The sequence below is a fragment of the Pinus tabuliformis genome, chromosome 7, assembly GCF_031772625.1.
Source record: "Pinus tabuliformis cultivar Carrire ecotype Pingquan chromosome 7, CPIR1, whole genome shotgun sequence".
Classification (NCBI taxonomy): domain Eukaryota; kingdom Viridiplantae; phylum Streptophyta; class Pinopsida; order Pinales; family Pinaceae; genus Pinus; species Pinus tabuliformis.
Genome location: NC_142293.1, coordinates 1,505,801,085 through 1,505,945,263, shown reverse-complemented (window position 1 = coordinate 1,505,945,263; position 144,179 = coordinate 1,505,801,085). Strand labels below are relative to the sequence as shown.

Here is a 144,179-nt window from a genome sequence, read left to right as displayed (position 1 = left end):
GATAAACAGGTATGTTTTATTTCGACGGAATAATAACGGTCTTTTGAAATAAGATAACTCTCATGAATCGAATGGTTTGATTGCTGGTGAGATCCAGAATCTGAAGGCGCGATCCTGAGATTATTGCAGGAATTTGAACGGGTAAGATATGATGGTGGTTGCATAAAGTTATAATGCATGAAAATGATATATGATTGCCAGACTCAGTCTTAACACATGGGCGCTTTTGTTTATGGAGATTTGTTTGAAAATCCGTATTAAAAACCATATGTGCAGGTTGGGAATAAATGTTAAATGAAATGAAAACTTCGTGAGTAGTTTGATGTTTGAGATTTAAACCAAATGTAATGTGTTTGTTGGCAAACATATGAGAATTAAACATTGGGGTTTAAAGGCAAGGGCGCACTCTTTAATTGAATCTGGCCATATATGAATGAGAGTTATTGTGATTGTTTGGTAAGCTTCTGAATGTTTGGTTATGGATGAGGGGTTTTACATCCTATGTTTGATAAGTTTCTGGATGAGTTTTAATTGAAATGTGAAGAACCTTGTGTGATGAGGATATGGTTTTCATAAACCATAAAGAGATGAACCAAAGGTTATTAGCTTTAATTTGAAAGAGTGGCTGTGTGATCTTACAATCATAATGAAATGATTGTTAAAATGAATCTTTTAGAAAGAGTATGAAATTTCCTAATTAATGGAATGATTTGAAACTGATTTGGAATTACATTTTGGTGTGAAACTACAAGCTTCCGCAAAAAGAAATGTGAAATTTGCCAGTGATTGAGGTTTTGATTTGGACATTTGCTGAAATGCATGTTTAAATGCATGGAGGGAAAGATTCTGGGTATTGCAGGTCTAGGCCTGCATCATTTTTGGTATCAGAGCTGGAATAGCTCTGTGTGAAGGTTTAAGTTTTAAATTGAATTAAGTTAATTGCATGCGATGAATGAATATCTGATTTTGAAGCTAATGAAGATTGCAACACAGATATGCAAGTGCAGTTGAAAAATGGAAGCGAGATCAACAGGATCTTGAAGGTGAGTTGTCAGATGATACTTGACTCTGGTTTGAAAGTTGTTTACAGAATTCAGGTTGCAAGCAGGTTAAAGAAAGTCTCAGCGGGAAGAAGCAGATCACAGCTGAAGTGCAGTGATGAAGGAGTCCAGCAAGGGATTCTAGGTGAATGTGGCAGAACCTAAAGATTCAACAGAGGTTGAATGAAAAGGACAAGTGTGTTCTTGGAAGTTGTAGATGAGAGAAGCCTGAAGGAGCAGTGGAGAAATGCTCAAAGGGTTCCAGCAGAGGACCGGGTGATTACCAAAAGACCAGATCCGGAGGAAAGGATTGGTGAGGTAAGTGGCAGCAGAAGAGTTTACTGTTGCAGAGGCTTGGTGCAACTCATGGGTGAGAAACTCATGGCAAAGAAGATGACTATTGAAAGTCATAAAGGAGAGAGCAGAGGTTCAGAAAGAGGCCACAGTAGAAAGAGGGAGGAAGAAGATGCCAAGGCAAATGGCATAAGACAACAGTTGACTGATGAAGAGTATGAGAAAGAGAAAGCTGAGATCGCAGTTCATCTCGAGTTATTGATGGAGTTGTTACGGGAAAATGTGAGAGACCAGAGACATGGTTGGAATATGAGGAAGAGAGTAAAGTGGCAGAGGCTACAGCAGAAAAGAGATCAACAGATAAACATGCAGTTAACAGAAGAGCTGAAGAAGCTCGAGCAGATGATGAGTATACAGTTGAGTCGTGAAGAACTCAGAGCAGCTGAGTTGAAAGTGGAGGTTTCCATTGGTGAAACAGAGGAGAAGATCATTGATGATTTCTTGAACTATTGGGCAGATCCAGATCAACTGGATAATGTGAACTCTTGTGTTTTTATAGCTGACAATTGTGATGTGATTACAGGTTTTACTGAGGAGGATGTGCAATCTTGTGAAGCTGTCACAAGTATGGAAAAGACTCTTTCAGGAGATAAATACTTGGAAGAAGAAAGCAGCGATGCATTTGTACTTGAAGCTCTTATAGTACAAGAGGAAGTTCTTGTGAATGAGGAAGAGGATCAGCTTGAAGAGCTGGCATATAAACCAACAGTTGAGACTGTTGAACTTTGTGATTTTCAAACTGAAGATTTGTGTGTGAGTGCAGGGACTGTAAGTGATAGTGGAGTGCTTCAGCAATGCCATAGGGAAATTGCATTGTTGGAATTCTTGTTGGTAAATTCAGAGTATGAAGGAGAAATTGCAGCAGAAGAAAGAGTTCAGTACAGTGAATGAGAACAGAAAGACATCATGGAAACAGATGGTATGAGAGGAAGACTGGTTGATAGTCTTGAGAGTTCTTTAGAGAATTCTTTGGGAAGAGAGAATCAGCATATTGATGTGTTGATTGAGAGGGAGAATTCAAAACAGCATACTGAGGTGCTGGCAGAGGGAAGTAAGGCACTGATGCCTTATGATTTTTGTTTTAACAAGTGTTTTGTGAATGCAGGTATTATTGCAGGTGTTGAAGGACATTTGACTCAGTTGAGCAGTCAAATGAAGGAGAAAGACGAAAATTCTGTGGAAATTTCTAATCCATGGGATAAGGACGTTATGTTGCTGGAGATGATGCTGAATAATCAAGATTCAGTGCAGGAAGAATCTCAGTTGCAAAATTGGGAATTGCAGATGCAGAGTGATGAAGATAGCAAAAAGGAGTACACAATGTATCAGTCCAGTAAGTTGCTGATAGGAGAAGACAGAGAAGAAGTTTTCTGCTTCAGAAAACAAGAGGGCATGGATGATTGGGTGGCAGCAAGAAGTCAGCAAGTGACAGTACAAATAGAGCGAGTAAGAACTGAGGAAGCCGTCTCAGCTCAGCAGACAACAAGAAATCAGCAGCCTGGAGATTTATTGGACAGAGAAATTGAATTAATCAGAAGAATCATGTTGAAAGTGTCTCAGAGGAAGACATCCGCAAGGAAGAGAAGCAGCAGCAGCAAAATGAAGACGGAGATAGCAAGTGGAGCAAGACAGCATAAGATATGGAGACCTGGAGAAAAGCAGCATACGACAGCAGAAATTGATGATGAGTTACAAAACAAAATGTGGGATCCAGGCGGACAAAGATTTAAAAAGCATGATCTGGAGATCATGATCATTTTCTACCTTGGGAGTCTGATGCAGGAGCATAGACTCGGGAAAATACTTTGTATTTTATTTAAATCTAGGGGTTTCATGTTTTTGAGAAATTATTAATTTTATGTAAATATTTATGAGATTTTGAGAGAATTTGTAATGTTTCCAAATAATTGGAAAACATGAGAGAAATTAGACTTGGGATATTTAAGAATTAATTATGAGCCTAAGTTAGATTTAGTTTCAAGATTTTAGAGATAAAATCTAGATTATAGGGGTGAGATATTTGGGGATTTTGTTGAGTGATTAAAGGGATATGAACCAAAATTGGTTCAATTCAATTTGTATAGATTAGTGAGATTGAGAGTGAAGAAGTGGGAAATAGTGCAAGGGTTTCCTCTTGGGAGCCTTCGGGCGATTGTAAAAAGGCCATCGATCTCGAATATCTGGCCAAGACAAAAGTCTGTAAGTGATTTCGGTGTGGTTATATGAAATTATTTTCCAAAGTTATATGTATAGATTGATTTTATGAATATGAGTGAATGAATGCGAATTTTCAATTATATATATGGCATTACCATGTCTGAGTTTGGCAGGAAAACGTTGAATAAGTTTTGTAACAAAACTCTACACATAAGTTTGATGTTGTTAATACTGGTATTCAGTTGTAATGGGTTGAAGAGCTGTAGCATTGCTTTGGTGCAGATTAAATAATCGATGTCAATTATGCTGAATTGGGTATGAATATCGACACTGTAAATGCATTGGTCTGTGGTTCAATTATAAAAGTCGACATGATTGAAGCTGTATACAAGAGAAGGAAATCAATATATTTGAATTTGTATCGATTCTGCATGAAAGTGTAATATATAATCTTTGACCGCCGGTGGTGTGGGGTTGTATCGATTGCATAAGTCGATATTGTGATCAGCAATACAAAGCTGTGCTTCGGCCTGTCTTTAAATTAAAATCAATGGAACGGATTTATGTTTGACATTCAAAATAATCAATTCAGTGGTGATTTTAATATATGTTAAAAGCACGATATATTCCGGAGAGCCATGGCTAGGGTTTCAGGAAACGGGGTCTATGCCGCCGCCACTCTGCAAACCAAGGAAGGGAGAATCCCGGGCTCAGATCGCAGCCCTTACGCAGATGGGCGAACTGATCATGATTCGGATCTGAGCATGAAGTTACAGTACGTCCGAGCTGTGTATTATTTTGAGAAGAGGTCTGTGGAAAATTTTTGCGATGGAAAATGGAAGGAAGCGCTCTTAGATCCTCTCCTAGACTACAGACAGGACGCGAGGAGGTTGAATTTAGCGCCGGATTGCAGAACTTTTTTTGTGAAATGTAATGACGCTGGGGTTAGAATTTTCGAAGCTTTCTCAGATACTAATTTGAAGGATTGGGAGGATTTGAAGGATTGTTGCTTGGAGCCGGAGCTTAGCCGGACTGATCAGAATCTTGGAAGCGATTTTAGCAGCGTCACACCCTTGGTTATTGTCCAGATCTGCAGCCTTCGAATCCTCTGGGTCACAGATCTGCCTTTATTACAGATCTGCGGCCTTCGAATCCTCAAGATCCGATGTCAAGGGTCATGGATCTGCTCTGAATCGGGAGCACAGACTATGCATGGTACTCAGATGATCAGATCTGCAGGTAAACCATCAAATCTGGAGCCCAGAAGATCTTGGGGCCTTAAAAAAACCCAGATCGATGGACAAGCAGCTTATAGAAGGCAAGTTCAGACGAGATCAACTCTGCAGCAGCTTTCGATCGTGAACCAGCTGGATCTACCAGAAGAACCTCATGCATTCCAGATCCAAGTTAATCTTTCAGGCAAAACAACAATGTTATGGGTTTGCCCAATAGATCTTGTGCAGGATCTTCTGCAAAAACTTGAATGTCGGCTGGGGATTCCCTCCTCCTGCCTCAGATTGCTGTATAAGGGTAAGCAGCTTATGCATTCCCTTCCTCTTTCTTTTTACAGCATTCAAAAGGACGCGTCTATTGGGGTTTCTTTCCGTCTAAGAGGTGGTTCATTTGGGCAAACCTCCTCTGCCCCTTCTTTCTCTTACAAAGATGCAGCACGCAAAAACGCTGCCCAACCTCAGTCTTCTTCAAAGGCATCCCAGCTACATGAAGCTCCAAAGCCGTTTCTGGTAGACAAATCAGAGGAAATTCCCTCCATTGACTTCTCTGATCCCAAGGTTGAAAGCCGCTACCAGAGCTTTGCAGAATCCGCACTCATTTGCAAATTTAATGGCCTATGGCCTCGCACAGCAGATTTTTATCAATGGGTCCATACCTCTTGGACTAAAAAGTGTAAAATCTTCTTGTGCTCAAAAGGTTTTTTCTTAGTGCTTTTTGAATCAAGCGAAGACTACCAGAAAGCCTTAACGGGAGGCCCTTGGTTATGGGGTTCAGCTGGGCTTTTTCTGACTCCCTTGTTTCCTGATTTCGACCCCTCTACAGCAGTCATCTCCAAGCTCCCCATTTGGGTCAGGCTCCCGAACCTTCCGGCACATTTTTGGGATTTCTCTGTCTTCCTAGCTATTGGAAACACTTTGGGACGATACCTGGCTACAGATACTTCAAGAAGGGAAAATGGTCTCTACACGTATGGCAGACTATGCGCAGAAATAGATATCAGCAAAGGACTGCCGGATCAGATTAATCTCAAGTTTGGAGATTTCCATTGGACTCAACCACTGGATTACGAGAAAACAACCTTCCGCTGTCGCCATTGTCATCAAACAGGGCACCTTCAGAGTACATGTTCACAGCTCAAAGATAAAAAGAAGAATCTGAATCGTAAGCCCAAATCCAAGAGATGGAATCCTGTTGAACCACTCCATCGGATGGACGATTTAGGCTTCTCGAGTTCGGAGGAGGAGGAATCTGAGGCAGATGAGCAGGTTGATGAGGAAATTGAAGCTGATCTACAGAATGAGGAAATTCCGAAGGACGCCCCCTCGGCTCACCAGGAGGCTCCCTCTAACCAGCAGATTTCTCAGAAACGTACCCATCTCTCTTCGCCCTCAGACTCTGACAAGGATGATCAGCCTTCAGGACAAAATAATCTACAACTTGTCATGACACAGCCAAACTCCACTGGGTGGATAAAAGTGAGCAAGAAAAAAGGCAAAAAAGGTCGATTTGAAGGAAACAACCCTTCGGGGTAGCCTTTTGATTAGTACTTTCCTCTGTAATCCTTTGCTTCTTTGACCTGTCCCTGGTCTGTCTATTTGGAGCAAGGTTGATTCCCTATCACCTTCGGCTCCATAGCTACTCTGATAAGCCTGTTTCCAGGCTTGATTGTACTATATTTTCCATTACTTAATAGAATTAGTCTTTACTCAGAAAAAAAATATATATGTTAAAAGCGCAGGTTTGAATTCAACTCCGTGGCAACGTGCGCAGCGGAAACAAAATCCAGTTCTGAATTCATTTATTCTGTAGAAGTTTTATGTTGATCTAAATCGATGGTGCAGAAAGGCGTGGAGTAAAAACGCTGATCTAGATAGTGTTTATTTTAAAACAAATTTGATTATTAAATCGAATGCATTATACACAAGGATAATTTTAGGGGCAAATGTTCGCCCTTTGGCGAAATTAAGGGGTTTTAAATTTTTATTGGGCGAATATTTTGTATCATAGTACATTTTTACAAATCACCTCAAATAGCCCACCTTATTTTAAGGGAGAGGGTAAAAAAGGTAAATTTAGCCCTTGAAATTAGGACTTACAACCTTCCATTAGCCCATTTTCAAGAATAGGTTTTATTTAAGTGAATCCTATGGGCCAAATACCATATTTATAAAAGAGGTATGGTAAATTAATAAAAATATAAATAAATGAGAGGTATGGTAAATAAATAAAACATTTTTTATATTTACTCCATAAGTCACCTTATATACATGTAAGGGTGTAAACAAATAAAAATATAAGTAAAGTGGAGGTATGGTAAATAAATAAAACGTCTTTTTATACTTACTCAAAAGGTATAGTAAATAAATAAAAATATAAATATAAATTAATGAGAGGTATGGTAAATAAATAAAATATTTTTTATATTTACTCCATAAGTCACCTTATATACATGTAAGGGTGTAAACAAATAAAAATATAAGTAAAGTGGAGGTATGGTAAATAAATAAAACGTCTTTTTATACTTACTCAAAAGATATGGTAAATAAATAAAAATATAAATAAACTAGACGTATCGTAAATAAATAAAACCTCTTTTTATATTTAGTCCATAACCCTGGTTCTATTTATGAAGGCTCAAGAAACAGGTTTTATTTAAGTGAATCCTATGGGCCAAATACCATATTTGTAAAAGAGGTATGGTAAATTAATAAAAATATAAATAAACGAGAGGTATGGTAAACAAATAAAACAATTTTTTATATTTACTCCATAAGTCACCTTATATTTACGAACACTCAAAAAAATGGGTTATATTTAGGTGAAACCTATGGCCAAAATACTAGGGGACAAATACCATGGACTAGATTGTTATTAATACCATGCAAAAAACCATTATGAACCTTAATATTAGAATTAATAAAAATAAAAATGGCACATGGTATTGACCCATGGTATTCACCAAAATGGCACATGGTATTGACCCATGGTATTCACCTGGAATGTAGCCTATTTAAATGGGGGAATTAAACCAGCATGTAGCCTATGCTAAGATTCACTAGGACTTTACAAAGTTTTATTATTTAGTGAAAGACTCGCCAAGATCTTACAAGATTTTATAATTGAGTAAAATATTCGCCATGCCTGGTAAGAGATTCGCCAAAAAATTATATATAAATATTATATTATTGATAAAATGGCCTTCCATTTTTCCTATATACCATGGAGATTCGCCCATTTATTATATTTATAAATTTAGGGGAGGTTCTTAAAATTTTCCCTGATTATACAGCTAAAGGCAAAAGGCGCTACTGTGAAGAAACCGAGAAGTATTAACCACAGAGGCAGAACGTGGATGAATGGTCCGATCTGAGGAAAACACAGAGACATCAATTCTGGGTTTTGTAAACAGAACCATTTTTGATAGAGGCAAACTTATATACCACAGCAAAGTCGTGCTGACAGCATTTTGATAAACAGGTATGTTTTATTTCGATGGAATAATAACGGTCTTTTGAAATAAGATAACTCTCATGAATCGAATGGTTCGATTGCTGGTGAGATCCAGAATCTGAAGGCGCGATCCTAAGATTATTGCAGGAATTTGAACGGGTAAGATATGATGGTGGTTGCATAAAGTTATAATGCATGAAAATGATATATGATTGCCAGAATCAGTCTTAACACATGGGCGCTTTTGTTTATGGAGATTTTTTTGAAAATCCGTATTAAAAACCATATGTGCAGGTTGGGAATAAATGTTAAATGAAATGAAAACTTCGTGAGTAGTTTGATGTTTGAGATTTGAACCAAATGTAATGTGTTTGTTGGCAAACATATGAGAATTAAACATTGGGGTTTAAAGGCAAGGGCGCACTCTTTAATTGAATCCGGCCATATATGAATGAGAGTTATTGTGATTGTTTGGTAAGCTTCCGAATGTTTGGTTATGGATGAGGGGTTTTACATCCTATGTTTGATAAGTTTCTAGATGAGTTTTAATTGAAATGTGAAGAACCTTGTGTGATGAGGATATGGTTTTCATAAACCATAAAGAGATGAACCAAAGGTTATTAGCTTTAATTTGAAAGAGTGGTTGTGTGATCTTACAATCATAATGAAATGATTGTTAAAATGAAGCTTTTAGAAAGAGTATGAAATTGCCTAATTAATGGAATGATTTGAAACTGATTTGGAATTACATTTTGGTGTGAAACTACAAGCTTCCGCAAAAAGAAATGTGAAATTTGCCAGTGATTGAGGTTTTGATTTGGACATTTTCTTAAATGCATGTTTAAATGCATGGAGGGAAAGATTCTGGGTATTGCAGGTCTAGGCCTGCATCACAATTCTACATCTGTCTTCATTCATTGATCTTCCAAAACTAAAACCAAAAATCCCAAAAAAATTATTTTAGATGCTCTAGCATTTGTAGCTAACCTACTACTATCTCAGAGGTACAACACGTCCCATAAGTGTTTGATTTAAGAAAATTGTTTATTTGTGCACACAAATTTTTGATTTAAAGACAAGGAAGATTATGCTAGCATTTGAAAAGATTCCTATTTGTTTGACTCTTGAGGCATTCAAACACATATTCAATCTATTGAATCTAGATATATGCTTAGAATTGTCAAAAGAAAATAGTTTTTTAGAGTCACAGGCAAGTGGCTCGAACACTATTTAAGAGTTCATTTCGCCAACTTCTAAGGTTCCTTTCGATCTTTCCTTTCTAGATATTACTTTGTTTAGACAACCATTTATAGTGATTTGCTGGCTCTGTGTCAATGTAATGGGCCAAGAATCTACTACAAGTGTCCCAAGATCCATTCTCTATGCGCTCTATTATTAATATAAAATATTTGTGTATTTCAAATATTTGTGATTGGGTTGATCTTATTTCAAATGAATTGGTTTTTCAATTAGTGATTTTTTTCAAAAGAAATATATTCTTCATGATAGTGTATTTGTTAACAACCCTTGTCTCAAGTCATGTCCTTAATGACTTGTTGCATAACCCTAACTTCAATTTTAACGAAGAATCAATGCAGTTATGATATCCCATATTGTGGAGGCAGGAATCTACTTCAAAATTTTTTCTAATCCAAGATGTTTTTGTAAAGCAAGTTATTTGCATGATAACTAGATAAGGGCCCTATCAAATATATGGTGGAGAATTTTTTTTCTTGTGGGGAAAAGGGATACATGAAGAAAGAGGAAATAACACAATTATTCGCATTTATGGGTTTTGAGGTAAGCCGTTGTTGCTTCCAATAATTGTTATAGATAGGTATTTTGCTGCCGAAGTATGTAGGCAATACTACGATTGAAATTTATATTTGAATAGAAAAAAAGAAAAGAAAAAATTATTTCTTTGCCATTTACTGTTGGACAAGTAACCGTGAAGAATGGAAGCCACCTTGCAAAGCTTGCAAAATCTTTACATTGTTTTAATTTAAAAGAAGTTGAAGCCCGGTGAGACGTTGATCCAAAATGCCTATTTATCGCACATCTAGGTGCTATTAAATATAATATCTTGTTGATAAGACTTGCAAATGAAAGTAAAGAGAGTCACAATGCTCCAAGAAATAATCAAGAACTGACAATGGTTACTACAAAAATTACTAAACAAGTGAGCATTAACACTGAAAAAAGTACAAGCAAAGAGGTGGAAACCTTGCACAATCTTCAGCTTGCACATCCAAAACTGGTCTATATTCTCCTTTGAGTGTAAGAAAGTGAAAAGATACTGAAATTGAAAATATGAACCAAGTTCAGCTATCGACCGGCGAGGATGACAAGGAGCCTCATCATACATTTATTCCAAACAAAATGCACATCACTAAATGGGCCAAACCTAAAATTCCCCCGAAAACAGGAAGCGTTGAAGAAGTTATGGATGTGGAAATTGAAAGTCGTCTGCTACTTGAGTTGGTTAGTACTTGTTTGAACGAAAATTAAAAAATAATGGAGCAAATTTCCAAATAAGCTTCTAGTTTCAATTATCGCTCTGTCACTTTTTAAGATGCAAACTATAACAAGGACAATAAAACATTGAAAATTGAAAAAGTCAAAGTGCATAATAAGAAAGTTATTGATAAAGTATAAATGAATTTTGATATGTTTGGAATTGCAACTAGAGACCTCATGAGGTTCCATTAAGCTATCGGTAATGCACTTGCAGTGTTTATTGAGCAACAAGAAGCAGAGAACTGATATTGAAAGCAATAATAAAAGAGCTAGAAAATGCTTTAAATTTGGGTCATTTGTTGATGACTCCACTCGCAACACAGACATTTCCATCTACAATTCCCACTACTATCACATCTCATGGATCTGGTAAAGCTCTGAAACTCATTAATACAGTGAAATGTCATATATTGTTACTAATATATGCAAAAAACTTGAAATCATGGAACATGCATGACAAGCAATTTCTGATCTGCTACAATTAGCACATGGAATCAACTCATTTGTTGATTTAGTGAGAAGTAATATTAACAAAGAGAAGAATTTTGTGAACAATGACTTACTTGCTTTTAGTCAAAGGTTTGAATTTTTTTTTATCTCGACAAAAAAAAATAGAGAACTCCCAAATGCTAATCGAATGAGGCAAATCAAAGTTGGATGCTATAAAAGAATCTATACACTAGAAAACATTAATTCTAAATGTGAAAGCATAAAGAATAGAAGAAGTGATGCATTTCTAGAGGCAATGCAAATTGTTCAAGATCTAAATGATCCACGCATCATACAAAATTATGAATTGGTCACAAAAGATACGTTAACAATTGAATTGAGAAAGATAAAAGAGTCAATGGAAAAATAATTTGATGATATAATTGACTTTACTATATAAGAAATTAGCAAATGGCTAGTTAGATTTGTTCATATTAATGACGAGAACTTTGGCATAGCATTACAAAAAGAGGTCATGGAGATCGAAAAGAAGATATTCAATCAACATGTTAAATGAGAGATTACAATCGGTCCAAGGAAAGATTTCATTAAAGCTACATTGAAGACACTGGTTCAACAGGTCATGGATGCAAAAGATAACTCATAGTGAACCAATTAGTGTATATGCCTTCACATATTGTAAGTGTCCTTAAATATTCACATTTTCGTTTCCCGTTTACTAGTATTTAGTTATTAGGATTTTTTAATTGTATTAATGTCACCTAATCTAGTTGCTCAATGAAATTCCTCGTTTTCTTTTGCAGTTGCCTTTTTCCATATTACTATTCATGGGAGCCCAATCCCAGTCCCCATTTGGATGAATTCATTTACTTTTTTTCAGAATGCAAGAGCAGATAGTTAAAGAGATGATGTTACAATCACATAATGAATGAGCTAATGAACTGAGCTATTGAGCATTTTCATTACCGATATAAGCAGTTTCCATTGAGAATCAGGGTTCTTAATGTTTTGCATGAGACCTTGTATGCATCTGTATTCTGCGACACTGCTAAGAAACATTAATAGAACATAAGTTATCGATCATAGTTATTATGAATAGTCAAGAACATATTTATATTTCAGATGTATGGTCCATGTATTGTATTTATTTTAATCATAGCTATGACGATTGAAATTTGAAACTCAATACAGTTCTTGTTACTGTGATTGTATTGCTTAATGTTAAAGATTTATGCTTTGAGCTCTTGTATTATGTCATGCATACATATTCCAATAACACATAATAGAAATGTAGTTAAGAGTTTTTTTTATTTTTTAAGTACTTATGTTTGCTATGAATCTTGAATAATGTTAAATATTTTAACATTTTAAATTTGTGCAGACTGCAACAATTCAGGAAAGGATTTTATTACGCTTTCCCTATATCTCCCTAATGTGAATAATGGAAACTTTTTTCCTGTATTTCTAAATGAAATTTATATATTGATTTTATGTGATTTCGATTTCTGGGTATCCAATTGCTTAATATAAAACATTTTGACCTTAAGCAGAATAAGAACTTTACGAAAAACAAATCATTGTTCAAAAAAGAAAAAAAAGTGCTAAAAGTTTTGTAAATAAATCTTTCATTGTGTAGACTATACAACCTTTAACAAATTGATTAGCGGTACAAATTTGTGCAGAGAACTTTCATTGTGCAGAGAGATTTCTTAAACAATGAACGAAGATTATGTCGCGCGTATCAATTTCTGCACATCTCTTTACTCTGCCATAATGAAGATATGCATTGTGCACAATGAAGGATTTGCATAAGGAAGTTGGTTGTCCCTTTTCACTTCATACAATGAAAATGTTGACTATCCTAGCGCATAATGAAAGCTTTTACGCCTCTGCATTTCCTTATAATTCTAAGACATACTATTCAAAAGCTACATGTGTGAAGTGCAGAGGTGTCGTTAATAGCTATATGCATAGATAAGAAAAATTGCAGAAGCATTTTGTACAGTAAAAATTTCAAACCCACTAAAGAAAATGTTTATTGTTCTTCGCACTGTGCACAAGAAAATTCATGTCCCACTTTAATATTAATTGAACTTTTCTTTTAATGTGTTACTATTAAATATGTTCAGTACAATGTATGGATCCACACATTGTCATTTAGATACAGTCCCTCCGCTTTTCGCACTTCTACCTTGCAAAAAAGAAAAATAGCTTTACTATCCAAGACACATTACTGAAGGGCTACATGTGCAAAGTACGAAGGTTGCAACGAAATCTATGTGTGGAGATAAGAAAAATTGACTCCACTTCTACACTCTGTACAAGAAAATGTTGTTTGTGCTTCTGTATTGCAACCTTAATATCTAATATCAAATGAAGTTTCCTTTTAACTATTAACTATTTTCCATACAATTTACAAAGCTAGACAATGTACAAATGAGCACTTCCGCATTCCGTACAATGTATCAAAAATTTTGTTGTTTCATTATAATTCTAAGAGGGAAGCTAGAGTTGTGTAACGAAACTTTGATTATGATGAAATAAAATTAAATTTAACATCATATTGTCAATTATATAAATTTTCTTATATTATTGTGCGAAGGCGTGGAACAAGTAACATTGACACATTGTGCAGAGGTACAGAACATTGTGTGGAGTGATTAATGATTATGTGGATCCTTAATACAATTCCCTGTTCTATTTGATATATACAAAGTAGATGAATATAGAAAATTCAAAGGACATGGGGTAAGTTATAGAGTGGAAAGACTCTTTTCAGTTTTCTGGAAACATAATTAATATGCAGATGCATAATTAATTAATACCAATAACAGATTTGATAAAAACATGGCAAGTTGTGCAGTGGCAAGACTTTTAAATAAGGAAGTAGCTGTTAAGAATTGTTCAGGAAACGTTGATGCAAGGCTATTAAAAATTTTACATTTAGTACTGCTTATCAGAAATGGAACGGTGGTGCTCTTATTTAGAATTTTATGCAATATTAATGAACTGCCTTTTTTGTGCGAAATAACGTTTCTATGGGACAAGCAACAAAAAGAATGTTCTGAAACATTTCGTATGTTTGTATACATTTCTATGCACTTTTCTATATACAACATTGCATGACACAAAGTACATAAAAGATCTAGCAAAAAAAACAGATTTGTATAAAGTGATGAGCCTAGGTATTGCAACAATAATGCTGCAACTCCCAGGGCTACCAGCTTTACTTATCAACCTGGGATTCGTACAAACTTGGAGGTGACCGTGCTATATGCACAAGTAGAAGTGAAGTTCTTTCCTGTTGTCACTATTTGTCTGGCGAGAGACCCCAGGGGTTCCAAGCCAAACTTCTATAGGGTCATAAGAGCTTAATTCTTTGATGGAAGGCGAGCAAACCTATTCTAAGAGAGAGCTACTCTACTGCAATAATGAAGAAAACAACATGAAATGCTAAACTTACACCATAACCTAAATAACCAACTAAACAGCTATGCTAATCAGAATTGCTAAATTAACACCAACCTAATGCTAATTATCTAAGTGCAGAAGTAAAGAGCATCAAAAGTAGACTAAGGTGTAACAAAGAAACCTAGGCTAAATCGTGTTTCAAGCGAAAAAGCAATCGGAGGTCGAAATCGGCGAAAGGAGGACGTGGGGGAGCAATAATGCATAAGAACCTTGGATCAGTCAGGTGAAAGGTAACTGAACATCAAAGATTGGATCACAGGAGGTTACGTAGATAGATGGACGAACAGGGTTAACTAACGAGGTGAATGGTGGAGATCTTATCATGAAGGCTTAAGTGAATGGATGGACAAACAAGGGAACAAAGTAGATGAACGATGAAGATCATGTCGCGAGGGATTAGGTGTGTGGATGCACGAATGAGGTTAGCAGGATATGAATGGTCGAAATCTAATCACACTGGTGAAGTCAATAGATGGATGAACAAGGCTAACAGGAGCGATGAATGACTGAGATCTTATCACGCAGGTGAAGTCAAGAGATGGACGAAAAAAATCATATCGTGGGGAAAAGAAATGTGCAGAAATGAGGGAGTGGGTTTCTAAGGCGGTAAGTAGTTTCTCGCGTGCCCTTCGTACTGTAAGCAGTATTTGGAAATTTCACGTGATTAGCCTTACTGCGCGGCACGTAGCACAAGAAAACCACTTTTCTCGTGTGCTCTCAGGCAGATAATGTTCGTGCACTAATCCGCACAAGATTACATGGTAGTCGTTGGATTAGGCGGGGTTGATCAATAGTGGAGATCAACCAAGCTAGTTGGCGATCAGGTGAAGAGACAACCATCGGATCAGGAAAGGCAGATCGACGGTGGGGGTTTAAAGTGCCTAAAGGTGTGGAGGTGATGCGATGGCCATCGGATCAGGCGAGGCATATCGACGGTGGGGAATTAAAGTTCATAAAGTGAGTGGTGGACTCCACACAAGGCATTAGTTGGAGAAAATAGTGAATCGGACGGTGATTGTGAAGGTTTGTCGGTGATTAGACGGCGAGGAAGCAATGCATGAGGAATGTGCTGGAGGCGGTTTCAAATGAAAATGACAGAGAAAACCAGTGCAGGTGAACAAATAATTGTATTAAACAAAGAACTCCATAGCCCATGCGAGAACTAGAAACTGTGTTTTTGGGGTTGTTGAAGGGTCTCTTCCTCAAGTCATGGTCCCAGAGGGAGGAGATGAGGCCGAGACACCTGTGCACAACCTGATAGTGATCTTTTTCCTCTAACTAACCTGTGAACTGAAAAAACACAAATGGAAGTAAACTTAAAGCCAATGTAGCTACTGAAGCAAATGAATAGAAACATGAAGCTATTCAAACAAATGAACAGAACCAGAAAGCTACTTAAACAAATGAATCAAAACTAGAAAACTACTTGAGAAAATGAACAGAGAACCATGAAACTACTTAAGCAGATAAACAGAACAGAACTCTATGCTAGCAGATATGTACAATGAAGAGGAGTTGTGGCTGCTTGGGTTGGGACCTAACCCAAGAGCTTCAACCCTCGAAAGTTAACTCAGAGCTGGCTTAAACAGAACTCATTCTTATTATAAGAACCATGGATTACAGAGAAAACTATCACAAGTCTTTGCAGCTCGGAAATAAAATAGAGTTTTACAATAGAAGTTTGAATCCTACTAAGGTCCTAAGCCTCTCTATTTATACATTTGAAGTCTCTAACGACTTTCTTCTCATTAGGGAGGCTTGGCTTATAACTCAAGATAGACTACTTTCTAACCTTTTCACATGGTCGGTTGTCTTCTAGTCTTCAAAGTGATGGATGTGTGGACTCCGAGCTGATGGTGGAATATATGAATGGAGGGGTAGTAAATGAGGAGGATTTACCTCCTATAGTTACTCTCCCTTGTCCCATTCTAGTTTTACCCAATGTCTTTTCCATAGTTGCTTGCATTTATCCTTTTATCCTTTATCTTTGCCATAGTTCCTGTTGGGTGCAGTATAGGTTCTATAAATGTACCAACATTTAAATTGTCAATCTGAAGAGTTCATGAACTTCGAGACGAAGCACTGGAAATGCCAGAGAGATTCCCTGATAACCTGCAAAACAAATTCTAGTCTATCTTGCGATTAATCTCAAAAATAAATGTAATCCTGCACTAGTGCGAGAAACACCAATCCTACACTAGTTCGAGAAACACCAATCCAAACAATTAAAAGCATGCGGGAAAGTAAAAGCAATCAATGCAAAAGGAAATTCTAATTGCAAGTAAACAGAAGGGAAATCAGAACTAGAAATCAAGCGGTGCCGACAAAATAACAAAAAGACTGTAAATATTGGAATAAATTCAAAAGCAATTCAAACTGCTCTGCTTGCACTAATTCTGGTGTACTAATTCTGCTTGCACTAATTTTGTGTAATAATCTGCTTACACTAATTCTGTGTAACATTCTGCTTGCACTAGTGTAAGCAGAAAATCTGCTTGCACTAATTCTATGTAAGAAAAATCTAGAAGTTAAAGGAAACCATAATATTAATTAAGCATTTATTGATTCAAACATAGTGTAGTTTCCTTATTTATGAATATCGGCTCAGCAAATGTAAAAATCTCAGCTTTCGATATAAATTAATAGATCTGGATTAATTTATAGAATTCGAGTTAGATATCATAAAGGCAGAGTCGATCTTGTGGATTCTGGAAGGACACGATGTTTGTTTAAAATATTTCAAGTGCAAGTATAATTAATAATGCAGCAAATGAAATAGAAACAAATTGCAGCAACTCAAATTAACCTTAAAACTTAGAATAATGGATTGCAACAAATCGAATTAATTTTATAACTCGAAATTAAAAGCAGAAAGAAACTATAAAATTCACACAGCAATTAATAATCTAAATTCTATTGAATCTAAAAGATGAAAGCGGTGTTGAGCTGGTCTAGCGGCCAACCCAGCTAGCTCACACCCTCGATTAACCTGGTTCACACAACAATTAGATTCATTAAGATGCAATGGATGAATAGACAAAGCATGAATTAAAATTGCTTCAATTAATTAAAAAAAACACACAGTATTTTACATAATGCAGACATCGCTTAATCCCAACAAGTAGGAGAAGCATTCCACACTAAAATCCACATGCTGCTACATTGGAACAACTCCTCCTCCCTTCTGCATTGTTCCTGCCTGTGCGTGCTTCTCGCCTCTGCTTAATTGATTGACTAAATTGATTAGCTAGGCTTGGAGCCATAACTCTTCTTTTATAATCTTTTTACATTCCAAACTTGGCATAAAACAAGCCAATCCTTTGCAAACATCATGGGGATTGAATCCCAACTAATTATCATTAATAGAATATTAGTACAACTGTTTCCCTACTGAAATAATGGAGATTTACCACGAATTTCCCAAATCTGGGCATTTTCTAGAATTCTAGAAAAGTTGGTATTTTTAACAAACTTCCTCCAAAGCCCCCTTTGTATCTCCTTAACCATTACAAATTTTGGAAAACAGCCCGAGGCTTACTCAATTTCCTATGCTAGGAGAAAAACCCATGTTTTAGAATTATGAGATTCACTATGATCGATGCGGAAATCGAGGTGTAAATAGGCAGTCTGGAAACTTCTACAAATTCGGGGCTGTAGCATTAATTATTCTCTAAATATAAATCTGTATGACCTGGGTGTGTCTTGGTTTATGTGGAAGTGTTCAAATGACATTTTTATCATAAAACTCTTTCATATTCTTCCATAAACGTGTCAATGTATGAAATCCCAAAATTGGTGGAGGCACACTGTAAAACTTGCACTAGTGCAGGCACGCTGTAAGAACTGAATTGGTGTACGAATCTATTGCACAGTGTAGGGAGGTAAGTGTAGGTTCAAAGCATGATCAAATAAACTTTAACCTGCAACATACAAACCTTTATTAAACATCCATTAATGGTATTTTAATCCCATTAAAACAAAAGAAGTAACAAATACTTGCAACAATAATCATTTAATCAAACAGTAGCATGAGAGATTTTGAGTGAAAAATGAGACAAAACTGAGGCCCAACATCCCCCCATGCTGACCATCTTGCATGTCCTCATGCAATAAAATCCGGTACTGTTACTTCTTTGTAAAAAGAAAATTAGAAACATGTATAAACATTCATAATGTTGTTCCTGCAATTCTGCATGATTACATTTCCTGAACTTGATAAAGCTTGCTCTTAAAAATAGAGTTTCTGCTGGACTCTTTATTTACTTAAAATGATTTCAAGAAAACCTAAAATGAAAACTACCATGGAAAAAATAAATTGCAATGATGGTGTTATTACTTGAGGAAAATAGACAACTTTTAAAATTTTCAAAAATAATATCTCGGAGGCATCTGTGATCAAAATTTTCACTTTAACCTCCTCATTATAAATATTAGTGACATGATTTAAAAGATATGATGTTACATGTAGACATAGTAATACCTTCTCATAATGATTATTTTACCATTATCCATGTATAGTTAAAGCTTCTCTTGTCTGGGCACAGTGAATTACCTGCACTAAGGGTCCCCACGTCCATAAAAATCATTCCAAAAAGATAGAACTCCAAGGTATAACAACAAAAGGATTTTAAAGCCATTCTCAAAGAGATTGATAGTGAGTTCATGGAAAGCAAAATCAACCAAGTAAATTATAGTGTAGAGTCAACTTTAATACCACAGGCATGGCCCTGCTGCCAGCAGGCATCCATAGCCTCGACAGGGATACCTTTTAACCTTACAAAATGCTTGTGTCCCACCTATTAGATATAGATTCAGAGTTATTTATGAGAATTTACTTTTTCTCTTTTTATAATTTAATTGAAGGACGTTGTCCTAGCTTGGTAACTAGCTAACGACAATGCTATTCACAAGAACTAACAAGAATGAACAAGCCGGCTCGCGATGAGACCTCTTGTCTTTCAGTTTTTCAACTGAAAGCCATTACCCTAGCTTGGTGACCAGTGCAGTAATGTCATTCTCCTTAGGACCCATGATCATAGTAGGTCGACCCACAATGAGACCTCCTATACATCAATTAATTCATTTATGTTTTAAGAAAAAAAACTTTGATTATGATTAACCTCAGATGGATTACTTAATAGGTGGGGAAGCAAATCTACTCCTTAAGAGTGAAGGATGGCGTGAAAAGTTTTTAATTACTATTCTTTACTGGTTGGTCATGCTACACTAAGAACTTATTAACAAAAAAAAAATCCTCAAATAATGACCAAAAAGATTCCTTGAGTTTATCATGCTAGGGTTCTTTATGAAAGCTTATTAGATTTTTGTAAGCGTGGTCCACCATAGGAGGTTTTTCACTAGTCTCTTCGAAGGGGAATTTGAAAATATTTTCTGGATGATAGTTTGTTAGAATAAGATAAAAGCATTACATGTAACTTATAACAATACATATTGATCCACAATCAAATTCACTTTAAAAATATGAAGTGTTAAGTGTAAAGTACTTTTGACAAGTTTTACCATGAGAATGCATAATAATAAAAATTTCAAAAGTTGTGCTTTTATGGAATCACAAGTTCAAGAGTGTTGTTATTCATCTTTATTCATTACCCTACCCTATTTTTAAAGAGATAAATATCACCTTTAAGTGTAGGCGTACTTCCAATGAAGCCATGTGCGTAACAAAATGTTGATTATACTCACACTTAGTTTTAAAGAATAAACTTCAATACATACCAAAGCGTGAGAAACCAGTTTCTTTAATTGACATGGTACCAAGAGTTTTTGAATGATGAAGAAATAAGATGGGTTGATGGCTGCTCGAAACCAGGATTCAATGGAATCCACGTATTTATGTTTCTCCAACTAATGCAAATCTTCCATAGTTTGATAGTCATTCTCCTGTAAGCACAAAAAGTCTGGTGAAAGAAAAAAGATAAATCCCTCCAGTTCAGGCTCAAATATTTGATTATCATATTCACAAGAAAGGTTGAGAGAGATTCTAGGGCTTTGAGTTTCAAAAACATTTTCAGAACAATTTCCAATGAAATATTGATCCTCAGGTGGTCTTTGAATTATATCTTACTGGGGTAAATGTTCTGCGATAATGGGGGAAGTTTCCAAATTCATTCGCTTTCCCAATCTAGAAAGTGTAACATCTTGTTCAATATGGGAATCAATAGAAAGAATAGGAGGTTCAAACTGTTGTGCAACTTGATGGTTTGGATTAGGGTTTTGGTTCAGGGTTGGACAAAGGTTTGGATTGGGATTACGGTTAGTTATGTATGGGAGCATGGACTAGGGTTAGGGTATGGATTAAGGTTAGGATAAGGTTGCACATGCAGCTGGGAACATGGAGGAGGATAACATAATGGTGTATTGGAAAGAAATTGTGATTGTTTTTGGTGCTCATATGATTTAATTTGCATGGGAGATCTCCCTAGAGAAAAAGATCCAAACGATTCTTGAGGCCATGGAGATATCTGGCTCGAGGATGAGGGCCAAGGAGAGGGCCATTACGGCCATAAGGTGGGGTATTGAATCAAAGGAGGATTATAAGTCTTCCATGGAACTGTGGGGTTGTATATGTGTTGAGGAACCTGCTAGGGACAATAAATATCACTCCCAGTATTAAATGATGACGAGTTTGGAGTTATACCTGACGGTTGATTTATTTCCTTACTTGATTCCTTAAATACTTGTTGAAAGCCTGACAATGATGGAAAATAATTTGTTGAATGATTCTCCTTACACTGCTTCCATTCTTCCTGCAAATCATCCAATTGTAAATTTAGAAAAGATTTTGTAGCTCCTATTTTTGTGGTAGATTCCAAAAATTCAGAAGAAAGTTCTCGAGAATTCTTACCGATCTTGGAGATTCCTCTTGAATAACTAATGCACAATTTACAAACATCATCATATGGTAAGTGAGAAACATCACCTGCTCCTATAAGATTTAAAGGTTCTAAAAATTCATCTTTGATTCCTTTGAGTAGGAGTGTTTTCAAAGTATCTTTTACCAAATTCTTATGTTTTGATTTTTGGAGGTTGTATCTAAATCGCTCCACATAATCCTCCAAGCTTTCATTTTCCCCTTGTGTTATTCCAAAAATATCTTCACCGGCCTGGCAATAGTTTTGATATTTCTCCAAGAATACATTCTTCATGTCTTCCCATGTTTGAATGCAGTTCCCACCAAGGCTCATGAACCATCGGAGAGCTGCTCCTTTAAGAGTAAGAGGAAACACTTGCAACCTTTGAGAATTAGTACAATAACCATATCCTCTACAAAGTACTTCAAACTCAAATAAGAATGTATCTGGGTCTTCATTTTCCAAACCATGAAATTTTGGTAGTGCAGATGGGGAAATATTATGCATTTCAGCCACTCCTAGATCTTTGATAGGAAATTCAAAAGTAACAATGTTTTCCATTTCTTACCAAACTAAAAGAGGTTCTCCATGTACTACTTCGAGACTCCTTCTTTGAATGTTTCTTCCGACTAATCAGTAAAATAGGTGCATTGAATGATTGATGTTAGCCTCAAACTCTTCATTGAAAAATGCCTCAAAATACCATTTTTCTATCTTCAACGAGACCACTGGTACATTTGTTAGCACATGAATAGTGTATATATATATGTGTAGGGTGGGTGGGAGGTTCTTACAACATTAAATAAAATGAGAAACCTTAAAGCAAAAATGCAGGAAAGAAATAAATTCAATGAACATAAAATTGCAAGAGAAACTAGGTGAAGGAATAGAAACCAAATGTAACAAGACACCAAGGTCAATCCCCTAAGCGCCTCTCCGGCAACGGTGCCAAAATGACGGGTGCAGTATGGGGTCTATAAATGTACCAACATTTAATTTGTCAATCCGGAGAGTTCGTGAACTCCGAGACGCAGCACTGGAAATGCCAGAGCGAGTCCCTGATAACCTGCAAAACAAATTCTAGTCTATCTTGCGATTAATCTCGAAGATAAATGTAATCCTGCACTTGTGCGAGAAACACCAATCATGCAATAGTTCGAGAAACACCTATCCAAAAAATTAAAAGCATGCAGGAAAGTAAAAGCAATCAATGCAAAAGGAAAGTCTAATTGCAAGTAAACATAAGGGAAATCAGAACTAGAAATCTAGCAGTGCCAACACAATAACGAAAAGACTGTAAATGCTGGAATAAATTCAAAAGAAATTCAAACTTTTCTGCTTGCACTAATTCTGGTGTACTAATTCTGCTTGCACTAATTCTGTGTAATAATCTGCTTGCACTAATTCTGTGTAACATTCTGCTTGCACTAATTCTATGTAAGAACAATCCAGAAGTTAAAGGAAACCATAATATTAACTAAGCATTTATCGATTCAAACAAAGTGTAGTTTCCTTATTTACGAATATCGGCTCAGCAAATGTAAAAATCTCATCTTTACATATAAATTAATAGACCTGGATTAATTTATAGAATTCGAGTTAGATCTCATAAAGGTAGAGCCGATCTTGTGGATTCTGGAAGGACGCGATGTTTGTTTAAAATATTTCGGGTGCAAGTATAATTAATAATGCAGCAAATGAAATAGAAACGAATTGCAGCAACTCAAATTAACCTTAAAACTTGGAATAATGGATTGCAGCAAATCGAATTAATTTTAAAACTAGAAATTAAAAGCAGAAAGAAACTCTAAAATTCACACAACAATTAATAATCTAAATGCTATTGAATCTAAAAGATGAGAGCGGTGTCGAGCTGGTATAGCAGCCAACCCAACCAGCTCAAACCCTCGATTAACCTAGTTCACACAACAATTAGATTCATTAAGATGCAATGGATGAATAGACAAAGCATGAATTAAAATTGCTTCAATTAATTAAAAAAACACACAGTCTTTTACATAATGCAGACATCGCTTAATCCCAGAAAGTAGGAGAAGCATTCCACACTGAAATCCACGTGTTGCTACATTGGAACAACTCCTCCTCCCTTCTGCACTATTCCTGCCTGTGCGTGCTTCTTGCCTCTGGTTAATTGATTAGCTAGGCTTGGAGCCATAACTCTTCTTTTATAATCTTTTTACATTCCAAACTTGGCATAAAACAAGCCAATCCTTTGCAAACATCATGGGGATTGAATCCCAACTAATTATCATTAATAAAATATCAATACAACCATTTCCCTACTGAAATAATGGAGATTTACCACGAATTTCCCAAATCTTAGCATTTTCTACAATTCTGGAAAAGTTGGTATTTTTAACCAACTTCCTCCAAAGCCCCCTTCGTATCTCCTTAACCATTATGAATTTTGGAAAACGGCTTGAGGCTTACTCAATTTCCTATGCTAGGAGAAAAACACATGTTTTGGAATTATGGGATTCACTATGATCGATGTAGAAATCAAGATGTAAATAGGAAGTCTGGAAACTTCTACAAATTCCGGGTTGTAGCATTAACTATTCTCTAAATATAAATCTGTATGACCTGGGTGTGTCTTGGCTTATGTGGAAGTGTTCAAATGACATTTTTATCATAAACCTCTTTCATATTCTCCCATAAATGTGTCAATGTATGAAATCCCCAAATTGGTGGAGGCACACTGTAAAACTTGCACTGGTGTAGGCACGCTGTAAGAACTGAATTGGTGCAGGAATCTGTTTCACAGTGTAGGCAGGTAAGTGTAGGTTCAAAACATGATCAAATAAACTTTAACCTGCAACATACAAACCTTTATTAAACTTCCATTAATGGTATTTTAATCCCATTAAAACAAAAGAAGTAATAAATACTTGCAACAATAATCATTTAATCAAACAATAGCATGAGAGATTTTGAGTGAAAAATGAGACAAAAATGAGGCCCAACAGTTCCTTGCATTCATCCTTTATTCTTGCATTACATGCACATTAGACCACAAAGCCAATTATCCAACTCTAACTCATCTCATAAACAAAATATAATCAAAAGTATGCAATAAGTTGTGAGAATAGTTGGTTTGACTAAGCTAGGAGGTGAATTAAGGCCAATTAAGGCCCATATAATTACTCAATAATGAAGCTCATCATCAACCCCCTACTGAAAGTGTTTCTCATCCTCTGAGCAATTTAGTCAATGTCCATGTCCTTCATGGCTCTGGTAGCCTCTCTGACATCCCATGCTTCTGCTGTGGTCTCTTCTTCTTGCTCATAGAAGCCTGCTTTCCTTTCTACTTATTCCCACTGCCTCTTTTCCTCTTCTTCTTTTCTCCCTTCTAGCATTCCTAGGAGTAGTGGTGGACTGAGTGTTAGGCCTATCCAATTGACCTTCAACCTTTACATTGATTTCTTATACATAGGTTTCATGTTGAGTGCCTTTCTCAAACTTTGAGGGGAGTGATATTCTCTAATCTTCAAGCTGTGTGGCAATGTGTTCCATCTCCTTTAATAGGCATGTATATTATCATCTATTAGCAGCCTAAACATATCCTCAAAATGTGAAATTGCTTGATCTTGGTCGATAAGATATCTAAGTGCTAGCTGAGGATTATTTGCAATTTAAATTATTGGTGTTGAATAGGGCCATGGGATTTGATTTTTCAGCTCTGATGAAAAGAGTTCATTTTGCTCTCTGGCCAATATTCTTTAATCTCTGCAGCCCTTGACTCCTCATGGTTCATCCATGACGCCAAAGCCATTAATTGTAGATCTCCTAGCTCTACATTAGCATCCCAAATATTTATGTCTGTGAGGGCCATGTTGTGCAAGTAAAAAACAGCCATTGTGGCCCTATTCTCTAGTGCACTTTGATCACAAAGATCAATAAACTGAGTACAATCCTGAAATGGCATGGTGCTCCTTTGTGCTAGTGTTTTAATCTGAAATTGCAACCATTGTTCTCTGAGGTAAAAACATAGGATTTAACTGGCATCCTACACTGGATGGCCTCCAAGGAGAGGCTGGCCATATATTCTAGTTGGTCTTTCTTCTCCTGCAGATGTCCTCTCTATTTTTCTTATCTTCTTCCTTTTGATGTCCCTTCACATCTCCATCAGTTTCTTCCTTTGTTTCCTCCTCTTGTTTCAACATCATCCTCTTTGTCTTCTTTCAACATGTTCCTCTATATTAGTTTCTTCTTCACCCATCTCATCCTCATCTAGCTCTGTATCTTCTTCTTGTTGTTTTGCCTCCTCCTCACTGACATAAGGACTAACATCATAAATCAGCGTTTTGATGTCATCCTCTGCTGGTAAGTCTTTAAAGATTGACCATTTTATAGGGATCCTGAGGTTTTGGAGGGCATCCTTAATGATGATCTTGATCAAACCATGGTGAGCCAACTGTTGGGAATTCCCTTCCTTTACTTTGTTGCTAGAGTCTATGAGTGATTGCCTCAAGAAATAGGGTATGCTGAGTCTTTGGTGAACTGGTTTTTCTACCCCAAATCTTAGTTCTTCAAGCATTCTCAAATGGTTTCCATAACAATACTGTATCTATGGACTCTTGCATTCTCTTTTGACTTATTAAAGAATTTCCTTTTTGCCACATTTCTAATTATAAACCAACTACCTCTTAACCTTTAAAACTTTTGATCAAATGATGCATATGGGTGAGTGAGTAGGATACTTACCTGTGGTCTTGATGCCATGCTATAGTTGTCAGAGATCAGAGGTGCTACTGATGGTTATTCTTCTTCCTCCTCTGTTGTTTGTTGATGGTTTATTAGCTTTTGCAGATGTCTGTGACTAAAGATATGATGTTGTTGCTGTTGTTGTTGAGCTCTTGGACCTGATGCTACTGCTACTATGGAGCTCTTAGATTTGATGTTTCTACTACTATGGAGCTCCTAGATTACCACTTGGAAATGTTTTGTGTCTCCCTTAGAATTTCTTGATCATGTTTCTGGACGGTGCTGTGAGGACGCTGTAATGAATGGATAGAGGGAGCAGGAGTGTATGTGGATGCAGGGATGATGGTAATGGTTGAGATGGTTCTGTTAGAAAACACAATCTTCACCTGAATTGAAGCAAAGAAGTGAAAAACAATAGAATCGATGGAGGGATACATGGTAAGGAGTGGAGGAGATGAATATCTGTGAGGCAGGGTTCCCTTTAGATCTTCTCCTTGCTCCTTGCTTGTCTTTTTCACCCACCTACAAAAATTAATTAGATTTTTCCTTTTATTATTATTATTATTATTATTATTATTATTATTATTATATATATATATATATATATATATATATATATATATATATATATATATATATATATATATATATATATATATATTTAAGAAAAACATAGGCTACCTCAGAGAGGTTTTCACCCTAGATATTTTCCCTGGGCGCCTCAAGGAAAGTTTTCACCCAGGGATCTTCTTACTCTTTTTCATTTTTCTCATCCTTGGGCCACCTCATGAGGTTTTCAACCCAAAGTTGGGACTCAAGCGCCTCATGGAGGTTTTCACCTGAATCCTTATTATTTTGTTTTTTCCTTTTTCAATGAGCTGATGAGGGAGGAGCTAGAACTTGCTCTACCATCATCATTGTCTTATTGATACTGTCAATGAACTCTTGTTTTGATAAAGGCCTCTTGTACATTTTCAATCAGCATCCATTAACTAGCAATGGAATGGCTTCTTCATCATTATTTTTGATTTGCACTGTGTTATCACTCAGAAATTTCTCAAGGTTAAAGAAAGAGATTTCCGAGGTAACCATAAACCAATCTTTTAGGCTTAGGTTCTAGCCAACCTAAGTCTAGAGAGGGCTCTCTCTTTATAATTTAGCTTTGTTTTTTATGAGATTTTAGGCTAGTTCTTAGTGTTCATGGGGTTTTGATTTTGGATTGAAGGTTGGGTGGTGGAATTCTTGGAGCAGATGGATAGAGCTAGGTCTTCAAGCCATTAGGCTATGGAGTCAACAAATGGATAGCATAACTAGACCAGATCATTAAAGGGAATGTTCACAAGGTAGGCTAGTGAAGCAAAATGTAAATCTTTAGGCCTAATGGGTGAAGTGATTTTAACCAGGGTGAATGGGCACTTAAGAATCGTTGGACCGGGATCAGAATGAAGAACATAAGGTGATCATGAACAAAGGGCAATTAAGAATCTTTTGCTATAGATTAGAGGAGAAACTATAGAAGCTAAGGAGCAGTTAAGAATTCCCTAGCTAAGATAGTTTAGGAGAAAACATTCAAAATGTAAAACAGTCAAGACAGAGTGCATTTAAGAAATTTTTGAAATATCATTCCATGCTATACATTTAGATTTTAGAGATATAAATAATATTATGGAAAAAACATAAGGAAAGACAACATTGAACATGAGAGAATACTTATTTGTATTTTGCTTTACACAAGAATCCTGTAAAATATCTGATCTTTATTCCTTGATCTAGCAAGCCAATCCAGTCATTGATACAATATAACTCTGATTTGAGAGAAAAATTCTATAGAAATGTCTTGGAATCCACCTAAAATACTTCAAATGAAGAAGTATTTATACAAATTCTAAACTGAAATATCTTTAAAAAAATATCAAGATTGGTTTTACAAATATCTCAAACTGTTTTACATTAATAAAACTTAAATAAAGGACACTCAAAAATAATGAATCTATTTGGAACTATATTTATCGATTGATGGTGGCAAAGAAGAGAAATTCGAATTTGATAGCAACTCTTAATTGATGATGAGGCATCCCAGTCACTAATTGCATCCTTTCTTTGTGCATTCTGCCCCAGCAATTATGCAAAAGTAGGGTCCATTGATACCTTTGTATATCTTAATCCGAGATATAAATGTAAAAAGTGAAAGAGATTATTTTAGATAAGTATCTGTTTGAGATAAACCTCTCTGAGTTTCCCAAAATTCAGCTCCAACTGTTTAGAGTATTCTCTGCAAAAAGATGTCAAAAACAGGACTTTGCACAGTACGAAAAATAGGTTGTGAAGACATGCACTTATCTCGCTTTTGGTGATACATGTGTAAAAAGTGAGATAGGTTTCTGTAGGTTAGCATTTTAGGAACACAAACCTCCTCCAGTTTTTCAAAATTCATCTTGGATTGGCCGAACTAGTTTTTGAAAAACTATGACTTAAACAAGAAATTTCTGAAGAATGTACCATTTCTGCTATGATTTCATCTTTTAACCTTAAATTTATTTTAACTATTTTTCACTTTTAATTTGGATAAACTTCATTGTTGCTGGTGAAAGTGTTTTCATCTCTGTTTAACCCTTACTGCCTCCATGTTTACTTTTACTGTTTACTTTTACCATTCTGTTTTTCATCTATCTTCACTTTGACATGAGTTTGTATGCTTTGTAATTGTCTTCCCTATTGCTTGTCTTTATGCTAGCTACTTTACTTGACTTGGTCTTCAATTTGATACTCTTTAACCCTGATACACTTTGACTATTCTTTACTGTGTCCTTTTACCTTCACTGTGTATTTTAGGTTTTTACTATCTATTTCAACAATAAATCATTTAATTTCATGTTTGCTCTGCTTGTCTTTTAACTGTATGTTTATTTACCATCTCTGTTTGAATAGATTTGAGAACAATCTCGGAGTAAACATGTCTTATGACTAGTATTAAGACTGTTTATCCAAGGCTGCAGTCTTTTGATCGCCTGTAAAATAAAACAAACTGTTAGGAAAACGTTGGGTTGATGGGGAGGGTCATTAATGGCTTCATCAAGCTTTATAGGTCTATGGAGTGAGTCCAAAGTGCTTTCGAGAGGTAAACCATGCTTGAATTGGTTTAGCAAAGGCTTCAGGTGGCGCAAAAGGGTTACACAGGTTTTTACTGCACAAACAGACAAAAACGAGCAAAACTGGGGTTTTCGTGTTTAAATGGGTAAAGGTTTGATTTTTTTGAATTTTGGCACAAAGTGAATAGTAGACGGTTTTGTCATTTAGCGAGAGGGTAGTAAGCGGTTTATTTCATACCGCTTTTGTGGGCTTGGTGGTATTCGAGAGGGGTCGCCCGATTCCATTCATTGAATGACACGTAGCATTGGGGGTCAGGCGGAAAACCACCTTTTTGGGCGGTTAAAGGGAAAACATCGGGTACGACCGATATGATTACGGGCCGTTGGATGTTTGGGGGGGGCGGACGATCAACGGTGATCGGGAGGTGAAAATACGCAGGGGTAAATGACGGGAATTAATGGGGGGCTTGGGCATTTAATTGTGGTGGTTTTGGGATTAGTTTAAGGACTAATCCAGGGTTAGGGGATCGGGTCAGTTTGTAATGAGGGATTAGGGACTGAGGGTGAGGTTTTAATGTATTTTGTGGGATATGGGGTAGTAATATAGTTTATAAATAAACTAAGGGGTGGGGTTAATTTATATAAGGGAGTTAAATATATACAAGAAAATGGGTTTTTCGGAAATTTAAATAATAAAGTTAAAAAAGTTAATATGCGGTGAAATGAGCGGAAGGGGTATTGCACTTAGGTATATGAAATGTTGTGTGCTTTCCACATACTTAGTACTTAGGATAAATGTATTTGGTGGGTTTTTCACATAAAACATGTTTATAAAGGGGTTTTCCTAGGCAAGAGAACTTAACCTTAGGAAAAGGGGTTTTGTGAGGGGAATGAATGATTTATAAGGGAATTTAACACCTTTCCTCCTTAAGTCATCAAGCCGAGGGTCCGGTCCCACCAGAAGTCAGAGAAATTCTCTGAGCCTCTTTGACTTAAAGAACTATAGGTATTAATATTTTTATTGTGAAAGGGAAGTTAGTGAGTGTCATAGGGGTTAAAATGAATGAGGGGATGTTAAATAAATCACAATGTGAACCAATGCCTTTGCTTTGTCCTATACTTATGCACATTGGAAAAATTCATTTAAAACAATGACATAAGTGCTTTTATGTAATCACATGATATTTCTGCAACCTTTCTACTACTTACCCACTTACTCATCCTACCATTTTTTCTTCACTTTATTAGGGTGCATTTAGGAAAGCAAACCCTTATCAATCTTTTCTTTTCTTTACAAAGTAAACTATATAACTCTAACCTTATATCATCCAAGGGCTCAAATTAAACTAATGAGCTCCTTTTATTTACTCTACCTATCTAATGATCTGCCAAGATTAAATAGTTTTGTTAGATTTTATTCTCTAACTATCATCATGAAATTTAAAGCATGGCATAATCAATATTAAATAGTTTGATTACCATGGATTGTGTCATGAATAACAAACTGCACACAATCATTATTATTCACAAAAAGTAAATAGTAGTCGCATTTTGGCTTGCTCACTTTCTTGCTCTTTTTTCTTTTCTTGGGGTTCATATTTTTCATCTTTTTTGACCTTCTCTTATTCTTTTTGTCCTTTGATTTATCTTTTCGGACATACCCTCTTTACATTCATTTTTTTTTTTTTTTTAAATGGAAAGAATTTGCAGAAAGCAAAGGTATGTACAATATTACAAGCTTAACCTTAGTCATTCAAAATTATGACTCCTATTGGTATAGGAACCTAACACACTGAACCATTGTCATGGCATCTTTCCACCACATAAGGTCTGAGCCATCTTGTCCTTAGCTTGCCCTTGAAGTCTTTAAACCTAGAATCATATAACAATGCTTAGTCTCCTTCTTGAAATTGATTCTCCTTGATGTGCTTTTCATGCCAGATCTTCCTCTGAAGCTGAACTATCTCTGTATATAGGAGCGCCTGCATTCTGAATTCATCCAAGCCATTCAAATGTAACAATATTTCTTTCTGTGCATGGATGAGATCCAAATCTAGTTGGGTTGCCATCCTCAATGTGTTATATTCAAACTCAATGGACAACAAAGCCCTTTTACCATAGACCAGCTCATAGGGTGTAAATCTAGTGGTGGTCTTCCATGTGGTATTATAGGCCCAGGTGGCCTCAACTAGTCTCTTTGTCCAGTCCTTTCTACTGTTGCTCACTACCTTGGTTAAGATGTTCTCCAGTGCCCTATTGGTCACCTCCACTTGCCCATTAGCTTGTGGATGATAGGGAGTGGAGGTCCTATGCTTTATTTTGTGATGGCTAAGCAGTTCTTCAATCATGCTAGAGGTAAACTAGTTGCCTTGGTCTGTGACTAGCTCTCTAGGGTACCCAAATTTGTAGAATATATTCTCCCTTAGGAACTTAGCCACCTTTTCTTCTGTTGTTGCCTTAATTGCCTTGGTTTCAGCCCACTTAGTCAAATAATCAGTGCACACAATGATGTGTTGTTTTTGCTTTGAAGGAGGGTTGATAGGCCCAATGAAGTCCATGCCCCACTTGTCAAATGGCTCAAAAGTCACTTGAGGTTGTAGGGGAATTTCATCTCTTGGAGTAGGCTTTCCCATCCTCTGGCACCGATCACACTGACTAATATACTTTTTCACATCTTGATGAAGAGTAGGCCAATAATAGCCTACTTGCAACACTTTGAATGTTGTCCTCTTTGCTGCAAAGTGACCTCCACAAGGCCCATCATGATAGGTCAGAAGGATGTCAAAGACTTCCTCTTCCCTTATACACCTTCTTAAGATTTGATTTGGGCCAAGTTTGAACAGATTGCCCCCAATCCAGGTGAAGGGGTTCTCTTTCTGACTATCTTTCTCTTTTCTTTGGAGGGAAAGTTTGGTGGGAACTGTGATGATACTAGATAGTTTTCTATATCAGCAAACCATGGGGAGAGAACTGAAATAACAAACAAATTCTCATCTGGTAACTGGTCATCCACCATTCCTTCTTCACCTGCAGGTAGATTCATCCTAGATAGAAATTCAGCAACAACATTTTCCTTACCAGGCTTATCAACAATAGCTAGATCAAGCTGCTATAATAAAAGCAACCATCTTATGTTTCTAGCATTCACATCTGGTTTATTCATTAAATATTTGATTGCAGCATGATAAATATGCACAAATGTTTGATAGTCTGTAATGTAATGCCTAAATTTTTTCAATGAATGTACAACAACTAGGAGTTCCTTTTCAGTCACATTATAGTTTAGCTCAACCTTTGATAGGCTTTTATTGATAAAATAGATGGCATATGGCAATTTCTCCTCTTCCTGTCCTAAGGCTACTCCTATGGCTGCTCCTATGGCTTTGTGTGAGGTATCAACATGAATATGAAAAGGAAGGGCCCAGTTTGGGCCTCTAAGTATTGGTGCAATGGTTAACTTACCCTTTAGAATGTCTAAGGCATATTGACAACTCTTTGACCATATAAACTCAGAATCTTTGGCCAAAAATGCAAACAAAGGAGAGGCCAACTTGCTGAAGTCCTTTATGAACCTTCAGTAGTATCCAGCTAACCCTAAGAAACTCCTGACATCTCTCTGCTTCTATGGAGGTGGGACCCTTTGGATGATTGTTGTTTTGTTTGGGTCCACCTATAGTCCTTACTGAGATATTGAATGACCTAGCACGGTCCCTTTAGTCATTAAGAATTCACATTTTTCTGGACTAAGAGATAGATTCATTTCAATGCATTTGTGTAATACCTTGCCTAGGTTAGTCAGGGCTTCTTGGAAATCACATACACAAGGTGTAAAATCATCCATATAGATTTCCACAATATCATGTACTAATTCAGAAAAAATACTCAAGACTTCTCTCTGGAAGATGGCAGGAACATTGCATAGGCCAAAAGGAAGGACCCTATAGGCAAAATTACCCCAAGGACAGGTGAATGTGGTCTTATCCTGGTCTTCTGGGTAGATTTGGATTTGGTTATGCCCACTGAATCCATTTAGGAAAGAAAAGAATTTCTTCCCTGCCAGGCCATATAACACTTGGTCAATGAAGGGTAGGGGAAAATGATCCTTCTTTGTGGCTTTGTTCAACTCCCTATAATCAACAAAAATCCTCCACTTACCATTTTTCTTGGGAACTAGCACTAAAGGAGAGACCCACTCACTGTCTAAGATAGGGTAAATGAATCCTGCATCTAGCAGTTTTTGCAGTTCTTCTTTGACTATGTCTTTAAGAGTTGGATTCATCCTCCTTTGTGGTTGCCTAATTGGATTGCAACCTTCTTTGATGTATATGTGGTGAGTACACACTGAGGGGTGTACTCCCTTCATTTCTTTATAACTCCAAGTGAAGGCTTCTAGGTTCTCTCTCAACATGTGGCATAGCTTTTCCTCTTCTAAAGTATAAAGAGATGGATTAATGTTCAAAGTCTTCTCTGGGCCAAATTCTATGGTTTTGACACGAATTGGGTTGGAATTGGACAAGCATAAGTCATTTGGATGATTGTTCTAGGTTTTCCTTACTTCTTCTTCTAATGGCAATGAACTAGGAGTTGGACTTTGGAGCAGGTGTTCAATTAATTCATCCTCATCTTGTTGTCCTCCTCCTATTATTGATTCCAAAGTATAAAGTTGGGCAGAATAACCCTCATCTTCTTCCTCCTCCTCCAACCATAAAGGTAAATCATACTCCAGGGAAGGTTGAGCAGGAGGGTATAGGACTAATGGTTTGGACATATGCCCATTCTTGATGGTCATATTCCCAACTCTGCAGCTAATGTAAGCATCAGTTGTGGCCAACCATGGCCAACCAGGGATGAGAGGGTAACCAGTAAGCTTAGCCTTAGGCTGGAGAACTAGGAAATCTGCAGGGTACTCCCAGGAGTCAATGGAGACCATCACATCCTCCACAATTCCCTTAGGGGTGACTGTGGAACGGTCTACAAGTTGCAGAATTGTTGTGGTCTTCCTTAATGACCCTTGGAGGTTAATCTTGAGCATGGTGTCCTTTGTCATCACATTAATGGCAGCCCCAAGATCAATCAGAGTGTGTGGAACAATGGTGCCATTGATGTGCACATCTACTATAGGGCTTCTAGGGTCTAAATATTTTGGACATATTACCTGCCCCAACATTAAGTCAAACAACTGCCCAATGAAATTAATGGTAGGGGCATCCCTTTTTCTTCTTCCTGGATGCTTGAAGCACTTCTCCTTAATCAATTTATTGTAAATGGGAACATCTTTGATGGCTTGGAGAAGGGGGATCTTTACACATAGATTTTTCAATTCTCCTAGAAGTTCAATTTCTTCTGGGGTAGCCTGGAGTGGTTGGGTTAATCTCTCAGGAAAGGGTGAATTTACTTTAAGGTTTATTTCCTATTTTTCTTCCTCAACCTCCCTATGTGGAGAGGGAGGTTGGTTATTAGGGAGAATTCTCACAGATCTTAGGTTGATCTCTTGGATTTCTACAACATAAGCTGGGTATGATGTCTCTCCACTGTATGCTTGTTGAGCCTGCCTATTGTTTGGGTTCGGATTTGGTTGGGTAGGCATCTGGGGTTGTTTGGGTGGAGTAGAGTGCAGGATTTGTGGTTGGGTAGGTGGTGGAGGCAATAGGGCTGGAACATTGTTGAATTGGGACCTCCACCCCTAGGGTGGGGTATTCCACTGATGTTGTGGGTGAACATAAGGTTGAAATGATTGGTTGGCTAGTTAGGATTGATACTGAGATGCCTAGAACCAAGGAGGGCATGTAGACCAGGAAGGATGAGTAGGGGGTACCCAAGAAGGCACAACTGTGGTTTGGTTGGGGTTGTAATTGTTGGACACCTAATCCTTTATGGGTTAGTGTGGAAGCGAAATAGACCAAGGAAGTCCAAGAGACCTTGGGATGTGGAACCCAACGGTCACACCATGTACTATAAATGTATATCATTTGTTAATAAACAATGTACTCTCATGTTTTATCTTTCATATATTTTCTGCCATGTGTGTGTTTAACATGGTATCAGAGTGGGCGAATTCTGGCCCTGCTCATATTTGAGTCACTGTTTTCTTGTGGCCTTTCTCTCAGCATCAGTTCTGCCCTCTGCTCATCAAACATGCTACCATACTCTATGTACTTGTCAGAACTGCTTCCCTCCATCGTTTCTCTGTTTAAGAGCCAATACCTAATTCTTCCTTGAAGAATGCTTAGTTTTCCAAACTTGCAACCTGCAAACACTCACCCAATAACAACTCTCTGCGGTCATTGTCTACGCTCAATCCTTCTACAACCTTATAAATAACGCTTATTTTTTCCTACTATTTGTCAGGCCTATAAATAACGTCTCTGCCCACCATTGCTGGCTACCAAATGCACTTGACAGTCCATAACAATTTTTACAGTGAAACGCTTGTAGAAGACAACGTTCATTTTTTATCATTGACCTGTCTGAGGGTGCTATTGTATTCTGCATTGAACGTTACTTCTTTTGATGTCGACTGTCCTCTGGCTTCTATGTCATTGTGAAATTACCTATTTTATCACTGCAGACTTTTGGCGTTACATTAAATGATAATCTGATCACTACGTTTTTATTAAAATTTTGTGTACCATTTAGATTTCTCTATACCTTTATGGCATACCCACCATCCTGAAACTGTCAGACGTTACATTCCTCCAACGTTGAATCACTGTTTGAAGTGTGGTCAGCTTTGGTGGTTGGTTTTGTGACTGGTGTATTGGAGATGGTATGTGCAACGGAAGCGTCGCGAACCTAACGTGAAAGACAGTCATGGTGCTGGACCGCACTCCATAACCAGCAGCGAGCTTACGTTGAAGCCCTCGAACCAAGTGTCACTTTGTCCATAAAATTCTTCAACTTTCCCTATATGGACGCTCTAATATAATGTGAGGGGGTAATTGCACAATCTTTACATCAACATCCTTGTGTGGTATAGAATTTCCAAGGATTTTTTGTGTCTGCAGGCGGCCTGGTTCGCCCAAATTTGTCCTGCATGTGAGTTGAAGCTTGCCAAGGTTGTTACTTCCTTCAACTTCCACTAATCTAGAGTCAACAAAAGGTTGTCTCAACTGATATAGGTAATTTAGAATTCCCCCATTAGCTCTAATGAGATCTGGTGCCTTGAAGATGTCCCTAATTTTTTAATCAACTTCAGAATTATCACCATCATTTGTCAAAGCAGTTGTAGTCCAAGGTTGAACAGGCTCAAATTGGACCTGATCCATGTAAAGATGTGACTTTGTGTGATTTTCAATGCAAGCTTCCAAAAATGTGTTTTCCTTGACAGAGCGCACCATTGTTCTCACTGAAAGTGGATTAGCCACCACAAATTAAAAAAAAAAAAAAAAAACTGAGGAAGATGCTTCCGCTCCCCAACTGCATCAGTGTACACCACCATACAAACCAGTGTGTGTGCTTCTAATTGTTTAATATCATGCTCTATTATGAAATCATAGCGTCCCCCTGCTCTTGTGGACTCAACGAGTGACTTTGAAGTGTCTGAAAGAACCAACCGCTGTCATTCTGTTTGCATTTCTGCCTTAATGACCATGTCTATGGCTTCATAGTTAGAGTGATTATGGCGATGCGTCTATGCAGGCCCTCATTCAGATAGACCATCCATTGAGATGTGACCCATTTGATCTCCAGAGAAGCTAAACCCAGGAATAGAAGGAAGGGAAAGGCATATTAGTCCTTGTTGTTTGGATTCTATTCACTGCAAGTGCACGGCAAGGCCTTTGATGATTGAAAATTAATTAGTGGACCTCTCAAGCCACAACTGATCCACAGCCACAGCTGGAAAGATAACGAGTTCCTTCTTATTTTTCTATTATTTGCTACAATCTGGACGTGGTTCTCTGAGAACAAAGGACAAACCACATTACCCTTATCATGGGAAGAATCACCTTATTTTTGAGTCGAGTTTCTGGCTGAAGGGACGAGATTCTATCACTGTTGAGAGCCATATCGAATTCTGAGTGTGAAGCTGAACCTACCTCACTAAGGGACTAATATTATGAAGTGATTTATTGGCTATGAAGAGCATAAAAGAGGCTACTAAACCAGTTGCCCCAGCAAAGAAGCCAGCTGCAAAGAAGGCTGTTCCAGGTTATGCACATTAAATGTCAAGTTATATACACCATTGAACACTATCCATATACATCGTATTGTCTCGTTCTTTGCGTGTCTGTTGCGAGACCTGGGCGTTCTCTGAAACTATATATTTATGCATTGTTTGTTGACACTGGTCAATTTATGTGTGTTCTCAACGATATATATTGAATTGAATGTGATGAACATATATGCCTTTAATTACATATATGTTGTTGATTCATAAGATGGCATGCATTGGATTAGTTGAGATTATATGACTATATGTGCGTTGGCTATACTTTGGAGTTAAATATGTGATTTGGTTTCAATAAATTTTATATGTGCATTGAAGACAAATTTATGTCAGTAGAAGAGTCACAGTTGTAGGAGCGGTTCTGAGTTTGAACAAATTTATGCCATTCAAAGAGTGAAGTCAGCAAATAAAAGGATTTTCTAGTAGGAACACATACTGGTATTTTGGCATTTTTGTTTGCAGCAGGTGTTGAGATATAAAAGTTTTCAATAAGAACCAATCTGCATTGTCTAGTTTGTTGGCTCCTTGCAAATTTTGGGAAAGAAAGAATTATAGTGTTGAATGAATACTTAAGTTGCTTCCTGGTATGCTTCAAGACATTGCAGAAGGCTTAAAGTTTGTATACTTGCAGTATTTTCAATTAACATAATTTTGTGGCACTTGTGTGTCATGCGAAATACAAGCAACCTGTAGATTTGGAGGTCGAAGGGATACAAACACAATCTACATATATATGCATTGATTCCTTGTTACTTCGACTACTGCATAAGAGTTTGGTGGCCTGTATAAAGGCAATGATTGTTTTGACAAATAAAAGTAGTCTTTTGTGAAGGAAAGTTTAGTCAGTTGTATTGTCAGAACATAGTGTTGGTCATGAGTAAACTCTTATTTTTATGTAATTGATTGTAATTGGTGCTTGCTGGTTGCACACTAATCATTTGCTGCACATTTATAAAGGATATTGCTGTGTACTGTGAGTGGGTATTACTTTTTTGCATTGAGTAGTAGTTGTGATTAGTTTTTAAGGTATAATTCTGACATTGAAAAAAAAATGGCCAAAATCAATGAAGTATTAGAGTTCCTCAAAACTTTGATATTGTCTACTACTCATGATACATTAAAATTCAACAAAATTTCTCTCACAGACGTTCAGGTCTGTCTACAAAATGCACAAGAGAAAATTTATTTTTTACAACTCGAATCTCAACTATTGTTAGAAAATTATATATTACGGAGCAATGGAACACATAAAATATTGCAGAAATATAAACACAGAAAACGCATAAAACAAGAGAGACACAGATATACGTGGTTCACCCAGTTTGGGCTATGTCCACCTCGAACAGTCAGTCCTTCCTTTCTATTATCCAGCAAAATGAAGAGACACAACCTACAGCAGATCCGCTGTAATATCCTCTGTTTTCTCTCACAGTCTCACCTCTCTATTTCTCGCTCAGAGAATACACATCTATATCATAGCCTCAAATACAATTCCCTCATACAAAGAGAGGGGTTGCCTTCTAGGGAAAAAAACCCTAAACTAAACATAAGTTCTACCGTCAAATCATCCGCCTAATGAACGGCCTAGATTGACTAGAAATTACTATACTTTTACAAGGCAATTTTACATCTATTTTTGGCTTCGGGGGCACTGCCCCCGAGCCCCCGCCGAGGGACCGCTGACCCCCGGACCCCCCAGCCGGGGGGGATCAGCCCCCCCGGACCCTCGCGGGGGGGACAAGTCCCCCCACACCCCCCGCGTGGAGGGGTGTACAAACTTCCTGGGGTATACATCTAGCTGAAACAAAGACCTCTGAACAATCATGCTCCACAAACAACAATCTCCCACTTGGAGAATGATTGTAGCAACTCCATCACTGCTTCATTTGATGGACAATGACTCCTCTTTGGACCTGGTTGTTTCTCATCTTCATTGTCATCCTTGAAGACCAATTGAAACTGAGCATATTCTCAGTTTCTCCCTGGTTACAACTTTTGTTAGCATATCTGCAGGATTCTGGCTAGTGTGTATCTTTTCGAGCTTCAACTCTCCATCTTCCAACACTGATCATATGAAATGGTACTTGAGCTGTATGTGTTTAGTCCTAGAATGAAATGCTGAGTTCTTTGCAAGATAAATGGCACTTTGGCTATCACTTTATAACGTGCCCATATCATGCTCCTTACCCAATTCACCCATAAACGTTTGTAACCAACTCATTTCTTTACTAGCCTTTGTAGCAGCAACATACTCTGCTTCTGTTGTTGAAAGTGCAACAACACTTTGGATTTTTGAAACCCAACTGACAGATGTTCCACCAACAGTAAATACATATCCTGTAGTGCTCCTCCTGTTATCTCTGTCACCTGCCATATCTACATCAACATATCCCTGTAGAGAAATGTTTGAACCAACAAAGCATAATGGTTGATTTGTGGTACCTTTCAAATATCTGAGAATCCATTTCACTGCCATCCAGTGTTCCTTTCCTAGATTTTTCAGGTACCTGCTTACAAATCCCACTGCATGTTGCAATATCAAGCCTTGTACAGACCATTGCATACATTAAGCTTCCAACTGCTGATGCATATGGAACTTTAGACATATAATCCATGTCTTCTTGGGTCTTTGGGCACATTTCCTTACTAAGTTTGAAATGGCTAGCAAAAGGTGTACTAACTAGTTTTGCATTGTGCATATTAAATCTTTTCAACACCTTTTGTATGTACTCATTCTGAGACAATGTTAATTTGCGATTTTTCCTGTCTCTAGTTATTCTCATACCAAGGATTTGTTTCGCAGCTCCCAAATCCTTCATTGCAAATGAATTTGCCAATTTTCTTTTGAGCACATTTATTTCCTGCATGTTAGACCCTGCAACAAGCATGTCATCTACATACAATAACAATATAATATAGCTGCCATCATTTTGCTTTTTCAGATAAACACAATGATCAAAGTTACATCTAGTATAACCTTGTTCAGACATAAACTTGTCAAACTTTAGATACCACTGCCTTGGAGCTTGTTTTAAGCCATACAAGCTCTTCTTCAACCTACACACCAGTTTCTCCTTCCCTTTTACCTCATATCCTTGTGGCTGCTGCATATATATCTCTTCCTCCAAATCCCTATGGAGAAAGGCTGTCTTTACATCTAACTGCTCAAGATGCAAATCTTCAGCTGCTACTAGACTTAAAATAGTTCTGATTGAAGTTATTTTAACAACAGGAGAAAATATTTCATCAAAATCAATACCTTTCTTCTGTGCAAACCCCTTCACCACAAGTCTAGCTTTGTACCTTTGTTTTCCTCCATCTTCTTCCTTCAACCTGTAAACCCATTTATTCTACAATGTAGTTTTACCTGCAGGCAACCTAACAAAGTCCCAAGTTTGGTTATGCATTAAGGAGTCCATCTCTTCTTCCATGGCTACCTCCCACTTCTTCCTGCTTTCAACCAGCATTGCTTCTTCATAACATTCGGGTTCACCAAAATCAGTCAACAATAAATAATATAATGAAGGAGAGTATCGTTCAGGGGGTCTACTTATCCTAGTAGATCTTCTAACACCACTTTCAGGTGTTTGGGGTGCCTGTTGCTGTTGTGGTGGTTGCTGTTTTTGTGGTTGTTGATTATTATTATTTTTAGGCACCTTTACTTTTTCAGTGATTTCATCAAGAACTGCATATTCCTTGTTTTCTTTTTCCTGTTTCTTTTCCTGCAACTGATTCTTGTACAAGACCTTTTCATTGAATATTACATCTCTGCTCCTAATGATTTTGTGATTTTCGTAATCATATAAGCGACAACCAAAATCATTGACACCATATCCAATAAAGGTACATTTCTTTGACTCTGCCTCAAGCTTTGTTCTATTTTCTTTATCAATATGGACAAAATCCTCACAACCAAAAGGCTTTAAAAAAGAGTAGTTTACCTTTTTACCCATCCATGCTTCCTCTGGAACACCACCATCCAAGGAACTTGAAGGCCCTCTGTTTATTAGATAAACAACAGTATCTACAGCATCTGCCCAAAACTGTAAAGGCAATCCTGCATGCAATCTCATGCACCTTGCATGCTCCATGATTGTTTTGTTCATCCTTTCTGACACACCATTTTCTTGTGGTGTTCTTGGACCTGTCTTCTCTCTGCGAATTCCATGCTCTAAACAGTACCTATCAAACTCTTTGCTGCAATATTCACCTCTATTTTCTGATCTAAGACACTTCAATTTCTTTCCTGTCTCAATCTCAACCAAATCTTTCCATTTCTTGAAAGTATCAAATACATCAAATTTATTCTTAATACAATAAATCCAAGTTTTTCTAGTTGCGTCATCAATAAAAGTAACATAATAACGAGAGCCACCGAGAGATGATACCTGAGCAAGTCCCCATACATCTATATGCACAAGCTCTAATTTTTCATTCTTCTTTTCTTTCCCAACTCTGAGAAATCTGACTCTCTTCTGTTTTCCATAAATGCAATTTTCACAGAAGTCTAAATCAACATTCTTCAAACCCGACAACAAATTCCTTGAGTGAAGAATCTTCATCCCCTTTTCACTCATGTGTCTGAGCCTATGATGCCATAATGCTGCATCTGCTCCTTTGGAAGTTAAAGCATTAACAGAGTTAGAAATACCATTGCATAAATACAATGTACCAACCTTTTCACCTTTTGCTATTACCAGGGCTCCTTTGGTGACCTTCCAAGCTTTATCTGTGAAAGTTGTCACACAACCTTCACCGCCTAACTGCCCTGTTGAAATCAGATTTTTCTTTAGATCTGGAACATGCCTTACCTCCTTTGGTAGCCATTGGTTTCCATTCTGCTATTTTACAAGAACCTTACCCATTCCAACAATTTTACAGGGTTTATCATCACCCAAGCGAACTTGTCCAAAACCTCCTTGAACATAGTCATGAAAGTATTTCTTATCAGGTGTGGCATGGAATGAGGCCCCTGAATCTACCACCCAGGAATGTAATATTTTCGAAAGAAAGAATCAAAGCATCTTGTAACACCTCACCTGTCACATTTGCTTCATGATTGTTTTCTTGCTGTGAATCTCCTTCTTTTCCCTCCGAGATCTACAGTCTTTCTTTAGGTGTCCTTTCTTTCCACATTTCCAGCACACTATCCCCGATCTAGACTTGGATTTGCCTTTCCTTGATTTACTACGATATCCTGAGCTCTTTCCTCTTTCCATTTTTCTTCTCCTAGACTCTGCACTCAAAGCATTACCCAATGTCTCATCGGAGCTTTTCCGTCGCATTTCGTCGCTAAGGATAGCACCGACAACATCATCAAACTTTAAAGTACTAGATCCAAACACAGAGTTACTAATGGCCATTACTAAACCATTCCAACTTTCTGGTAATGAACACAAGAATAACAGGGCTCTAACTTCATCATCAAAGTTTACCCCTACAGAACATAACTGACTTGTAACAGTATTAAAATCATTTAAATGGTCTGCAACAGATCCACCTTCCGACATCTTCATATTAAATAACTGTTTCATAAGAAATACCTTGTTTGAGGCCGAGGGTTTTTCATATAGTTTCTCCAACGCCTTAATCAAATCCTATGTGGTTGTTTCCTTCGAAATGTTGAAGGCGACCGACGCTGCGAGGCACAACTGTATTGTTCCGAGTGCCTTTCTATCGAGAAGGTTCCATTCTTCATCTGTCATAGCCGTCGGCTTCTTTGTTTTTTCGCTCAATGGTAGGTATAGATCTTTCTGATACAGATAATCTTCCATCTGCATCTTCCATAGCGAGAAGTTTTTGCCATTAAATTTCTCGAACCTAAACTTACCATCTTCCGCCATTGCTCCCACTGGAATGAGGAACCCTTCTTTCCTGCGAGTTTATCAGCCAAATAGACCTTCGGCTCTGATACCAGTTGTTAGAAAATTATATATTATGGAGCAACGGAACACATAAATTATTGCAGAAATATAAACACAGAAAATGCATAAAACAAGAGAGACACTGATATACGTGGTTCACCCAGTTTGGGCTACATCCACCTCGAACAGTCAGTCCTTCCTTTCTATTATCCAGCAAAATGAAGAGACACAACCTATAGCAGATCCGATGTAATATCCTCTGTTTTCTCTCACAGTCTCACCTCTCTATTTCTTGCTCAGAGAATACACATCTATATCATAGCCTCAAATACAATGCCCTCATACAAAGAGAGGGGTTTCCTTCTAGGGAAAAAACCCTAAACTAAATATAAGTTCTACTGTCAGATCATCCGCCTAATGAACGGCCCAGATTGACTAGAAATTACTATACTTTTACAAGGCAATTTTACATCTATTTTTGGCTCGAGGGCGCTGCCCCCGAGCCCCCGCCAGGGGACCGCTAGCCCCCGCACCCCCCCCGCATGAAGGGGTGTACAAACTTCCTGGGGTATAAATTCGGCTGAAACAAAGACATCTGAACAATCATGCTCCACACGCAACAGCTACAACAAGAGGAATTAAAATAGAGGAGTCATTGTAAACCTGTTTTTGTTCAGAAGATTGAAACAGACTCCCATAAAGCAGCAGTTGTACATGCAGATGCAGAAGTTCAATTTCCACTTCCCAAGCCCATCATCAGACCTTGGGAAGAGCTTGTCCACAACAAGCACAGAACTGGTCTTGGATATGAGAAGGACTTGTCCTTTCATATTCCAGATTACTCAAAGCCCATTCAGTTTCAGAGTGTTGGATTACTACATGACAGTTCACCTTCAGTTGTTCCAGATTTTTCCCCTCTTCCACAACAACAGCAACAACAACAGATTGTGAAATGCCAACACTGTGATCGAGTTGGAAATCTGTAAGATCACTGTTTTGATCTTCATCCATGTAAGCACTGTCATAAAACCAGTCATTCTTCAAACAAATGCTTCAAAAACAAACCTCCTACAAGAACAAAGATTCATCTTGGATGGATCGCTTCTTGGCAATGGGCATCAACAATCAAGAAGATATTTTAGTCACATGTCAAAACTTGTTCAAGAGTATTGAACAATCTTGCAGTTGAGTTTAATGATGGTGCTTCAAAGCCACATCAAGCGAGCCTGAGCCACAACCTGCCATACCAGATTCAGAGATGTAGCCAGAGATAAAGATGCCCCTGAGCATGCCTTCAGTTGGTAATCTGAGACACTTCCTCTAGCTGAAGACTTCAGCTTCTTTCCAGTTTCAGAAGAGTTCCAGGAATTGCATTAAGCATTCTAGAGTTGTTGGTCATCCTTAAACCATCATAGGTTGAGACTTCCCTTTTCATGTTGAAGTTCTCCCTTTTATGTGAGGTGAGACCTCCCTTTCATGGTTGAAGGTTTCCCTCTTCAAAACAATAGAAGCACTTCGTCTAGCAGAAGTCTTTAGCTTCTTGGGAGTTTTGGAAGAGTTCTAGGAATTTCACTAAGCATTCCAGTGTTGGTGGTCATCCTTAAACCACCACCCTTTATACCAACATTTCAGAGAGCAAATTCAGCCTAGTGCTACCATGCATTTTTTCACATTTTGTATTACATCTCTCTTCTTGGACTCATACATAACCCTTCAGATTAAGGGGGGAATGTTGGACACTTAATCCTCTATGGGTTATTTTGGAAGTGGAACAGACTAAGGAAGTCCAAGAGACCTTGGGATGTGGAACCCAATGGTCACACCATGTACTATAAATGTATATCATTTGTTAATAAAAAAAGTAATCTCATGTTTTATCTTTCATACATTTTCTGCCATGTGTGTGTTTAATAGTAATATGCATGGGATGATCCTTGCATACCCTACTGGTATGGTCTAGGCCTAGGAGATCTCCTTTGGTTGATGTAGAAAAGTTGCTCAGTGACCTCTTTAGCTCCTTGATATATAGCTTTGAGTCCAGGTAAAGAAGGGCACTTGTCTGTGGAAGTGGTTTTCTTCACAGACTGAGAAAATATTAATACAGTTCAATGGAAATCCGTTCCTAGGATGCCTCCTAGTCCATCTAGGACAAAAGATGGCCAAGGCTCTCTCTACTTCCTCTTGCTTCCTTTTGATGTTAATGGTGTCCAATTGCAAGGAAATGGTTTACAACATATCACTTTTGAATTCTTCGAGTATATTTCCAATTTCACCCTTGATGGATAAGTTAGAGGATGATGTACTGGCCATAGGTTGACTACCCCTACCCTTTTTCCTAGCTGCCCTAGAATGGTTTCTAAAGATAGTCTTAATATCCTCATAGGGTAATTGGTAGAAATATCATCCTGCTATCATATTTAAGGTATCCAGAAGATCTTCCCTTACTCCTCTAAGCAGGACTATCTTTAGTGACTCAAGGTCAAGTGTGCACCTGGCCCTTTTGCAACTGAGTTGGAATCTTTCTTCATAGTCTTCTAAGGATTCATCCTGGCCTATGGTCATCCTAAAAATCTCTTCTTTAGTGTCTTTTGACCTACAATAGTCCCTATATTTGTTGTTAAAATTCTGCTACATCTGAACCAGAGTTGTGATGCTATCTCCAGGCAAACCCATGAACCAGCGCAATGTTGCATCCTTGAGGGTAGATGGAAACAATTTTAACTTTTTCTCATCATCTATATAGTCATAGGTTCAACATATCATAGAAAACTCAAATAGGAAAGTTTTAGGGTCCTCTATTTTCAGGCCATGGAAATGAGGTAGAGCATAGGGACTTATATTCTTCATCTTAGTGTCTCCATTGGTTTCCCTGATGGGGAAGGCACTCTCAATTCTCTCTCTATCTCCCCTGTCATTTTGGTTTCCAACCATTGGTTCAGTAGGAATGGGTTCTTCCTCTTCTTCTTCCCCTGTAGGTTCTTCAAATATGTAAGGTTCCTCACCTAAAGGTTCTTCCACTTCACAGTCATCGAAGAAGAGAGAAGGTTGACTGTTGGATACAGTGGGGGTATTTGTCAAGACTTTACCTGAATTGTCCCTATTCCTACGAGGCATGAAAGGATATTTTTTTGGGTTGGTTTTTGTAAGACTTTTTTTAAATCTATAAAATGCTTGTAGAATGGAAAGGAAAGCAGCTAATGACAAATGAAAGAAAGAAAGACACTAGATTACTTTTGCAAAAATAAACTAATGGAAGAAAGTTTGAAGACTAGAAGTAGAAGAAAAGAAAGTTAGAGACTAGAAAATAGAGGAAAGTAGTAATTACTTCTACTTAGACACCTCCCCGACAACGACGCCAAAAAGTGATGAGCCTAGGTATTGCAACAATAATGCTGCAACTCCCAAGGCTACCAGCTTTACTTATCAACCTAGGGTTCATAAAAACTTGGAGGTGACAGTGCTATATGCACAAGTAGAAGTGAAGGTCATGCCTGTTGTCACTATTTGTCTAGCAAGAGACCCCAAGGGTTCCAAGCCAAACTTATATTGGGTCAAAAGAGCTTCATTCTTTGATGGAAGGAGAGAAAACCTATTCTAAGAGAGAGCTACTATATTGCAGTAATGAAGAAAATAGCATGAAATGCTAAAATTACACCATAACCTAACTAACCAACTAAACAGTTATGCTAAGCATAATTTCTAAATTAACACCAACCTAATGCTAATTATTTAAGTGCAAAAGTAAAGAGCATCAAAACTAGACTAAGGTGTAACAAAGAAACTTAGGCTAAATCGGGTTTCAAGTGGAAAAAGCAATCAGAGGTCGAAATTGGTGAAAGGAGGATGTGAGGGAGCAACAGTGCATAAGAACCGTTGGATCAGTCGAGTGAAAGGCAAATGAACGACGGAGATTGGATCGCAGGATTTTACTTAAATAGATGGGCGAACAGGGTCAACTAACGAGGTGAATGGTGGAGATCTTATCACGAGGGATTAGGTGGGTGGATGGATGAACGAGGTTAGCAGGAGATGAATGGCTGAGTTCTAATTGCATGGGTGAAGTCAAGAGATGGACAGATGAGGCTAACATGGGCGATGAACGACTAAGATCTTATCGCTTAGGTGAATTCAAGAGATGGACGATGGAGATCATATTGTGGGGAAAAGAAATGTATTGAAATGAGGGAGTAGGTTTCTAAGGCGGTAAGTAGTTTCTCGCGCGCCCTTCAGGCTGTAAGTAGTATTCAGAAATTTCACGTGATTAGCCTTACTGTGCGACACATAGCATGAGAAAACCACTTTTCTCGCGTGCTCTCAAGTGGATAACGTTCGTGCACTAATCCGCGCAAGATTTCGTGGTAGCCATTGGATCAGGTGGGGCTGATCAACGGTGGAGATTAGCCAAGCTAGTTGGTGATTGGGTGAAGCGACAGCCGTCAAATCAGGCAAGGCAGATCGATGGTGGGGGTTTAAAGCACCTAAAGGTGTGGAGGTGACGCGATGGCTGTTGGATCAGGAGAGGCATATCAACGGTGGGGACTTAAAGTTCATAAAGTGAGTGGTGGACTCCACACGAGGCAGTAGTTGGAGAAAATAGTGAATTGGACGGTGATTGTGAAGGTTTGTTGGTGATCGGACGATGAGGAAGCGATGCATGAGGAACATGCTAGAGGCGGTTTCAAATGAAAATGACAGAGAAAACCAGTGCAGGTGAACAAACAACTTTATTAAACAGCGAACTCCATAACCCATGTGAGAACCAAAAAATGTGTTTTTGGGGTTGTTGAAGGGTCTCTTCCTCAAGTCATGGTCCCGGAGGGATGAGATGAGGCTGAGACACCTGCGCACAACCTGATAGTGATCTTTTTCCTCTAACTAACCTGTGAACTAAAAAAAAAAAATGGAAGTAAACTCAAAGCCAATGCAGCTACTGAAGCAAATGAACATAAACAGGAAGCTATTCAAACAAATGAACAAAACTAGAAAGCTACTTAAACAAATGAATTAGAACCAGAAAAGTACTTAAGCATATGAACAAAGAACCATGAAACTACTTAAGTAGATAAACAGAACATAACTCTATGCTAGTAGATATGTACAATGAAGAGGAGCTGTGGCTGCTTGGGTCAAGCCCTAACCCAAGAGCTTCAGCCCTCGAAGTTAACTCAAAGCTGGCTTAAACAGAACTCATTCTTATTAGAAGAACCATGGATTACAGAGCAAACTGTCACAAGTCTTTGCAACTCAGAAATAAAATAGAGTTTTACAATAGAATTTTGAATCCTACTGAGGTCCTAAGCTTCTCTATTTATACATTTGAAGTCTCTAACGACTTTCTTATCATTAGGGAGGCTTGGCTTATAACTCAAGATAAAAAATTTTCTGTCCTTTTCACATGCTTGACTGTCTTCTAGTCTTCAAAGTGATGGTTGTGTGCACTCCGAGCCGATGGTGGAATATCTGAATGGAGGGGTAGTAAATGAGGAGGATTTACCTCCTATAGTTACTCTCCCTTGTCCCATTCTAGTTTTATCCAAGGTCTTTGCCATAGTTCCTTGCATTTATCCTTTCATCCTTTATCTTTGCCATAGTTCCTTGCATTTATCCTTTATTCCTGCATTACATGCACATTAGACCACAAATCCAAATATCCAACTCTAACTCATCTCACAAACAAAATATAACCAAAAGTATGCAATAAGTTGTGAGAATAGTTGGTTTGACTAAGCTAGGAGGTGAATTAAGGCCAATTAAGGCCCATATAATTACTCAATAATGAGGCTCATCATAAAGTGATAATAATAATCAAATGAGACGAAATTAATTTAAGACTCTTTTCCATTTAAGACTTTTACATATTTAGCTATGAGGAAGAGCAGTTGCATAGAGCTATGAATCTATGTGGACTAAAGGATGTGCAAAGTAAAAGGTATGTGCAAGAGAACCGAGGTGCAAAAGGAATTTTACTTCATAGACATTAATTTAATTTGACTAGGAACATAAAGTTCAATTCATAATGTAATAGGTAAACGGGGGTGGGGGGTATTAGTGCTTTGTCATTGACAACAAGAAAACTATTGCTACCATGTTTATCTTTATTATTTTACAAATTTAGCTATGCAAAACGAAATATGTGCAGACGACAGGGTATGTGCAAGAGAAAGCACAACTCTTAGCAAAGTTATCATTGTGTACCATAGTCTCTAACTATATATGTTATATTTTTCTTCATTTTCTCATATTTCACATTAAATTAATATTTCAAAGCTACTTTCGCTTATTTCTTCCCAATTTTTCTTGTACATTCTTTCTAGCATTGTTCTCCCACAACATTTCTCTCTCCTCCTCATATCATAAAACTCGCCTTATTAAACAAAATAACTTTGATTTTTCTTGATTTCTAGAGACAATAAACCAATATTAAGGTTCCATATAATATTTAAGCATTCCACACAATGTAATTTCTTTAGTAATAACCATCAAACTTTCAATCACTTTTAGTATCCACTTTGAACTAACGATCTTTAGTCAGTTTTAGTACATTTCATTGCCCGAATATTTTCTTATGGGGAGTTTTCATCGTGCACGGGGGGGAAATTTCTTAGACTAGTGCTCTATCACTGATAGTAAGACAACTATTTCTACTATATCTATCTTTTAATATTTTACAGATTTAGCTATGTCGAATGAAGGATCTATGGTGGATGGGGTATGTGCGAGAGCTGTGAATATGTACAGAATCTAGAATGTGTGGAGGGCGTGATATGTGCGGGGAGAATGGATGTGTAGATCAGACTTTATTCTGAAAATACACAATAAATTTTAAGCTCTTATGCATGTAAAACTTTTAAAAATTTCTTATTTTAAGATTTATTTTAATAAATCAAACAGAAGAGCACCTCTTAGCAAATTTTTTATTGTGTACCATTATCTCTAACTGTATCTATTATACTTGTGTTCATTTTCCCATATTTCACATTAAATTAATATTTGAAAGCTACTTCTGCATATTTCTTCACTTATGACACTTTCATATATGACAGTAATAATAATTTCGAAGAAAAATCTTGTTTACTCTGTACAATGATGCGTTGGCTATGACCACATCAAATTGAACTTTAACTTTATGAGCAATTAATTTAATGATAATTTTTTATTATTAGTAGCAGTTTGTTCGTGGATGAAATGTCTTAACAACTCCCTGCCTTGCTAGAAACTATAACACTCACATCGTAGTCAAAGTCTGCTGACTATTGATTATTTTTTACTACAATTTTTCCTATCTGCGTGTCGAACTCCATTGACTATGTAATACATATGTTGAATATTTATAAGGTAACATGACAATTGTAACCACTAGTTTTGGTTATTTTGTCCATAGAAGCATTCACCAAGTGTTCATCATGTAATGTTTTTAGTATACACATTACAAATGCATGTTAGATTAGTTTTCAGACGAGTTTTTTACAAATAGATTCCTTGTTCGGATTGTACGGTGTTGTTCTAGTAGTTGCATGCGTGAAGGACTATCTTTGCAAGCTCATTTCGAACGAAGGTGAAAAACGTGTAACATTTCTATCAAGTAAACAATGCATTGTTTCTTCTATATGTGAATACTTAGAACATTTATACAATATACAATACAATCCTGTAGCAATGATGTACATAGTTCAAATATGGATAATGTGATATTGCTAAACACATTTACATATGATACGTTACTTTCATATAGCTTTTGTGTATGAATTACTTCCATGCTATGAAATTAGAACCTCTTGTTTTTCTTATTTCTATATATTTTATCTAACTCATATCACCAAAGCAATGAAAATGAAAACAAGTGGAACATATACCATTAAAGACAATGATAACTTTGTTGAGAGGTGTGTTTCTCTTATATTTATTGTCATTTGATTATCTCTACATTGTACAACCCAATGTTTTTTTCTTCTATATTTTTAATGTACTATAACTAAAAGCAAGGTTTTTTTTTTTTTTTTTTTTTTTTTTTTTTTTTTTTTTTTTTTTTTTTTTTTTTTTTTTTTTTTTTTTTTTTCAGTTTCCAAGAAACATATAACACTTAGAGATTCAAATCTAGGACAATAATTAAAAGGAAAAATGTGCTTTGAACATTTCTATAAAACATTTGTATTTGTTGAACCTAAAATCTATTTAGAATTTATGTACATTAGCAATGACTTTGCATTATCTCATTTTTTTCATTAAAAAGTTCTTACTTAGTATCAATTATAATGTCCTTTTAAGCCAGGATTTCATCATATTATTTGTGAACATACAAAAAACATCAAATTTGAATGGTGTCATAGTAGAGATGGATGAGGGTGTAGATATATCAATGAGAAATAATACATAAAGAAATATCGCAACAGACAAAACGAAAGGAACAAAAACTAGCGAAGAAATAAAAGCAAATAGGTAGTTCTGTATAGTTTTAGTTAATTGTATATTGGATTAGTTTTTCATGTTTTTGTTATTTTTTTGGATTTATTTCAACTCAATGCCCATGGCTAGGAAAAAATAAATCGAGTCTATATCATTGTTGATCAAAGATATTAGTAACAATATAAATGGGAACATTTCTCATAGTATTACCATGGTTACATGTCGAACATTTTTGGACAAAGCAAACAAGACAAAAGAAATACTTTGTGCAGATTTAACAAATAAAAAAGAGGAAATGGAAATAACATTACTTGTGCTAACACAATTTATCTAATAACTTATTGTAAATGTTGGTGTTTCCACTAAAGATTTCAAAATAATTTTGAAGCATAAATATGACAATGGTGATCGTGAAAAAACTATTTGTCTAAATAGTTTAGCAACGTAGAAAACTTTTATCTTGTTTGTGCAAAGTAACGATTCTTTCCAAATATGACGATTGCAAACCTATCACGTAATGAAGATCCGTTTCTAGTTGGCACAATCGTTGTTATTGCAATTTTGGTAACAGACACAACAATGCAATATTTATTGGAAATCAAAGACACAAATGCAGAATAGGATAGAGAAACAACAACCTTTTATTTATTTGAATGTTTCATTGTTACAAAGTTATTGTCCATTTGTTATATGGTTTTCATGTATTGTTTTACAAATGTTGCATATGTAACAAGTTCAAGTACACGATAAAATTGTTCCAACATGTCTTTTAATTCAAAGAGAATTGCAAGAAAACATTTTTCCTCTGATCTTGCTAAAAAATATAGTTAGAAAACAAGAAATAGTTTTCCAAACTTCGCAATCGACGTTCATATGTCAATTGACAACATGAAAGAAAGTAAAAAATATAAGAAACTCGCTTTCTTTGTTGAGTGGAATATGCATGGTGAACTTCATTATTTTTTATATAAACATAGATAAAAAAAACAGGATAAAAATACATTTGATTTCATGTTACTAAGCCTCTATTTTCTATATCAATTTTATAGTACTTCAAAGGACACTTGAGAACAACTAGTGCATATAAAAATCCATTTGAGACTGTATCTGCAAAATACAGTAGTCCAATTACAAGTGATAAAACTATGAATACAAATTTTATTTATTTCACCACTTGCAAGCAAGAATGTTGCATTTATTTCCATCAGTTAAATTGCATCATACATGCAAATGACAAGAGTGAAATATAGTGTAATCTGAGAGGCCTGGAACTAGAAAAAGTATTACCTAAACTACGAGAAGTTTCCTATGAGCAATATTATGCAGACAAATCAATTGTTATTGCTATGTTTTCCAATTTCAAGATACATGACACATTTACAATAAACCATCAAGACGTGGTTATACGTATACAATGATGATTTTTCTTTGTTTACATTGTCGAGCAATATAGTAATGGCACAATTATTTTTGCTAGAATTGTCAAGCATCTTGACATTGCCTTATAGTTTTCGATTCAAGAATTGGACTATTTTCGAACAACTCTTTCATTTTAATCGGCGATTGGGATTTGATTTCACTTTGTCAAGCAATATACTATACTTATGAGAACAAGAATAAGAATGCAATCATTAGAGCAAAAAAGATATTGATTCTACTAGTGCAAATGCTAATATGACATTGTACAAGAACACATCTCAATGAACTATTTTGTTCAGGTTAAATGTTTTGTACTATGCTATGTCATGTTTGCTTTCTTACAATCTCATTTCTTACATTGTTTGATTGATTTTCAAATTTCCAAGTTCTATAACTACTCAAAAAATATTGCAACTTGGTTATGCAGAATAATCGACGAATCATTTTTCGGTGACACTGTTGTTAATTAATGGAATCTACAATCACAATTTTCTTTGTTTACATTGTCGGCTAATCCAATATTCTTTCTATAAAAAATATTTATTTCATTTAATATTTAAACAAATACCTAAATAAATAATTATCATACATAGCTAAAACAAATTTCTAAATTGAAAAAGCACGACTACGATATAACTTATAAAATATTTTGAATCTATACATACGTTTATATTCCAAAATAGTCCGATGTGTTTTTTTTTTAATTGTGCCGAGAATATTACAATACATTCCCATTGGCATATGCTAAATTTAAAAATTGGTTGAGAAAATAACAAAATTTGGTAACGATTTCTTTACTAATTAACCATTATTTATGGAGATTAACGCTTCTATTGATTATGCTGCCAAAATGGAGATTTGATTACTGCGTTCATGTTTTGCAAGAGTTCTTCTAAAAACATTCTTACAATGTCTAGTTCAGCTTCGGATCACGTAAGCATTTGCTGAAGTTCCAATATATTATCCATTAGCATTAAAATATCTTGACTAAGCATTAAGATATCTTGGTTGAGCATCTCTACATGTACCTCTTCTTGAGTGCTTTGAGCTATTTGTTTCACTCTTGGTAACAAATTGCTTTCATAGGAAATAGGCCTACATTTAATGCGTCAAAGGCGATAAGTCATCTAGATCATGAATTGATATTTGAGTTCTGAAAAGACATTTAACTACTATCACTTTTAATGGTATTCATTAACTAGTGTTTGTCATCAATATGGTTAGTACTGATTTTCCAAATCTTTAATTAGAAAAGACTGTTGTGAAATCAATCTATTTAAATCATATACATTTTACTTAAATTCCAACTTGACATAGCCCAATTAACTCAACAATTCATGATTGACCTATTTCACATGCTTTATAAATCAATATCGAGATACTATTTTATTAATATCCTAAACTACATTCTATTTTGATTAACTAAAGCTCTGTTGCCAATAAATACAATTCTTTTTGGTATTTATTCACTGAACCAATTCGTATTCAGGACATTTACTTTGTAAAATTGTTTTGTTATTGGCTAGCTTTTACTGTGTCGAAGAAAGAGTGATTTCAAATCTTAGATGTTAATTCATGACTTATATACCTTATGGCCTTTGTTGCATTATCCAAATATTAAATGAACTTTATTCACTCAAATAATTGAACTAAGTAACAATTTATAACTTGGTATGGTTTCTGTTGTTTTGCGTTAAACTAAAAACTAGCATTCCAAAACTATTATAAGCTTTTTTCTGCATAATAAAATCTTTCATTGTAAGCTTTGCACTTTGAAAATAGAATTGGAAAATCTTACTATAATAAATGGATAAAAAATAGCAACTAATGCATGCTTTTATGTTTATTTATTCGTTCGTTCATTTCAACATTGCTTTCAATTGACTAAAAGAATCAAATTAGATGGAAAAGGTTCATATTACAATATCAATAATAGCTTAACAAAACTTTCAAGGGTCCAGAAAAATTTCAGGATCATTACATTACCAAAAACCATTATGCTTCGAACATCAGCAAAAAGCTAAGGCTAAATAGCACCATCCATCTACATGTTGCACCTCCATATATGCAAAACTAATAGAAATGAGTCTCAAACTATTTAGTCTATAAATAGGCTTGGAAATAGATTCAATCTGACATCAAAGAAATGGATGCAGGTCCATTCACATAACCATCACTTAGCCTCGAACCTAATATCTAACTCATAAATTGTACTTCCTCCACATATCCTCCGTCTCTAACTAACCTTTCTTATTGGTCACATGTAGATACAAACTAACAAATCACCAACAATAACTACACTAACACCAGCTCTAGCCAAAGCCACTCTTTTAAGAGCACTATGTATACTTGAATTCACCAAATAAATATCGAAAGGAGTATTTTATAATATTGATAGATATGATTTTATTGATATGTTTGCAACTAGTAATCATTACACAATGCATCAAAGTATATGCTTTTAAGCACTTGAGCGATAACGAAATTGCGTATCAATTTGTTGAATAAATATTAATATCATTTCTAAGCATTAATTAATTCTTCAATGCTAAGTGAAATTTTCAAGTTTCCACATCTTTGTAAACATTACCATCTCGCGAGAGCTTTTTCATATAACACACTTATCCTTTATCACATGCTCTAGTACTAAATGCTTCCAAGAGTTTGTACGTTACTTATTATCATTAAAATAATTACATAATAAAATATGTTATAAACACTAATGTTAAAGTGCACAAATAACGAGTACAATATGCGATATTAAATTTAATGAATGAGATTTGATATTGTATTTTGGATTTGAAGTGCAAAGAAGTTGATTGCACGACATTGTGTGTTGGCTTTGAACTTTTCCGCACTCACTCTTTGCACTCAAACAAAGCTATACACCCTTTCATGCGTTCTGAGAAAAAAATTAGAGTGCAATGACTTCAGCACATAAGATATTGATTATGTTACAATGCCGAAAAACCACTATTCTCTGCACTTCTGCAGAAATCTTGAATGTGTGAAGATATTTGAGTGGGTAACTTTCACTATGCAGAGAGAGATTTCATTGTTACCAATAATATATAATAATAATGACGTGGAAGAACTGTACAAAGAGAGGACGCTAATATTGATTACACTGCAAACGAATTCGCATTTAACATTAAAGAATTAATTAATACTTAGTAGTGTTATTAATATCTATTCAACAAAATGATACACAATCACGTTATAGCTGAAATGCTCAATAACATTTACTCATATCAATAAAATCATATCTGTCGATATTATAAAATATTATTTTTGACATTTATTAAGTGAATTCAAGTATATGCACAGGTTTCCACAACTAATATGCCTCATAGCAAGTTGAAGTGATTCATGGATCTCCTTCATACACTTCTATTTGCATATCTCTTTTGTCACACATAGATTTAGTCAAAATCAAATAGCTAGACAATGTAACCATGCCTATACAAAATCAAATTGAATTTAATAAAGAATCCACTGTTATTTGTTCAAATTGCATGGATTATGGACTTTGTTCTTATTACATGTAGTCTAATTATCATTTACTAATTTTTATATTAACGATAGAGCGATTATGCAACTTTGATTGGAAGTGCAATGTGTAGAGTTAGAGTTGAAGTTTTTATTGTGCTAAGTACTTATCCATATTCCCTTATCTCTGCACATACACATTCTCTGCATACAATACACCATTTCAAATTTATTTCAACATATTTATAAATCTCGTGAGGTTTGGCATCATTAGACGAAGTACTAGAAATATCAGTCATAACAATATTATATCACTCATTGACCCTACCTCTACAATTAGTTAATTGTTTAAGGCCATGCTTCTTTACGTAGGGAATGCATTTTCTCGTTATTTGAGAATGCTCGCATTTCTATAATTTCTCGTTATTGCGGAATGCAGAGGTATAATCAAAGTTTTTACTGTGTGAAATGCTTCTCCATAATGATTTCATTATTAGCCTTAATTAACTTTTTAATATTCAGTAATCCATGATCCAAAATGTTTCTATGTGCATATGGATAATGTATGCACAATGAACGAAGATTCTGCCACACATATTTCTTTCCACACATCACTTTACTCTGCCATAATAGAAATTGGTTGTAATACTGATCGATTTGCTAAAAAGTAATAATCATTATACAATGTCGATTTTCCATCAACAATGATTTGCTTTGACGTAGCGTATACCCAACAAATTAAATAAAGTGATACATATAAATGTCACACATGGAAATTAATTTTGTTATTTTCAAATCCGATGAGGAACTAAGGTGAAAGGCCACAACCTTGTACATCATCAACCAAAATTTCTTCTTCTAGTGTCCAAAAACTCAAAGAAATATTGACACATTCACAATTGGACAACAAAAGATATTCTAAACTGATTGTCTCCATACATTCTTCAAAATACTCCTACAAACACAATATATTTACATAACATAACCAAAAATAAAAACTAGCAACTATCTAAATTACTACATATTTTCCATAACATAAGCGACTTGGGCTTCATTAACTTCTGGCTTAATTTGACAAGGAGGGGAATCTTGGTCAATGGTGGAGTGAAAGCTACTCTCCTTGTGCTCTGCAAAAATCCCATGCCGCACCATGATATCCTCATCTGCTTCATTATCATCCTCCTCAACATTGACATCCTCTACCTGAGCTAAATTATCCCCATGAAAAATCAACATTTCATTTGCCATTTGTAACCGCTCTAGCTTCAATTCCAATATTTCCATTTTCTGATTTAAAAGCTTAAAATGGACTTGTGCTTCAAATAGAATCATATCAGCATGCTTTGAGATCCAAGTGATGAAAATTTCTAGAGTACCTGCCATTTTAACGAAAGAAATATTGAGCTCTTGCTTTGCAACTCCAGAATCACACTCCATAAACTTCAACCTGTGCCACACCTACTAATAAAATTGGAAAATTATGGCTCTAATCCCTGACTCTATGCTTGCAAAGTCGCTTCAACAATCTAAATATACCATCGATCTAACTTTCCTTAATTTAAAGCCTATGTCTTCACCATTCGTGCCAGTTTGATCCACAAGCACCAAACAATCAAGAAAATCAGACACCGTAGTGGAAACTCCCCACAATGTAAACATTCACTATTCAAAGGATGTGGACGTGTGGAGGACAGGGTATGTGCAATAAAATGGAAGTGCAGAGAGAAATTTATACCATTGACGCATAGTTAATTTAGCTATGAACAAATTTCAAATTAGTATTATTATGTTTCCCTTTGTGAAGCTTTTACTGTGCGAAGGATAGGGAATGTGCGGGAGAGTGGGGATGTAGAGGGAAAATTAATTTTAAACTATTTTCGATTTAATTTTTTTACAAATTAGTCGTGTGGAATGAAGAATGTGCATAGGATGAGATATGTGCAAGGGAGCAGAGGTGAAGAGGGAACTTTATAACTTTAATTCCTAATATGATGATATTTCACATTTTCCTATTACATATATATAAATTTTCTCAATATATATATTGGTTAATTTATGGCTCTTTCAGTCCACATTTTCTATAATAAAAGTTTCAATATTGATTTCATACTCCGCACAAATATGAGATATTTCGTTAAGAGTGCACAACCTTTAATCAATTAATTAGCGAAGTCTTTAACACAAAAGAAGTTGATTTTATGGGAGGCATAAAAATCACTATTCTCCGCACTTACACACTTCCTCGTAAAGCCAATTAATAACATAATGGTGGGGACCAACATTGTTTATAGGTGTCGACATGAACACAATTATTTTTGTAAATTTTGTGATTAAAAAACTTGTTTATGAGTGTTAATGTGTATGAATTTTGTGGAAGGTTTGTCATTGTGCGAAGTGCAGTGGTCCACACAATGAAAGCTTAAAATATTCCTCCACAGTCCTTATATATGCCTAATTATGGAAATATAACCATAAATAAAGCTTCCATTGTGCGCAGAGCTTTGTGTGAAGAGATTTCATTGAAAGCTTTAATCAATTGATTAACAAAATCTTGAACGCAAAAGAAGTTGATTTTGCTGGAATGCAAAAAAATCACTATTATCCACACTTCCTTACTTGGTCTATGAGAGGTCTTGGCTAACATTTGTGCTTATATGAAGAGTTTTGTGCATAGAGCTTTCATCGTACATAGTTTTTTTGCACTCCATAAACTTCAACCTATGTCATACCTGCTAATAAACTTGGCGAATTATAGCTCTAATCCCTTACTCTATGCTTTCAAATTCACTGCAATGATCTAAATACACCATCAATCTAACTTTCCTTGATTTTAAGCCTCTTTCTTCGCCATCAATTCTGACTCGATCCATAGGTACCAAACAATCAAGATAATCGAAGGCGATACTAGAAACTCTGCATAATGTAAACGTTCATTGTCTAAAGGACGTGTGAAGGATGGGGTATGTGCGAGAAAATGAAAATGCAGAGGGAAATTTATACCATTGACGCGTAATTAATTTAACTACGAACAAATCTCAAACTAATATTATTATGTTTCCTTATGTGAAAATTTCCTTGTGTAAATATTTCACTCTGTAGAGTATGGGGAATGTGTGGGAGAATGGGGGTGCAAAAGGAAAATATATTTTAAACTATTAAACTATGCATACAAGATGAGATATGTGTGAGAGAACAAAGGTGTAGAGGGAAATTTATAACTTTAATTCGTAATGTAATGATATTTCACATTTTCCTATTGCATATATAGAAATTTGGTAAATATATAGATTGATTAAGGTAAAGATTTTTTGGTTTACATTTTCTACAATAAAAGTTTCATTTATACTTTCATTCTCCACACAATTATGAGAGCTTTCATTATGAGAGCACAACCTTTAATCAATTAATTAGCAAAGTCTTTAGCAAAAAATAAGTTGATTCTACGCAAGTGCTGAAAAATCACTATTCTCTGCACCTCCACACTTCCTCCTAAATCCAACTAATAAGATAGTGGTGAGGACCAACATTGGTGTGTATGAATTGTTCAGAAGGTTTGTCATTGTGCAAAGTGTAGAGGCCCGTACATTGAAAACTTGAAAGCTTCCTTCATAGTCCTGCACATATCCTAATTACACAGAGGTAACCATGAACAAAGCTTCCACTATGCAGTGAGATTTGTGTAGAGAGATTTCATTACAACTTTTAATTAATTGATTAACAAAGTCTTGAGTGCAAAAGAAATTGATTCTGATAGAGTGACGAAAAATCATTATTCTTTGCACTTTTGTACTTAGTCTCCGAGATTTTTTCTCTGATATTTGTCCTTATGCGAAGAGTTTTGTGCAAAGAGATTTCATTCTGAGGAGAGCTTTCATTGTACAAAGTATTTTCCACACTCCATGCAACCTTTACTCAATTGACTAGCGATATTAAGAATACAGAGATATGGATTATTTTATTATTAAAATATTACAAATAAATCACTATTCTCCGCACTTACACACTTCCTCTTAAAGCCAGCTAGTAACATAGTGGTGGGGACCAACATTGTTTAGCATGTATGAATTGTGCAAAAGTTTTTTCATTGTGCAGAGTGCAGAGGTCTACACAATGAAAGCTTCTTTCACAGCCCTACACATATGCCTAATTACACAAAGATAATCATAAACAAAGCTTCCATTGTGCGAAGAGTTCTTAGTACAACCTTTAATCAATTGATTAACAATGTCCTGAGCATAGAATGAGTTGATTCTGATAGAGTGCGGAAAAATCACTATTCTTTGCATTTCCATACTCAGTCTCTAAGAGGTGTTCACTAACATTTGTGATTTTGTGGAGAGTTTTATGTGAAGATATTTTATTGTGGAAATATTTCATTGTAAAGAGTTTTGTCTACACCCTGCACAACCTTTACTAAATTGACTAGAGATTTTTAGAATACAAAGATATGGATTATTTATTATTAAAATATTACCAATAATAACATATGGGTCCACACGTAGTTGGCTATTATTGCAAATAGTGGTAGGCATAGTGGCATTCACAATACAAAGATATGGATTATTTAATAGTAGAATATTAGCAATAATATGTATATGCCAGTGTGAAACATTGCAACACACTTGTTACTAAGAGATTTGTGCCAAGAGAATTGATTATGGGAGCATAACCTTTAATCATTTAATTAGTAGTAGAGGAAGGTTCTATGTCGCATGGCAGTTATTATTCTTGTTAATATTGGAAAAAAATTCCCTGGTAGGGGTCTTAGATCATAGGGATTTGGGGATGACAGTTGGTGCTTACCACCCCATGAATCCTCCCAACATCGTATGAGTTATTTCGTAACATCTGGGTTGCATACACTCTTTTGTGAAGCCCCAAGCCATTGAAGGGTGGAAATTAAGTTTTTTAAGGCTAGTCATTTCGTGCATTGGTGATCTATACGAGAGGAGCAACCGATGGCATGCCCAAAAATGATAGATGTTTCAAGGTATAATGGGAAGGAGGTTGAATGTAGTTTGTATGCTTGTTTTCCGAGATGCGTGAAAGTATGAGGGGAAGGCTTCTTGTCCCAGTCCAGTGGTGGTAGGGGGAATTCTGAGAGGAATTTTCCTTGAGCGCAAGAGTAAGTAGGAATTCCAGTGCAGGGGTAATTGGAAATCATAATAAAGTTGTGTGGTGGAAGAATTTTTGAGGAGTGGTTAGAATTTATTATTGATGTAGGCTCTTTGGATTCGAACACAAAGCTATTGTGGGTTATCCACACCAAGTATAAAGCTTTAGGCTTGACTGCCCAATTTGTATTGGTTAATTTTGTAATTAAAATATTTAGTTTAATTGTGTATGTTTAGGGGGAATGGTTGTTTGGAAAGGGGAGTTTTGATTTTCATTTGTTGTCTACATTAAGGAAGGTGGGTAGTCTGGTAGTTTGTTGGTGGGTAGTCTAGTTTTTTGTTGGTGGGCGAGGAATTTTAAAAATAGATGCATGAGTGTTGTGAGTGTTATGGACTCCGAATGTGCATGGGTTTTGTGTTATTTATAAAGGGGAAGGCCTAGATGGCCAAATATTAATGTGATCTCAAGAGCTTCGAAATTTTGTGCATACTAGGTTAAAGATATTTTGACCCTGTGGGAGAGGTTGGTGGACATAATCTTCACAGGGCTCATACTAGGTAGCGACGAAGTTGTTGTTATATCACAAACTTGTGTGGTTCTTGTTGTGGCTTGTGGGAGTCTCTTTAATGAGAGGCTTTTGCTTTTGGAGGAGGGAAAATATGTGGCCCCAAGCTTGAAGAAGGGACATCCTCGACTATTTAAATGGCACAATAGGTGAAATAGAGATTTCTTCTTTCTTAGATGATAAATTAAGCGGTGGGCATTGATTATGCCTCCTCATTGAGACTGGACAAGACAACAAATGGAGGCGAGGGATTTTAGAGGCGACAACAACAAAATGAATGGGGTTTTGCAGAAATGGTGGACCTGCCACCTTCTCAGTGTTTTTCCTTTGTAGTAAGTGCCCCATTGTCAGAAGATAATGCTAGTATCATTCTACAGTTGAGTATTTCCTTAGACTAGCTCAATCATGCCTGACAAGATGATCATAATGACATCATAAATTTCATGAATCACATTCAACAAAATCTATGGGAGATGCATGATATACTAGTTAGTCTCTGGAGAGGGTAGTGACACATATAGGAGAAGCTTCACCGTAAGGAAACTAGATTGACTCACATGGAGGGGTACATTCATTGCGAATTCAAACCTCCACCTTCCCATGGCGCAAGTCTAGATCATCTTGCCCTGCTAAATTCTAAAGATTTCTAATGATAGTTGGCTAACTTTTGGTCTTATGGGTTTTTTGGCACTTTTTGGTTATTAGTTTATGTAAATCCTTGCTATTTTGGAAATTTGTTATGTATTTGGGTATGCATCTATTGGCTAATAAATCTAGTAAGAGTGAGACCAATAGTTTTTTGAAAAACATTATGAAGAGATATAATGTTTTAAATTAACATAAAAACTTTGATTCACAAAAAAAATATTGGCAAAAGGTAATACATCAATTCTTTTGCAATTCTCTCTTATATGGAAAATATAAAGCTATTTAAACTTAAATTTTATATTAATGAAAAAATCAATTTACTTAAATTACTTTCAATTTACTTATTCATGCACATAATAAATTATATAAATGCTATTTGAACCTAGATTTTATAAATTTTACATTACTATTTTATTATTTACAATGGTGAAAAAATCAATTTACTAACATTATTTTCAATTTTCTCATTTATACATATAATAAACTATAAATGTCAAGGTCAAGAGAGATGTAAATTAAACTTTTCTTAAAATTATGAATTGAAATTTTATGTTAGGTAAAAATATGAGTAAGCATGAACATTTCCTTAGTTTTGTCGGTCAAGAAAAAGGTAAAACAAACTTTTCTTAAAATAAAATATGAGTAACCATGAATCATTCCTTGATTTTGTCCAACTATATCAATAGTTAAGAAAATGAAAATGTCAAGGTCGAGATAGATGCAAAATAAACTTTTCTTAACATCATGAATTGAAGTTTGATGTTAGCTAAAATGACTAAGCATGAACCTTTCCTTAATTTTTTAATTGATTATTAGATATTTATTATATCCTTAAAATATTAATTTAAATAACAATAATAAAAAAATTGCATTAATATAATGTCATTTCAATTTTTATTATATTTTATATCTGATAATCGTTTGTTTATTCACCAATGCAAACTTAACGGTTTCATTTTCTTGGGCCATGCCAATGTTAAGGTCCAATGGTTAATTTTTCAATGCCATCCCAACAAACAAATGGCTTATTAACATAGTCGATCCATCCTCCATGCACAATTGAGTTGGTTGGAGCATATTTCACCATGTGCTTGCCTTGAAGATAAGTAATATGTCCTCCTTATTTTTTTTCCATTGGTTACTGAATCTATACAATTTCCTAATTTACTTAGATTTAGTGGGTCAATTTTCAATTATTTTTTATTTTATCATTAAATAATATTTGTTGATGATTGAAGTTCAAATAATAATAATTTTAGTGGGTCAATTTTCAATTATTTTTTATTTTATCATTAAATAATATTTGTTGATGATTGAAGTTCAAATAATAATAATTTTCATTTATTAAACCCTATAGTAACCAAGTAAATTATAGTTAAGTATATTTGTTAATATTAAAAAGCAAACATGTTAGATTAGGGTTAGGTTATTACATTTCAACCATACAAAAAGTAATGGTGAGAATAGTGCTTTGGCACTTGAATGAATATCGATATATCTAGTATTTATATATTTAATATTTAATCTCTATATGATAGCAACATGGTTGGTTAACCTTTCTATTCTTACATTAGGCAATATCCCTATCTACTATCATGGTTGGTTAACTTTTCTATTCTTACATTAGGCAATATCCCTATCTAATTAGTTATATCGGTAGAAAGAAATTACCTAACAACCAATGGGATAAGTGTTGCAAATGGTTATATGGGGTAGAGATGAATTATCTAATAATTATTAGGACATAAATAAGTGTTGCAAAATGAATTGCTATGGAAAAGCCACGGAAAAATATAGAGCTAAGGAAGATCCCACAAAAAAATTCATAACTTCAAAAATGAAGTAGGTTTATGTTGTCAAGCTAATGTCTCCAAGTGATATGGATAATGTTATGACACTTTTTAAGATTATTGTTAGGCAAATTACATTGCTTGATTAATGGTAAATTAGAAGATATTGATTGACACATTGATTTGTGAGGTAGTTAAGGCCTTGATTTATGGATATATTTATCATAGGCACTAAGTTTTAGGAGTGGTATATAAATTATCGTGGACAATTCACTAGAATAGTTCATCACAACGTACCTTACAATATTATGAAATCTTTTATTGTGTAATTTATTACCTTAAATCTCAAATTATTATTACTATCTTAGTGCTCAAAATTATAGAAATAATATAAGGGTCCATTTTGGGTTCCTCAACCATAATAAACATCCACAATTTTACAACATAAAATAAAATAAAAATCAACAACCCAATATATATTTGTTACAACATAATAAAAACATGTGAAATAAATTTGTTTTATGGAAATTTACATATCTTAACCAACAATCAAGAAGAATACTTGGTTGATGTGCTCCTACTGGGACCGCTTGATTGAATATTCCACCTTGCAAATTAGGAAAGTATCGCTGACTATCTAGCCCAGTGAACCTCCATAAGTTCCCTATCCCTTCCAGCCCAAGTATAAACCACAACCATAATGTGTTTGAGATCCCAATCCCAACACCCGTTCGGGGTCCAACACCAAATCCACCTCTTAGTGACAACCAAATATCTACACTCATAAGTGCCAAACCAAAATTCCACCCCAAAACCCTCTTGCTACCCCCTCTAGGTTTTCCCCAAAGCTCCTCACAAGAATCTCCCTCTCTCTCCACTTCCCCCCCTTGAGTTAGTGCCGCTAACTTGCATTCCTTTCCTCGAGCCACTCCCACCTATCTCCTTATCCTTGAATTAATTCAAGGGGATTAGACCTTGTCAGACCATAAAGATAATAAAATATAAAATAATAATAATAATAAGTAACAAAATAATAATACTTTCTTAAGGTTAGTCAAATCAAATTGGACTTATGAGAATCCTAATTAATCAAACATTAATTTAATCATACTAATTATAAATCATAAATAATAAATTATTTATTAATATTTTTTGTTTTAATTTAATAGTTTATATTCATTCAAAGAAAATATACATCACGAGGAGCAGAGCTTCAAAACACCATTAACCTCATTCCTATTAGATTTGTTGGAAAAATGGTAAAGACAAAAAGAAAGCCATTAACAGGGGAAAGCTCGAGGACCAAAGGTTCATTTCCCAAGTGGACCAAAACCGTCCAAGAATCAAAACACATCTCATAGTCATCATTAAATGCCAATATTACCAGTAGCTAAGTTGCCAGGGCCATGGCCCCTTGGTTGGAAAAACGTTTCATGAACACTTTCTTCCATGTGTGCCATTCACCCTTCAAATTTGTACAACCGCTCTTGGAGTCACTTCTGACCTCTATGAAGGGAGACTAATTGATCCATCATATGCCACTAATTATGCTAAGATCATTCATAAAACCAATGATCTCATTACAATCATCATGTCAATACATGACCAGTTGTTCTACTATTGCTATCACCTAAAGAATTTTTGCCTCAAGTGAGTCAAAAGGCGGAGGCAAGTCTACACACCCTGGGGAGATGTCATTTTTCTATTCTCTCTCCTCCCCTTCGTCTTGATGGTCCACATGATGCACCATCCCGTAGCCACAAGGACCTACCCCTCTTCGGCTCATCCTTGCTGGTGATGCATAAGACCGCTGCTAATACCCTTACTCGACCGACACCATAACTTCCAGCCAACGTCCCAGTTGTCAAGACATAAGAGTCACCCCCACGCCTAAAATCCCTCAGACATTGGCTCACCCTCGCACCACTCAAATGACCTATTGTCAATAATGTCCCTAGCCCCACAACGTCCACCACACAATGACCTAGAAGCAACAAACCACCAACCCCTCACAGTGAGGTCAACCCACCAACAAAACCACCTCCCTCCTAGATGCCTATAGACTCTCCAGCCTTGCCTGCAACTTCTAGCCGCGACCATAGGGAGAATTATGCCACCTGTTGCCAACCCTTTACCAATTTGACCCTACAAAAATAGGAAGCCACCACAAGACAAAGCACACAGCACACTAAGGTTGTTAGAATTCACATTGGCCAACTCGACTCGAGGACACCCCACACTCCACTCCAAGAATTTTAAAAATAAAAACCAGATTATAGTAACAAAGAGACAAGAAACTGAGACCTGTGTCAATAAGGGAATATAAGAGACCTCCGTCGATGCTAAAATCATCTCTTCGTTGGTGTGGTCCTCGTGTTGTGCTCCTGAGGATTCACCCACTTCCATAGCCTCCCAGAGCAAACCGAGGTCCCAAACAATGAACACTAGGTCCACAACAGAGAGAATTGTCGACTAGCATGGAAGCCACTCCAACACCAAGCAAGACCCCAACACACCCACCTTACATACAAAGAATTGGCGAGACCCAACTTCTCGAAGCCCTCACCCTAGGTCGCTTGTTTAACCACTAAACAAAGGCCTCTAGGACACAATTCCTTATGCTGCCAACCTAACACTACATAAATATTTCCACCGGCTATAGCGAACACCACGTCCACAACATAGCCTATAGAGGGGCCAAAACCAAACAAATCATATCAATCACTAAAGCCATCAATAGAATAACCAAACAAAATTACCTTCTCAAAAGTGAAGAGAGTTAGCTCGAGACGCAGGGATAGGATGAACCCGTCTGTAGAGACCACTACACACAAAACCTGCACTAAATTATCCCTAGCCACAACAACACAATGTGTCTCACAATCCCAAATGACACTCTGAGTCACCAACAGAGCTGACCCTGCAACATACGCCCCCCACATATTGCACATATTAACCGTCTTCAGGCTGAGAGCGGGGAATGGCTTGACTGGTAAGCCACCCTTCCCACCTGAAGAATTTAATCTCACTGCAATCTCGTCCCTCATCACCCAAAAGATTCAAATGAGTCCCACGAACAAGCCAAGACCAATTATACTCAAGAAACTCTCCAAAACCTTCAATGACACAACACCAGATGAAGTGTTCTCAACACGTTTTAATATCATTGATGATGTGTGGTGTAAATTAAAGCCCATATCCCTGACCTCCAATCAACCACTTTCCATCCCGATTGGGGAATTATTTATTAATCTTGATTAAGGGCTAATCATTTAATGAACTACTAATCCAAGCTTAATTATCAATCAAGCTTAAGTCTAACCTAAGCTCAACTATCAATCAAGTTTAATACTAACCATAGAACACTATTGTACCCATGTGAGGTGTGGGTATGTAACTAGTAAGCACATACTTCGTACATTTACTAATAATTCTTATAAGAATCAATCACAAAATTCAATCAGTCAACATGTAGGTTAATGATCTAATATAAGCTTATAGGTTTTGGAAGTGGGCTTTACAAATAACTAAAACAAATATGAAATAATGAGTAAATGAACACACCATCCACATAAACGAGCACAAGTTGTGACATGGGAAACCCAATATAGGAGAAAACCTAGATAAAGTGTGATGTCTATGCTTTTCTCTCTTCTGTTGAATTTTGTAGCTATGGTTGGTCTTCATAATTTATATTTATCCCTCAAAATTATATGAGGAATAATCAACATAAATATTTCTTTACATGTCGGCTTCAAAGGAGGGAAATTCAAATTTTCAAATTGAAATCTTGGCTCCAACGATCAAGTTGGTTTGTCCCTTTAGTGACACCAATTCAGGCTCCTTAAATGACTATATAAAGTCATTTCATCCTACTCTTCCAACAAGAAATTTGGATCACTCTTCAACATACTTACTCTTGTGTTCAAGCAAAGAAGAAGAAATATAACAAGTCAAGTTTTTGGACAGATCATATTCTGGGCATAAGTAAAGTGTATGGGAAGACCATCTCTGGAAAACCTAATTTGGGCAGAAGAAATCATCTTTTAGGAAGAATGAATGATTATGAACAAACCATCTTTGGTAGATCAAATTCTAAAGCAGACCTAACATATAAACATGTCGACCCTCTAAAGCACAATGAATTGAGTTTATAAATAAGTCTGAATTTCTAAGGCTAATTTTTTTTGTTTGACCGGGTTTGACCTAGGTCTGCTCATGGCCAGTTTGGTCTATCTTTTACTGGAAAGATAAGATTTCATCTCTTGTTGAATTGAATAATTTCTCTATGGAAAAGGGTGTTGGGTTTTCCCCTCAAGTGGGTTTTCCAAGGGTAAAATACTTTTGTCCTAATGTCATAAATGTTTCTATTGTTTATGTCTCTTGTATAATTGCTTAATGATCCTAATGTTTCTATTGTTTATGTCCTAAGTGAATCTCTTTATGATCCTAATGTCATAAATGTTTCTATTGTTTACGACGTTTGTATAATTGCTTAATGATGAATGATAATATGAAAAAGACTCAATCATTAGAGGTAATTATTAGTTTAGAAGACCTATGAAAAAATCAACATGGTATCAGAGCAAGGTTGAAAGAGCATCCTTGCCAAGTCAGCTTGCTTTGAATCCACAATAAACTGGTCTATGTGTTAAGAAAATAAGCCTGTCGGAAGTAATCCAAGCCACCTTAAATCCAAGTTTCTATTTTTAAAACCATAGATAGGAGGCCTCAAAATTAGGCCCAAAATTCTTGGAAGGCTGAAATGCCACAGTCTAAATCTCAGGTAGGCTGAAAATGCCTTAGAATCTAGGTGCAAGGGGTTAGAGACTTAGAATTGTCCTTAAGAAGATTGACCAAGGACCAAAGCCCTAGTTTAAGGTTGAATTCCATCAAACCTAACCTCAGATGGATCGAATGACCTTAGGAAGGTCGATGTTTCATTTATCTATTGGAGATGAGTTTCATGTTGTTGGAAGAGAAGAACATAATCCATTTTGAGGTTTATTTGATATCATGATAATATTCCAATAAGGCCTTAGGGCCTGTTGTATTAGGTTGAGAAACCTTAGTGTAGTAGCGTTTTGGTAGAAATGGGGTAACAAAAGGCACATTCTTAGCAGTTGGTTGTTCCCTACAAAGAAATACAAATAGTTTGGTTGTTGTTATAGGACAATATTGAATAAAAACATCACTGTAAATGGTGAAAATAATGCATATACAAACATACACTAAAAACAAAGAGATGAACACATAAGCAATGCTTAATGAAGCAAAAAAGTCAACAAAGTAATGGAAAAGGGCTCCCTTTATTGACTGTTGGTAGTAGAAGATGAATACTAAACACTTGGAGAGAATTATTTGAGATATGGTGCTAAAAAATCCTCAACAAGGAGATTCCTTTCCTCAATCGCTTTGTAAGATTCTCCTCTCCATCAAAGAAGTATGAAGACTCTCTCAATGGTTCTCTTCTTCCACTAGAATGATGGATTACTAAGAAGCAATTTTTCCCTCTACTTCTTCTCAACAATGAAATGTAGGATTGCTTAAGAGCAATTTTACCAGGATAACATTGCCTTCCATTTGGTTCTCCAATGGCCTATTTATATAGTTTTTTTTTTAATTCCTCTTCCCTCTCTTCGTTCATGAATGAAAATGACTCATGAGTAGGACAAGAGGATCCCTTTGAGGGCTACATATCTTTAGGGCAACTCAAATTTGGTTGTCCTTTACTAGAACATGTCAGGAAATATCATCTTCCAAGTGTGGGAAGTGGTCTTGAATTACTCAGCCAAATTTTTCTTCGACTACGCAACTTTCGAAGGAAAATCCGCACAGTTGTAATTTTGTCCTTTGGATGGGCCACACAAATCAATTTTTTATTTGAGACCTTTGGAGAATTTAATTTTTTTAACTTTCATAATGTCTTCAACCGAAAAATATTCACCTGTACGTTCTGCTAGACGAATTTAGGCGTCATTTGGATTGTACAATTGTGTGTATGATTTTCTGGTGTTAACAGTTGCCCCCTTATGTATTAGGTTAGGAGCAGATGTATAATACAAATACATCACATTTTTCTTTTTTGACTGAGAGTCTGATCAACTTCTTGAGAGAGAGAGAATAACTTGTTGCGGAGATGAGTAGGGAAAAACCTTGAATGAAGATAAAAGATAACAATGCTATGAAAAAAAAGTTGATGATATGAGGCGAGCATATCCCATGCTCGTTATGATTACTAGTGACTAATTATTACTATCAGATATGAAATATTCCTGTCAAGTCACTATTGTGGTGGCTGACGTGTTGATGGCTGATGATGATAAATGTTTTGCCCACAGGGGCGCTTCTTTGACAAATAGACCAAACTGGGTGCCCCCATGCATAAAAAAATGTGACTCATTACTTGAGTAAGGTTCTTGTGGATGCATGGGTCTTCGACTGTGGGTACCTTCCACACATCAAAATGTAAGCACTGATGAATGAGGTGCTAAGTAATGTGTGGGTCTTCGACTAAATAAGAGAACTGCAATGGTAACGAAGTATGATACCACCCTGACATAAAATATTATGTTGGTGTTGAATGTCAGGGAGATCGATGAAATCAATGGGCAATAGTGATTCCCACTATGCAGCCCAAGGATGTACCTTAAAGGGGGAGCACACTAGGTACTTCCTCGATTATGGAAGATGGGTGTTGAAGTCGAAAGGAAAGAAGCATCAACCACCCGAAATGTTGATTCGGGGACTCAAGGTGTAGGATGAAACAAACTGTAATAAGGTGGGTCAACAAGGCATAATAATGAAAGTTGATGATATGAACGAATTTGGAAAACTTGCCCAAAGTTGGATCTGTAATGTGAGTGGCGGTAGTCAAAACAATTCTTCTAAGAGGAGTGGCCCTGGAGTTGGTAGGACATCCACGGTAGGTGTGAGTATGTTGTCTGGCTTGAAGATGGGAAATGGACATGGATAATGTGTGAGCTCTGGCCAAGGGTGACTAGAAAATGTCGCTGGGTACAAGGCATGAAAATATGGGTGGGAACCCTTTTACTAATTTTTTTTTTGTACACTTGCCAAAAGAATGTAAAGGTGGTTTGGGATGTATTTACATGAATACGGGTGCCCCATGAAAGCAGTAACTTGCATGATGATGGAGGTAAGGTGTTTTTTACGGAGGTCCGGGACCCCATTGGTTTGTCTCGGTGTGGGGTTGATGAGGCAGATGAAGTGACACAAATGGGCTTATGTCGTATGGGGTGATGATAGGCCGAATGTAGAATCTGGGGGTACATTCATCTTGATTCGTGAAAGATGAATGAGGTGGCCTAGGAGAAGGGTTGGCAATCAATAAGTGAAGAAGAGAAGAATGAGGCTAATATTCAAGGCATATGAGTGAAATGGCTCTTGGCTGTAGTAGATGATCATGGATCCCAATAATATGTGGGGATCTATAACACGAGGTGATCCATGAATGGGAAGGTTCTATCAGCCGACATGGTTGTTTACCATGTACAAGGGGATATGGTGGTAAATGTGGTTGAGATGATGGACCCTATGGGGAATTTCAGAGAAATGATGCCAGGATATGCAAATATTTGTAGGAAGCCTATCATACGGAGTGTCGAATGATGCCTGCACTATCGATGGCCACTGGGGTACTGATTCTAATGGGAAGTTGTTGACGTACCTGCAACCTCAACAACCAATATCCCACGTGAGAACATCTTAATGAAAAAATATATAATCTGAAAAGTGTTGAACAAGGTGAATCAAAGAACATGAGAATGCGCACCTGAAGGGGTACTATGAGCATGCAGTGGACCCAAAAAATGAGTTTGGGGTTGAAATGGAACAAAGGGTGCCATTATGAAGATGACATGGTCCTAATCTTTATCTCTCTAACAATTTTGAGAATGGAGGTATTGAGCTCCTATACTAGACCCTAGAAGATGACAAAGAGGGAGATATATAGGGAAAAGTGGGCCATATGCCACCTCATTTGTACTTGCTATTTTTGGAGTGCAGAGAGGTTCCACGAGCTATTTTTTGTCGTTACGGTCAACCTGCACACCCAGGGAAGCATGCAAGGAGAGACATGTAAGAGCACATAACTTCATCTTTATTATTTTGGTAGGTTAGGTTAGGTAGGTCGTATAGGGTTACCTGTACGACTTGCTTTTTAGGGTAGAAAAGTCGACTGCGCAGGCGACTACGATGCAGTCACGTGGTGCCCGCGGGTGACTTAGGGAGACTTGTGGGGTCTTGCTAGATAACTGCATAAAGGTTGTGGATGTGGGTGAAAAATATGTAGGGTTGTTGAACTAATGACCCTGCTACATTTTAGATTAAAGATGCACCGTTTGCGTGACTGCCAATTGGACAGTGGTGCGTTCTGTGCGTCTGCACACCAAACATACGTGCTTTCGTGGGGACGACGTCCCCACGGCTTATTGACTAATGAAATGCACCGATTGCACGTATAAATGGTGCCATTGTGCAATGAATTTCACGTCTATCAAAGAAACAAATGCACAGCTGCACACTTGTTATGGAAACATGCTCGTGGGTTTGTAAAAAGAGAATTTTTTTTAGCCCAAGAGGCTAATTTTGACTTCATGGCATCCTTGTTGGCAAGATGGTTATGTTTTGGAGATAGCGCAATTGAGAGCCTCTTTTCATTGCTATTGTTGGTGATGTTGTAACTATCGCTACTTTAATGCAATGGGGGTTACTAAAGTTCACTCAGAACCCCATACTAAGGTCGTAGGATGGGTTCCTGTGCTTTTTGATACAATGTTGGGACTTAGAGCATGAGGTGTTCTGAATCCATGGAAGTGACATGCCTATCACTACTACTAAGGATATATTTGTTATAGGACAAGTGCCTTGTGGAGAGGTACTTCATATGCTGCTTCTAAATGGGCGGGTAGATATTCATGTATGGCCAAGGGACCATTGTGGGATCAGAGTATCCAGGTCAGGATTATCATAGATCTAGTTGAACAAGTTGCTTTGGTGACGATCATATGCTTTTTGGGGTCAGCCGCACCTCACCGAGTGTCTGGGCCATAGATTGTGATCTTGGAGAGACTACATGCAGGCCATTTCTTTGATTGGGCTTGCTTCATGTATAGAGGGATGATATCACAACTTACCTAGCTGCGTCAGGGCCAGTCGCAAAACATTTTTTATGCGTGCATCCTATGTAGCATCCTCTATGAGAGAGTGGTGATGCTACGCCCTATATTATTAGTCCCAATAGGGCTTGTCAGAGACCCATGGATACGACGTTGGGCTCTAGTGATGCCTAGGGCTAGTGGAGGTGAGGTGGGGCATTACTGGAATGCCACGATAGAGGGTTGGTTTAGGTCCAACCCTAAGATGATTCTAGGGTACCCCTACAATGGTGTAGACTTCAGGAGTGATCTAGACACGGGGACTCCTCTTGGTGACACTTGGGGACCTACAGGTATGCAGTTTGTGTATGTTCTACTAGATGAATTTAGGTGTCATTTGAATTGTACAATTGTGTGTATGATTTTCTGGTGTTAATAGTTGCCCCCTAATGTATGAGGTTAGGAGCAGACGTATAGCAAAAATACATCACATTTTTCTTTTTTGACTGAGAGTCTGATCAACTTCTTGAGAGAGAGAATAACTTGTTGCAGAGATGAGTAGGGAAAATCCTTGACTGAGGATAAAAGAAAAAAATGCTATGAAAACAAAAAAAACTGTTGAGATGAGGCACGCATGTCCCATGATCATTATGATTACTAGTGACTAATTATTACTCTCAGATAGGAAATATTCATGTCAAGTCAACGCTATGGTGGCTGACGTGCTGATGGATGATGATGAGAATTGTTGTCGCCCACAGGGGTGTGTCTTTGACAAATAGACCGAACTGGGTGCCCCCATGCATAAAAGAAGGTGAAGCATTGCTTGAGTGAGGTTCTTGTGGATGCATGGGTCTTCAATTGTGGGTACCTCCCACACATCAAACTGTAAGCACTGATGAATGAGGTGCTAAGTAATGCATGGGTCTTCGACTAAATAAGAGAACTGCAACGGTAACGAAGTATGATACCAACCTGACATAAAAGCTTATGTTGGTGTCGAATGTCAAGGAGATTGATGAAATCAATGGGCAATAGTGATTCCCACTGTGCCACCCAAGGATGTACCTTAAGGAGGGAGCACGCTAGGTATTACCTCAATTATGGAAGATGGGTGTTGAAATCAAAAGGAAAGAAGCATCAACCACCCGAAATGCTGATTCGGGGAATCAAGGTGTAGGATGAAACAAATTGTAATAAGGTGGGTCAACAAGGCATGATAATGAAAGTTGATGACATGAACAAATTTGGAAAACTTGCCCAAATTTGGATCTATAATGCGAGTGGTAGTAGTCAAAACAATTCTTCTAAGAGGAGTGGCCCTGGAGTCGGTAGAACATCCACGATAGGTGTGAGTATTTTAATTGGCTTGAAGATGGGAAATGAACATGGATAATGTGTGAACTCTAGCCAAGGGTGACTAGAAACTGTCAGTGGGTACAAGGCATGAAAATATGGGTGGAAACCCTTTTACTATTTTTTTTTTGTACACTTGCCAAAAGAATGTAAAGGTGGTTTGGGATGTACATACATGAAGACGGATGCCCCATGAAAATGGTAACTTGCATGATCATGGAGGTAAGGTGTTTTTTACGGAGGGCAGGGGCCCCATTGGTTGGTCTTAGTGCGAGGTTGATGAGGCGGATGAAGTGACACAAATGAGCTTATGTCGTATGGGGTGATGATAGGCTGAATGTAGAATGTAGGGGTACATTCGTCTTGATCCATCAAAGATGAATGAGGTGGCCTGGGAGCAGGGTTGGTAATCAATAAGTGAAGAAGAGAAGAATGAAGCTAATATTCAAGGCATATCAGTGAAATGGCTCCTGGCCGGAGTAGATGATCATGGACCCCAATAATATGTGGGGATCTATAAAATGAGGTGATCCATGAATGGGAAGGTTCTATCAGCTGACATGGGCATTTACCATGTACAAGGGGATGTGGTGGTAAATGTGGTTGAGATGATAGACCCTATGGGGCATTTCAGAGAAATGATGTCAGGATATGCAAATATTTGTAGTAAGCATATCATACAAAGTGTCGAATGATACCTGCATTGTCGATGGCCACCGGAGTACTAATTCTAATGGGAAGTTGTTGATGTACCTGCAACCTCAAAAACCAATACCCCACGTGAAAGCATCTTGATGAAAAAATATATAATCTGAAAATTGTTGAACAAGATGAATCGAAAAACATGAGAACGTGCACCTAAAGGGGTACTATGAGCATGCGGTGGGCCCAAAAAATGAGTTTGGGGTTGAAATGGAACAAAGGGTGCCATGATGAAGATGACGTGGTCCTAATCCTTATGTCTCTAACAATTTTCAAAATGGAGATACTGAGCTCCTATTCTAGACTTTAGAATATGACAAAGAGGGCAATATATAGGGAAAAGTGGACCATATGCCACCTCATTTGTACGTGTTATTTTTGGAATGCAGAGAGGTTCCATGAGCTATTTTCTGTCGTTACGGTCAACCTGCACACCCAAGGAAGCATGCAAGGATAGGAATGTCAGAGCACATAACTTCATCTTTGTGATTTTGGTAAGTTAGGTTAGGTAGGTCATATAGGGTTACCTGTACAACTTATTTTTTAGGGTATAAAAGTCGACCACGCAGCGACTACGTTGCAATCACATGGTGCCCGTGGGTGACTTAAGGATACTTGCGGGGTCTTGTTAGATAACTACATATAGGGTGTGGATGTGGGTGAAAAATATTTAGGGTTGTTGAATAAATGACCCCGCGACATTTTAGATTAAAGATGCACCATCTGCGTGACTTCCAATTGGATAGTGGTGCGTTCTATGCGTCTGCACACCAAACATACATGCTTCTATTGGGACGACGTCCCCATGGCTTACTGGCTAATGAAATGCATCGACTACACGTCTAAATGGTGCCATTGCGCATTGAATTTTACGTCTATCAGAGAAACAAATGTGCGGCTGCACACTTGTTATGGAAACATGCGCATGGGTTTGTAAAAAGAGATTTTTTTTTTTTAGCCTGGGAGGCTAATTTTGACTTCATGGCATCCTTGTTGGCAGGATGGGTATGTTTTGGAGATAGCATGATTGAGATCCTCTTTGCATTGCTATTGCTGGTGATGTTGTAGCTAGCGCTACTTTAATGCAATGGGGGTTACTGAAGTTCACTCAGAACCCCATACTGAGGTTGTAGGATGAGTTCATGTGCTTTTTGATATGGTGTTGGGACTCAGAGCATGAGGTGTTTTGGATCCATGCAAGAGAGATGCCTATCACTACTACTATGGATATATTTGTTATAGGATTGGTGCCTCGTGGAGAGGTACTTCATATGCTGCTTCTACATGGGCAGGTAGATATTCATGTATGGCTGAGAGGCCATTGCGGTCTCAGAGCATCCTGGTCAGGATTATCACAGATCTAGCCGAACAAGTTGCTTTGGTGATGATCATATGCTTTGCGGGGTCAGTCGCCCCTCACCGAGTGTCTGGGCCATAGATTTCAGTCTTGGAGAGACTACATACAGGCCATTTCTTTGACTGGGCTGGCTTCATGTACAAAGGGATGGCATCACAACTTATGTAGCTGTGTCAGGGCCAATCGCAAAAAAAAATTACGCGAGCATCCTATGTAGCATCTTCTATGAGAGATTGGTGATGCTACGCCCTATATTAGTAGTCCCACTAGGGCTTGTCATAGACCCATGGATACGGCGTTGGGCTCCAATGATGCCTAGGGCTAGTGGAGGTGAGGTGGGGCATTACTGGAATGCCACGGTAGAGGGTTGGTTTAGGTCCAACCCTAAGATGATTCTAGGTTACCCCTACCATGATGTAGACTTGAGGGGTGATCCAGACATGGGGTCTCCTCTTGGCAACACTTGGGGACCTACAGGAATGCAATTTGTGATTTTTGAATTTGTGCTTTATTTTATGTATTTATGATGTATATATGATGATGCTAACATCACATATGTTTTCTTGCAGATGTTAGGCCTCGTGGATGACCATTGGCCTACCTTGTAGGAAATGATCCTTGGCAGTTGGGGATAGCTGGTCGGCCACTGTGCCACAAAGATAGAGAGGCAATAGGGTTCAAGAGGACCCTGAGAGACCAACGTAGCACCGCCAGATGGAGATAGGTGGTGCCTCTAGATAGGGAGGCAACTCCTCCACCTTAGCGGAGATGACCAGACTGCAGGAGAGTACAAAGTCGACAGAGGCTCGGGAAGAGGTTGTAGAGGCGCAACTTAGGGAGATGTTGTAACATTATTCTGTATTTTTACATTTATATGTAAAAAAAATGAAAAATAATGGAAAAGAAAGAAAGAAAAATAAAAAGGGATAAAAAAAAATAAAATTGAAAAAATGAAAAATATTGAGAAAAATAAAAAAGAAAGGAAATCCCTAGAAAAAGAATAAAATTTGCGATGCACATTTAAATTCCGCTATCAGATTCAGAAAAGTTAAATTTTTGCTAAGTTAAAACTTTGGATATTTTATTTATTTGATTTTTATATGTATTTAGTAAAGTTGTAATGGTGGGCCCCAGTATTGCAGCAATAATGCTGCAACTCCTAGAACTCCCTTCTTTACTTTTATCAACCTGGTAGTTCGTAACAAACTTGGAAGCAATGGTGCTATATGTACAAGTACTAGCTCTTGCCGCAGCTGTCACTTGGTCAGCTGGCACAAGTCCGCTAGGAGCTTAAGCCAACTTCTATGAGCTCTTAGAAGAAGCTTTTTAATTGATGGATGAAAGCTAATCTCGAAGGAATCTAATCTATTTGCGAAAAGAGATTGAAGAACTGAAGGAAAACGCAAACCCTAGCAAACCCTAATTCTACCAGCTAGTCCTACTGATGCAAAGGAGAGAATGCAAACTACTGAAAGAGATGCCATTACTTCTATGAAGGTAAAATACATGTGTTTAGACTACCTCTATCTGAAGAAAACATCTTTTTGTATTTTTTATTAAGTCGTCAGTTTCATCATGCATATGCTTTCACTGTTCTTTGACTATGCAGGGGTGTTTCAAGGAGGAGAAATGCTTGGAAGAGGTCGGAAGGTTCAGAGAGGGTCTAAGGAGTCCCTAACACCCTTCCAGAGAGTTTCAAAAAGTTTGGCTATCAAGTAACCTCATTTGTGAGGTTCTACAGGAAGTCTGCAGGGGTTCTACAGGATGTTCAGGAATTTCTACAGGATGTTCATAAATTTCTACAGAATGTTTAAAAATTGGATTTTGGAGGATGGGTGAGTGAGGGAAGATGCATGAAGGGATATGGAGGTAGGATAGGGGTCTGAAGTGGCCCAGGGACTAGTGGATGGAGTGGTGAGAAGGTGTAGATGGCTAAATTGGCTCAAAGAAGGCCGAAACAATGATTGCGCAAAAAGGTAGGGTTACATGGGCAAGAGGACAGATGTGAGACAAGGAATCTAGCTAGGAGGTGGAGCAGATGGCTCTGATGAAGCTTAGGTGGATGAAAGAGTGGTAGAGATGCCCTGCACCGTATACATTCAACTGAATCAACAAAGTCTTGCAAGTAATCAAAGTCCTAGCTAATCTGGTCTAACTGAAAATACAGTGAATGAACAGCAGCTTTATTTGAAAGAGAACCATGTATATCAACTATGCAATGAAACATTTCATAGATTTGAACACATAACCAACTTCTGCAAATGAAAATAGTACACTAAGGATTGCATGGTAAAGCAAACTAGTGTTTTTGTTTGGGACAGCACGATTACTTCAATTCCAGCCCCTGATCCAATAAGGAAGAGGTGAAACCAATAGTATTTGTTGACCCTTTTTTGGAGCCTTTTTCCTATTATTATCCTACCAATCTGTTCTAAAAATCTGAAGCATTCTATTCATAAACAGTGACCTGGTTAATCCACACAACTTAATCTGCCTAACAGAAATATGTTTGCAAATGCACAAAAGAAAAACAACGATGCTTAAAGGAAAGATAACAGTACATAAAGGAGGCCCTAGGCTCTCAGGTTGGGCCCAACCCTGAGAGCTACAGCTCCTATAGAAAACTCAAACTTGATGTGAAATAGGACTGCTTATCATTATCAAAAAATAGTCATCAGTCAAGAGTTATGCCAAAATGGCTACAAGAAAACGAGCTAAAGCTGACAGCACTGTAGTGCAAAAATATGCAATGGTTTCCAAAAGTCCCTTACGAAGGCTGAGACCTTCTCATTTATACACCACGAGGGCCCTAGCAGGCCTCCTAAATCTAAGGGACTTGGCTGTCTAACTGTCAATAGACAGTCCCTTTTCCAGTATCTGTTTGGCTGCCTTCAAGATCCGGTTTTGGTGGCCTGTGAGCTCGGAGTTTGAGGGTGAAGATCCTGAGGAAGGGCTATTTAATGTCATAGACAACCCCCCTACGAATCCTCACCTCAAGCTTGGTTGTCTTCTAGCCCATGATTGCTCGGTTTTGCTCCAACATGTGTCAAAAAACCTAAAATAAGCACGTGTTAGCCACCTAGGAAGAGTGACCACCCTTATTCGTACAAATGACATAAACATACTAAAAAATATTGCATAAGCTATGAAAAATGGAGGATTGGATAAGGATTGAACAAGGATAATTAGGCAAAATGAGCCCAATAAGTTACCCAATTTGGGGCTCATCATCAGCCCCCTGCTAAAAGGGTTGCTCATCCTCGAGCAACTAGTCCAGCTCCTCGTCCTTAATTGCTTTGATCGCCTCCCTCACATCCCAGGCTTCTGAAGTAGTGTCCTCTTCACTGTCATGGAATTCGACCTTCCTTTCCACCTCTTCCCACTGCCTATGTTCTTCTTCTGTGCCTCCTTCTAACAATCCCAAAAGCAAAGGGGGACTTAACTTGAGGCCTATCCAGCTGGCCTGGAGGTTCTGCATAGACTTTTTGTAGAGAGGCACTCATGCCAAGGTCTCCCTCATTCTAGTTGGAGTGTGGTATTCCCTGATTTTGAGGCTGTGGGAAAATGTGTTCCACCTACGGGTGCAAGCATGAACACAATTGTCCCCAAATAGTTGCTCCATATCCTCAAAGTGTGCTATGGCTTGAGCCTGCTGATCCATGTACTCTAACAGAGCCTGAGAGTTGGTTGCTAGGTGCTGGTGGGTGGATATCAATGTTGTGGGGTCCCCTGGCTTTGCTCTAATCAGCAGTGGTTCTCGTAATTCTCGGTCCATGACATTTCTGACCTCTGCCGCTCTCTTTTCTTCATGGTTTAGCCATGAGGTCATTGCCATTAGCTGCATGTCCCCTACTGCTGTGTTGGGGTCCCATGAGGTTATATTTGGAAGGGCCAAATTATGAAGGTAGAACTCTTATAGCTTGGCCTTGTCTTCCGATGAACTGTTGTTACATAAATCCTTGAACTGCTAGGGGTTTTGGATTTGGGAGATACCCCTCTGTGCCATCGCGTTGATTTGGAATTGCAGCCACTGATCCCTGAGGTATATTCCATAGGATTTGGCCGGCTGCCTACATTGCAGAGCTTCCGTTTCCCAACTGGCCATGCAGGCCAGTTGTGCCTCCTTTTCTTTCACCTGTTGTTTTAGAGATTGTATCTCTAGGCCTGCTTGCAATTCCCTTTCCTGTAGTTGCCAGTTTAGTGCTCAAGTTCCACTTGCATTCCTTCTGTTCCCTGAGGCTCTTCTGTGGTGTCCTTGGCTGCTGTGTCCTCTTCTTTCCTCTGTCCTTGTAGCTGTAGCTGTTGTCTAAGCAACTCATTCTCTTCCTGTAGCCTGACCCGCTGGATGCTCTCCACATGTCACACCATAGCCAATTCTCTTCTGGCCTCTTTGAGCTACTCCTCCAGAGGACCTATATCTGCTACTCCCTTGGACTTAGTGATCTCCATCCAAGTGTGGGTCCGCACTCTTTCTTCCTCTAGTGCTAGGAAAAGTGGCACTGTGAATTTTTCAGGAATGATTTTCCCAGCCTCTAAGAAGTTATAATAAGAGCCTAGGCTGGGCTAGGGGCTAGGTTCCATAATGTGCTCGACCACTTCTTCCTTCTCGGGTGATTTGGCTGCCCCACCCTCCATTTCTTCAGTCTCCTTCAGTCTAGCCAATGTTTCCTGTAGAATAGTTTCAACATCCTGTAGAGAGGTTTTTGTGTCCAACTTTTCCATTCTCTCCCTCCAGGTGGACGTCTTCGGGCTTCCCCGCTCATAAGTGATGGATGTTGGAGGGGGACCTCTCCTTTGGTGTGGTAAGGGTATTATAATTGTGATTGGCTCTTTTGATGGAGGCTGGGATCTGCCAGTCTTAATCCTCACACTCCTCCTTGCCTTAAAATACAGGGGAGTCTCCCTCTTTTGCTTTTCCTTCTGCTTGGGAGAGGTGCTTAGGGTGGCCAGCACACCTGCTGCCTCCCTAGCTAGAATCTCGACCGATTTCTCCTTTTGCTGACCTTTTTTCAGACTTCCTGTAGAAATGTTTGTAGAGGCTGGTTTCTGGCTTCCTGTAGAAGCAGTTTTTGGACTTCCTGTAGAAATGGGCTTCTGGCTTCCTGTAGAACCAGTTGGCACTGTTTTAGCCTGCTTGGCTGAGGGTGCTTTTTCCTTTAGCTTGGCTGAGGCTACCTAAGGGGTGCCTTCACTGTCTTGGACTTTCTCGGTCCTTTCTGCCCTGCTCTGCAGTCTTTTCTCCCTGGGTGTTTGTGTCATTTTACCGCCCACTGTTTTGGCCTCAGTAGCTTGGCCTTTTTCTCGTGGCTCTTTCTATTCTTTCTTTGGTGGTTTGCCCGGGGTTTCTTGACCTTTAGCTTTCTTTTCTACCTCGGTGTGCTCCTTCTCCTTGCTGCTGGAGGAAGTGAGCTCCTCGGCCAAAATTCGGATGTCATCATCCTTAGACATATTTCGAAAAATTTCCCGGGAGAGAGGGACAGTGTAAGTATGGAGTGCATCTTCCATGAGGAGTTTGATAAGCCCATGATGGGCCAGCTGGTCTGGTGTCCCCTCCCTTAGCTTTGTGGCACACTCGATCAAGGATTGCAGGAGGAAGTAGGGGATGCTCAATTTTTGTTCTGAGGGCAGATCCATTTGGTGCCTGAGTTCTGTTAGCAAACGGAAATGATAACCATATACGATGTTGAATTGACCCTCACAGGTAATATACTTCATAATTTGGAGGTTGACTTCGCTCCAAAATGGGTGTAGGCTGGTTCTTCGGACCCCATTCTTGTCCTCTAAAAATTTTTCCTCTGGTAAGAAGAACTCCTTTTTAGCCTTTTGACCCAATTTTCTCTCCTCCTTATCCCAGGGTACTCCCATCGGTAAGTCAGTGACTCTGCTAATGAGTTGTGGGGTGAGTCTTACGGTCAATCCTCTGAAGTTGAAAGTGGCTAGTGTCTTCGATTTTGGCTTCAGGGACCTTAGGAATTCTTCTGTAATTTCATCATCGTGACCTTGAAGTTTGTCACAGAATGTCATCCAGTGTGCACAGGAAAATAAGTCTACCACCTCAGGGGTTTCTCGGAGTTTCTTGGAGTCTGAGGGTTCCTTTTGGATAAACCCTCCTGGCATGGTGAAAAAGACTCTGTTTTTGCTTGTGCTTTGAGCAGAAAGGGAATTCTAGGTGTGTCTCCTTCTCAGAGCATTAAAAACGGTATCTGCGGGCCTCTTCGTATCAATTCCTCTGTTTTGAAACCTGACTGCTTGTGTACAGAAGGACGACTCGAGATTTCTCTAAACAGAGTGCAGGGTTATGTTTCCAACATACACACAACCATATAACATTCACATTTTTTCCACTGGTTAGCCTTGACAGTGTCTCACTTCTCTACAGGAGGAATTTAACTCAGGACTTCATGGAGAAAATCTTGGATGCAAACCACGAAGACAATTTCATGCAACGATAAGTAAACTGCTTTTGGATTCACATACAGACTTGCTTTTAAATTTTTCTCTACCCCAACACGTCGAATCTGCCACCTTTTGAACTATTTTGCATGGGAAAGGTATGTTCGGGCCTACCTCTCCGAGAATTGCCACCTTCGACGTGAACAGTCCAAGCTTCTTTGTAATGTCGGGCTTCCTCGTACATCTGGGACAGAAAATGGCCAAAGCCCTCTCAGCTTCCTCTTTCTTTTGTTGGATTCGGAATGTATCAAGTTGCATGGCAATGGTCTGTCTCACCTCACTTTTCAGGTCTTCCAGCTGATTAGCAAACTCATGCTTGGAGAAGGTAGTACTAGCTGAAAGTGGATTCCCCCTACCTCTTTTCCGGGCTGCCCTGGAGTGGTTTCTAAACACAGTCTTTATATCCTCATAAGATAGTTGGTAAATATCTCCTCCATCTAGCATGTGAAGGGTATCTAGAAGGTCTTCAAGGACTCCTCGGAGCAGAACCAGCTTTAGAGATTCAGGGTCAGGTGTGAACCTGGCCCATTTATAGCTAAGTTGGAACCTTTCCTCATAGTCCTCTAGAGACTCATCATTTCCCATGGTCATCCGAAAGATTTCCCCCTTGGTTTCCTTTGACCTATAGTAATCCCGGTATTTGTTGTTAAAGGCTTGTTGCATCTGAGCCCAAGTAGTGATACTATTTCTAGGTAACCCCATGAACCAGTGTAATGCTGCATTCTTGAGGGTGGAGGGAAAAAGTTTCAACTTTTGATCGTCTTCTGTATAGTCATAAGTTCGACAAAGGACAGCAAACTCAAACAGGAAGGTATCAAGATCTTCAGTGGTCAATCCATGGAAATGAGGTAAGGCTGAGGGACTTATGTTCTTCATTTTCATGTCCCCGTTAGTCTCTCGGATGGGGAAGGTACCTTCTATTCTTTCATCATCATCTCTACCATTTCGGTTTTCAGCCATGGCTTCAGATGGAGTGTTCTCTAACTCTTCTTCTGTTATAGGATCTTCGTATATCTCATGAGGTTCACCTATAGGTTCTTCTGGATCACTGCCACCAAAGAAGAGTGAAGGGTGACTTAGTGATGTGGTGGGGGTGTTGGGTAAGAATTTGCCGGTTTTATCTCTGTTCCTACGAGGCATGAAATGGAAAGACTTTTGATTGCTTTTGCTTTTTTCTGCTTGTACCTGCAAAACTGAAATAGATTGAACTGCAACTAACTATCTTGCTGAAATGAAAATGCGGAATTGAAATGAAAGCAGGAAAGGACTAATCTATTTTGCTCATATGAAATTGCAGGAATGAAATGCTAGTCTACGCTTGCAGAATTGAAATGTTAATCTACGCTTGCAGAATTGAAATTGCGGAATTGAAATGCTAATCTATGAAAGCAGGAAATATCTACTCTACTTTTGCGGAAATGAAATGAAATAAACTACTTAGTAGAAGGTTGTAGTAGAAAATAGAAGAAAAGCAGCAATCACCAATACTCTGACGCTTCCCCGGCAACGGCGCCAAAAAGAGTGGTGGGCCCCAGTATTGCAGAAATAATGCTGCAACTCCTAGAACTCCCTTCTTTACTTTTATCAACCCGGTAGTTCGTAACAAACTTGGAAGCGGCGGTGCTATATGCACAAGTACTAGCTCTTGCCGCAGCTGTCACTTGGTCAGCTGGCACAAGTCTGCTTGGAGCTTAAGCCAACTTCTATGAGCTCTTAGAAGAAGCTTTTTAATTGATGGATGAAAGCAAATCTCGAAGGAAGCTAATCTATTTGCGAAAAGAGATTGAAGAACTGAAGGAAAACGCAAACCCTAGCAAATCCTAATTCTACCAGCTAGTCCTACTGAGCAAAGGAGAGAATGAAAACTACTGAAAGAGATGCCATTACTTTTATGAAGGTAAAATACATTTGTTTAGACTACCTATATCTGAAGAAAACATCTTTTTGTATTTTTTATTAAGTCGTCAGTTTCATCATGCATATGCTTTCACTGTTCTTTGACTGTGCAGGGGTGGTTCAAGGAGGAGAAATGCTTGGAAGAGGTCGAGAAGGTTCAGAGAGGGTCTAAGGAGTCCCTAACACCCTTCTAGAGAGTTTCACAAAGTTTGGCTATCAAGAAACCTCATTTGTGAGCTTCTAAAAGAAGTCTGCAGGGGTTCTATAGTATGTTCAGAAATTTCTACAAGATGTTTAAAAATTGGATTTTGGAGGATGGGTGAGTGAAGGAAGATACATGAAGGGATATGGAGGTAGGATAGGGGTCTGAAGTGGCCCAGGGACTGGTGGATGGAGTGGTGAGAAGGTGTAGATGGCTAAATTGGCTCAAAGAAGGCCGAAACAATGATTGCACAAAAAGGAAGGGTTACGTGGGCAAGAGGACAGATGTGAGATGAGGAATCTAGCTAGGAGGTGGAGCAGATGGCTCTGATGAAGCTGAGGTGGACGAAAGAGTGGTAGAGATGCCCTGCACCATATACATTTAACTGAATCAACAAAGTCTTGCAAGTAATCAAAGTCCTAGCTAATCTGGTCTAACTAACAATACAGTGAATGAACAGTAACTTTATTTGAAAGAGAATCATGTATATCAACTATGCAATGAAACATTTCAGAGATCTGAACACATAACCAACTTCTGCAAATGAAAATAGTACACTAAGGATTGCATGGTAAAGCAAACTAGTGTTTTTGTTTGGGACAGCGCGGTTACTTCAATTTCAGCCCCTGATCCAATAAGGAAGAGGTGAAACCAACAGTATTTGTTGACCCTTTTTTGGAGCCTTTTTCCTGTTATTATCCTACCAATCTGTTCTAAAAATCTGAAGCATTCTATTCATAAACAATGACCTGGTTAATCCACACAACTTAATCTGCCTAATAGAAATACGTTTGCAAATGCACAAAAGTAAAACAACGATGCTTAAAGGAAAGATAACAATACATAAAGGAGGCCCTAGGCTCTTAGGTTTGGCCCAACCCTGAGAGCTACGGCTCCTATAGAAAACTCAGAGTTGATATGAAATAGGACTGCTTATCATTATCAAAAAATAGTCATCAGTCAAGAGTTATGCCAAAATGGATACAAGAAAACGAGCTAAAGTTGACAGCACTATAGTGCAAAAATATGCAATGGTTTCCAAAAGTCCCTTATGAAGGCTGAGGCCTTCTCATTTATACACCACGAGGGCCCTAGCAGGCCTCCTAAATCTGAGGGACTTGGCTGTCCAACTGTCAGTAGACAGTCCCTTTTCCAAAATCTGCTTGGCTGCCTTCAAGATCCGATTTTGGTGGCCTGTGAGCTCGGAGTTTGAGGGTGAAGATCCTGAGGAAGGGCTATTTAATGTCATAGACAACCCCCCTACGAATCCTCACCTCAAGCTTGGTTGTCTTCTAGCCCATGATTGCTCGGTTTTGCTCCAACATGTGTCAAAAAACCTGAAATAAGCACGTGTTAGCCACCTAGGAAGAGTGACCACCCTTATTCGTACAAATGACATGAACATACTAAAAAATATTGCATAAGCTATGAAAAATGGAGGATTGAATAAGGACTGAACAAGGATAATTAGGCAAAATGAGCCCAATAAGTTACCCAATTTGGGGCTCATCATGTAATACGCAAAATGATTTTGTTGCTTGTGAATAAACAAAGCATTGTAAACAATGACTAAGATTTATTCCGCCCAATCAACGTCGGAGAAGGCAGTTCCCCCCCCCCCCCCCCCCCCCCTCGCCTCTCTGACATTTAGCTGGGGGGGTCCAAAAAGTAGTTTTAAGTCAAACCATTATTGCAATGTGTCGAACGCGGAGGCAATTCATCCCCCCCTCCCCCCCTGAAAAGAACTTACCACCACCACCCCCTAAATCCGCTAGCAACCATTGCTGAAACTACCCACGCCTATTTTGACCCTTTTTTCTCCTACCATATCCACTCAGCTGCTGCCACCTGTCCTCTGCCTGCTACATAATTTTAAAACACAGTTACCCAATCGAGCAGTTGCCACCATAAATATTTTGTTCCCATATCAAATCTCATAAACGGTTAATTCCCCTCTTTATATAATAAACCCACAATTTTCCTATTATCCCTTTACGCATTCTGTTAAGGAAAGTTGTGTACCAAGCTCTAATACAACCTTAATAGAATGACCCAGCATACAACACCTGCAAGCCGGCCAATTACCTGGTAACCTTCATTTGTTGTCCTTATATTCTTTCCAATGGATTCTTTGAAGGGAAAATCCAAAATGACTGAGGAATACCCCATGCTCCCGCCTATGATAGACCTAGACCATTTTCCATTAGTGGACCAAGAGTACAAGATTTCAGAGACACAATGTGAATTTTATTTGTATGAGTAACATAACTGGATAAAACAAAAATTCATTGACCTCAGTGATGAATTGAGCCTGTGGGGTTATTTCCTACCTCAATTCATATTCCCACAGACTCAACCCTTCCCCGTCATGGCCTCATTTTAGGTATATTCCCAACCAAAGGGCTATTTTTACACATAATATCCAAACCATTTTTCAAATGTTACAGATTGAATCCTCAACTCCACTTCGTCCTTTTTCTGTAGAATCCCTCATGGATCTCTAAAAAAATATTACCTTCCCTCAACGAGAAAAGATTTTTGATATTTTTCTAACCTGAAAATGCTAAATTATCTAGAACTAATCCACCTTACCCAACTTCAATGTTTCCATAGATGAGCAAACAAATCATTTCAATAATTTCATGTTTTCTAGGTTATCAATCTGACCAATGGGTTGATGACATCATCTTAGGGTTTTTGTTAGTATTTTCTAAAGACGAGAAACCTTCTATTATCTTCAATTACAATGAGTTCTTAGCACAGACTATCCATGATCATTTCATGAAATTTTCAACAAAAGGGGCCTTCAAACATGCATCAATCCTTGTATTTTTTTTTTATTCTATTAGTCATACATGTTTCTATCCCACTGCAAAAGTTAGATGAACAGGGAAAACCACAATCTGTGATTCATTGGACCTCACTGGTTAGGAAAAATACAAATGAATTCTCTTTCATTGACTACACAGATAAGTTTTCATACACAGTTTCTTGTTTATTTAATAGTGATCTTATCCCTAGAATTTCTCCTGAAATTAAAATGATTCTTCATCTTAGTGAACAAAAAAAGACATGATATTGGTATTTATACCAAAACTATACAGGTATTAGAGTGTATGGTTGTGAGATTCCTCCATACAGGTTTCCAAAATTTGTACCTATCAAAATTTTTGCACTGGAATACATCAGGAAAATGATAAATATGGATGAGTTTCACTTTGTGTCAGCTAAGAGAAAGTCCCAATTTAAAATCAAAACTCAAGTTGGACCTTTGATCTGTAATGCCGGAACAAAAGGAGGCAAATCTTCTCTTAAATGAAATGAAATTTAAATTGAGTTTTTCTTGGTCTTATGATCCCTTGGGGATCATTTCCAAGCTAAGGGTAGAATAGAAAATTACTCCTTATGCTCATACTCCTAGACCAGAGATTGAGCAGTATATGAATAAGGAGGAGTGGCAAGAGAAAACATTGCAAGAAGCAAAAGAGAAAAGTTTACTCCTACAAATTCTTAGACTCTAGTTCCCCAAGAAAAACATGCAAAGAGAGTAAGGGAAACTATTTCCCCTCCAGTTACAGAAATCTAGAAAACAAAGTTTGTGATGTACAAGAAGAATAAAAATAATCCTCTTGAGGACTCCTTTCCACAAGAAAGCACACAAACTACACTGGTCTTGACAGGCCCTCATACTACTACCTTTCCTCGAATTGAAGAAATTTTTATAGGGTCACCAACATCTTCAGCTTCTCAAGAGCCATTGGAAACATCCCAAATAGGAGAATTATCCCATGGTGAGACTGAACCAATTCTTGATTTGGGGTAGCATTGGATGTGTTGTAGCCATGAATATTAGTGGAGAGGCTAAAGCACATGAGAACTCCAAGACACAGAAATGGTTTGGGGAAATTCCACCCGGTTAGAGAGATATTAAAAGAATTAATATTTTTAATGGAGTTCCTAAGTCTAAACTTAGGAAAATTAAAATATTAATGGGTATTAATATAAAACTGGGTGAGAATGTTCTAAATGACATGGATCAAGCCAAATCTAATCTTATCCGTTGATTAGATATTTAATCTCATCCATTGAAGATTCAATAGAAAAAGTATAATAGGAGGCTTCAGGGTCGGTTGGGGATACACCAAGATTGATCCATGAGTTCGATTTTCTGGAGTGGGGTTTGCTGAGAAAATTCAAACAAGTGATCAGAGTTGCAGCGAGGGGCAGTGAGTGCATAACAGAGAGGCAGAGATAGTGCCGAGGGTTCAGTGCTGAGGTAGAGGAGGCTACGCAGAGATAACAGGAGCCACACAAAGGGCTAGAGGGACTACACAGAGGCTAGTTGGGCTTGCGTGGGTGACGCAGAGGGCCAGAGAGCCAGCGCAAAGCAGCGGAAGGTTGAGGCAGGGGGATCCAGAGTGACGCAGAGGCAAGGAGGGCTGAGGAAGAGCCTTAGAGAAGTTTTGGAGATATTTTGTGGAGTAGACTTGCCAAATATCTGCTTCCGAAGATAGATATTACTGCCAGATAGATTTATTTCTTGAGTGAGCCAGTTTGGCACCCTAGTTGTACTCAAGAAAGCTTCTTAATAATAAAACCCTCAGAACTACTACATCGGTTTTCCCAAGTTGGATTTTTCTGGGGACAATTTTCCAAAAATAACGGTGTCCCTTGTGTGTTTGTCTATTATTTTCAGTTGATGATCTGTAGATGGTTGAGACTGCATTTGTGTTTATTTTCAGTGTTTATATGGTTAAATGACTTGTTAAAGAATAAAACAAGTAGGTGAAATAAACTAGATAGTGCAGGAAGAATTTCTAATGGGTTAGACTTAGAAACATCAACATGGTATTAGAGTGTTGCAGATCACAGGAGAACTAAAGGCACCAGTTGAAATCAGAAAATTTGCAGCAGAAACAGTGGTCCAGAGAGACAGAAGTTGTTCCTAAGCAAAAAGTAGCAGAGAAGGAGTGACGCAGAGGGCCTACATCATCATTTCAAGCCAGAGAAAGGGTCAAAATAGAGGTAGAGTAAGGCAGAAGAGGCTCACAAAGAGCCACATCATCCTACTCAGTCAGGTAGGGTTGACGTAGTTAGCCAGAAGAGAAATTCAGCCTTACTGGGATTGCGCAGAGCTAAGAGGCTCATTTTCTTCAGTTGTTGGGGCCGAGGGAGCTGTGGGAAGATTGTGGATTAGGAAGCTAGTGGGGTGTTGTTACTGTTGAAGCAAAACATTAACTAATGGGACAAAACCAAGGTAGAGGGAGCCACTTCCTTAAGGGATTTCTAGCCAAGAAATCCAGATCCGTGTTGCAGGTGCATAGAGTATCGAAGAGGAGTAGTTCAACGGTTGGCAAGAGGATTTCCAGGAGGGAAATCGAGACTCAGAGGGAGTTTAGCAGAGAAATTCCAGGAGGGAATTAGAGACTCACAGGGAGTCAAGGAGAAGAGTGAAGATGACAATGAACAAATTGAGGGATCAGGACAGGTTGGACGGGGCATCCAACTTTGTCATCTGGAAGGCCATGATCATGTCTATTTTGGATAGACATTGCATGAACGGCTTCACCTTGAGAACCGTGGCTATCCCAATCGACCCAGCTGATAATAAAAGGTATGAGGATGCAATGGCCAAGGAAAAGTGCAAGATCTTTGATGGGGTCAAGGATCATGCAGTTCAACATATTGCCGAGAAGAACACAACAAAGGAGATGTGGGATACCTTGACGACATTGTATCAAGGCACTTCCGTGCAGAGGAAGATGCTACTAGAGAATCAACTGCGGTCATATCAGCTATAGAAGGGGGAGTAGATAGATCTATACCTCAGCAGGTTGCAGGAGATTTAGGACCAACTTACTTCCATAGGGGCCACGCTAGATTCAGAGTTCATGGTGAGGACAACCCTAAATGCAGTCTCCGAGGATTGGGAGACATTTTTCCAAAGCATTTTGGGCAGATCTAATCTTCCAGGATGGGAAGGGATGTGGGTAGCTCTTCACCAAGAAGAGATCAGACGACTGATCAAGGCGGGAAGTAGCAACAAAGGATGTCGAATCAAGAAAGAGGAGGAGGAAGATGCGGCTCTAGCATCTGTGAGACAACAGGGAAAGAGGAAGAAGAAGGATATCTCCAAGGTAAAGTTCTTCCATTGTGGGGAGTTGGGTCATTATGCAACCCAGTGTCCCAAGAAGAAGAATAAGGGAGAGGCTTCTGACTCCAAGGTAGCTCCGGCTAAGGCGAAGAAAGAAGTCGACAACAATTAAGATTGTTACTTGAGTACTCATGCACCTTTATAGAAGAGGTGGGGTGACATCGAGCTATAGTCAGGAGGACTATAGAATATGAGGGGAAGGATCCTTGAGGTACCCAAACTCTTAGATCATATCCGACTACGGGAGCCCCGAGAAATAGTAGCAGGATGACAGATGTCGGTAGAAGCAAGATGCGGATGGAGCGACAAGGCAGTGCTAGAGTGTAGTGGTCTCTGGCAGCGTAGTGAGGGATGCAGCAGTGCGAGAGGCACAACGGTGGTTGTAGCAGTGCATAAGGGCACAAAGGTGGTTGCAGCAGTGTGAGAGGCACATAGGTGTTGCAACGACATAGAGGCAACAAAGGGAGCACATGATAGCAGCAGAGGTAGCTTCAGAATTAGGGGTACTTCTAGCCTAACAAGGATGTCACTAGTTGGGAAGTGCAACAATTAACAGTGGTAGTGATATGGACAACAGGATGCAGTGTTGGGAGGAAGGACCAACAACACGGATGCAGAGGGAGCTGCAATACAGATGTAGCAGTGGAAATGGCAGAGCCATGGGTAGTAGTACAAGAGGCAACAATTCAGAGGATGTTTGGCAGCAGGCCAAGCATCAACACAAGTATTGGTGCCAAATGATCAGGTTGATGTTCAGTGGTGGAGCATTACTATAGCTGTGATGTAGGTAAGTTCCCTCTGCAGACAGAGGCAACCCCTCTAGCCCTAGAGTGGGTCTCGTCATAGCAAAACAAAGACAATAGCTAATTCCTTAAATAGTTCTCGTTAAAGAGGCCTACCTTAAACCGGTGTTCGATGAAGTCTTCATCACGTCGCTTCAGCTATCTCTTTTTTCTCCTTAATGAATGATGCACTTGAAACAACATAAGAAAATGACAAAACACATAATAGAACACAATAGCGAACTATCTACTTATAGAGTCAAGGAACCATAAGCTATCAACATAAATTTCATACATGATATAGGAAATAACCATTGATTGTATTAATATGAATAGTAGTAAAGCTTACAACCATGCCTTGACGTCACAAGCTTCCTTGAAGGGGCTTATCAGTATGTCTCCATAAGCATTCACTCTCAAAGGTCTCCCAGAAATACTGATGACTCTCTCTCTCACCCAAAAGCACAAGTATGAAACTAAGGCTTCCTTCTTATAAAACCATTTACACTCTCACAACATGAAAGGCAATCCAAACTACAAGCTATCAATCCAACAAGCTAAGAACTAGCACACCAAAACTCAACTAGCACTCTCAGAACTCTGAACTAGCTGATCATAGTCATGGAGGATGCTTTTATAAGAGGAGGAGCCTCCATAAATGAGGGGAGAGGAAGCTTATCTTCAAGGGAGGTTACTCAAAAGGCGGAACCACCATCTCAAATGGGGAGAGGTGAACTTCCTTGACCCAACAACCAGCTCCAGAACCACCCAAAAACATTTTGTTTGAACTAATTCGCCATATCTGGGTCATCGCAGGTCAAACACTGAGACTTAGAGACGACGTTGCGAGGCATTAGTGCATTCTGGGCTATCGTTGCAAGCAGGATACTGATGACCTGCGACGATCCCCAAAATCTGACCGTCGCAGAGAACAAATGTACTCTTGTGACGGTGCCACGAGGTTCTTGTTCACTCTGGTCCATCGGCGTAGACAGGACGCTGATGTCCTGCGACAATCTTGAAACATAGGTTAAAAGGGTCAACTTCAAGATTAATGAGCATGGTTAATATTCTTGAGTGATATGGAAGATATGGGCACATATTTTGATGTATGACACAGTGCAGATGTCATTCAGGGACTGACTCTACCCGGGATCAGGGGATGCAGGGTCAGTGACAAAATACTATGTAACAGTTGCCCCCTAGAGCATGAAGACCGAGAGAGTGGGAGGGGTGAAATGATTTACGAAACCATAACTGAACCGGAACACCATCGCGAAGAACCTGCAGATGCAAGTACAACTAATATCTCGAATAGTGAAAGAAGTACATGTAGTCGAGATATGGGCGCAACCATCCAAAAGATAAATAGAATTGGTATGTGGTATGGACGCAACCATCCAGTCAAAAATACCATATGAAAACACAATTATGGTCACAACCATCCAAAAAGACTCAGGTATGGTCGCAGCCATCCAATCAAAAGATTCATGTATAAATAATCCACACAACCTAGACTTGTGTGATTTGAGCCCAAGGTCTCTGAATCTCAACCTTTCCATTATACAATTTCTAATATGTGAATAAATGTTTTGAAGTCGAGCATACTAGAAAATCGCTTGATTACCTGCCAATGATGTGAACCGTTAACAAGCACGAGAGCGACCGCCAGTAATCTCGATGGTTCTCAAGGTATGAGTAGTACAATCCACAAAGTGTGAAGAATGACCTAGACTCGAACACTTGTGGAATCACCCGATCGAAGACCAATGATGTAAGTCTGTCGTCGAATGTGAAGAACTTTCCATTGAGGCATGCAAGCTCTAAGGTACCCGAAAGGAGTCTCTAGATCAACTTCCTGGTTAATGAGTTGATGTCGATAAGAAGTGATCCATCGCAAGAGGGCCATAATGTTTCCCACATCAACGATGCGAGACAAAGGAACAAGATGTAGATGGATGAAATAGAGAATCAAAGGAGGATGTAAGGGTGCAAACTGCAGAAGGATTAAGCTCTTGAACATATCGGCGACATGACTCCGGAATGTGGCAGCATTTTGGTACCAAGGGATCGAAGGTCATGTGGAGACAGCAGGGATCGAATGGAATGAGGCAAAATGAAGAACCCAAAACCCAAAAGGCTAATGAATAAATGAGGATATCCCAAACCCAGCGAGAAGCAACAAAGGTGTCGATGTTCAAGAGCGACAAGTTGCCGTAGGTAATCAACAGAATATTTCCAAATTTTTCCCCCACAATTGCTAGCGAGTACCCCAATTATTTTTTAAACACAAGCTTGAAGGGGATAGCATATGCTTGCAATATAAGTTTGTCCTTTGGACAAATCCAACCCAGTGAAATTTTAATAAGCCCTAGGGAGGAGAAGCTCGGGTCTCATCATGGCAACGAGTCCAATGTCGTCAAGGTTTAACGAGTCTGACATAGGTAAAACTCGGAGTCTTTTTCATGATTAAAGAGTTTGAAAAAGACACGAAAAAGATAGAAAAGGTAGAAAATGATACTTGAGAGAACCTATTGACCATGATAGATCAACGTATACATTTTCCATAAGTAATCTATCCCAGTCCGTAAAAGGAGTAAACTTATACTAGGTAGATGACGCTTCGCAACCTTTAGCAAGTTCAAAGCGACAAGAGCTCTGCAATATTTTCGTTTTAAAGAGTTGAAAAAGGGCTTGAAAGTGGACCCCCCATTTTATTTCTTTTACGAGCCAAAAGGGAAAAATACTCGTCAATCTTTTAATTTTTTACGAGTCAGAAAAGAGCTTAAAGATGACTTGTCCTGGAGGAATGAGTGGTATAAAGGGTAGCAACTGGTTCCAGCAATGGTGGAACTACTCAAAACATGTAATGGTCAAGAGGCTGGCTAATAAAACCACTCATCGCTGCGGTCCCTCAAGAAAGGAAAAACAACCAATTGAAAGCATATGATCGGCCAAAGAGATGGTGACAATGGAATGAAAAACCAAGGCTCATCTAGCAAAAATTAGCTAATAAAAATGGCGATCACGAGGGTGAAAATTGGGTGTGGGTTCATTTTTACACAAGCTAGAACCATGGAGAACTCTGCTTGAATTCAGTTTCATGTTTACACAAGCTTGAAACTAAAAACTATGCTTGTTATAAGTTTCGCATGCCCCCAGCATAATGATTCAATCGAGGTACATGCCCCCCAAGCTTCATTGCATTCAACTAGGTGGACGTAATGAAGGTTCACTTTCGAGATCCAAGAAAGACTCGACTGGGATTTTATGAGATCTCAATCAAAGAATCGATTGGGAAAAGGGAGTTGTTTCATTTTTTAACGAGGTTGACATAGTGAAAAAACTATCCTCAAGACATTTGTTTCATTTTTTAACAAGGTTGACACAAGATCAAGAACTCTCCTCAAGACGCCTTGATTCATTTTTTAACGAGCTTGACACAAGACAAGGAACTATGCTTCATACTCCTTGTTTCATTTTTTAACGAGGTCGACACAAGAAAAGAACTATCCTCGGGACTCCTTGTTCATGGACCATATGAAAACAAGGTTCCCAAGAGGTCTTCACTAGATGGAAGGACCACGCTCCGGGAGGAATACAGGTCATTGGGTACTAATGATAGATCAGGTCCCAATGCTGCCAGTACATGATGTACTAGATCATCTGCACGATCATCAGCAGATGCAGGGACGGAATGGGTAGCCACATAATTAACCTGTGGCGGGGAGGGTACTGCTGGCAAACAAGAACTGACAGGGGATGATGGTTGCAAAGGAGGTACCTGGTGACCAAGGAAAGACAGTTGGTCTATAGTCACAACTATTCCGTCATGTGGAAAACAAACCACACGGAAGAGCGAAGAAACAAGAGGCCCCATGACATAAATATAGTCGCGGCCAAGGAAAAGACTGAAATCCAATGCACCTTGGATGATCATCACATCTATATAGATGGTTTACCTCCCAAAGTAATAGGGAACTTTGGAAGGATCCCTAAGGGTTGACTAGTTCCTCCGTCAAAAGCCAATAGATTCTACGTCACAGGCACAAGTTGTGGGGAGCCCAAAGCTTGCCAAGTAGTGGAAGACATGAGGCTAACTGATGCACCATCATCCAATAAAGTGCCAGGTACTGCCATATTATAGGCATGTACTGTGATCTGGAAAGGCACATAAGATGGGAGGCGGAAAGCAGTCAAGTGACTCCAATCGAAGGAAATGACAGAGCTACTTGGTGGGGGTATCATATGATTGCCCCCATGCTCTACAAGAATCGAAGAAGGACTCTCTTGATCAGTCGGGACAAGAATGCCACTCTTTGATTCAGGAGAATCTGACAAGACGAGAAGAACATGAGCAGTATTATCATTATGCTCTTCCGGAACAGAGTGAACAACTGGTGGCGAAACCAAGTCGACACTCTTTCTGACCAATGGTTGGTTGGGAATAGTCATGAGAGCATCTCGCTTAGAGAGAGAAAGACAAGCAAGAGATGGATCCAAGTCAATCTCTTTGTCAACTGAGAGAGGGTTAGAAGAAAGCCTCTGATAACCAACCGAAAGTTAGGGTTTAGGAGCTGTAAGATTTTCCAAAACGATGGAAGCTTTATCCATGAGCGGGCAAAGGTGAAGGAGATGTTTGCTTTCACTTAACCTGCAGGGGAATATAATCTTCCCTTTCTTCTTACCACTGCCAGTTGAGGGTGTAACATTGACATGATCTTCAAAGGGCGATGAAGATTGACGAGTCAGGTCTTGAGACCATACTTCTAAAATCCTAGGAATACCAGGACAATCACGAAGAAAATGGTCACCCTTGCACAACTTACAAGGAAATTTAACCTTCCATGGAGGATCAAAAGGTTTTTCTACCAAAGGTGTACTCAGAGCAATAGTTGCACGGGTGGCCTCTTGCTTATCTAACTTCTTCTTCTTTGTCTTTCTCTTCTTCTTCTTAACCTCCTGGTTACTAGATTTAGAACTTTCACTAGGCGAAGTAGAAGAGGAGGGTGAAGAAATAGGGGAAGAATGCGAAGGATCAACCCTAGAATCATCTTTTCGTGATTCAAATGAAGGAGACGACGGAGCAGGAGTCATGACGCTCGGGACCACCGAGGTTGAAAACAACCAAACAAGTAAACCGATGGTTAACCCAGGGAAGGACAATGTTGCCATATACGGAGCACCAACATTTCCAAAAGAAGGAAAAGGACCAGGACTCCCATCGAGGAGGGAGACCTTGACTGGTAGACTCTAGAAAGGTTGCCATTGGACTTGACCTTAAAAGGCACTCTAACTGTAACCAAGAATATTTCGTGGGCAGTTAATTTTACAAAATTGAAACAAAACTTGGCCCTTTCATATTTTAAGAGTCGAGAAAAGAATGAAAGGTGACTCTATCACTTTCAAATTTTAATGAGCCTGAAAGGACAAGTGCTCAGATGATCCTTTTACTTTTAAAGAGTCAAAAAGGAATGAAAGTGACTGCTCTGGAATTCTAGGAAAGATGTTTACCAAAAAAATCGTAAAACTGCATATACACCATGGTAATAAAATGAAAGAGAAATGACCAAGGACTTTCCGTACGGCAGTCAATCTTCCCGAATGTTGTGTTCAGTGCATTACGACTCGTAAGGTAGAAGACTCGACTTCCTATGGATAATAGGATGATAACCTAGTGGGGTCTCCCAATATATACACGACGGTATGGGGAGCACAAATCCATACTAGTACCTATTGAATCACAAAAGGAGGAATCACCCAACCTTAGTGAAAACAATAGCAACTAGGTTTAACAACGTCGGAACATGTCTCTAGACTAGACCTCTAGATATGTGAGCGTTAGGTTCCAATGCGTTTTTAAGTTCATTCAATAGATTTTAACAGTTGATCTTGAACTAAGGTTTGATTTCAAGGCCTTATCAAATGTATCTTTAACACCCTAGAATGCAACTAGATGAGAAAAAACCATTCCTTTCGATGAATGACTACCTAAATGAGGGTAAGGAGTTCATTTCCAAACAAGAAGATGCAAGAACAACAATAAAAGCAAGTAATCCAATCAATAGGAAACACAATGCATCAATTTCCACTTATCTCACAAATACCATGATGAAAAATGAAAGTTCGAATTTCGCTTTTCAATTCCTAATCATGAAGAATCTACTAATGCAAAAATTCTTTCATTTTCATATACTCTATGAGTGCAATTGTTTTTTTTTTTTGGAATAAATAACAAACAAGCGAATGCACAACTTGACTAATCAAAATGAAAATGTAATCTATGCTTCAATAGTGAATGGAAATCAAATCAACACAATAAGCTAGTTTGATGACCAACTACTACGGATCAACCAAGAAGATGGACAAGTAGCAAGAAAACAACTTCAAACAAACCAACAAGATTGTTGTGGATGTAGTGCAGAACCTTGGAAGGACAAGCAACCCAAAACAAGTGACTTCTTGATGAAACCCTAAAAGACTTAGGTCACACAGTCCAAAAACCAAAATTCATACAAACGGAATCAAGAAGGATATGCCTTAGCAAACAAAGTCAAAACAGGCTTAATAAGATGTAAGAGACAGCAAAGGACAAGCTACATTGGCCTATTCAGGAGGCAGGGCTATAAAAAGCAACCCTACAGGAATCGTCGCAGGGGTAAGACTGACAACCTGAGACGATTGCCAAATCGTCGCAAGCACTACACTAGCAACTGAGCGACGTCATCGCCAAGGTACACCTATTCTCAGTGACGGTCTGATTTCAGGAATCGTCGCAGCTATATGATGGGATATCTGCGACGTACAACTTGGGTAAAGAGGACAGGAGCGATTCGTCACAGTTGTTAGGAATTAAACAACGACGAGCTCAACAGATAAGGAAAACAAGGCAAAAGCAACTAAAAGACACCAAGCTTATCACTCAGACAGTGAGGTGGACTACCAGAGCTACTCAAGTGATCCAGAACACTGATGGTTTAGTCCCAAACAAGGAGACACTATGTAATTCAATCAAAAAAATCAAGAGCAAAAAACAAGAGACAACACACAAAGGACTCCCCAGCAGAGTCACCAACTTGTGATGTAGGTAAGTTCCCTCTGCAGACAGAGGCAACCCCTCTAGCCCTAGAGTGGGTCTAGTCATAGTAAAACAAAGACAATAGCCAATTCCTTAAATAGTTCTCGTTGAAGAGGCCTACCTTAAATCAGTGTTCGATGAAGTCTTCGTCACATCGCTTCAGCTATCGCTTTCTTCTCCTTAATGAATGATGCACCTGAAACAACATAAGAAAATGACAAAACACATAATAGAGCACAACAACAAACTATCTACTTATAGATTCAAGGAACCATAAGCTATCAACATACATTTCATACATGATATAGGAAATAACCATTGATTGTATTAATATGAACAATAGTAAAGCTTACAACCACGCCTTGACGTCGCAAGCTTCCTTGAAGGGTCCGATCAGTATGTCTCCATAAGCATTCACTCTCAAAGGTCTCCCAGAAAGACTGATGACTCTCTCTCTCACCCAAAAGCACAAGTATGAAACTAAGGCTTCCTTCTTACAAAACCATTTACACTCTCACAACATGAAAGGCAATCCAAACTGCAAGCTATCAATCCAACAAGCTAAGAACTAGCACACCAAAACTCAACTAGCACTCTCAGAACTCCGAACTAGCTGATCATAGTCATGGATGATGCTTGTATAAGAGGAGCCTCCATAAATGAGGGGAGAGGAAGCTTATCTTCAAGGGAGGTTACTCAAAAGGCGGAACCACCATCTCAAATGGGGATAGGCGAACTTCCTTGACCCAAAAACTAGCTCCAAAACAACCCAAATACATTTTGTTTGAACTAATTCGCCATATCTGGGTCGTCGCAGGTCAAACACTAAGACTCAGAGACGACGTCAGGAGGCGTTAGTGCATTCTGGGCTATCGTCACAAGTAGGATACTGATGACCTGTCACAAAGAAAAAATGTACTCTTGCGACGGTGTCGTGAGGTTCTTGTTCACTCTGGTCCATCGACGCAGACAGGATGCTGATGTCCTGTGACGATCTTGAAACATAGGTTAAAAGGGTCAACTTCAGGATTAATGAGCATGGTTAATATTCTTGAGTGATATGAAAGATATGGGCACATATTTTGATGTATGACACAGTGCAGATGCCATTCAAGGACTTATTCTACCCGGGATCATGGGATGCAGGGTCAGTGACAAAATACTGTGTAACAATAGCACATTCCTCGCTAAGAGGGAGTGTTGATTTGGGGTAGCATCGAATGTGTTGTAGCCATGAAAATTGGTGGAGAGGCTAAAGGACATGAGATCTCCAAGACACAAAAAATTTTTGGTGAAATTCCACCCAATTAGAGACATATTAAAATAATTAATATTTTTAATGGAGTTCCTAAGTCTAAACTTAGGAAAATTAAAATATTAATGGGTATTAATATAAAACTGGGTGAGAATGTTCTAAATGACATGGATCAAGCCAAATATAATCTTAGCCATTGATTAGAGATTTAGTCTCGGTCGTTGAAGATTCAATAGAAAAAGTATAAGAGGAGGCTTGAGGGTCAGTTAGAGATACACCAAGATTGATTAGTTAGTTCAATTTTTTGGAGCAGGGTTTGCTAAGAAAATTCGAACAAGTGATTAGCTGCAGCGAGGGGCAGTGAGTGCATAATAGAGAGGTATAGATAGTGCCGAGGGTTCAGTGCTGAGGCAGAGGAGGCTACATAGAGCCAACATGAGCCACGCTACTAGCAGGGCCTGCGTGGGTGACGCAGAGGGCCAGAGTGACTGCGCAGAGGCTAGCACGGCCTGCATGGGTGACACAGAGGGCTAGAATGACTGCGCAGAAGCTAGTAGGGCCTGCGTGGATGATGCAGAGGGCCAAAGAGCCAATGAAAAGTAGCAGAAGGCTGACGCAGGGGGCTTCAAAGTGATGCAGAGACCAGGAGGGCTGACGTAGAGCCACAGAGAAGCGTTAGAGAGATTTTCACGGAGCAGACTTGCCAAATATCTTCTTCCAAAGAGAGGTATTACTACCAGATAGATTTCTCTATTAGGTGAGCTAGTTTGGCACCCTATTTGTACTCAAGAAAGTTTCTTAATAATAAAACCCTCAAAACTACTACACTAATTTTCCCAAGATGGGTTTTTCTGGGGATGATTGTCCAAAAATAATGGTGTCCCTTGTGTGTTTGTCTGTTATTTTCAGTTGATGATCTATACATGGTTGAGACTGCATTTGTGTTTATTTTCAGTATTTATATGTTTAAATAACTTGTTAAAGAATAAAACAAGTAGGTGAAATAAACTAGATAGTGCAGGAAGAATTTCTAATGGGTTAGACTTAGAAACATCAAGACCAATCATTTTTACAAGGTACAAGGAAATAAAAAGGAAAAATGAAGAATTGAAGGCTACCACTTATACATAATTTTGGAAACAAACTTCAGCTTCTCAGCACACATTACTTTCTACCTTTGACATTGAAAAAGGGCTGATGCAAATGGCATTCCTTGAACCTAAAATCCCATTTCCCAAGACTGCTAAAGGCTTTAAGAAATCAATCTTTTCCTTTGACTCAAAGGAGATTCATCCTATTGACCAGATTGATTTAAATAAACAAGCTGGGGAAATTATCTATTCAACTTTAACCAGTTTAGCCATGGAAAAATCTAAGTTGCAAGTTTCATTGAGTAATATTCGGTCCCAGCTAAAGATGGAAAATATTTCTTCTCTAGCAAAGAATACTAAGATAAAATATTTGGAGGATCTAGTAATTAAATTGGGATATGATCCCAACAATGTTAAAGTTGCTAAGGAAATGATTAAGAGGGAAAATGCTAACATTCAAGCATTAAGAAAACAATTAAAACTTCATACTACTGAAGATCCTCAGACTAAAGAGATTGGTGAAATAGAGAAGGAAAAAGAGGACATGTTCAAAATTATAACTGAATAGAATACACAGATAAAAAATATGGAGACAGAATTAGAATATTTGTTAAAGGAGAAAGAACAACAAGCAACTCAAGCAACAATTATTCCTTTAGCAATGATTCCAATTACAGGTATTTCAGTAGCAAGGGCTTCCACTTCATCAATTACTACAACAAAAGATATACAATCCACTGATCAAAAAACTAATCTAACCAAGGCCATGGGATATCTATCATTAAGGGGACAAGAAATTGAGAAATTGAAAGCACAACTGCACAACCACCAAGAAAAAAAAATTAAGATTGACAATGCATATGTGGCAGAAATCCAAAAGACTCACAAGTTGACTCAAAGAATAGACACTTTGGAAAATGAATCAACAATTGATCAAACACTTGCATAGGCCAAAGAAAACATATGGCAAGACATAAATGAATCCATGACAGATTTGTGGCCATCAATTGAAATTATGTTTGAACAAGAAACATTACTAGAAAAATCAAAGGAATTAATAGCAGAAGTTAAGAAAGAATTGGGTAACAAACCAGGAGATGCAACAACATTAGTTAGGATTTTGAATTCAAAAACAAAAGAAGAGCTTGAACAATATGACATAGATGACAGAACTGAAACAATTCTGGAGGTTAGAAAGATTCACATCAAAAGGAATTTAATGCTGCAACTTGAAAACAAATGCCACAATTTAGAAGCCAACCTCCAAAATTTTCACAGAAAATTTAATGTGCTACATCAAAAGGGACTACCAGGTTTAAGGGGAATTGGAGATAAGCTTATTACTCTTGAAGAATACTAGCGAAGGTTGTATTCAATAGCCATAGACAAAGCAAAATTTTCCAATATCAGAGGGACTATTACAGGGAAGGTTTTCATTGAGGGTTTGACTTTTGACTTGTTGATTCAACATGAAATCAAACATTTGTTTGTAGTCAAACCCAATTTTCAGAAGTACACTGAAGTTGATGAGACTTACAAAAAGTTAATCAAAGCCACCACTCCATATGATGAAAGATGGGAGAAAACATGTTTACTCATTGATGAATTAGCAAACGGGTGTTACAAAAATAATTTTGAAGCTTTCAGCAACAATAGTCTGGTTTACAGGAAGAGAGGTGGGACCGACTGCTAGAATTGGTTGAATGAAGTGTAACTTCAATTTAGGATTTTAGGCATAAAAAGAACAACGTTTCCAGCAAAGCAACAATAGTCATTACCTGATTCCTACATAGCCTCAACATCGAATCATTTTCCAACAAATTTTCCTCTTTTTCCTCTATATTTAGAAATGTGCGTGTTTTCAGAATATATATTATTTTGTAAATGTATTTAGTTTGAAATCCGATCTCATATATAATATGTTTCTATAAGTACTTAGAAATAAGACTTAGAAATGGTTGAACCATTGTGATAGACTTTTGAACAGACTTGTATCCTTTGAGAGTTATTTATGAAATAATAAAAGGATTCTGGATTCATTTCAAAACAGATTGTGTTCTTGTAAGTCTTTCTTTGTTATTATTTTCACTTTGTTTTATCTGCATATGTTTTTAAGTTTATGGGAGTTTTGGGTAAGATAATATTGAGTTTCAATTTGTAAGAAATCCCCCATGAAGTTATAATCTATTACAAAGATTAGTTGATTAAATTGTCTTTTTGATTTAACCCCCCTACATCAATAAATTGCCATCTTCCCTTATGTTTCTTAACATATATTGTTTGACTGTAAAAGTATTTTACGTGCACCCACTGTATATGATGGTTAGATAATCTGTTTGATGTTTAAAAATTCATATAGTTTCTAAAGTTTCAACCTTACACATCTAAATCAAAGCTAAATGAATGTTTAGAGGTGAAGAATCAACCCTTCTATTTAATCATAAGTAATCAAGAATTGCAACTATTCAAACCATTTAGTGCTTTGGTCATCCAATCTTTTTTAAAAACCGACAAAACATTTTAGCTGCTCTGGAATAATTCCTAACCTAGAATTGTCTACAGAGGTACAACAAGAGGCAGAGGATGCTTGGGGTTGAGCGGTCACCCTGCTAAGGGGTACGATCAAAGAGGGTTGGGTGGGACTAGGGGAGGAGACTGTGGAGATGATCCTAGGACCTGACGGAGTGCGGTGTCCAGTCCTTCGCAATATCGCAATGGCGGTGGCGAAAACACGTCGCATTCTAGCACCAGATGAGATTGGGGGACCTCAGGCGGGGGGTGTAGGGCCTCAACCCTAGATATTGCTTTGTATATACCAGGGAAAACACCCATTTTGAATATTTTTGTACTCATATATTTTTTGATATATGAGATGTTATTTTTTGTGACTCTCATGATGTGTTCTTATGTGTATGCTTCTATACATGTGATGCATTTCTACATTTATTTGATAGATATTATGTTTATGAGTTATGTTTCTTGATGGTGATATATATGTGATACACATGAGTCTAGGATTTAATTAGCTACGCAATTAACTATATGATTTTGATTTCCTGGTATATGTGTGAATGTGATATGATAAAAACTAAAAGCTAGGCTTTTTGCATGTAGATATTTTTGAAAAAGAGATGGATCACGAACTTTGAAGGTTTTGTTCAATTGTGATACAACAAGCTTGGAATCAAGGAATACATGTAGGTAACTGATACCTAGATGGAAGGCATCAAACAAGAGGCCTATGGCGACATCATACTCAACTTGATTGTTGGTGGTTAACCCAATGCATAGTCCATTGGTGAGACATGGCGTGAGGTCAGGAGAGCATATGGCCCAGGTTGTTGCACCGATGTTTTGTGACCATTGAGAAGCACCATCTACGAACCCGTGATGATAGGCTAATAGATGATCCATCTGCAACACCTGATGAAAGAGTGGCTTTAGTGTGTATCCATGATGAGGTAGCCGTAAGTCATGGTTCATACATTTATATTTAAGGGTTATTTGTAATGCTATGGATAGAATTTTTTAAGATAGAGCCTATTGACTAGAAGGCTTTGAGGCAAGTCCCTTCGGGTTCTGATAAGATGTATTCCCCCTTGAGGAGGAAATGTTTAACAATGTATGGACCCTTCGATAATGTCTCAAACTTCACGGGCCCTAATGCTTCTTTAGCAACATCGTAGCAGAGGACTAACTCCCCCTCGGTAAATGACCGTGGGGTGACATTGTGGTCAAAAGAGGCTTTAGTCCAGTTTTAATGAGCTTCGTTATGTTGGAGAGTCTCTTGCAAACTTTTGTCAATGTGCTCCAGTTGCACCAACATTTTCTCTAAAGGTGTGGTTCCAGAGAGAAGTTCGATGGATGAGTGTAAGGTGGGATCTCACACTCAATGGGGAGAACAAATTCAACCCCTTAGACTAATTGGAAGGGTGTGAAGCCCATAGACGCTTTGACTGCCATGTGGTACACCCATAAGGATGAAAACACCATGTGGTGCCAATTAGTTTTATGGTTGTTCACCATATGCTGCAACATTTTTTTGAGAACTTTGTTGACAACTTCTACCTGGTCGTTGGACTGAGGGTAGTATGGGGAAGGAAACTCGTGAGAGAAACCAAGGTGTTGAGATAACTCTTGAAATACTTCATTCTTGAAATGTTTTCCATGATTGGAGACCAACTCCTTGGGAACACCGAGCCATGTTATGACATGGTTAAAGAAAAATCGTGCAACAGAGTCTGCGATGTTATTATATGTGGGCATGGCCTCTATGCATTTGGTGAAGTAGTTGACGATGAATACAATGTACTTATGGTTTCTTGATGATGAGGGGTTGCAGGTCATCAATTCTATGCCCCATTTGCAGAAAGGCCGACAACGATGATTGGATGTAGGGGAGCTAATGGGGCTCGCGCCTTATGAACATATATTTGGCACCGCTCACATATCTTGACTGCTTAAATACAATCATGGAACAGGGTCGGCCAGAAATAACCAACATGGAATACTTTCTGAGCGGTGGCCATCCTTGATAGGTGACCACTACAAGCCCTATTGTGGCAACCATTTAAGACCCTCTCATCTTGTTTACGATTGAGGCATCTACGAAGGATGGTGTCGATGCCTCATCGATAAAGGGCATCCCCTAGAAGGAGGTAATGGGGGGCTTGTTGGTTTATGCACCTCCAGTCGTTGTGAGTAATATGAGGCTTGAACTTCTATGTTCATAGAAGAGGAGGATGTCATTGTACTAGGGGTCATCAGTTGATACTAAGAATAGGTGTTCGTCAAGGAACGCATCATTAACTGGGGACACTTGGGTCTCTGTAGGGAGATCAGTGATGAAATCAATGAGGATATGGCCTTCTTGCTATTGGGGGAGGAAAATTGTAGATCGAATTTTTGCAAAATAATGACCCATCGAGCATATTTGTGGTTCATCATATGACGGGTGAGAAAATATCTCATGGGGTTGATATTTGCTATTACGGTGGTGGTCCATAGGATGATGTAATGTCAAAGTTTTTGTACGCAGTGTACTAGGTCTAAGGCTATTTTTTTGGCTGGCTCATACTTGAAGGTAGGCCCATAGAGGTACTTGTTGATGTAATAAATTATGTGCTCTCTATTTTAGGTCCTTCTTGGAGTAACACCTCAACGATGGCTACGTTAGATGATGAGAGGTAAAGGGTGTAGTCTTGTTGTGGTTAGCAAGGCTAATCTAAGGGGCCTAAGATCATGTATCTTTTAGGGCTTCAAATGAATTTTCTGCCTCCTGATCCCAGTGGAAAGGGATATCCTGACAAAGCAAGTGCAAGAAGCCTTGTGCACAAGTGCTGTTTGTAGGGAAAAAAGAGGCGTAAGAATTTTTCCTTACCCTGGAAGCTTTGGAGTTGCTTTAAAGTTTTTGGAGGTGATATTTCCTTTATGGCCTAGACTTTGAGAGGGTCAACTCTAATACCTTGCTGGGAAACAATGAATCCCAGTAGTCTCCCGTTGATGCAAAAGACACACTTGAGAGGGTTCATGCATAGGTTATTAATGCCGACATCTATGAAATACCAATTGGAGGTCTAGCAAATTGTCAACACACTTTTTGGATCATACAATAAGGTCGTCAAAATAGGCAAGGATGAGATGAGCCAGGTCATGGAATATGTAATTCATGGCCCGCTAGAAGGTGGCGCCGACGTTTTTAAGGCCAAAGGGTATGTGAAAGTGCCCCAGGGGATTGTGAAGGTTTTTTTATACTGATCCCTATGGAAAATCTGAATCTAATTATACCTAGAGAACCCGTTCATAAAGGATAGGGCTTCATGAACAACAAAAGTGTCGATAACTTGGCCGATGAATGGTGTAGGGTAATTGTCCTTAGGAAATGCTTTTTTCAGATCTCAAAAATCAGTAAAAATGTGAATGATGCCCTATTTTTTCATGACAGGTATAGGGTTGGGAACCCAAGAAGTGTAAGCAATAGGATAGATGAAACCAACTTTGTGGAGTTTATCGATTTCCTACTTGATCGCTTCTACCTTAGAGGGATGGAGTTGTTGTTGTTTCTGCCAAACGGGGTGGGAATCAGGAAAGGTGTTAATATAGTGTTCCACAATGGTGGAACTGATACCTGGAATCTCAGAATAAGCCCATGCAAATATATCCCTATATTCTTGGAGTATGGCAGTGTATGAGGCCACGTCTCCTTGAGAGAAAGCTGCCCCCAGCAAGATCTGTTCAACTATGCTTGGTTTGTTTGAAATATCGACCTTAATGGTAAGTGAGATATTTGACATGTTCCCTTCCTTGAATGCATCTAGTGTCGGGATGGGATTCCTAAACCAATCTGTAGGTTTTAACCTGTTAAAAAATGACCTAGATACGAATTCTAATAACAGAAAATATACAATGGTGAGAAACACAAACAAATAGAACATATATACACAGAGATTTTCCCTTGGATCCTGTTGAAGCCCCAAAAATCAAGTCTACAACAAGGGGGATACCCACCCGGTCCGGACCTTGAAAGAAGCTCCTTTTCCATTTGGGATGGTGGGTCCGACTAGGGATAATGGGACCAGTTTCCCAATTTGTGTGTGTGTGATGAGAATTGATATTTCCTTTCTAATAATTCCTAAGTAAAATGCTTTTATTCTAAATCTAATTTAACAATATGCAATTGTATTCTAATGAATAGAAATATCTAATTCTAAAACTAAACTGGGATTTAACCTTTCAGTTATGCGATCTAAAATAATTTCTAACAACAATTGGTAATAAAGATCATTCAATTGCTATGAGAAAAGTATTCAATAAAAATGAACTGTTTCGTATAAAAAGTTAGCCGAAACAATTGTGAGAAACATATCGCATAGTAAGTCATTCATACATTAAGCATAAATAGAATAGTCATCACTTTACAAAAGTGCCAAATGATAAATCAAACATTCAAGCATTCATATATAAATAACTGAACATAAAAATCACCTTAACACATAAGCAGAAATCATTAAGAGATAAAAGTACCATTGATGACAAGTTCTGCTCATGAACTTCAGCAATAATGATTTATCTCTTCCTAATTCAACATCTACTAAGAGTACAAAAGTGCATTTCAGTAGTAGACATTAAACACAGATATCAATAAATCTTGTTCCATTCATTCATCAAAACCTCCTTCGAGGGTGCAAAAGTGCATGTTCTGAGGAAACGTTTTTGACAAATTTCAGGACCCTTCTCTAAATGCATGAGAGGGGTTGAAATAATACTAGCTAAATCTTAAAAATAGTCTGTTACAAAAATATAGGAGGAGGTTTAAATGACTGTCCTCATCTAAGGCAAAAATAAATCAAAACTAAAACTAAAACTAAATCTGGAAATTAACTATCTATGTATCTGTTCTCTGTGGTCGCAAGAATTCAGCATCGGCTTGAGGAGAGTTGGTTGGCTGACCTCCGATTTTAGTTTCCCTGCAAAAACAGAATCGGCAAGTGTTGGCACTATCTTCTCAACAAAATTCATAAGGCATTTGAGAGTCATGCATTCACTGTGTGGTTTAACCAAGTACTGCCAGTGAGAATCCCAATTCAACTTGGTTAACTTCTTGATGGACTCTGCTCTTTCTTCAGCCTTTTGTCTCCAACTTGTCTGTAGATGCTAAATCAAATGATCAGAAATTTACATACCACTTAAGGATATCCCTAATAAATACCATTGGTTTTTAGAGCTCGGGTTTTGCCTTTAGCCTTTAGCACTTTTTCCTACAATTTTCCGAGCTTACAGGTGACTGAGTGATCAGAGGCTTTCCTTCTCAAGGGGTTTTTCCCTCCGTTTCTCGATCTAGGCTTCCCTGGTGATATTTTTCGCTTCTTACGTGTTTTTGTTAGAGGATATATAAACCTTAAATTTTGTGGTGTGAATGACCCAATGAGTTCTTGGCTCTGAGTCTTAAATTGTTTGTCTATTATGTCAGCACTATCCAGTACCCATTTGACCATGTCCGTGTATGGAAGAATCTTGGGTCTCGCCACTATCCGGTGCAAGAATGAACATGCAAGTTCTGTAATTGATGCCTTAGACGACCTGCGTGAGTCTGCAGTTGCTTTAACCTCCATTACTCTAGGATTTTCTTCTTCAAGTAGACTGTACATGCCTTCCCAAGTAGTTATGCTGGCGTCTCTATTATAGGTGGTGTCTGTGTATAAGGGCGTCATTTCTTTGTCTTCAGAAATCGGAGATTTTCCCTTCTTTCCCATTATACTCTGAACACTGCTACGTATACCTTTATGCTTTTTGCTCCTGCAATTTACAAATAAGGAAAGAGTAATGATAAGAAATAAGGTGACAGGAAAGCTTTTAATGCCGAAATCATATAAAATATACCACCCTACGTGAAATGACCTTTCGATCAGATCCAAACCTTATCTCATTAATGATCATCAACTAACTCATTAAATTAACATTAATGCGCATAACTTGGCATCGGATTACGAAAAAAACTTTTTTGAACGATGAGCCCTGTAGATCTGCAATAAAGCGATTTTGTGATTTGCTTCGCAATATCGCAGATCGCAATATTGCTAATCTGTTGTGTTTAACAATCATCTATCACCACATGTTTTTGCGAGATGCGATTTGCGAGATGTGTTATCGCATATCGCCGGGTTGAGGTATTTTACCTTAAGTGATACTTGAGGCATATGAAAACTGTGACGCACGATGAGCTTCTTCAGTGTGCGATCTCGCATCGCGATTTCGCAATCTTAGTAGTTTGCTTATATGGTGTCATCCATTACCTTTTTGCGATGCGACGCTTTATTATTGAGAGAACGATTTTGTTCGAACTTATCATAAAACTTAAGTCCTTTTGGATTTTTGTGGGTATTCTCCTAAGTTTATGATAGTAAGATTTATTCAAAAAGGAAATATAAGTGCTAATTTATTTTTTTTATTTTTTTAGAGAAGGGTCCCCACTTATTTAGTATTAGTAATAAAACTAAATAAGAAGGGGTGTTGTTGTTGGCCACAACAGATCCCAAAATCTAGACTACCAGAATGATTTTTCATTATATTCCTTTCAATGTTACAACACACATATATACATGCCGAAGAATTCATAAAATCTAATCCATTAACCCTATATTAGAACATAACCGTAGTTCCCTTGACCAGATCTACAAGATACCATGGGCAGAAAACCATCATGCCCAAAACCACGTGGAAAACCCATGCAAAAAACCATAGGTAGGTCTGTCCAACTAATATAGGGTCCATTTTTTTTTCTTGGGGCACTTCCCTGGACCTCGTAGAGGGGGGCTTAGACCTAGGTTCAGAGTTAGTTGTGCTAACCAACTAAACCCTACACTACCGACCCTTTAGGTAATAACCTGCATAGCGTAGGATTCATTCTCACTCGAGGTAGTATTAGGGGATGCTAGAACCAGGTTTCTACATCCAAAGGGCTAGGTGATGTGTTTCTGTAGATCTTGACCTTCGTGAAACCTAACCCTTGGAACTCGAAACTTACAATAAAAGATAGTAAATAGAATTATGTCCTTAGTTGATTGTGCTAATCATGCTTAACATCATATAAATAAACAAATCCATGTCTGCGCGAATCTATTCAGTACTTTCCTAATTAATTTCATTCAACAGATCATAAATATAGTAAGTTCAGAAATAAAATAGTAATACATAAATGCACAAATAGTTCTGCAAAATAGATCTTTATTATGCTTCAGATCTTCAATTAGAACTCTTCCCAACCTGCACACACAGCTGCAGGGGCCTACGCACTCAGCCGCGGACTTACCAAGGACTCCATGCACACAGCTATAGGATCCTTCCCCTTCACCCAAGTACATAATAGATAAAATCAGACTCAACTCATGCACTTCTCTTACTTCGTTCAAATCCCTTATGAATCATCTATGACTTCCTTTTATATTCTTCTTCATTACAACACCGTGGTTTGCAAACCATGGGCAGGTCTCAAAATAACTTGACTTTAACAAACTAAGGGGCTTTGACCTTCCTAAATCCCCTTTGACTCCTATCGACTTGCACTACTCATTCTCCGCTTCTCAAAATGTGGATGCTTTACAATATTTAACAAAATTTGACCCAAGGGACCCCTCCCCAAATAAGCTTCCAACACAAAGTCGTGACTCATCCCGAGTCACTCTGCTGGTGTTGCCTCAACCTTTGATTGCAGACCGTTGAATTCTATCTTCAATACTCAAAGATCTGTTGTTCCTTACATGAAAACCTGGCTAAATTATTCAACCAATTTCTCCTTTGTTGGACCTTTGAGTGCAAGGCCCATAGTTCCCTATGTCTGCTGAAGAGCTTTTAGCCTTCTCTGAATGGTCTATGATAGTTGACTTGCCTCATCAGCCCATGGTTGTGTCCTTGAGGAAATAATAGAGGCCTTCTGACACAACTAATCAATCTGGGCCTGTATGAATTTCCTTCTTGAAGCCCGGTGTAACTTTGCATAGGTGCTAAGGTCCACGTTGTGGCCCTGATCTCATCAAACTGTAGTTGCTTTTTGCAGATGTTAGTTTTGATCATCTGCAAGTGTGGATCCTCCTGCAACAAGGTCCACATCTCCATTGTCTCCTCAAACAATTAGCTACAGTCCTTGACTGCAACAACCAGAGTTATCATATATGATTTATTGGCAACATTGTGCTGCTATCTAACCTCCAAAGGTGTGGTTGGTTGCAGCTTCAGTTGAAGCTTTGAAATCTGCAACTGCAGCTCAAACTATACCTTTCCAAATTCCTCCTTGGATGCCTTCATTGCAATAGCTAACTTGTGAATTTTCTCTACTGAGGCCACATCTGGAATTTGGAGCTCAAAGAGCTCACTACACACTTAGGTAAGGGATGCCTTTAGCTGTTGATTTCGCTACATCACCTCGTCATGGGCCTGCAAGGCCTGCACTTTCTCTACAAAAAGTTATTGATTGTTAGTTTTTACCTCGTTAATAATCAACAGGGCTCTTTTTTCCTGGATGCGGAACTCATCTAAAACTCCTTGGTGCAACTCATGCAAGGTTTGGATAGGCAGTGTTGCAAGGTTGATACTTAGATTTTTTTAGTACTGCGTGTGCTCCTGGTCTTCGGCTAGCTCAAAATGGAGAGAGCCCCCTGGTAGTTGTACTGCTCGGAGCTCGAATTTGATTTCTGTAATGGTACTAAATTTTGGCACGCTCGCTTGCACCATGCTTGCTTGGATCAATCCTGTTTGAATCTGTAATTCTTTTAGGCCTTGTTTCACTTTTTCCAGTACCTGCTTGTACTGGTCCTCGATGTGCCCCCATATATTTTTTGTAGCGGAGCGGACAACATCGCCGATTTCATCAAGATCCCCCTCCGTGAGGGCTAACAGTTCAGTACCTGCAATCTTGTCAGCTTTTTGCTTCTTTTGTGGCCCCATCGAACTACACTTTTTCCTTTTCTTGATCCTTTAGGGGGACTTTAAGTCCTCCGATCTGACATAGGTGTTTGCGCCCCCTTCCTCTTCATTTACGGTTTCTATGTCAACATTTTCACGCTCTGTCTTAGGTTCGTCAAGGTCAATAATGACCTGTGATGTTATTGCTTGCGTAGCCTTTTCCTTCTATGTTACCTTCTCTGTCGTAGAAGCATTTTCCTTTTGCACTTCTTTCTTCTTGTCATTCATGGCCTCTATCGTAACTGTTGTTTTCCTCGTTTCGCCTTCTACGACCTTAATTGTTCTTGCAACTTCACCAAATGGGGTGAGCGAATTGCTCAGCCATTTGCTAATGACCCCAATAATATCGTCCTCCACGAATAAATATGACAACTTGTGCCATGTTCCTGCAACATCCTTCTTCACATGCATGGACAAATTGTGAAAATATGCTTTGAAGTCTACTATATTTTTATACTGCGCGTGTAGGCAGGATGACAACCGTGGAATTTTGTTGATCACCATCCACAACTCTGACTCATACAAGACCTATAACATCTTAGTTTCAATGATGCGGTCAGGGTGCTTTGTTGCCCATAACAAGGTGAATTTTGCAACCTCGAATAAGACTGGATCCGGCGTTGGGAACTAGCTATCCTTAGGCATCGTCTAGGAGACCAACGTGATCAACAACAGTAACCATGCATAGTGGAATTCCTTTCCATCCTCTTGGGCTTCACGACAATCCTACAAGAATTTGTGGCAGAGGTACTTTTCCCAATTGAATTGGACCTCTTGGTTGCACTGCGTAGCTAAATATACCATTGGTGTCGATACTTCATTGACACGACATTTCCGCATTATTTTTCCTACCAAATTCTGTGCAGCAAACTTCACAACTCCATTCGAGATAGAGCTAATGGCGTAGCCTCGCGACTACTTCACCAACCCTAAGTTGTTCTTCATATGATCCATGAGCTTCTTCTCCTGTGACTTCCACACAAAAGCCTCTGTGGGGTTCATGCCCTAATAAGGTAACAAGGTGATTCAGTGGACCAACATATTGTCAGTTGGAATGTGCCCTCCCAGCCATAGGCACTCATCATGAACCAACACCAACAATTGACACACACAGACAGTATTAATTATGTTGTGGATAAAGTGTGGGACATACAACATATTGAGCAACCCTACATGCTCAATTCCATCTGCCCACTTTATTGGCTCAAGCCTTGTAACACCCGCCTCCTCATAGTAGACCGATTTCAAGTATTTACTAGGTTCTAACATCATAAAATTCACATGGTTGCCCAAATCCCAATCCTCCATCTTCAGAAATGGTAATCGGCCGAAAAAGTTGAACTCAACAGGTACTTCCTGCAACTGCAAAGGCATGAATACCTTGTATTTCAACGATTCCAGGTCCTTGGTCACTTTGGCAGTGGATTTCCTAGGGGTTACATATGGCGGTAGCTGGGTAATTGGTTCCGCATCCTCCGCGCTAATGTCTTCGACCCCCATATTCAGCTCTTCTTCATCTAGATCCAGGGGTTCTGCCAGTTGCTTATTCTTATCCATATGACCCTTCTGTCTAATCTTAGTTGGATTTTTGCGCGACAATTACCGAACTAAGGCTTGCTGTGCTTTCTTCTGCTTTCTCTCTCATGCCACAGAGGTGGTAGGTTTTGGCCGCCTCAATGAACTTGGAGCTGTGGTAGGGATTGGTGGTGTTGTAGTCATTTTCTCAAGGCTCTCCTAGAATAGTTTCTTCTGCCACTCAGGAAAATATTCCTCAATCCCAAACCCCTTCTGTGAAAAATCCTTCTCTACTTCTTTCCAATCTCGTCCAAACATACAACAATCGTTTATGTTCACACTTAGGCGCAAAATATAAAGACAAGCTCTCTGGAAGAAAAGTGTTCGAATGGGGAGAGGGATGTTGTATTTATAGCCCTGTTTGAATTCAAATCCATCAATTCCCTTGAGATCTCCCTCATTAATTATCTTTTGGCTATAGATTTCCAAAGATATGCTCAAATTATTTTCCCCCCTTTAACAAAAAAATAACCATGCAATCACCTACAGTGTTTTCAACGTTCACTTTCTGGCTAGGATGTGTGAGACCCACCTTGCTATCACAACTCCATCGTGGCAGCTCCCATGTGCGCCTTTCTCCTAACCGTTGTGCTACCCAATCTCTTTTCCAAACTATTCTCTTGGAAGAGTGGTTTATAGTCTCATACTTCCTTCCAACTGCCTAAAGTACTAAGAGTGGCCTGCATTCATATAGTCATCATGCAGGGGTAGAATCACCCCTGTACAACTTCAACCAACTTCCATTGATTCTTCCTAGAAATAGCTCCCCATTCAGCTTCGCAAGATGAATGACTCCCCCATTCGTAATCTCCTTGATGATGTATGGTCCCAACCAATGCATCTGAAATTTCTCTGGGAACTTAGTAAACTTTCTATCATATAACAATACTAAATCTTCATTTTTAAAGGTTCGCTACTTAATGTGGCGATCATGCCATGCCTTTTCTCTATCCTTCTACACCTGTTGATGGAAACCTTCCAAGAATCAATCTTCTTCTAACTCGAGTATCTGCACAAGGCGTTCTTCCATTATATCCTAATATTCCATCTCCTTGACTGCAACAATCCTCAAACTAGGCACTATGTATTCCATTGGCATCACTGCTTCTTGTCCATATACTAGTCGAAATGTTGTCTGCCCAGTCAACTCCTTACAGGTAGTTCTATATGCCCAAAGGAAAACTGGTATGTGCACATCCCAATCGTTCCTATTCGTGTTATAGATATTTGTCAAAGCATTCTCCAAGATCTTATGAAAGCTTCAACTGTTCCATTTTCTTGAGGATGGTATGGTGTCCTCTTCTGATGATACATCTAGAATTCCTCTAGCAAAGTAACAATCGTTTCATTCAGGAAATGTGAACCCCTGTCACTCATCAAAATCTTAAGACAACCAAACCTAGACAAAATGTATTCAAATATAAACTTCACAATTGTAGCTGCACTGCAATCCTTTACAGGTTGCACCTCAGCCTACTTGGTCAAGTATCTTGTCATTGTGATGATGTAGTGTGCTCCTGTCTTTTTTCCTGGTGGCTTAATAGGTCCCCACAAAATCTGTTACCCATTTTTCAAATGCCTGTAATGAGACTTGCAGGTTCAGAGGCAATTCATCCCTTTGCAACGACTTCCTGGCCCTCTAACAAACGTCACATGCCCTACAATATTCCTTTGAATCCTTGTGCACAGTTGGCCACCATAGCCTAGCTCGTAGGACCTTCTGCGCAGTCGCTTGTCCAACATAATGTCCTCCAGAAACTCTTCCATGCGCTTCAGCGAGGATACTTTCCAAAACTTCATCTGACCCCATTTTATACAAGTGCCCTGCAATTATGGAGAAATATGCAACCCTGGCCGCCAATTCCTTCTTCTACTACGTCGTATATCCTTCAGGAGCTATACCGTAGATAGAAATTGGATTATATCTACAAAATTTTCATCTGTAACGCGTACAACAAAGAGCTGTGCGTGAGGCAATCCTTCATCAGGAATTGTAGGTTCATCGCCATTCTCAATTCGCGAAAGGTGATCGGGTCCAACATTTAATCTTCATGGATTCACAATTACTTCGAAGTCATATTCCTGTAATAGCAGTAACCACCTACAATTTTCTGCCCCCAACATAGGCTTGTTGACAAGGTACTTTAAAGCTGAATGGTATGTATACATTTTGAAGTGCACACCCAACAGATAATGTATGAACTTCTGGAGCTCTGAAGAATAGAACCAACTTCCTCACGTGCCGAATGTGACAACCCATTTTGTAATTTGTCACAAATTGCACAAGCATCAAAATCATCGAAATAATTGAAAAGGAGTGCTATTATAGAAAATATACAAAACCATTCCAAATGTAATTGGTTAAAAAGAGGAACTTGATTCAACAAATAGCTCAAGCACTTGCCAGCACTTAAGAGGATTTATGGCGTGCGAAGACATTCACAAGAAAAAATAGGTGTTGATTATTCGCCATAGCACTCAGAAGATATGGAATTTTCATCCAAAGGTGATCTCCAAATTGATCGGCTTCGCGATTCTGCATATTTAAGAAAGGTATACACTCCAAACTTGAATTTAATACAAGAGATTTACATGAGGATGAATTTTATACAACAATATGATTTATGTAGAAACTTGATCTCGAGAAATAGGAAAATTGTAATGAGGAATTCCAAAATCCATCAAGAACAAGTTCGCATCAAGTGAAACAATAAAAATGAAAGAATTGTGCGAGAAAATCCAAATCTGACATGGCTCAGGAATTTTATTAGGATTGCGAGAACATGACATAACCATCAACGAGAGTTGAGCCTTGACTTCCTAACAAATTTTGAAACTTTGGAAAGACATATAAGAAAATTTTATAAACCGAGTCAAATCACAAATTGCATGCGAAAAACTTCTATCAATTAAGTTAACAAGATCACTATTATCTGGAGTGTAGCTATCTACATCACTAGCTTGATCATATTTTCCAAGTTCAAAAAATATATTACTCAAGTCATTATATTCCTTTGATCGCATAAGTGAGGATGTATGAATCAGAAAAGTCTCGTGATCACACTGATTCGAAGAGTTTCCCCCATACAAAACAAGAGACGATAAGGGATCGAATGGATGCTCTATAGTTTCATCGCTCTCTTCCTATTCATGGATATCCTCACTCTCATGTGTCATTTCAAGATTCAACTCATGAGATAACAAACTTGAAGGGTGTTGAGAATCTCCATCTCAGTTGATGCATTGTAAAGAGTAGAGCACAAAGGATAGGGAGGTGAAGAGGAAGAATCGCTCATAAGAAATTATTCTTTGACTGAAACATATTTAAGATCTAGGTCTTTCGAAACAAAATATTTTTGAGAAACTGAAAGGATAGGGAGGTGAAGAGGAAGAATCACTCATAAACAAATATTCTTTGACCGAAACATATTTAAGATCTAGATTTTTTGAAAAAAAAATCTTCTTTAGAAACTAAAAGATCTATTGGTGCACTTGGGCATTCGTGATCGCATACATCAACAGAGTCATCATCATCGGAATGATTTTTACCCAAGGCTACGGATCGATCAGAAGAATTGGTTACATTTGATTCACTATTGATATTAGAAGATTGAAAATCATCCAAGAATGGAAGTGCATCATCTTCATATGGGGTACTTTGAAAAAGGGAAGAGAGATCAAAAGTATCTTCACTTTCCTCCTCCTCTACCAGAGTAATGTGATTGCCTTGTATGTGATTGCAATTTGAAGCAGCAACTTGAAAATCAAGAGAGCGTGAAGGGCTAGTTGGTGGAGTAGATTAATCACACGGATCATGATAGGCAGAGTCACAACATGTAGATGATAGAGGGTGGCAGATTCCCTTTGAAGAAGTAACACTTTCAATGGAATCAGATTCAATATTGATTCTACCTTGAGGAATGAAAGGATTAGACTTCACCCTAGGCTTCATGAGACATTCTGTGTTTCTTCCATTAGATATGAATCATGAAAAGCGGGAGGAGAATAAAGAGATGGATTAGCAATTTGATTTGCAGGTTTCCCAACTTTATTATCATCACAAGGAGGCACCCACATCGAAACTAGAAAAGGAGGACAAGGAACAAAAGGAGTAGTAGGTTCCTCCTTTGAAATTCGAGGTGTCTCGTGATTTACAAGAGTTGGGGAGGTAAAAGCATCAAGGGGTTCAGATTCACTGTGAAAAGAGATATGAACCAAATGCTTAAAAATAATTTTAAATAAATCTCAATCTGTGTCTTCTCCCTGAAATTCATAATAAAGGTGTAGGAACTTATCAGAAAAATCCTCAATTGATTCATTAGGCTTCATTTTTAGTTGATTAATTATTTTAAGAACATCCTGGTAATCATACCTATCAAATGATTTATGAATCTCCTTCACAAGTTGGTCGAATGAATGGATAGAAGCAGTAGGTAATGTATGACACCATTGATTAACATGGCCTTGAAATGTGATGGTGAGTAATCTAGCCATGACATCCTTGCAATGTATTTCGTTAGAAAATAAAAAGCGAACAACTTGAAATAGATGTTCACAAATATTTAATTCACCCTCGCCATCAAACTTAAATTGGGACAGTTTATGGAAAACTTTTGTAGGGATGGTAAGATTAAGCTCTTTATAAAAATATCTCGAGATTATGATTTGGGGAAGAGCCATTTTGAATAGGAGATTCAAATCAGACTCATTGGGCACAACCTATCGTCTAGACCTCCTTCTAGCACCATTTTGTTGACGATGCTGGAAATTTGTCAACCAAGGGGGTATCCCCGATGTGAAGTCCCAATTAGACCTCACACTGTTTGGAATAGGAGCCCCAGCTGGAGTATCAGTCAGGTTTCCATATATTATTATAGATTCTCCTTGGATTTAGCTCCTAGCAAGAGAGAGGAATGCATGCATGCCTTCAAAAAGAAAGTAAGTGTGCCTGGTGAGTATTCGATTGTAGGTGTGTCAAGGTTATTTTACTGTGGAGGGAAAAGGAAGTGAGCCTCTAAGAGAGGAGTAATAGTACCACCCTAATATAAACACACACAAAGAGAGATATGTGTCTAACACCTAGCAGAAAATTCCACGAATATGCAATAGGCATTGCAACCACTACAACACATTCTCAATATGATAAGCACTAAAATAGCCGAAATAGTTCAACTACTTCAGTACAGGTGAAAAATAACATGAATCATAAACATTCACAGAAAAGTCTTACAAACATTCATAATCAATGCATGAAGAATGTGTTGGCCATTAGGCTTCATATATAAAGTAAAATTCCCAAGACACATGTATACATTTAACACCACTAGCTCCAATAATGGAGCATTGGAGCCACTGCTTGCCTCTTAAAAGAATTAGCTTGTCTCTCTAATTCCTTATAGGAGGAGCCAAGGTGAAAAGTCCTTTGCTCATACAATGAGGGTGTATATATAACCAATGGGGTGATGCTTCACCTCCTTGTGACTCTTTTACTACCCTAATGATTGTTTGACTTCCTATGACTATTCAACTTTACATGACTCTTCATCTTTTGTACATGTCCTTTGGACTTCCTCTTCACAATACATTTTCGAATAGTAAATTACATAATCCACAATAATGATGTGGCATATGATGACTCATGACATGACACTACTGACATGGACTGCATGATGGCATGGAAATGGCAAGCCATTCGTGTTGCTCCTTGCTATGTATCTTCTTGAGTATTCTCTTTTGTCCACCTCTATATGGCTTAGGGGTGAGGATTCTTCAATGATACCAAGTCTTGAGTTGTGATCGCAAACTAGTGTCCCTTTGCTTTGTGTTGATTGATTAGCTTGCATAACCATCTACAAATATTTATTTCAACATGTTTCCCTTCTCCATCTCCTTCTTCATCATCTTGTCATGGACTTATATAGTACCTGCATCTCCAATTCACGCATGACAAGACAACATCAATCTGATAAACCCCTAGTTCAAGATGTTGCATCTTGATCCATTAACTAAGTCGGAACTGGGTTGTTGGCTGAAGGAGAGGCTAAGTGACTGCGCAATTGCGCAACTCAAGTATTCGGGGGTAAAGCTTGAGCCGTAAGACTGCACAATGTGCAGTTCAGGCTAGACTAGGCAGGTAAATTGTGCAGTTTTGAAACTCTGTGAGTCAGGCTTAGGGGTTTTGCATTGTTTCATCCAACTGTGTAGTTCTGGAAGGCAGAGCAGACTTGGTGATTTCGCATCTCAGGAGCTCAAGGGTTGGGCTTGATCTTAGAGACTACATAATGCGTAGTTGGGGCTAGAGGGTTGAATTGCACAATTTCGAAGGTCACAGTTTGGGCTTGGGCACTGAGACTACGCAGTGCACAATCCTGGGAGGTAGGAACTGCACATTACACAGTGTCGAGAGGCATGGTTGTAGCTTGAGGGTTGGAACTGCGCAATGCACAGTTCAGGAGTGTCAGATGAGGCTGATTTGCTTGGTCTGAAAGTTTTTAGAATTTGGTTAAGTGTAGGATCGATAAAGTTCATGTGAACAGTGATGAGACTCAATTGAGATCACACACTTAGAACATTTGACGACACAACAATCATATATCATCCAGGACACATGAAAAACATACTTCCCTCAATGCGACAACTTTGACACAACCGTGACAACACTTGTGCAACAATGCTTAAAACTTTGGAAATGAATGTGATGGATGTTTACATGATAAGATAACTCATTTTCACAAAGATAAGCCCATGAAATAACCAAAACAAGCTTATATATGTCGTGTAACACTTAACATGCGAAAAGGTGACACTTTTATTTTCTCGCAAAAGGGACCAAAACACTTAGAGAAAACACATGGAATGGATTTCAATGTTTGTGATGACAATATACAAGGCCAAGGTAGGTTCCAACTGCACCAAATTTTGGAGGGTGTTGTAGCAGTGACAACAATTTGTTTAATAAAAACTTTCATTGTGCAGAAGCAGTTTCGTGTGCATAATGTAAGCTTTAATATGAGCTTCGCAAAAAAAAAAAGTTTTGCACAATGAAACACATTCCTACATCTAGCACAAGTTATTTAAATTCCTATTTGCTTTAAGAAAACAAATTGTACATGTCTATAACTAAATTACTTAGAAAGACCAATATACCATTGGCTATTGCAAAACGAAATATGATTTTTTGCACAATGCTTCGAAAAATAGAACCCATAGTTTAATGTATTATTATTATTATTATTATTAGGAGATCTTGCTTTTAAGTTGAGAAAAATAATTTGGTTTGCCATAAGTCCCTCTTGTTTTTTTTACAAAGTGATAAAATTTATTATTAAACAAATCTAATTAAGTCATAGTCAATGTTCCATTGGATAGAGCTGTCACTTTGGGAAAGAAGCTTACTCTACACAATGAAAACTTTAATTTTAAGCCCCGCACAATGAAAAATTAATCCCTACAACTCTCACTTGTGTACATGCATTCATAAATAAAGACAATTGGGACAAAATTGTTGAAAATGCAGCAAGAAAATCTAAGTTTGAATTTTCCTTGGTCAAACTAGATTAAACTTTGAATTTCTATTTCAGCATAAATCTTGGATGTAGTTAACTAAGGTCACATGGCACTGGTCACTCAGTTAATTCGAGTTGGGGAACCTTGAGTTCAGTTCGGTATGCTTGATTGCTAATTTCTAGCAATATATTTCAGTTAAATTGAGTTATGGTCAGTTAAACTAGTTCTAACTGCAAGAGGAACTAGTGGAAGGTCCAAATGTGGAACTGTAACTTCAACTCACTCAGTAATCAACTAGTTAACTATCAATCAACCCAGAATAACTGATGCATGTAGAGAATTCAAGTTACCCAGTTGAGATGGAGATTCCAAGGGAATGTACTATCAGTTGTAGACTATTCTGAAGTGTACAGGTGGTGCATATAGTCAGAGGATCAGCCTAGATGGATTACACAATTCTCAATTGAGGAATTCCTAATTAATAGGGGCCTAATTCCTCAAGGAAAAATGAAAGGAAATAGAAGCTTAGTAGGTTGATAAATTGGATAAGTGTTGGCCAAAATTCAGTCAGTGAAGCAGTGAGATAGACTATACAGGTGCAGGTTGTGCTTAGGCTTGAGAAAGAATATGTATTCATCCATATTCTTTTATTAATGAAATACAGATAGGAAGGGGTTTTGAGCAATTGCTTTCTCCTAGATAAATATATGTGTATGTGTGATAAATTTTGATGCATGTTTATGACTTGTGTTCTCGATCATGAATTGCTTTCTGCAAATAAGTAGAGTAGATTCAAGTCTTATGTTTTAGTAAATTACATGAGCAGTATTGAATCTACATTAAATTTCTACATGGTATCAAAGAAATATTCATAGTAGAGACGAGAATTTGAAGTTGTTATTGCAGGATGATCGAATTTGCATGATCAATTCTTCAGAGCTAGCAGGATGTCTTTCAATGGACTAAGACTCGAGTATTCCCTTAAGGGAAACTTGAATTATGTTTCTTGGAAGGACCGCATGGAAGCAGTGCTGGAAGATAATGGGTTGAAGGAATTGATTACTAATGATATCCTGAAATCGCCAACAATTGATGCTCGGGATCTAGTTGAATGGAAGAAGTGTGTGGCCAAGATGAGGAAGATCACATTGGAGGAAGTACAAGACCATATTGTCTCTAATCTCCATGGGAAAGAGACTCCATATGCAATGTGGTAAGCAATGACAGATTTGTTACAGAATAGTAGTGTCCATAGGAAGTTGGCACTCAAGGACAAGATTCGGAGTACCAAGATGCAAAATAGTGACACAATACCACAGTACCTAGGTAGCTTCACACAATGTCATGATGAATTTGGTAGTGTTGGTGCTATTATTGTAGAAAATTATCTAGTAAGCCTAGCCCTTAAAGGCCTTCCCAAGATCTGGAACAACTACAAGGATTCAGTGAATGGGAGGGAGAAGCTACCAAATTGGGAACCGCTATGGCCTAATTTGGTGCAAGAAGAAATAAGGTGGAACACCAGAGATGAGACTTCATCCAAGTGTGAGGATGAGGAAAATTTTTCCCTAGCTGGAAAGGTAAAGAAAGGGAAAGAGAAGAAATCCCAATCCAAAGGAGAATCCAGTCAAGGGGGAAAGAAAAAAGACTTGTCCAAAATCAAGTGCTTTCACTAACGCGACCTCTAGCACTATGCAACGAAGTGTACACATAAGAAAGCAAGCAAGAAGCCTTTAGGAGGAGTGGAAGGTGAAGCTTTGGCTTCACAATTCGAGTTGGACTTCACCCTCATTGCATGCATGGCAAGCACAGTGATGGGGAGTGTGTGGTATCTAGATAGTGGTGCCTTGTTCCACATGACGAGGAACAACAAATTTTTCATTGACTTCGAGGAGACAAATCTCCAGATGCACATCAGGATGGGAGATGATGGAAGGTACAGTGCAACCAATATTGGTACTGTTACTTTTCAGATGGAGTCAGGCTCTCCTTTCAAGATCAAGGATGTGATGTTTGTATTGGGTCTAAGGAAGAATCTAGTTTCCATCGCAGTGATGGAATATTATGGTTATGATGTGATATTCAATAAAGAGGAATTTTTCCTTAGACATAAAGCCATGGGACAAATAAAGAATATCGAGGTTTCAATGAAGAACCTTTATAATTAGATGTGGAATATTGTGCTACATTAAGCACAAAAGCAGAGAAGGTGAAGAGTTGAGATGTATGTGAACTATGGCATAGAAGAATTGGTCATTTGCATCATGGCACTTTGAAGATCATTCAGCAGATTACCATAGGACTACTTAAAGGAGCATTAGAACAGCAGGATACATGCAAAGGGTGTACCTTGAGGAAGTACACAAAATCCACCTTCAATGATTGGGACAGCAAAGCGCAAGCAGTCCTTGAAAGGATCCACTATGATGTTTGTGGACCTTTCTCGACAGCCTCCACTACCAAGCATGGGTATTATGTTATATTTGTAGATGACTTCTCACGAAAGTGTTGGATATTCTTCATGCAAAGGAAAGACCAGACATTCTCCAAGTTTGTTGAATTCAAAGCACTTGTTGAGAAAGAAACCAACAAGAAATTGAAGGCTCTCAGGAGCGATAACTGAGGTGAGTACATGTCGAATGGGTATAATTTTTTTTGTGCAAAGGAAGGCATTCGACAGGAGTTGACAACACCCCACAACCCATAGCAGAACAGGGTGGATGAGAGGAAGAAAATAAGTATTATGGGAGTAGCAAGGGCGATGTTGCATGATCAAGGCCTACCACTGCAATTATGGGTTGAAGTATGAAACACAAATATATATTTGCATAACATGAGTCCTCATCGGATTCTTGGCATGAGTACACCAGAAGAAGCTTTTTCAGGGAAGAAACTAGATGTGTCACACTTCGATATCTTTGGAGCATTAGTGTATTTCCATGTCTCCAAGGAATAAAGGAAAAGGCTAGATCTGACAATAGAGTTGGGGATAATTGTGGGGTACATGAAAACACCTCACAATTATCATGTGTACTTTTCATCCCCCAGAATGACAGTTGCTCGAAGGGATGTGAAGTTTGATGAGGAGAAGGCAATGAGGTGTTCTCTTGAGAAGGAGCTCCAGTCGCATTCAGATAATGAGATTTTAGCTCCAAAGGAAGAACCTCGAGAAGTTGTGGAGCAGCCACAAGCAAAGGAGCAGAGAGTGGAGACACCCACTCAAGAAGGAGACATCCAGAGAAGGAAGAAAAAGAACCAGGGAAGTAGACAGATTATTGCATGATGCTATAGAGAATGTGGAAGCACCCAATTCACAGTGATGAGCCTCAGCATTGTAACAAGAATGTTGCAACTCCTGAGGCTACCAACTTAAATTATCAACCTGGGGTTCGTACAAACTTAAGAGGTGTCGACACTATATGTGCAACATGCAATGTGTCCTTCTTTCATTGATCTGATGCAATGAAGTGAATATCATAGAATCAAGCCTAAACTAATTGTAGAAATGGAAATGCTTATCTATTTGCAGGAATGGAAATGTTACTCTACTTTGCATAAATGTAAAGGTTAACCTACTTGCATGAATGTAAATGTTATTCTATTTGCAAAATGTAATTGTTGCATCAAAAGGAAACCTAGTCTATGCAATAGAAATAACAATGTTGGAAATGGAAACCCTAGCTTAAGATGCATGAAACAAAACCTAACCATGAAATAATTCTTTAATCACTACATTAAAAATAGATTTTTTCACCAAAGTTCATAAGATACTTCACGAAGTAATCATGAAAACCATCATTATGCTCTTCAAGTCATGAATTTGTCCACTAACCATAACTGCAGAGGTGAATTGCAATGGAGAAGAGGCAAGGCTTAAGAGGTCTTTTGGTCTTAATCAATCATGGTTCAAATCCTAGAGGTAATTATTCAATCATAAGGGACAAAAACCAAGCTTTTGGAACATATTTGGTCAAGTTTACATGTGCTACAAGAGTGCTACAGGAGGTGCTACAAGAGGCCTTGTTTTTCTACGGAGCAAGATAAATTGTCAAATGCCCAAGTAAATAAAATACAAATGAGATGGGAATTTTTTTTTATCAATTAGGATGTCTTAGGACTCCATTACAAGTGGAAACACTCCAAAATACCCCTGTTAAAATGTGCTAAAAAATAGCAGAAAATTACTACTCTAAAAAATGGAAATTCAAGAACTAGTGAGCTAGTTAACCTACCAAATGCCTAACCTAATCAAGTGAAAATGATATGGAGTAAATTTTGTTATTAAAATGATTTTTTTTATGACCCAATACAAGTATAATCAACACAAATGAAGTTCACTAACATGTTTTAAAAAATAGCAGAAAAATCACTACTATTTTGCTACAAGGGACTTCTAAAAATTCTAGATTTGTAAAGTAGTAAACGAATCCAAGTAGCTCAATGATGAAGATGGCTTTTCAAAGCTGTTATAAGGATTAATATAAATAAAATTCAAAACAACTCACTTCAATCATTTAACCAATATGACCTACAACAAAAGAAGCATGAATAGTAAATGCAGAAATAAGAGATGTAAGTGAAAAATAAATTCAAAGGAAATAAAGAAATTGTACAAGAGGGCTCTGAGGCTCTTGGGATGGCCAAGACCAAGGAAACAAATAGTCCTATGAAGGAAACCAAACTTTAGTAGCTAAAAATGGCACCAAACTCCATTATTTGAATCAATCAAAGTACATCCTTGCTAGAAATGAAAGTGGAGTTGCTAAATAACAAGTTTTCTCCACAAGAAGGCTAAGAAATACATTCCCATAGAGGAAAAATTGAATTGGTACTTATAAAAATAGATGATCTATCATTTTCCTTGAAAGGAGGAAGCTTTCCCCTCCAATATCCCTACAAAACTGGATCTGGTTCCCAACACTGGGAATCTTCATTAAATGACAAGGAACACATTCCTAGATTTTCTTAATCAATGGAGCTCTAGAATTTGTCAATAATTTCATGATCTTTGGTTCATTTATTATCCAATTCTAATCCTTCATGTAGTAGGGAGCAAGTACCTATATTATCTCATTCAAAATCTACTCCATATTCTCTCAATATTCTGCAAAAATAAATAATATAAGGCACATAATATGCAATTACCTCTAAACCTTCCTAAGAACATATTAAAGCTAAAAAAGCATTATTAAGTGTATAAGGAGAGATTTAATATAGCCTTTATGTGTCTAGGAAAGGTTAGATGGGCCTTAATTTATGTTTAATTTGGAATTCCATCATACCCCCCACTGAAACTATTGCTCATCCTCTGAGCAACATATCCAACTTCTTGCCTTGTTGTTCTTCTTTTATGCCTCAGATGTCTTTTCATGCAATTCCCTTCCTTATCTCAATGGAATATGATTTGGATGGTTGCCTACATTGGATGGCCTTCATGGACAAACTTTCCATGGTGGAAAGTTGTGCCTCCTTTTCCTATAGTTTCTCTCTAAGCCTCTTGTTTTCTAATTGCAATTTCTCCTTCATGACTAATTATTTTAGCCCCAAGTCAACCAATTCCTTACCCATTTGTTGCACTTTTTCCTTCATGAGGCCCACATCCTCCACCTTCTTGGATTTTGCAATTTGTACCCATATGTGAGTTCTGCCTCTTTCCCTTTCTAGCTCAAAGAAGAGTGGTATTGCAAATTTGGTGGGTATAATTCTCCCACCCTCAATAAATTTGTAGTAGGATCCAAATTTAGTTTGTGGATCAGCCTCCTAGAGTTCTTGGAGGTATTTTTCTTTCCCTTTTGATGTGGCTTCCCCTTCCTATAGCATTCCCTATTACTCTTGTAGCAGTCCCTATTTCTCCTGTAGCAATTATTTTTCTTCCTGTAACAGCCCTGTTTTTGTGCATATCTCCTCTGTTTTCTCCTATAGCAGGGTAGCTTGTGCTTTGAATAGACTACTTTCGTGGTGGGCCTCCCTATGGGTGAATTTTGTCCTCTTGAAGCACTCTATTAGCTTCATGTAGCAAATATGTTCTTCGTGTAGCAGTGAGTTCCTTCTTGTAGCAACTATGTTCTTCCTATATAGCACACAACCTGAATCCTGTAGCAGCTAATCTTTGCATGCCAAGAGGTGTTGGGTCCACCTTTTATTTTTTGTTTTGTTTTTGTTTTATATTTTCTTTAATGTTTTTCTCTTTTTTCATTGCATGCAAAATAAACTCATAGTGGTTTTTGTTAACTGATTTGGCCCTCACTTACCCCTTTGCACTTTTTGTCCTCCATCATGACTAAATTATTACAACCCACTTTCTCAAGTCCTCTTCACTTTTGTCTTGTTCCTCTCCCACATGTGCATGTGTCTTGGTGGAAAAGTGAAGCTAACTGCTAGATAATGTCAAGGTTTCTCTAGTACTAATTTTGGCTATAAAAAACCTTTTCCTTCATACACTTGCAATTTTTTTCAAACTAAAATAATTTCGTAGGAAAGGTTTAGAGGATTTCATACCTAAGCCTTACCCTTTATGTGTTTTTGCAAGTGATATTGAGGTTGTTGATATGACTGTTGAAGTTGCCTTTGGTGGTTCTGAAGCTATTAGTGATGATCCTTTAATGGTTTCTTGGATGATCTGGACATGGGTGAGGTTGTTTTTTAGTGTTTTCTCTGAGATCATTGCTTTGTCTCCCTTTCCTTCTACAATTTCTTGAGAAAAATACAAACATTTTATGTTTTGTGCTAGATGAAACTTGATGATGCATGTCCTTTGTCTTTTGTGTATGTACTTTTGGAATCAAGTGTTGTTGCTTGCTAGGTGATCAATAATCCTATAACAACTAATATGAGGTCTTGTGGCTACTGAAGGATCAAAATTGCAATCCTCAAGTGCTCATGGTGACTGAATTCTAAATTTGATGCTCTAGTTGTGGTCTCATAGGGGATGTGCAGACTGCTACAGGACTGTGTGTCTTCATGTAGCAGTCACATAAACCCTTCTAGGATCATTATTTCCTTAAGGTGATACTTTTAAAAATATTGATAATTCATGAGTAATCTGTTGACAAGAATCAGAGGCCTTTTTTATGGTGGAAGAGATGGAAAAAGGGGTGAAAATGGGTTCTTTTCATGGACAGAGATGAAAATGGGAGTGGAGAATAGATCAAATGATGTGTAAAATGAATGATGAGGCTATGTTGGACCCCTCCTCTTGTTCCTAGATGAAAAACATAAGATCTGAACCTCTTTTCCATGCCAATCACGCTCCTCTAGCAATTTTGGTCACTCTTGTAGCAATTTTGGAACACTCCTGTAGTAGAATTGTTTTATCCATATCTCTCAAACAGTGGATCGGATTGAGCTAAAAATTTGTTTATCATGTTTCCATCATCCTTATGCATCTCCCCATAAAAAATCTTGGCCAATGGATGCACGAATCTCGAGAAAAATTAAAAATGGTTGCAGGCGATGGAGGTTGATTTCTTGAAAAGTGTGCATTGGAATTTGCTGAAATTCCGTGAGCATATTACCATCATCCATATGCATCTCTCATGAAACAACTTGGCCAATGGATGCACGGTTTTTAATATATGGTAAAAATAATTTTTTACCATGTGTATTTTGGTTTCCGATAGCAAAACAGAACCTTCTTGTAGCATTTCAAGACAGCAAGGGAAGTAAATGGGAAAGGCTTGTAAATGATGGGTGGATGTTTGAAATGGATGAAGGTGATGGATTGACATGGCCTTAGTCATGTTGGAGCATCTCGGCAAAGGAGGAGAAAAAACCAAGTTTTACTTCCTTTAACTAGGTTTTCGATCAATTTTTTCTTTTTGTGTTAACTTGTTCTTTTTGCTTGCCAAGGTTGGAGAGCATCTGCATTCATCCGAAGAGAGATACATGGAGCATATAATTTTTTTCTTTTTCATTTTTTCATTTTTTTTCTCTTTTATTAGGCCTACTAGTTGCCTCAATGAATTTTTCAACTAGTAGGTCTGCTTAGGTGCCTCAAAGGAGGTTTTCACCTATGATATTTTTTCTCTCTCTTTTTTTCTCTTTTTTCCAACCCATTGACCGCCTCATGGAGGTTTTCAATCAGTAAGTCAATCTCATGCGCTTTAAAAGAGGTTTTCACCTGAGATTTTATTTTTTTCCATTTTTTCTCTTTTTCCATTTTTTATTTCTTTTATTTCTATCCTTCTCCACTTGAAAAAACAAAATCCCTTTTAAGTGTAAGAATACTTCCAACGAAGCCATGTGCATAAAAAGATGAAAACTAAACTCATGTGTAGGCTCAAAAAATATGCTTTGACATGTACCTTAATATTAAACATAGTTACTGATCAAACGAGAAAATGACCTAGTACCCGTTTTTTTGAGGTAGCAAAAAATCACTCGATTTTGAAAAGTGGTGATTCAGAATAAAAAAAAAATTAAAAAAATAAAAATAAAATAAAATAAAAAATAAAATTGGAGCATATTTTTGGCACTTTAAATTTTCTTATGTATCAAGTATGAACATTTTTTTTATAAATTTAGTGATTTTCATGCTGATTTTGAAAAGTGTTGATGCAACATCAACACAAATTTTTTTAGAGGGCTTATTTTTGACACTTTAAATTTTTTTATGTATCTAGTATGAACATTTTTTTTTGTTAGTGATTTACATCTTGATTTTGAAAAGTGTTAATGCAATATCAACCCTTTTTGTTTAGAGGGCTTATTTTTTACACTTTAAATTTTCTAATGTGTTAAATGTAGATATTTTTTTAATGTTGATGATTTTCATGTTGATAATAAAACATAACAAAAATAAAATAAAAAAACATAACAAAAACAAAAACAAAAAACAAAAAAAGAGTAAAAACAAGATTAACTCGTAATATATATGATGATGATGATGGTGGTGGTGGTTAATGTCCACTGAGACCAAACATTGGTCTATCGGACCTAAATAAACAAATTATTTATTTTGATTTAAGATTTTATTCCTATGCTCAAAAATCTTGGAGAGAAGCCTCCCGAGCTCACTTTAATTTTGACATTGTAAAAGGCTAGGAAGGTCAATATTGTAACAAATATTGTGAAACTGAGATCTAATGTGCTTGTATGCGAGGCACTCTAAGAGGAAGTGGTTTTCATCCTCAATGTTCCTATTCTCACATATATGGCAGATCCTTTCCATCAATGGCGTTTTAGGAACTGCCCAACGACCTGTTACACTATGGAGCTCATGAGAATTCGTTCTAATCTTTGCTATATTAATTTTCTTCTTTGAGCTAGTTAAAATAGAGAGATACTTTTGATCTTCTAGGGTGGGGTTGATGACCTTCTTATAATAACTTAATTTTCTTTTAGCCGCGAAATCTTTATCACACCACATTTTTTCTTTGAACTTAGAAGTAACAATATCTTTAATGTTATTTATGTTTTGCAATGCATCATTCTCGTTGATCTCCCAATAGTTTAACCAGGCCCTTGTGTCTTTATGCCACCCCCGATTGAGCCTTAGGTGGTTTTGGCTGGAATTTAAAGCTAGCTTAGGAAGTCTATGATCGTCTATGTTATTGAGTTTGTGCTTGTACAGCAGAAACATAATCATAGCTAGGCTCTCAATAGGGGAAATACCTGCTTCTATAAGGAGAATAGGATAGGGTGTATTACTTTTAATTTTCAGGTTATAAATTATAAAACGCTTCTGGATTTGCTCAATCTTTCTCCATGATTCTCTAGAGATGCTGCAACCCCAAACCTTACAGCCATATAAGATAACAAGAGTGACTAAAATTTCAAAGAGGAACTTCTTTTTATTCCACATTACGAGGTTTGCTGTTTTACAATTATTTTCAAGACCAAAATAAGCTTTCCACCCCCCATTAATGCTTTTCTCAATGTTATGGTTCCAGTTGAGCTTGTGATGAATATCAATTCCTAGGTACTTGTAAGGATACACTTCCTCCAAGTTATTATTGTCATACATAAAATTAGCGTAAGTTTCCTTCTTGGATTTGATAATCATAACTTTTGTTTTGTCAGTGTTAACAATCATACCCATGGTAGAGCAGAAATCCTTAAGAAATTCAAATATTCAAAAAAAAAACACACACACACACACACACAAAAATAATGCAAAAGAAAACAAATATTAAAAAAAAAAACACAAAAATAATACAAGTAATAAAACATAAAAAACAAGACAATATATATATATATATATATATATATATATATATATATATATATATATATATATATATATATATATATATATATATAAAGACAAAACAAAACTGTAAAATGTAAAAAAAATTAAAAATTTAGTCGTAAAATTTAAAAATTTAAACAAAAAAATGGAAAATAATTAAAAAATACAACACAATTTAAGAAAAAATAAAACAATTAACAAAAAAAAATTAAAAAAAATAATAATAATAATAATAATGACAAAAATTTGTGGCCTAAAAGCGAAGCAAGAGCAATTTCAGCCAAGGGTGCCTCAGGAGGGATTGGTACTCTATGTTACTCCAATAAATATGGACTCACCTTTGAAGCAAGTAACACTCATTGGTTGCTGCTAAAAATGCAGAGCCTCGACACAAAGGAAATCATTACTCTCCTCAATGTATATTCTCCAATCAATATAAGGGAGAAAAAGGATTGCTGGGATTCTATAAAACGACAGGCAGATCTGATAAGTCTAGAAAATACAACCATTGCTGGAGACCTCAATCTCACTCTCCACTCATCTGAGAAGAAGGGAGGAAGCATAGTTCGAGATCCGGCAAGAGAATGGGCGGAGGATCTTCTACAAGATTGGGACTTGCTGGACATCAAGCCCTCAACAGGGAAGTTCTCATGGTCTAACAAAAGAGTAGGACCTGGGCATATTGCTGCCAGGCTAGATAGATTTTTCATCCAAAGTTCTTTCCTGCTACTTGGTCTAGAATCTAGAATGCACATTCTTCCTTGTAGCATCTCGGATCATAAGCCAGTAAAGCTAGAGCTACTTGCCCACCTAGATCTGGGCCCCATCCCCTTCCGATTCAGTCCCCTCTGGGTAAAGGAGCCCCTTTTCATGCAATCAATCAAAGACTGTTGGAGCCAGCCTGTTAAAGGCTCACCTTTCTTCATTTGGGAGGAAAAGCTCAGAAGGGTAAAAGGAGTCTTGAAACGCTGGGCAAAAACCCTTCCAAATCCTGCAACAGAAAGGAAAGTCATCAAATCCTCTCTTGCCTCTCATCAAACTTGCATGGAGAGCGCCATAATTACAGAGGAGATGATAGACCAAGAAACTCAGCTACAGCAGAGCTATCATAAGGCCTGCTTGGCCGAAGAAGAATACTGGAGATTAAAATCGCGAAATATGTGGCTTAAAGCAAGGGATAGGAATACGGGCTTCTTTCATAGGCAAGCCCAGGCTAGGAAATGCTTTAACACTATTTCTGAGATCAAGGAAGATAATGATACGCACAAGGAATTTGCAGACATCAAGAAAGCAGCCTTCTTACATTTCCAAAATCTATACACTGATGATTAGGAGCCGCTCCAACACCAAGAGCTGCTAGACATTATCCCTCAAGAAATCTCTCCTCGTATGAACAGGATTCTAGAGGCCAAAATCACTAAAGAGGAAGTTAAAAAAGCCCTCTTTGACATGGATCCGGACAAGGCCCCGGGACTAGATGGCTTCTCTGCCAGGTTTCTTCAAGTCTGCTGGCCGATTGTTGAAAAGGACCTTCTTAAAATGGTAAAAAAGTCTCAAAATTCTCAAAAAATAGGAGGCAGCACAAACTATGCTTTCCTAGCTCTCATACCAAAGGAAAAAGGTGCCAACAATTTCAGCAGATTTCACCCGATCTCGCTTTGCAACACTAGGTACAGATTAATTACCAAGGTCATTGCAAACAGGCTAAAGCCCATCCTGCCAAAAATTATTCCAGAAAATCAAGGAGGCTTTATACAGGGAAGGCAAATCGTGGACAACTACACTCTCATTTAAGAGGCAATACATTCAAGTCTTCTCCGAAAGGAACAAGGTATGGTGATCAAACTCGATTTAGCAAATGCCTTTGATCGAGTCAACCATAGATTTCTTTTAAAAGTTATGTGTAAATTTGGTTTTGGAGCAAATTTTATAAAGTGGGTCCGGGCTTGCATCTCAGAGCCTTGGATTGACCCCCTTGTAAACGGAAGAGCCACTGAATTTTTCAAAGCCTCGAGAGGCCTCAGGCAGGGATGCCCCCTGTCCCCCCTGCTCTTTGTCATTCAAGCCTCTGTCTTCAGTTTTCTGTTAGATAAAAAGATGCAAGATCATGATATCAATGGTCTGTGTATAGCTAGAGGGGTTAAAAGCTTAAACCATGCCTTATTTGCGGACGATACCCTGTTGTTAGGCAGTGCCACCCTCTCCTCTGCCTCTAAGTTTAAAGCTGCCCTGGATGTCTCCATCAAGGCCTCTGGCAGCGCTCTTAACAAGAACAAATGGCATATTTACAACTGGAATACCTCGCCCAGGATTCTCTCTGCTATCTCTAGATGTCTGGATTTTGTTGCCACATCCTCCTGGACCTCTTTTAAATATCTGGGCCTCCCTGTCTGTCATAAAAGGCTCTCTGTCAAAGACTGGCATCCTCAGCTTGAAAAATTCAAGTCTAGGATCCAATCCTGGGGCTTCCGCTGGCTCAACGCTGCTGGCAAGTCAGTCCTTGTGAAATCTGTGCTCTCCAGCCTCCCAATATTCCATTTTGCAGGACTCCTTGCTCCAATAACCATTCTTAACAAGATGGATGAGTTTATGCGCAGGTTTTTTTGGAAGGGTGGAAAGAAAAATGAAAGGAAAATCCCTCTCATCAACTGGGAAACTATTGCCAAGCCGTTGTGGGAAGGCAATCTGAATTTCAAGAACATAGGTCACCAGAACATGGCTATGGCAGCAAAGACCATCTGGAGGATCATTGCGCCCAAACCTGGATGGGCTCAGCTCGCTTTATGGAAAAAGTATTTCAGAGGACCTCAGTTAAGATGTTTAGAGAATGAAATTCAGGTTCAGAATTCACCACTCCTCAAGCAGAACTCGCCATTCCTCAAACTATACGCTAAAGCAGGCCCTCTAATCAGAACGCACTCATTCTGGATCCCCGGGAATGGCAGGAGGATTAACATCTGGTCTGATAGAATAATGAACATGGAGCCTATGGAAAACAGAACTGCCATCAGTGATCTGCGTACGTGGATGAACATCAACGGGCTGCGCACTCTCTGGGATATTTCACTATGGCACGATGAGTCTTGGGCGGGCTGGAAGAGCGTGGTAGTGTCGGACCACCTACGCAATGAATGGATCACGCTAACAGAGCATCTCCACGGCCTGGCCCCCACATAGATGAGAAAAAGGATCAGAAGGGATGGGGATCGCATGACAGAGGGTACACGGTTTCCATGGGATACAAAAAGCTAAATGAGAAACCCCATGTTCCTCCCGATCCAGCACCTTGGCAAGGAGTATGGCGCACCCCCTCATGGCCCAAGACAGATTTTTTTGCCTGGCAACTCTGTCATGAAAGAATTCTTACATACGATATTCTGCTAAGAAAAGGAATTCATGGACCATCTATATGCCCATTGTGCAAAGAAAACTCTGAGACAGCTACTCATATAATCCTTGAATGCAAGTTCTCAAAACGAATCTGGTGCTCTTTCGTTCAGAATTTGAACTCCAACTTCTTATTGCCGAATTCCATTGTGGAGTTATTCTCAAATTGGACAACCAGATATCCAGGTCAGCCTCCAATAAATCAGGTAGTTAAAACAGCATGGGCCATTCTTCCAAAGACTATCTGCTAGCAAATTTGGCTTGAACGTAATAGAAGAATTTTCAGAGGCACAAATCAGAGCAGCAAGGTTTTAGAGAGCAAAGTTAAAAGCCAAATCAAGGAATGCCTAGCTGACATTAAAGATGATTCAAACCTTAGCCAACAAGACATTTCCTGGGGTTCTCTCATTGGCTTGCAATTCCAACCAGCAGACAGAACTGCCCCCTCTTGCAAAAATTGGCATATAAGAAAATCTGAAGATGACTTTCAAGAATGGCTCAATTTGCTTTCAAGACATTCCCTCTTCTTTGATGGGGCAGCAAAGGGAAATCCGGGCAAAGCTGGTGCAGGAGGGGTCATAGTGAATCCAAATGGGAAAATAATTCATTCCTTCGCATGGGGGCTTGGATATACAACCAGCATTCAAGCTGAGGCTCTAGCTCTATATCAAGGCCTCAAGTTCCTCCAAGACATAAATATTGAAGCAGCCAATGTAATCGATTACTCTCAAATTATAATAGATGCAATGATATCCAATTGTGCAGTGACGGATCTCAAGCTTATTAGACTGATATCCAGAATCAAGGGCCTTGGAAAGTGCTTCCAGAGCTTAAACTACTTTTATGTGCTGAGAGCCCTCAATAAAGAGGCAGACAAAGAGGCCAATAAAGCTACTCTCCTCCCAACAGGGATCAAGCAGAAAGACAAAGAAGAATCATGGGATCCCATCCCTTAATCTGCAGGCTGCAATGTTTTACTACCTACTCTTAAAGCAATTTGTCTGTATCTCCAAGTGGGGGAAAATTTCAAGAATTAAAAACATAGACACTAGATCAAGGAAGAACTTTGTAAGAATAAGATGCATGCTCACTCTCAGAAGTGACCCGCATCAGAATACAAAAGACCTCTATGTAATCAGTTTACCGGCATTTAGCCCAAGAGGAATATAAATACCCCATACTCGTTTTTGTCCAAAAAAAAATAATAATAATAATAATGAAATTAAAATTAAAAGGAAAAGAAAAAAAAAAAAATATATATATATATATATATATATTAAAAAAAATTAAACTTAAATAAAAATTATTTAAAAAACAAAAATTTAATATTAAACAGAAACATTAGAATATAAATCATTTAAAAAAAAAATTGAAAAAAAAAACAAAAACAACAACAAAAAAGATTGAAAAAAAAAAACAAAAGAAAGGCTCTAGGGTGGCAGGGGCAGATTCCGGCCCCTGCCACCCCAAGGCCTGTTGGGATGCGGGGGTGGCCGGAGAGGGAGTTGCACACAACTCCTTCCCAGCCCAGCCCCTTGGCCCAGCCGACCCAGGTGTGGCAAGGACCGACTACGGAGTCATCCCCTGCCACCCCCGGGTTGGCTAGGTCGCGGGGTGGGTGGGGGTGGGAACTGCTCCCACTTCGCCCACCCCCGCGGCCCAGCCAGCCTGGGGGTGGCAGGGGTTGACTCCATAATCGGCCCTGCCACCCCCGAACTAGTTGGGTCGCGGAGGAAATAAAAATAAAAATAAATAAATAAATAAAATTGGAAAAAAAAAATAAAAAATCGCCCTCGGGTGGCAAGGGTCGATTCCAGGAATCGGCCCTTGCCACCCCATGGCCTTTTTCTCGATTTTCTTATATATATATATATATATATATATTTAAATCGAGCCCTTGAGTGGCAAGGGTTGATTCCCAAAATCGACCCCCGTCACCCCAGGGCCTTTTTTTCAGGTTTTTTTTTTTCAATTTTCTTTTTTATTATTATTTTTTTTTTTTTAATTGGGCCCTTGGGATCGTAGGGGCCGATTAAATTTTTGAAATATTTTCCATTTTTTAAAAAAAAATTTGTCTAAATTTTTAAATTTCACTAGTAAGTTTTGATTTTTTTTACATTTTATAGATTTTTTTTTCTTATTTTTTATATATTTTTTATATTTGACATTTTTTTGTTATGTTTTTAATTTTTAATTTTTATGTTTTATTACTTATTATTATTATTTAAATTTTGTGTTTTTATTTTTATTGTTTTTATTTTTTTGCAATATTTGAAAATTTGTTTTCTTGTATTATTTTTTGTGTGTGTGTTTTTTTTTAATATTTGAACTATTTGATATTTTTTTTTTTTTAGCTTTTTGTTTTTACAAGTTAATTTTGTTTTTTTTTCTTTTTTTCCTAAGATTTTATAGTCATATTTTTTTTTCATAATGTCATGTTTGAAATATTTTGAAAACTTGATTTTTTTTGTAGTCATAATCTTTGATTTTTAATTCCATGGTTGAAAAATTGTCAATATTTTAATGTTTTTTTAAGATATGAATATTTTTAGCTTTAATGTTATGGATGAAAACAATTATAAGTATTTTTTTCTCAAGTTCATGCTTGAAAATTGTTGGAAATTTAAAGATTTTCAAAGTCATGATACGTCATTATCAAAAAATGTTGAAAATTAACCCTGGAAAAAGTAATAATAATAATAAAATAAAAAATAAAAATAAATTGTTATTCCAGCATCAACATATTTTTTTTCAGGGTGCTCTTTGCACACAAAAATTTGGTTAAAATTTGGTTTTTACTGCCATTTTTAAAAAATGTTGAAAATGTATCCAACAAAAAAAAATGTTATTCCAGCATCAACACTTTTCGTTTTCCCCCTGTTTTTTCATGTTTTTTGGGGGTTTTTGGGCTAGAGTACCCGTTTTGAGGTAATAGTTCTCGTTTGATCAGTAACTATGTTATTAGAGTCCAAATTATTTGAATTTGATGATATCAAACACTATTTAAGAAGAGAGTGATGCTCCATCTTGTTGATTTTATGGAACCAACCTTAATATAGTTTTGATACCCTTGGTTCGCTTTCTCATCTGGATCATTCTTCATGTATTTTTTCTGTGCCATTCAAATCTTCTACTTTTTTTCCAATTATTCCCTTGCACACATAAAGGATCTGATGGTAAGCATAACAGAAACTCTTCAATCTCAGGCTCCAATGGTTGCTCTACATAAAATGTGATACATGATTCTTCTAGATCTTCTTCTTTTAGCTGTTGTTCTTCAATGACATCAGGAAATATCTTTTTGCAATACTATTCCTAATATAAGATAAATACCATTTAGATTAAGAGGAGTTGTTTGGAAGTGTTGTACCTCATCACTATAAGTGGGTTGAGTTACTTCATTGTTTGAGTTTGAAATGGTGGTATAGGTAGTTGAGTGGGAGTGGATCTTTGAGATAGAGGTGGTTGAAATTATGGTTGTGGTGGAGGTGGATAGTAGGGATAACATGGAGTTGGGTATGGAGGATATTGAGGAAAATATTGAGGATATTGTGGATTTATCCCATAAGTTCTTTGCCAACCTTGTTACCAAGATTGGTTTTGGGATTGAGATGACCAAGGTTGCCAAGAAAAAGGTGTGTTCCAAGTACTTTGAGATGGATGTGCATAAGCTTTAAATTTTGAATTAGGTTCTTTCATCATATCAGGTCGATAAGGCTTCCATGGTTTTCTTGGAGCTACATAACGGAGTTTCTTTGGTGATTGGATTGCTCCATTGTCTTCTTGGTACAATTCCTTAAACATTGGTAATGATGGGAAATATTTAATAGCATGCGATTCTGCGTGGATAACACAAAATATCAATATCTTATTTTTTCCCATTTTGCTTTCTTAACAATTCTACTTGTTCACTTAGATTGTTAAGAATTTATATTTTAAAGTCATCAAAAAAAATTTCCAAGTTCAGCTTGACTTATCGATCTTGATGGTGATTTACTTACTCTTGCCCTTCCTCTTGATATGCGCTTACATGTTTCACAAATTTCTTCAAATGATAATTGGAATACATCACCTCTACTGATGATATTAAGGGGAGCAATCCACCCATCCCTAATTGTTCTAAGTAAGAGGGCTTTTAGTGTGTCAGAACCTAAATGATGTAATTTTTCCCTCTTAACATTATACATAAATTTCTCTATTAGCTCTTCAAGGCTCTCATCTTCTTTTTGATACATTCTAAATATTTCTTCTTTAAGATCATGATCTTTATATTTTTCTAAAAATATATTTTGCGTATCATCCCATGATCTTATTGAATTAGTCCCTAAACTCATGAACCATTTAAGAGCTCTATCCTTCACTGTTGCCGAAAATAATCTCAATTTTTTAGTGTTTAATAAGTAACCATAAGATCTACAAAGGATTTCAAAATCAAAGAAAAAGGTTTATGGATCCTCTAACCTCATACCATGGAAGGTAGGAAGGAAAAATGGAGGGATTTTCTTCATATGAACACTGATATCAGTATCTTGAATGGGAAATCCAAGAGGATCTTCTCTGCCACCTCTTCTTCTTCTACCTGCAAAAGTGGATGGTGATGTGGTTCTTATTGCACCACGTGATCAAGTGGGGGGTTGTGGTATTGAAGAAAAAATTTGTTTTTATAATTTTTTTGAATGAAAATGCTAATGCAATGCAATTTTCTGTTTTTGAAGTGAAAGATGCCTAATGCAATTCTTTGTGTTTGTAGAAATGGATCAACTAGGGAAGAAAAAAATGCATACTTTGACACCTCCTGGGAAATAATACCAAAAAGTGATGAGACTCATTATTTCAACAAGAATGTTGCAACTCCTGAGGCTACCAACTTAAATTATCAACCCGGGGTTCGTAAAAACTAAAGAGGTGTTGGCACTATATGTGCAACATGCAATGTGTCATTCTTTTGTTGATCTAATGCAATGAAGTGAATATCATGGAATCAAGCCTAAACTAATTGCAGAAATGGAAATGCTTATCTATTTGCAGGAATGGAAATGTTACTCTACTTTTCATAAATGTAAAGGTTAACCTACTTTCATGAATGTAAATTCTATTCTATTTGCAAAATGTAATTGTTGCATCAAAAGGAAACCTAGTCTATGCAATAGAAATAACAATGTTGGAAATGGAAACCCTAGCTTAAGATGTATGAAACAAAACCTAATCATGAAATCATTCTTCAATCACTACATTCAAAATAGATTTTGTCAATAGAGTTCATAAGGTACTTCATGAAGTAATCATGAAAATCATCATTATGCTCTTCAAGTCATGAATCTGTCCACTAACCATAACTGCAGAGGTGAATTGAAATGGAGAAGAGGCAAGGCTTAAGAGGTATTTTGGTCTTAATCAATCATGGTTCAAAGCCTAGAGGTCATTATTCAAGCCTAAGGGACAAAAACCAAGCTTTTGGAGCAGATTTGGTCAAGTTTACATGTGCTACAGGAGGTGCTACATGAGGCCCTATTTTGCTATAGGAGTGAGATAACTTGCCGAATGCCCATGTAAATCAAATACAAATGAGATGGGGGGGAAATTATTAAGTAGGATGTCCCAGGACTCTATTCCAAGTGGAATCACTCCAAAATACCCTTGTTAACACATGCTAAAAAATAGCAGAAAATTACTATTATAAAAACCAGAAATTCAAGATCTAGTGAGCTAGTTAACCTACCAAATGTCTGACCTAATCAAGTGAAAATGTTAGGAGGTAAATTTTGTTATTAACTTGAATAATTTTATGACCAAATACAAGTGGAATCAAATCAAATGAAGTTCAACACGTTTTAAAAAATAGCAAAAAAATTACTACTATTTTGCTACATGGGACTTCCAGAAATTCTAGATTTGTGAACTAGTAAACCAATCCAAATAGCTCAATGATGAATATGACTTTTCAAAGTTGTTCTAAGGATGCATAAATATGACCTACAACAAAAGAATCATGAATATTAAATGCATACATAAGAGATGCAAGTGAAAAAGACATTCAAAGGAGATAAAGAAAGTGTACAAGAGGGAACTAAGGCTCCTGGGACAGTCAATCCCAAGGAAACTCAAAGTCCTGTGAAGGAAACTAAGATTTAGTAGCTAAAAATGGCACCAAACTTCATTATTTGAATAAATCCAGTTACATCCTTACTAGAAATGAAAGTGGAGTTGCTAAATAATAAGTTTTCTCCATAAGAAGACTAAGAAATACATGCCCCTAGAGGAAAATTAGAAATTGTACTTATACAAATAGATGAGGAAGCATTATCCTTGAAAGGAGGCAACTGTCCCTTCTAAAATCCCTCAAAAAGTGGATCTGGTTTCCAATACTAGGAATCTTCATTAAATAACAGGGAACACATTCCTAGATTTTCTCAATCAGTGGAGTTCCAGAATTTGTCAATAATTTCATGATATGCAATTCATTTATTATCCAATATTGATCCATACTATAGTAGGGAGAAAGTCCATATATTATCTCATTCAAAATTTACTCCATATTCTCTCAATATTCTTCAAAAATAAATAATATTAGGCACATAATATGGAATTACCTTTAAACCTTCCTAAAAACATATTAAAGCTAAAAAAAAACATTATAAAGTGTAGGAGAGATTTAATACATCCTTTATATGCCTAGGAAAGGTTAGTTGGACCTTAATTTATGTCTAATTTGGAGGCCCATCACACAGCACAGGAAGAGGAGGTCACCGGATCGATACACTGGCTACATGGCTCTGATAAGTGAGCTTGTAGAGATTGAGCCATCCTTATTCGAGGAAGTGGTAGAGAAACCAATATGGGTTGATTCTATGGTAGAGGAATATGATTCAATTGTCATAAATAGTGTTTGGGAAGTGGTCCCAAGACAAGAGGACAAATCAGTGGTGCGTTCAAGATGGCTTTACAAGGTAAAGCATGCAGCAGACAAAAGCATAGAGAAAATAAGGCCAAATTTCTGGCCAAGGGATTCTCTCAAGTGGCGGGAATTGAATATGAGGAGACATTTGCTCCAGTAGCAAGGTACTCATCCATCAGATCAATTCTAACACTGGTTGTGCAAATGGGGTGGAAGATCCACCAAATGGGTGTGAATACAACATTCCTCAATGGATTTATTAAGGAAGAGGTGTACATTGAGCAACCAAAAATTTTTGAAACCTTTGACAGAGAGTCACATGTGTGCAAACTCAAGCAAGTGTTGTATAGATTGAAGCAAGCACCTTGTGCTTGATATAACAAGATCGACAACTATCTCACTGGGTTGGGCTTCACCAAAATTGAAACAGATGCAAACCTTTATCATATTCTGGTTGAAGGGAAATTATTGACTATTGTGTTATGTGTCGATGATTTAATTTTAACTGATGATGAGAATTTGGTTAGATCTTGCCACGAGTACCTTGCAAGAGAATTTGAGATGAAAGACATGGGACTCATGCATTATTTCCTCGGTTTGGAAGTATGGCAAGGAGATGGGGAATTGTTTGTCTCTCAAGGAAAGTATGCCAATGAGATACTAAAGAAGTTCCACATGGAGAGTAGCAAACCCATGGTCACTCCTCTAGCAAGCATTTAGAGGAAATAGGATGCCACTTCAGGTGAGGAAGTGGAGGCTAGCTTTACAGGAAGGTTGTGGGTTCACTAATGTATTTGGTGAACACATAACCAGACATGTGTTATGTAGTCAACCAGCTTAGTCAAGCTATGGTTAAGCCAACCAAACTATATTGGAAGGCAACAAAGCATGTGTTGAGATACCTCAG

The 144,179-nt window shown here is 37.9% G+C and overlaps 1 protein-coding gene and 1 pseudogene across 1 annotated transcript; one reads left to right on the top strand and one right to left on the bottom strand.

Moving 5' to 3' along the window:
• Positions 1 to 36,251: 36,251 nt before the first annotated feature.
• On the bottom strand, positions 36,252 to 115,277 carry LOC149253551 (uncharacterized; annotated as a pseudogene).
• Positions 115,278 to 133,365: 18,088 nt separating this feature from the next.
• Positions 133,366 to 134,322, top strand: LOC149253550 (uncharacterized). Its single transcript, XM_089454528.1, has one exon. The coding sequence runs from the start codon at positions 133,366 to 133,368 to the stop codon at positions 134,320 to 134,322; it is 957 nt and encodes a 318-aa protein (XP_089310654.1).
• The last annotated feature ends 9,857 nt before the right edge of the window (positions 134,323 to 144,179 follow it).

Bases quoted from the DNA above. Each gene is read 5' to 3' on its own strand.
- LOC149253550 (XM_089454528.1), top strand. From the start codon at position 133,366: ATGCAGAGCCTCGACACAAAGGAAATCATTACTCTCCTCAATGTATAT.